At 42.2% G+C, this 108,969-nt stretch overlaps 1 protein-coding gene and 1 long non-coding RNA gene across 6 annotated transcripts; one reads left to right on the forward strand and one right to left on the reverse strand.

Moving 5' to 3' along the window:
- Positions 1 to 3,044: 3,044 nt before the first annotated feature.
- Positions 3,045 to 34,394, reverse strand: AZIN1 (antizyme inhibitor 1). 4 transcript variants are annotated; one of them, XM_060611058.3, is made up of 13 exons: positions 34,053 to 34,393; positions 29,545 to 29,682; positions 20,838 to 20,983; positions 16,021 to 16,218; positions 13,573 to 13,746; positions 12,887 to 13,059; positions 11,057 to 11,191; positions 9,542 to 9,623; positions 9,082 to 9,156; positions 8,250 to 8,412; positions 6,154 to 6,269; positions 5,627 to 5,841; positions 3,045 to 5,382 (listed from the first exon to the last, which is right to left on the reverse strand). In XM_060611058.3, the coding sequence occupies exons 4-13, from the start codon at positions 16,120 to 16,122 to the stop codon at positions 5,271 to 5,273; spliced, it is 1,347 nt and encodes a 448-aa protein (XP_060467041.1). In that variant the 5' UTR covers positions 16,123 to 16,218; positions 20,838 to 20,983; positions 29,545 to 29,682; positions 34,053 to 34,393; the 3' UTR covers positions 3,045 to 5,270. The 4 variants fall into 4 exon arrangements, with proteins under 4 accessions (XP_060467041.1, XP_060467042.1, XP_060467045.1 ...); XM_060611059.3 differs by having other exon boundaries at positions 20,838 to 21,004; XM_060611062.3 differs by lacking the exon at positions 20,838 to 20,983 and having other exon boundaries at positions 6,154 to 6,266; positions 34,053 to 34,394.
- LOC132664378 (uncharacterized) lies at positions 34,329 to 74,304 on the forward strand. Of its 2 annotated transcripts, none has more exons than XR_009603640.3 (4): positions 34,329 to 34,436; positions 55,710 to 55,823; positions 66,945 to 67,028; positions 73,775 to 74,304. It is a non-coding gene; the product is annotated as an uncharacterized LOC132664378 (long non-coding RNA). The 2 variants fall into 2 exon arrangements; XR_014136544.1 differs by lacking the exons at positions 34,329 to 34,436; positions 55,710 to 55,823 and adding exons at positions 60,153 to 60,952; positions 61,463 to 61,697.
- Positions 74,305 to 108,969: the final 34,665 nt, after the last annotated feature.

Below are 108,969 nucleotides of genomic sequence, written 5' to 3' on the forward strand. Positions count from 1 at the left end.
GAAACCCTTAGGACACTTAGAGCTTCTCATTTGTGTCATACAATAGTGTCCCGAGGCCGTTGAGATGTTGGTCCTTACACAGCTTAAGCCTAGGCTTTTAGTTCCAATGTCTGTGTCCTTTTTTAATCTGCTCGATTGCCGCAAAACTGCCGTCACTCGAGTAGGGTTGCTGATAGCTAAGGCTTGAGCCTAATCCTTTATTATTGGTACTTTTCAAGCCTACTCCCTCCTGGGAGGTATTTTGGAACCGCTTTGTCCCAAGGTGATTGGTTTTATTAGGGATCAATGTTAAGATAATATTGCACGGACAAAATGTTGTGCTCTGAACCCCACATTTTCCCCAAGGGTCCATGGTGCAATTTCAGCGCACTTTTTTTTGAGAGAAAGAGAGCACAAGCAGGGGAGGGGCTGACAGAGACGGAGACACGGAATCCGAAGCAGGCTCCAGACTGAGTGGTCAGCACAAAGCCCAATGCAGGGCACCAACTTTGGACTGGTGAGATCAAGACCTGAGCCAAAGGGGGACGCTTAACCGACTTAACCCAGGTGCCCCTCAGTGTAAACATGTTTTTTTTTTTAACGTTTATTTATTTTTGAGACAGAGACAGAGCAGGAACAGGGGAGGAGCAAACAGAGGGAGTCACAGAATCTGAAACAGGATCCAGGCTCTGAGCTGTCAGCACAGAGCCCGACGCGGGGCTGCTCGAACTCACAGACCATGAGATCATGACCTGGGCCGAAGTCGGACGCTTAACCAACCAAGCCACCCAGGCGTCCCTAAACATGTTTAAGAATGTCAAGTTAGAGCAAAAATGTACCTAAAAGGGAGGCGGCAATCGTGTCATGCTATTTGGGAATATTTTCCTCCTCAATATGAACTTATGTCCAGCTCTACACCCTAATGCCCTCCCCCTTCAGTCTAATTCTCAACCCAGTTCTTATTGGGGCAACATGAGATATAACACCTTCATAAACATTTTTAAATGCTTTTCTTTTGGGAACCACTAAAGTTCTCCCTCTCCCAGCAAACTCTTGAAGTGTATTACATCTTTTTTTGAGAGAAAATCCAAGCAGGGTCCACACTCAGCACAGACCTCAGCACGGGGCTCAATGTCACCATCCGGAGATCACGACCTGAGCCAAAATCAAGAGTCGGAAGCTCAACTGACTGAGCCACCCAGGCACCCCAAGTGTGTTGCATCCTTGTAGAATTAAAGGAAACTGAACTTGAAAAATGCTCTTGCTTCATTGCTGTTGAGAACTTAAAAGTAAGGAAAAATGAGTAGGTTTAAGTCATGAAGAATTCAGGGACAGTCTCCTGCATAAAAGATACTGCACCCTTAGCTTGGAAATTAAAAAGTTGCCAAAGTGAAAAATAGACTTGGAATATGGAGCGGAGAAGACCTCCTAGAAAGCAATTTGAGACACCAAGTGGATGGGAGGAAATCAATAAAATCCAGAGAATTAAAATTCCTAACCTTTAGTCATAGGTCTTCTGCATACTACTGCTAAAAATCGAGGTGGTGTCAAAGTTGTAGATACAGGCATACACCAGACAGTCTGGCACCATTATTTAGGAAAAGCTTTTAAGTTATCTGGCCCTAAATTGAATCTGAATAATATCCTACTAGTTTACAAGATTTTCTTTTGCACTCTTACAAAATCTTTCGGGGATAGGGGGTGGGGGGAAACGCCAATGCACAATCAGGTCATCGGTCAACTGCAGATTCTTTTTAACTTCCCATAGTTAATCCAGTAGTAATCTTCTCACTAAGCCATCAACTGCACAGGTTTTAACAGGCATAAGCAGTGTTATGGTACAATCAGGATTAGAAAGACCATTTACCAATGAATATGCATTTGAAGCTGAAGTCAAGATAGGTCAAGGGAGTCAGAAGTTAAGAGATGGTTCTTACCTGCTCCAAGACAACACACAAAATGAGCATGTTGGGTAGATTAAACCTTCTACTCATTGCCATTAAAAAAAAGAGTTTGCCATTTGCAACAGATAAAACCTAAATCCTTCCACTGTGCAACACTGGACAGAGTGCCTGTAGCAGTTCTGTCTTCCCCTATCTACACTGCATTCTGGGTGAAGATAAAAAACTGTGATTAAGATACATGTAACACCCACAATCTGTAGTAAGCAAAGGAAAAAAGAAGTCCTTCAGTAAAGAGTAGGCACTGCTACTTTTCAAGTTAATTTGCCCAAACTGATGATCATACGTTACCAGAATTTCTTCAAACTTAAAATGCTTTCCTATTTCTATACTTTTGAAACCCCATCCTGAATTAGCAACAGACCTAGGGGAAAAAAATCTAATCCAAACCATCCTTAACAAATTTGATCGCAATCCCAGCAGAGTAAAAAGGCTTCAGAAATTCGTACTTTTGCTATCAAAAGGCCAGAACAAGTTTTTTTTGTTTTTGTTTTATTCCTAGGCTAGGTTTATTCTCATTATGAAAGCATCAATCTGCAAATAGACCATTCTTTTATTGTGCCTTCAGCATGGACAAGACAGGAATTATAAAGTATTTGTAGGATTTATTCACAACTTGAATGTGCAAGACTACGGATTTTTCTCCTCTTCTACTGTTTTAGTCAATTAAGCAAGTATTCTTGCTATATAACTGGTCAAGTTGCCAATATTAACAGTGAGAAAACACAAAGTCCCCAAAAAGGGACAAAAAGATTGAACAGTGGCTTTTTAAACACAGTATTTTCAGTGAATGTTATCAGTGCCCACATTTATTTGGAATATCTATTTTAATTCATATAAATCAATTTCGTTTAGTTTTCAGTTTAAAATTATTAAAAGGCTGGTGAATTAATGGATCAATCTAGAAAATGTGGCCCTGGAAACATACTCGTGCTCATGTATGTATTGAACTTTACCCAAAATCTTCCATGTGTAATGCCCAGCATGTTATCGGATTTGCTACTTTATAATTAAGATTCTGAAAGAATAATTGGAAGTTCATAATATTCAGAGTTGAAATGCAGAATTAACTCTTTCACAATAGAAGCCAAAGTAAAACATAAGGAGGAATAAAAACATTTTATCTGTGTATTCAGAATCACACACAAATTACCTTTACAGTTCAATTTACTATATAGAAATCATTTGGGTTTTATATTTTCAGTTAAATTCTGAACTGAGATTACAATATTGTTTAAAAAAAAGATTGTTACATTAATTCAGTACTTTTTAGCATACCAAATTGAAATACATTAGGTTCAAACCTCAGATTTTATGGCAAACAGTCTTCAAATACAATACAGACATTTCTTAAGGTTACCATTTCATTCACATGTGATATTTGCTACTCTGAGCTGTATACATAGAACAGCTCTCCTATGAATATGGCAAAGTCGACAAGCCATGAAAACTCAAAGCTGTATACTCAATCCAAGAACTCAAAGTTGTACCATCTTCTAAAAGGTCTGTCATTTCTGGACCACAAAGCACGACATGTAAAGAAGGTTGGGAAGAATTCCTCCTCTTTATTACGGTTAAAAAAAGTTGCATGTAGCTTGGAACTTTGCATAAAACCCCATATTATGCCTTGGTAAAGTCCAAGGGTAATTAGATGACAATGGACTGGGGTCTTAAATTTAATTAATAGAACCCATGAAATTCAAATGGGCATCAATCAAATCAAAAAATATTAAGCACCTACTGGTTTAGATCGAAATTTATTAGAGATTCATGATCAATTTCTTTCCACCTTGAAATCAAGGTGTAAAAACCAGCTATTAAGTGCATTCCAAACTTCTCCTATGTAGCACAGGTAGAATTTTCTGTCCATTGGCACCAAAGTGAAGTCACATTTCCTCTTGGGAGACAGAAATTCCACATCTGAACATAGAGTAAGTTAGGAAAAAATGACCCCTGTTGTTTATATTTTATTACTATTGTGATTCTGAGATCTAGGATTACTAATATACTAGCAGTGAACAACGTAAACGCCTGGCAACAACTGTCAGGTTAGTAACGCTAACTCCCTTCCCCCAGTCACAAGATTTTAGTATGAAAAGAATTAAAATTACTAAGCTGAATGGGAAATAACAAGGAATGGAGAGTAACTAAAAACAAAGCAAATTCCTAAAGTTTGAAATCATTGCAATTGAGAAACTGAGAACAGGTGTGCTTCACCCCACCCCCTTACAACTCTGAATTTAAATAATGTTCCGTGCAAAAGAGCATCAGGTTTCTGGATATAGATGTAGCCCTTCTTTAAGTTTTAGTGCGCTGCAGACTCTTCTGCAATTTTATTTCCCTCCCCCCAAGTTTATTCAAAGTATTTAATAGAATCTTCCATTTCAGCCGAAAGATTTGTAATTCAAAGATTTACTAAGGTATTCTATGCATTCTATCTATACAGAAACACCTATTAATTATTACAATCGGTTTATGCAGAATTAACATTTTTGGTGTTAAAATTGTTAAAACATCATGCTTACTGCACATCGACTCTCCATAATGAATCTGAACTTCACAATGATTTACCAAACATTTTACTTAAATTACTAATTAAATAACTGAAAAAATGTACTGAGCCAAACTAAACTTAAATGGGCTATAAAGGAAAAACAAAAAATAAAAAAACCTTCATAACAGTCCATATACACATCTATTTCAAAACTACCTTTGCTAGCTAGCCCCTTTCCCAAAGTTTTAGCCTGAAAAAACAGTAAAATCTACACAAAATTTTATTGCAATCATACAAGGGTTACATTAGGTCAAATACAACAAATACTATGATGCAATTTTACATTTATTAAACTACAGTTCAAAGCACAAATTTACACATTCTAAATACACTAAACGTATCTAATGAAGTCACACTGGTCTTCCACTGACATTTGATATATCTGGGTGAAAGACATTAACTTTACAAGACTTTTTAACATGAATCCTTAGTATAAAAACTGTGTACTTGTATGTAAACGATTTAATGGGGAACCCAATTAATGGGCTTCCATCTCCACTAAGTCATCCATTTTGTTGCATATTTTATTTTAAATGCTTAAGGGGTAGGACAAACTGGTTAAGTTTAAATCTGGATACATTATCTAAATCTCCCAATTACCCCCCAATGAATTATAGATGAAAGCTGATTTCGTCTGGTCCCAAACAGCTATTACTAATAGATTTTGTTTCCAAGAGAATTAACAGAATAAGATTGTTTGAATTTGTTTCACACTGGAATGTAGACCAGACAAGCTTAACCTGCAACTTCAGATCTAAAGAAGCATTGATGCCTGTTTAAGCTTCAGAGGAAAAGCCATCTTCTTGGCTCAGCTGAATGCAAGAAGGCACAAAGAAGAAGTTCTTCATCATTGTGTCTGAAGTAATTCCAGCATCCTGCATCTCATACCTAACATTAAAAAAAAAAAAAAAAAAAAAAGTGTAATTCTAAATTTAAACACAAAGACCACACTACCACAAAGCAAATGGACAAGACTATAAAAATAACTAGTCTTCCAATAATCCTTAACAGAGGGAGGGGCACTTTGCTATTTACTGCTTGTTAGGCATTTGTTACAGAATTAAAATTATTAGCAAACATCTTATGTCATCTCAAATATCCAATCAGCTTTAAAATGAAAACAATACCTTACCAATCATTGAATGACATCATGTAGTAAATCGCTGGCCTCTGAAAATCATTAAAAGCAGATGGTTCATGGAGAGAATCTGCTCCCATGTTATCAAAGATAAGCCAATCTCCCACATTCAGCTCAGGAAGAAGACAGTTTTCCACAATTTGATCAAGCTCATCACAGGATGGACCCCAAAGGCTGCTTGTAAACAGAGGCTCATCTTCCTTGTATTTCTGTAGGAAAAGGTTTTATTTCTTCATTAATTTTTACTCGTGTTCATGCAGGTAATGAATCCGAGGGAGGATGAGAGCATTTTTCACTGAGTCAGACCCAATGCACCTATGAAAGGCAGGCCTGGAGCCAGGGGCACTGGTGCTCCTTCTTAACTCCACCTAAGGAGGGCAACTCCTCAAAAAAGGGCAACATTTCCCATCCTAAAGTGTATCTCCAAAACTTGGGATGCATCTTTTAAAAAAAAAAAAAAAAAAAAGGCTCAGTTTATAAACTGCCAAATAAGCAGCTCTGGTATTTGTAATAAAACTTGCCTTGTGAACCTCTGGAATGGTATTTAAGTCCTCAGACAGTTTACTTGCAAAAGAACCATAAACACCATCATTCATATAATACATGAAGGCTGGTTCATCACTTCCGGTTTTTTCTACTGAAATAAAGCAGAAAAAACAAAGATGAATTTATATTGAAATTTCTAATAGAGTTACTATGCAAGGCATAGCAAACAGACTGAATATTTATAGAGCAGACTTACAGCTTTCACATTTCCCAAATATTTAATTTAAAAAAATATACTGACATACTTTAAAACTGTTAGCCTAAAAAACTGAAAAGACATTTCATACAGGAAGATAACCAATAGACATGAAAAAAGTTCCCTACAGAAGTTACCAGGTAAATGCAGATTAAAACTACAATGAGCCATCACCACCACATACCTATTGAATGGAGAAAATTAAAAAGTGACAATACTGAAAACATCCATGAAAGCGGGGAAACAATCAGAACTTGCACATATATACCACCAGGAGGATAAAATACCACTGAAATCTTCGGAAACATCTACTCTGTGACCTGGCAATTCTATTCTTAGTCATTTCCCCCAGTGAAATGAAAAATGTCCATAAGACTTACACAAGATTGTTAAGTTTTACTCATAATAGCCCACAACTGGAAACAACCAGTTGTTATTCATTGTTATTCACTGCCAAGGAGAATGAATAAATTGCATATTCACAGTGGAATATTAGGACTGAACGTGAAAAAAAATTGTTCAGACGCTATACTGAGCTGTCCTAAAATATATGCTAGAGGATTCCATTTATATGAAGTCTGAAGATAGCCCAAACTAATATATGGTGGAAAAACCATCAGAATGGTGGCTATCTGGCAAAGGAACAAAACTGGAGGGAAATTCTACGATATGAAATTTATGTTTTTATAGGGATGTCAATATATGCCTTCATTATTTGTCAGATCGTGTATTTAAGACTGTACTCACTGAATAAAAAGGACACGTCAGAAGTAATGAACACAATCAATACTCTTCTTGGTTTTTAAAATACCACTCTCCATTAAAATGAATTGGAGCTCTTTGGAGAAATGGCCAACTCCAGGTCTGAGGCAGGGTAAGAAGAGCTTGGAACATCTTGATTTACCAGAAAGTAAAGAAGCACTCAGGAAATGATGGGGGCATGTCAAAAGGACCCAAATTTTGGGCAGTAAATAATGAATAGTAGTAGATTACATAACCTATTGAATAAGTACCCAGGAGTCTAAACTAATATAAATAGGAAGGTAGAAAGAGAAAGCTATTCTTAAACTGAATAATGAAGTAAAAATATGAAGAGAAAAAGGTTATTTACAATGATCTTTCCAATTCATTATGAAGAAAACTCACGTGATACCATCTTAACCAAGTGATCAAAATGTAAAGTTCCTTGTATCCTTGCAGCTCTTCAAGTTTGACATTTTTAAAAGACTGTTTATAGAAAAAAACTTATTCCTGTTAACTTAAGGAAAAAAACTATAGGAATAAGTCTTCTTAATGTTGAACAGTACTTTCTACATTTTTTAAAGTAGTATTTGTCAGGAAGACAGACTGACTAGTGCCTTTTTGTTGGTTTGACAAGAGAGATGAAGACTGTTGGCCCTTGTTATGAAAGAAAGCATAAAGTACATTGTCCCCCATGAGTAAAAGTTCCATGACAAGAGACATTACAATAAAACACCGGTTCTTAACAAGACAGGAGAATCAATCAGCTGGGGAAGCTTACCTAAAATATGCTTATCAAAACACCAGAACCAAGAGTTAGATTCACGAGGTCCTTCACAACATATAAACGTCCATGTCCTACAGTATTTTACACTTGACAAGTATCTGATCATTTCAATTCATTTGTAGATGAACTGATCTAACAGAAACCAAACTATAAGGGGGCACCTGGGTGGCTCAGTTGGTTAAACGTCCAACTTGGGCTCAGGTCATGATCTCACTGTTCGTGATTTCGAGCCCTGCATCCAGCCCTCTGTCAACATAGAACCCGCTTTGGATCTTCTGACCCCCACCTCCGCCCCTCCCCTGCTCACTCTCTCTCAAAAATGGGGAGGGGAAAAAAAAAAAACTTACCTCCAGAGGAAAATTTATCATTTTCAACAACTTTCTTTGCAATGATATTAACTGCAAGTGTAAATGCAGAAGACACATAGTAGCTTCCGGGTTCTGAAATTATCTTAATGCCAGATCCTTCAGGAAAGTAGACATCCAACAAAGGGCTGATAACATGATTAACCTATAAATTTTAAACCCCACATTATGATTTCAACATTGAATTAGATAATTCATCACACAGTCATGTTCTATAATCTAACCCTAGCAAATCAGTTTCTAAATATTATAGAATGAGGGATGGAGGAGAGAGCAAGAAGGTGAATAGTAACGTACATCTAGATAAAACAGCTTAAACTATCCAAATGATAAATTCATTTGTGCCATCAAGTACCCCTAAGGGCAGAAACACAACTGTATACAAATTTTTTGTAAATAAGAAGTTATGTTAGAGTTCACAGAATTTTATTAAGCTTAAGCTTTTCAAAGTTAGCTAGGTCTTCTTCTCATTGTCTCTTTATCTTAGAATCAAATTAAAAATTTTTAAAAAATATTTGTTAGAGTATGCGAGCGAGAGCAGGGGAGGGGCAGAGAGAGGGAGAGAGGGAGACCCAGAATCCGAAGCAGCTCTAGGCTCTGAAACTGACATGGGGCTCCAACTCACAGACCATGAGATCATGACCTGAGCCAAAGTCGGATGCTTAACCAACTGACCCAGCCAGGTACTCCAGAATCAATTTTAAACAGATAGTACAGGGTTTATTTCCTGCCATTGTTAAACTCTAGTCTATATCTACCATTTTAGTAAAGAATGAGATTATTCCAGCACGTCCATCCACTGAACAAAGTTTACCTCTTCCAACTGAAATTCAGATCCTGTGAAGCCTCCACCAATGTCTAACATGTTCATTGTGAAGCCAAATTCTCCCTAGAGATAGGAAAAAATACTTCAAATGCTTATCCAAATGGTTATGGCTACAAGGACATTGCAAACACCCCTTCCCAAGGAGGTAAATAAGATCTGTTATAATCTTTAGTATAGAAAGGGCTTTGGTCTCTATTAACCGAAGAAGGTTTACTCAATGGTATATGTATACAGTACAGTCTTCCTGAGGTCTGTCCTGGCTTGTAGTCATATGCAAATAAATTACTATTTCATCCCTTTACCTAGTTAAAAAATGTGACTGTATGGAACTGATTATAAAAAATAATGCAAATGTTTTAAGTATATGAGGGTACTTCAGAGGTAGTAAAAACACTGGATATTAACACCCTGGCTTAAAACATCGAAATAACGTAAGGAAACAACTTACAGCCATGTCAAACACACATCGAGCATCAGACAGAGCATGTACATATACTTGAGATTCTTTGCAAGTACTTGAAACATGAAATCTGGAAGAAAGAGAGTAGTAAATTTAAAGCAACAGCACATCTTAGAGGTCCTTCCTGTAATTCTTTTTCAGTTCTCATTTACCAGACGTAACATTACCAAATATTTAAAGAACTGGAAGCACACGCCTCTAATTATCCAAGTTATAATAGCAGTGTTTTTTTGTTTGGTTGATTTTTTTTGTTTGTTTTCTAAGAAAAGGCAATGTATGGGTAACACTGTAATTTTACAAAGAATTTAACAATGAGCTGTCAGGCTTCATAACTATCAGAAAGGGACAGGCTTTTATGTATATGAAGCATCAAGCACCACCAATAAAACTGGGTCACAAATTAATTTGAATGTACAATTTTATCTGACAAAATATAAAAACGTGTCTATTGTAAAATACAAAGGTATTGGGTGGCTCAGTCGGTTGAGCGACCGACTTCAGGTCACGATCTTGCGGTTTGCGGGTTTGAGCCCCGCGTCGGGCTCTGTGCTGACAGCTCAGAGCCGAGCCTGGAGCCTGCTTCGGATTCTGTGTCTCCTTCTCTCTTTCTGCCCCTCCCCCACTCATGCTCTGTCTCTGTCTCAGAAATAAACATTAAAAAAAATTTAAATACAATTGTACATTAATTCAGCTGAGTAGTACTAACACTTGTTAATGTTACTTATTAAGAGAAACTTAGAGACTCGTAACAGAATACTTAAGACTATGGCAGTGGTTACACAAATCTGTTAGAATTCATAAAAAGTCAAATCCAAAAAGTCAATTTTACTGAATGTTACCTTAAAAAACAGAAATACAAAAACCCTCAAATCGGTCAATATTGTTACCTAAGGCAGAATTAAACTTAACAGTGGTGACTTTTTATCCATCTTTATGAACAACTTAAAAAGCAAGACTTTGCATTGGAGTGAGACTAGCAATGGACTGGCAACTCAAAAAATGTGGAGCTCTGTGCTCCAAATTTGACCAGACCATAGTTCTGACATTACGATCAAATCATGAAATCTCTTTGGGCCTCAGTTTTTACACACATAAAAATCAAGAAAAGTGGAACAATGTCTGATTTATTGGAGTGGCCAAGAGATTAAGATGAAAAGGAAAAAAATTTAAAGATGGGAAAAAAATAAAAGCACACAACTCAAATGAATGCCATCTTGGTATTCATTGGAATTCTAGTACATCCTCTCCCTTCAATTTAAAAAAGGGGGGGTTTTAAATTACTAACTGAATTTTTATTTACTATTTTATCTCTTAGGGAAGGGGAAGGTATAGGCACAAAATTACATGAAGGATAAAGCATATTTAGTTGTTTTTCCTAGACTAAGGGAAAAAAATACATTAAACTGAAAGTTGAATCTATTAGAGTTCGTGCAAAAAGTCTTAAAATAAATCAGAAAGACAAAGATTTATCACCATAAAATGAAATTTAAAACAAATACTCACTTAACCCCAATAATTTGGACATCAAGTTCCTTAGCACATTCCAAGAGATGCCTACAGTTCTTCAGGGTAGTGCCAAACTTCATGTTACCCTCTTCGCCTCCAATATTATCTTCTGTTGCAATATGTAGTAAGACCCTAAGAGAAGGGGAAGATGATTGGGGCAGAGTTGGTTTACATCATCATCAGCACATGTGAAGCCTGAAGATTGTAGAAGTATGTTGATTATGTTGCCAGTGCTCCCAAATCCAGCGACGGTTGAATCAGTGAACCTAATGAAAAACAATCCTGTACAGAGAAAAAACTAGCCATTAGGGCCTAAAGCATGAAGCTCACAAGGACGGGAATTTGGAAAATGCAGGAAGTTAAGACTCTGTTGTAGCAGCAAGAGTCAGTTGGGCTCTGTAATGAAAGACGACATTACTTTCAAATGAAGTCCATCAGTCCATAAAACCACCTAGAAAGACTAAATTGAACAGCAATGCCATCATTGTCTTTCGGATGAAAATATCAGGGCTTTAAATGTTTCAAATTTCCTAAATTGTTCTAGCTACCTAAATTTCCACCACTTATTCTGAGAACTCCTATTAATCTCATACATCTTACCAAAAAATTGGCGAACTTGGGAGTTATTTAAGCATCTAAAACAGTAGCCTTTTAAATACTGATTCAACTCCATTTGGTATTTCCTTCCAAATCATGACAACCAAGACAAAATGATCAAGACTGTCTCAGGAGACACACAGTAATTACAAACTACTAAAACCCAAAATATACAAATGCTGTTTGTAAAACTGTTTTCCCAAAGAAGTCCTGATGAGTGACTGATGATCAGAGGGGCCAAGTCTGATAAAAGCAAAATTATTCTTCCTATAGGTATAATCAGCTCTATCAAGAATATAACATCCACTTTACAATTAACAAGGTAAACATCCCTAATCACTGCTGTCTTTAAAAGATCACAGAACAGAAAGATTTTTTGAGAGAGACAAGTGGTTCACTAGAATTTTCCCCAAAAGGCCTTTATTCAAAGTTTTTTAGAGTAATCAATCCTGTCAGGACACCTAAGAGTACCATTAAAGTCAGTAAGAAAATTATAAATATACAACGAAAATATGGATATGATACACATTTTCAGGAACACAATGCATTAAAAACAAGCAATTTTGTATTAATACACTATACTTTTAGTATATCCTAAGGTCTTCTTGACGTACCAGTTCATGACAAGATTAAATCTGCTTTTTGCTTTTAAAAAGTACACAATTTTAATTTAAAAAATCTTGAGATGCATGCAGGAACAAGTACAAAAAAAAAAAAAAAGTAAACTTCCTATGCAAAGAGAAGAGTGGGCCTTAGAAAAGAAACCCCTTGAACCTACAGAGTAGGCTCCTAAGACACTGTCACTAAGGACAACCATTTAAGAACTACAGCTAAAGGCAGATTAAACCCTCAGCTAACCAGGAAAAAAAGCTGACCAACACATATCCTGTTCCCAGCATGACAACTAGTAGGGTTGATATGATTATGAAAATAGGCTGTGGCCCTGATTTTATTATCCCAAGAACCCCATTTTCTTCCTCGAGTTCAAGATTATAAATTCATATTCCAAACTGCCCTTATCTCCTCCCAACTCTACAAGAAAGATCAGAAATAGGTAGCCAATAAGATGCTATCAGCATTTTTGATATAGGAACTTATTAAATAAGTTAAAAAAAAATAATTATAATACAAATCACTACTCTACTAAGCATTGCCTTTTCCCAGGCCAAAGACAAACCCAAACCCTAAAGAGTAAGATAAATATTCCCATGTACTTAGTTTTACACTTACTTGGCATTTGGGTGATTACGTGCAATTTTCTTCAATTCAACTTCATTGTCACATGTCATGATGTTCACTCCAATTTTTGCTGCATACTTTATTTGAGACACTTGTTTGCAAGGACTTATGTAAATGATGTTTTCTGGAGATACACCCAATTCTTGCACTAAAGCCATTTCAGTCTATAAAAATATATTTTAAATAGTGTCATCTAAAAAGCAAAATTTCTATTACCCCTTTTCATTCAATTACCACTTTATAACTTTTATTTTTTGGTTAAATTTAAATCGTATTAAGTTAAATTGGGATTGCATAAAGTCACAGTTCTTATTCTGGTAACACTACTCTGTGTTAAAATCCTTTTAAAAGCTATAATTACCACCAGAGAAATCTCCTGGTTTAGAATTATTTTGCTGTCATCAGAAGTAATGGTCTAGCTCTAGCCTAAGAATGAAGAACAAATAAAAAGTTGTTGACAAAAGATAAAGCTTTTCAAAATCTCATCTCACTGAAACTTTCCTTTCATTGGTACACTTGAAAAGTTTGTAAATTTCCATCAGGCTGCGAATTTACACAAGAGTTTAAAAACATCCAAAAGAGAAACTTCCTTGCAATTTTTCTAACTGCTGTAACCAAAAGTTAAAGTGAGTTCTAAAATGTTGCAGTTCAGTGACAAAATAATGAAAAATACTCACTTTACTGGAACAAGCAAATCCAGTTCCAAGAGCTGCCAAAATCTCAAGTACAGCTGGAGTGGAGTTGCACTTTACTGTGTAGAATGGCTTTATCTGAGCCACTACATTCTGCCACTGACTGTGTTTCTTCACAATCTTTCCAAGATCTCCCACAAAAAATGCATTTTTCCCTGTCTATTATGATCACACACAAGAAAGAGAAATAATAAAGGAACCATTGAAAACAGAGTACCAAAAGTAGTAAAGAACTCCCTTTTCCTCCATAAAGGAGCGAAAATACACATTTACACACACTACTATATTTAAGGCTTAAGAGTAATTAAAGCTAAATAGAGCAAATACAGGAGAATCCAAATACTTTTTCTTTTTAAAACTTGACTTTTTGCTGTGCTATGCTGCCATATAACATATTCTCTTCTTTGCTTTTTCTAAAAAACTGTATCAATTGTAGTGACTTTCTACTTTACAACTGCCTCAGTTTGGGGGAGTAAAGGAGAAGAAAACCACCTGTTTCCTTCCATGCTTTTTTCCTACACTGTTTAAAACTACTCTGGTAGTTCAGGACCTGATTTCCTAATACGGTGAGTAGAATCAGGAATGCTAACCAAAATAAGCTATGTATCTCCATTATAAATTGCACGTAAAGACAGGATGGTAAAACAAGAAAGCAAGGACACTAGGAACCGATCTTTAAGGTGACAAAGCTGGTAGTCTGTATACAGAGATGGCAAAATTATATTAAAAAAAAATACAGAAGTACACTAAATACCAGCTGAACGGGAATAAGGATATTCTTCCTTCAAAACTAAGAAAACAGATTTTAATTAGGGATCTGGGGAAATCTGTAATAATTTTAACATGGCTACTCTAGGGTAAGAGAAATGACTGTAACATGTCAGGCAGAGAGAGCATAAATTATTCAATGTTACATGGCAGACCAAATAATCTTATTTAGAATACACAACTATTGTTTGAAAAGCCAAGACGATATTACTGTTTTCTATTCCTTAATACACATTTGAAAATGTACATTATTGGAAAATACTGATCAGGATTATAGACATGATTGGAAATTAAGGTTTTTGCATAGCAGATATGGGACAGCTGTACTCAAATTACTCCATTCTTTCAAGATATACCATCCCTAACATTCTAGAGACAGAAAATTTATTTTTACTTTAATATGGAAAAAACAAATAAGGCAATTATTATGGCTACCAGCAAACTGGGATTAAAAAACAACAACAAGATTTTCAGTTGTAACCGCCCTTGAACCATACAATTAGATGACACTGCTAGGAAAGAACAGGGCTGTAGACTAACCCTCACTAAACGTGGGATAATTCAACATTGTGGGACAAGAATGAATGAAAGGAGTATTTCGAAGATCATTATCTGACCCACAAAGAATGTTGCAAAAGTTAGAGGACTAAGAGAAAGGTCAGCATACTTCCACGAGGAGGTTCCTAGTGACCTAAGACAAGGAACTGCAGAATGGTATGGCTATACAATTGACTGAACAGTATGACAAGTGTCACTTTTTTCCCCAAAATTTTGATGCCAGGGGAAAGAGATTTGCTGAGGTGTGGGGAGACTGGAGCACACCTGTAAAGGTCAACAAAATTACTTTGGTATCCTATTACTGAACACCAATAACGTGAAAATCTTTCAGTAAATTTGGGGAAATGGGAAATTAGCTCCAACAAATAAATTTTATTAGCAAGGTAATAAACAAAGATAGTTCTATTAGTAAGTACAAAACAAAAATAATCTTAAGTAGCAATGAATATGAGTCAATAGAAGCTGACATCTGGCGCCAGAAACATTTCAGTGTAAGTTACCAAATTCTTAGCCAACATACATGACCAAAATTATATTAAATATAAATTAAAATCTACTCAAGCATATAGTTGAGAAAAACGGAGTAAAAAGCCATAGTGATTAGGAGGAACATAATCAAGAAAATAGACCATACAAGAGCTGGGCACAGCAGAGAAAGAACAATTAAATTAGAAAGGCACTTGTTTAAAAAAATTTTTTTTAATGTTTCATTTATTTTTTGAGACAATGTGAGAGACAGAGTGCAAGCAGCGGAGGGGCAGACAGAGGGAGGCACAGAATCTGAAGCGGGCTCCAGGATCTGAGCTATCAGCCCAGAGCCCGACGCCGGGCTCAAACTCATGAACTGTGAGATCATGACCTGAGCGGAAGTCGGACGCTTAACCAACTAAGCCACTCAGGCGCCCCAGAAAGCCACTTGTTTTAATCTGGGCTACGAAGAAAACCTCATCACTATGCAAGGGAAGTGGGAGTGTCAAAGACAACCTGGAAAAGCGAACATCTGAAAAAAGTACTTTTATCAGATTAACATCTTAGAAATAGAGCAATGTTTTAGAATTCAAAAATCTGTAAACACTGAATTTGAGAAATGTGAAACGGCACACTTACCAGGGTGTGCTCATAAACATAATTATCAATCACATTCCCAAGGTTTGTTCCTTCATCCAACAGGCCAACGGAGTAGTTTGCATCGTCAATAAATCCTTTCATCTCAGCCGTATTCCACAAAGCCGAAAGTCATAAACCAGGAAAAACAAGAGACGGGCCACCAAGCCTTATGTCTGGGTCCTTAGAATATGCAACAAACTGTCAAAATAGAAGTTATTTCAAAGTCTGTATTATTTCACTATTAACCTTATAATGTAGGGGATGTCAATGAAAGCATGCTAAGTGCCTAAATTAGTGATGAATCTATCACTTAACACTTGCAGAAACACTGGATCATTCACTATCTTTTAATGCCCATTTTATAGTGAATGTGTATTTTATACATTTAAAAACCAAGCTCAGTATGACATAGTTTAAGATAATCCATATACGTGCAATTTATTACCAGTCAGTATGGTCACCTTATTGCCGTGGAGTTGCAGACCCAGCCTGTATTATTTGTTTTACCGTTCTTCCATAACACAATTTTCAGTGAAAGCACATCCTCATTTTGAGTAAAGAAAGCTAGAGAAATATTATCTGCAGCCAAGAAATTAAAATACTAGTCTAAGCTTCAATATACTGCCAATCACCTCCCAGTGTGTTAGCAGGTAACTGTAGATAGAGGTCTTCTAAATTCTACAGGAGGGGAAAAATGAAGTAACAGAAATGGATAGAAGTGGTAGAGAGTCACTTTAGTGGACAATCTGTAGCTTTGATACAGACTGTCTAGGTCTCAACTCAAGCTCAAATGGTACTGGCTACATCAGGTTAGCAATGTAATTCTCTTATGAGTTAAGCTGACTTAGAGAAATAGAAGTCAGAAAGATCTGGTCGTGGCTATGTCATTTAACAGCTATTTGATCCTAGGTCAACTTCTCTGAACTTCAGTTAATTATCTTAACTACTTCCTCAAAAGGTTGCTGTAAAAAAAAAAAAAAAAAGAAAGAAAAGTATAGCATATGAATACAAAAAAAAAAAAACAAAAAAAAAAAACCCCAAACACTTGTTTAAATGTGTTTAAGTTGCCAATTGCCAGTAACACAAAAATGCCATCACAATTTAAAACTAGGCACAAGCTAGGCACCTGGTACATCCTAGACCATTTACTAAGAGCTCTAAAGGCTGACTACATCCAACATTTCTCTTAGCAAAGAAATCTTTCCCCTCCCTACCCCAGATCACCCATTCTCCTCAGGGCAGCATATACTGACATAAAAGTTTATCTTTGCTGAATTCACTGGTCCTTAAAGGTTACTTTAGGCAAGCATTTAACATAAACAAAAAGTCCGTTAGCAAAACAAATCTTCCAGACAGGATACTACTCATTGTCTGGTACTGACTTCTGGTTACATTAGTAACGGGCACAGACCAGCTATTGGCAACCTATTTCAAAACTTGCACAGCCTTTCCCATGTCCTTGATTCTCCCAATGCTATTCTATGTGCCAGTGTTCACTTTCTGTGATGGCCCTCATCCTAAGGTATACTCCATTTCAATGGTTCCCAAAGTGCATTTTTGAATGCACCAGAACAAACTCATCAGTAGACCATAACATTAGATTCCATGAAATAAGTTTTTTAAACTTTTAAAACATCTTCATCTCCAAGAAGTCAACTACATTCAGTTTAGCTCATCAAATCTCCTTCATGCAACAACAGAAACAGAAAAGTTGAGAATATTTTTATTTTAACGAAGTAATTAACTTAGGCATATCTACATTAGACTTAATACTTATGCAGTAAAGTCACATTGTAGCCTGGACACTCTCTAAAGGTTGTTATACCAGCAATGATGTAAACCTGTGCCCAGGAAGCAGACATTTTAGGCCTGAGGATACATATTTATTTTAAACAACCTAACTCCAGTTACAGTAACAATTTAGGGGGCTATTCATCTATGCACTAAGGGAAATAGAAACAATAAAAGCTACTTTTTAAAAAAGATCAAAGGAAAGTATAAGAAAGAGTACAGCAGAAACCTTCAGTTCAGTTTAGCATCAAAAATCTTTTTGGTCCAACAGCTTTCACTTAATTCTATTAATAATGAAAAAAAGATCTTCAGTCTAATTTTTCAGTTCATGAAACTCCTAAGTCTGTATGTACTATTCACCTGGGAACTTTAAGTTAGGAATTATGGACCTCTACAGGCAACTGCTGCCACATGCAAAAGTCGTTTACAGTCACAATGATATGTACCTCAATTTCCTATAGCTGCAGTCCTTACAGAAAGGGTGATTTTCCTCTAGTAGTAGGATCCTCAGTACTTACAAAAACATCCATCTTACCTGCTGAATGCCTACATTCTTAACAGCAAAGATGTTATGGCAGTGTGCCAAGCACTGTTGTAAGTACTTTATCTATATAATTAGATCTCTAACCCTTAAAAAAAAAAAACCGTAATAATGATACTGCCCACATTTTAGAGGTTAAGACACTGAGGCACAAAACAATTAGCTCCAGAGATGCTGACAATCAAATTATGTTTAAAAGGAAAAAAGTCTCTCCAGCACCCCTAGAAAATACAGGATTGCTTTTTTGGAACTCCAACTTACATACAGCATAAAAACATCCTATTACGCTTATTCATAGCCTTTTAGCCTCTATGACTAGTCTCTAGATTTTAACCTTGCTGTTCTTCTGTATCTTTGGTCTAATTCTCAGGCAAACCCCAAATTTGAAATTATTTTTCCTTTTTTATCCATCATATCAACAGTTTACATGAAACGACGTGCACCCATTTTGACAAACATATATTATCTGTGTAACCACTAACCATAAAGGTAAGTTCCCTCGTGTCCCTTGGTAAATCCCCAAATCCGCTTCAGGTAACCATTGAGCTCTTTCTGCCACTATAGATCAGACTTTTGTAGAAGTGAAATAATTTTAAAACTAAAACAGTTGACAAGTAATGAATAACATGAACCAAAATACTGGACTGCTCTAAAGGATACAATGCTTGTGGAATGGCTGTATTATTATCATTGAAATCGAACTCTCACTTCAAAAGTAACCCTAGTGTTCATTCACCAATCCCTAGTTGATTCACAAAAGGACTCAGAAGGAAAAATAAAATTCATTTGCTACACTGGCTGTACTTAATGAAAGAATTAAGGGACTAACACACCTAAACCACTAAAACAGATGTAGTACATGTAATATTTGATTTCCTTATTTACACTGAGCACTGCAATAAAATTGTTAGGCCGACACTAATAAAACCTATACATAAAAGATAGTGAGCATAAGTGAGCTCTATCTCTTCTTATATGGTCCCTGAAGGTTTTGATACCCCTTTATTTCCTAGCTCAGAATAGGTGCTCACAAACAGATGGGACAAAGGACTTCACAACTCTTAAGAATGGGGAGTTCTTAAACTTAGGGTTGGCTTGTGACAGCAATGAACTCCTTCAACTTCCAAGTGTGTTGAAAAAGATGGTCCAGTCCATCTTTCACCTTCTCAAAAGGAGCCCAAAACTTGATACAATAGTGACCCACATGTAAATGCAAAGCTCAAATGTCAGTTACCGTTAAAAGCTAAAAGTTAACATGCAGGAAAAACTAATTCTGCTATAGAATCTGCAAAAGATAAAGGCCTTCAGGAGAGAGGTTTTCTAACACATCTTAAGCCGACAAACCCTTTGTTCACATGAAATGTCACCTGGAAACCCAGTATTTCCAACAACTGAAAAGGCTGAAGTAGGGGATTATGGGTAGGCTGATCTTCTTTCCTACCTCTAATAATTATGCCCCTCTCACTGAAAGAGTCCTAAAAGTAGTTCATAATCCTACCTCCAGAAGCCTTTGACTAATTTTCTTAACATGTTAGCAAAAAAATATTTAAAGCTCCACTACCTCAAAAAGGTTTATGTTCTACATTTCTGCCTTAGAGCACTAAAAAAATACTTCGCTAGTTTCCCAAAAAGCATTTGAAGTTACTTGGTAACAATACATTAAACCAAAAATCTATGACACATACATACAGTATGTTCTATGCACCCAGAATGAAAATAAGTGTGTATGTGTTGTGGGTGAGCAGAGTTTGTATTGTATGCCAGATCACCAAGTTAATCCACCTTAATTTTAAACACCACAGGGAATTTCCAGACACCTCTCCATTAAGAATGGACTCAAACCCAGGTAATGCCAAACTTCCCCCCAATGCTCCAATCCTAGGTATAATTTCCAACAGACATTGCACCATTTTTTATGGCTTATAAATCAAAAACGGGACTGACTTACTGGCTCCAACACATTACGACCCGCTATATACTATGGTCTGGTGCTGCTAGACACTGAAGTATTTACATTAAACTTCAAAAAATCTACCCTATATAAATCTTACATTCTCTTCAACTGGAGCAAATTCATTTTCCATAAAAGCTCTCAAGTTTATTTTCATCAACAGATACTAGGAAGTATTCTCTACTTCAAGCCTTTAAGCCATGTTCACAACCAAACACCTTATCAATATATGGTGAAAGCAAGCTGTTTATTACACTAGCACAATGGCTGTAATCACAATACTACTTTTGTAAGGAATTTCCTCTTGGATAGCATAGCTGGGAAGAAAAAAAATGTTTAACATTCCTTATTTACACCTTGGTGTTTTCTGGTAATACATCTTTTAATGAAGAGCTGCCAAAGAAACAAAAGGCTCCAAAGAACTGCACACAGCTCCCTGGAGCCTTCCATGAGGCCGCTGAGTCCTCATGTCCATTGAGAGGGTAGCGCCAAGAGAAGTGGCTGCAGCAGCTGGGCACTTGCCTTGTTACACACCTGCTACAAAGGCTTCTATAGTTGATTGTACTTCAGAAGAAACTGATACATCTCTCAAATAATCACAAGATAATTCTGGCAGCAACAGCCCACTTGACACCAAGCTGGATGAATATGAGTCTTGGGTTTCTGAAGTGAAGACCTCCCTGGAAGTAGAACAGGGAGAGCTGAAAGGTTGAGAGTACGGTTTCAGAGACATGTAAGCAGGAAACCCAACCTTAATATATCAACCACTTTTCTAAAAGGACTTTTTACTCATTAAAAAAATGAGAACTTGAGACATTTTGAAACTACTACTGTAAAGAAGCCAAAGAGCACTTTTTTTTCTTTTTTCTTTAACATAGTCAATTGATGACTTAAAACTCAGCTAACAGCTTAAAAAGACACAATGCTGTCAAGGTCACCTCTGTATCCTACCGCTGATAGAAATGTTACTTACCACACAGAATACCTTTAGAAATAACTGGGCAGGAGAGTATTAGAAGAGGATTCTAAAGGATGACTTTGGCACTATAGATGGGAGGCCTGGAGTAGGTTCAAACCACCAAAAACAGTGCCAGGAAGCTACATACTGGAAATGGTAGGAAGTTTCAATAAACTGTGCAAAGGCAATATGGATTTTTTGCCATACTGGACCAAAAATAAGTGATGGAGAATAACAATAACCTACACAGAGTACTTAGGATAATCAGGACAGAGTATGCTTTTATCAACAGTAAGTGGAAAGCCAGTAATGACAACAGGCACCCTTAAACTTATTTTTCAGGTGATAAGGTGGGGAAAAAAAAAAAGAAAACCCTAAATAACCCTAGAAAAAGAATATTAAAGGTGACTGCTGAAGAATTATTTTAAAAGACAAGAGCAAAAATGAACAGGAGATATTTAAGGGTGGGGGAGAAAAACCCTAAAGGAAATGAGCTCAACGGGCTAAGTTTGAAATGCCTAGGTAAAGGCTGCCGTGTGAAAGGTCTCACAATTCTAAAATATGTCTTAATGAGAAAACAAAATACAGGATTTTCATACCATATACTTTTACATGTGGAATTGACAAGATTAGTCTTTTAAAAAATCTGTCTTGACTATCTGATGTAAAGATTAATTTTTTTCTGGAAGAAGTGTATGTACCCTCACTCAAGTAAATACTTAAAGGCCTTTTGGTAATTAAGATGTAGTGACATTAAAGGTAACTACTGTAATCCACATGAACAGGAAATTTACAACCATAGTAACTTCATGCTTTCTAAGCTTTTCAGGTGCAGTACAGGTACAGAATAACTCTTTATTTTATTTTATTTTTTTTAATTTTTTTTAGTGTTTATTTATTTTTGAGACAGAGAGAGACAGAGCATGAATGGGGGAGGGGCAGAGATAGAGGGAGACACAGAATCGGAAGCAGGCTCCAGGCTCTGAGCCATCGGCCCAGAGCCCGACGCGGGGCTCGAACTCACGGACTGTGAGATCGTGACCTGAGCTGAAGTCGGACGCTCAACCGACTGAGCCACCCAGGCGCCCCCAGAATAACTCTTTAAATAAATGCACTTAATTACTATTTTGATTACCTTAGAGCAGATCTCAGTCATCTTTCCAAGAAGAAACCTTAATTATCATTATATATAAAACACATGTGTAATACAATTATTGCAACAAATACAAGGTTAAGAGAGAGAATACCCTAGAAGCCCTATACAGCTTTCCCAGGTGGCAGTGGTTGCATCTCCCATAGAATAAGCATGTTCATGCTTTTCCGATCATCATTCCCTTGTTATTTAATATTTATTGTTCTATGTGCCCCTAAACCACTGGCTTTGCTGGTTTTGAACTATAAATAGCATCCCTGTTATTCTTCTACCATGACTGACTTCTTTTGCTCAACTTTAGTCTCAATTCACCCATGCAGATAGACATAACCAAAGTGCATTTATTTTCCTTTCTGGGTAGTATTCTGTGTAGGTATGCCATTTATTTATCCGAACTGATCTATGGGTTACTTCCCATTTTTTGCTGTATTCTTTATGTTATTTATGACCTAACTTCTATTACTTATGTACCTAAGGGCAGCGCTATGCAAACTGTACTGTAGTGCAAGAGTCTAGCTCGCTGGCTGGCAGTTTAAGTAGCACTGGTCTAGGGCTACATACTAGAAGTGAAACTGCTAAGTTTTTGGTGAAAAAAGGTCTTCAAGTCTTTTCTTCATTTTCCCATTGTTTTTTGCTTTTTCTTGTGGGAGCTCTTCATGAATTTAGGATAGCAAATACCTCACTGAGGATTATTTGGGGATGGTTTTTGTTAGATCATCCATGTTGAATGTACTAAAGCATTTCATCCTACTTTTGGTCATGCCTAAACTAACACGTTTGGTCATGTTGAACGTAGGTGAACTGAAGTTCATCTAGAACCTAGAACTATACTTATTTAGGAGCTCTTTAGGATATCAGAGGGTCCTTGCAGTAAAAAGCCAAGAAACAGATGAGAAATCACATATTCAACATAAACTTAATATTAATTTGTCTACATAAGCACATAAAATCATAGTAGGGAATTACATCCTAACAGCATGATAAAGAATTCAAAATATAAAACTGAAAAGCCCCTACAGTTAAAGGAAATTTTTTATTAAATGAAAGGAGAAAGATGAGAATGCGTAATTTTTATGATTAATCGGTTTAAGATTATTACAGCTAATACTACTCACGTTAATAATACCCCATTTGCAACGTGGATGGAACTAGAGGATATTATGCTAAGCGAAATTAGTCAGAGGAAGACAAATATCATATGACTTTACTCATATGAGGAATTTAAGATATAAAACAGACAAACATAAAGGAAGGAAGCAAAGTAATATAAAAACAAGAAGGGGGACAAAACATAAAGAGACTCTTAAATACAGAGGACTGAGGGTTGCTGGAGGGGTTGTGGGTGGGGGGATGGGCTTAAATGGGTAAGGGGCATAAGGGAGGACACTTGGGATGAGCACTGGGTGTCATACACAGGGGATGAATCACCGGAACTATTCCTGAAATCATTACAGCACTATATGCTAACTTGGATGTAAATTTAAAAGAATGGATATACTAAATACAAATAGTTTAAAAAGAGGTTTAAAATTAGTCTGACTTATAATCCATAACAGTTCACATCAATGAGAAAAGAAAACTTAAAATATGCACCTATAATGTTGGTTAATATATATAAATAAATAATCTAGTATAGGTGGTAAACTGCAGGACCTTAAATTCAGGAATGTCAGTTTTCCCATGCTACATACAGACTGCTGAATAAAATTCAATAGTTCCTATGGGGGGGCGGGGAACAAAACCAAAAGCCAAAAATAACAATACCCTAGAACAATGCTGTCCAATAGAACTTTCTGTGCTAAATGCAATTTTCTTTATCATTGCCCAAAATAATAGCCATTAGCCACATATAACTCCCCAGCACTCACAATGTGGCACCTGCAACTGAGAATGGAATCTTAAAGTTAGTTAACTTTTAAAGCTCACCACCCCCAAATAACTTTGATCAAGGTAACAAAGATCAATTCACAAGCTTACAAAGCTAGACTGTAAGGGCACAAAAAGTAACAAAATAACAAACTCCACAGCAAATTCTGAAGAGAGATTTAAAATGCATGCTTACATAAGATAATGAAGAAAAGGCAAAAAAAAAAAAAAAAAAAAAAAAAAAAAGTTTGGAGAGGAGCATTCAATAAGAATTTGTTATCTTGGGTCCTTCTCCAAGTCAGTCAGTTCTAGGCATTTAAGCTCTGATCTCATAGTGGCTGAATATGGCTGAGGCAGGCTGAACGTCATCAGTGTAATCCTTGTAACTCAGTACAAATATTTTCTATTCCTTTCATAATGTTCTTCACATTATTCATTAAATTAAAGGATGGCTAAATCTTTGCTTCAGTTAGCTTGTGATAAATCATTTAAGTGTACATGGATGACCCTGGAATGAAAGGGAAGGACAAAAAATACGGTCTTCCTACGCCTTACCAATGTGAGAGCACTTCACTTGCAACAGCCTCTCTAGGCTTATCTGAACGACAGTCAGCCTAAAACAGCCTACTATTTACCTAGATTTTATAGCATGCAAGGTACAAATAACTTATTTACTCCTATTTGAAATTAAGAGTATCAAAATTTCAGGGGGCTAGATTAAGAGTCTCAAAAATTCTGAAATAACACCAGGTGAAAAGAGTATAATGGAACACACAGACTGGTAGCCACTGTTGATTCTCTTGGCTCAACTGTCTTTTGTGATAAATGCAAGAACCATTTTATGCCCTTTAAAAATTGGTCTACATTGCTTTCCAATCTTTTTGGCCCTCCCAGAGAAGATTCTAAATTTGCTCAAAGGAAAAAAATCCATGTTCCCCAAATGCTGTTTAATCCATTAGCATATTTCCACATTGTTCTTGTACAGAATACTTTTCCACTAATTTACACAAGCAGTGCAGAACCATCAAACACTATTTTATGTATGCCAGGGGATACATCTGCCTTAAAAACTGGTATTTCAAGGATAGTTTTATTTGACTTTTTTGTCAAAGACACTAACAACCATTAATGAGTGTTCTGCTGAATTTGCTTTCATCACAAAATCTGTAAATTACCAAAACCAAATTTTTTTCCAAAGTCAAAAACCTAACTTTACTACTGACAATTAACAGCAAAACACGAGGAAACAATACTAGTACATACATACAGAACATTTTTCCCTTAGTTACAATAATTCTAATTTAGGTAGGATGGGTACTATTAAGGCATATGTAAATATTACCAATCAGGAGACAGAACATGAATATTTAAAATGCTGATGATTCAGGGTGCCTGGGTGGCTCAGTCGGTTAAGCCTCCAGCTTCAGCTCAGGTCATTAATCTTGTGGTTCTTGAGTTGGAGTCCTGCATCAGGCTCTGTGCCGATAGCTAGGAGCCTGGAGCCAGTTTCAAGTTCTGGGTCCCCTCTCTCTCTCCCCCTCCCCCACTCGTACGTTCTCAAAAATAAACGTGAAAAAAATTTTTTTTCAGAAAAAACAAAAATAAAATGCTAATGATTCTTATTAAGTTCCTACATGAACACAGTCAACTGACAACCACATAAAATATTTTAGACAAATTTTAAGAGCCCATTTAAACAAATCAATTGTAACCTTTTTCTAGATTTAGATACAACTTACTAAAAAGTTTAAGGAAATGATTAATTCAATCTGACTTCATCACCAGATCTGCTAATAAAAAGCAGTTGGTTAGAAAAGAATTTAGTTTTCTGGAAAGGCCTACTTCAGATTTTTCCATCAGGCTTATTAATTATAAAATGGAGCTCTGGCTAAAATAACTTGAGAATCTAGCCCACTGAAAAATCCACTCCAGCATAAAGCCCTAAGGATTTTTTTTTTAAAGGCATGCAAAAGCTTTTCCACAATTAGAGGCCCTTCATTAATTTTAGATACTGTTAGTGTTAAAACACCTGTCAAATATCTTTACAGTGCTCACATATTACATCATACATATATTCTAAAGAAAAGTTTTCAAAGAAAAAGCTCTTATATAAGCAACTACCTAAGTTCCTAAATACTTAATAAACTATCTCAAAATTCACATGGTTACCTGATTTAGAAACCTAACTCTGGAGGGAAATCCTAGAGCTCAGACCACCTGCACAGAACTATTGGAAGTATTACAGTGTTCAAATAGAGTTCACATAACTATATGCTTTGCAATGCTATGCAAATGCAAGGATTTTCTACAAAAGCCAGCGTGTTAAGCCCTTTTAATGACTTCTCGTTTTCCAAACAGTATTGTTGCTCCATAGGATTTTAAATATCCAGTATAACAAACTCCTATTGATATCTAAAGACCTTTCTGGAATGTAAAATTTTCTCTTGCCATTTTCATTAATTCTACTCAAGAACCTTTGGAGCCAGTGATCCTTCCGGAATTTAAAATTTCTCAGATTTTAGAATGGCCAGGAGGCCAAGTCAACACCCTGTAATCACAATATTCTTGCAACAAAATTTAGGAATATTGGCACTACATGGGATAAGATAAAAAGAGCCTCAAGTCAGCTCAGACTCAGGTCAAGTTTTTGTTCCCCAATCAGTTTAGGTTACTATAAGAAGGTCATAAAAAATTTTTTTTAAGTAACTTTTGAATTTCAGAATTATACACATAAGGGATTATGGACCTGCAGCTTTGCAGCAAAGCACCAAGTACTAAAGTTTCCTTCAACATAATACACATTGTACCTGGGCATAATAAGTAAAGTCAGTTACTTTGGCTGCCAGAACCTGCAGAATAAGTATCTTTAGTATATTCTACCTGTACTCATCTGGCTGCAAAGGAGGTGTTAACTATGGATTTCCCAAGTTCACTATAAATACTAAATATACTGCAAAGTTAAGTTTTCATTAGAGAGTTCAACTAAATGCCTGCTTTAATATGACATTCCTTAAATCATGAAGCTTGTCCTTAAATTTCCATCATAGAATCTATTCATGACTATGTCATCAACTAGTCCCCACCCCAGAAAAGTTAAATCTCCAGGCCAATGAGGGAGGAACATCAGATATATCGGAAATAGACAGATGACTAACAAAAATTAAGAGATAACTGACTTGGTCCTGAGATGGCAGCAATAGTGCTTCTCTTTAATATGCACACAAGACACCTGGTTAAAATGCATTGAGTCAGGTTTGGGTGGGGCTGAGATTCTGCATTTCTGTTGTAGTTGATGCTAATCCCAAAAACCACACTACATTCATTAACAAGGGGTGGTTAATACACTCAAAAAAAAAAAAAAAAAAAATCATTGTATCAGTTTAGGGCTAAAGGAACTGTTCCAGTTACAGCTGAAATCTAGTTACAGCTAGATTTTAAAAATAAGTAATTTAGGGGTGCCTGGATGGCTCAGTCGGTTAAGCATCCAACTTCAGCTCAGGTCATGATCTCACAGTCCGTGGGTTCGAGCCCCGTGTTGGGCTCTGTGCTGACAGCTCAGAGCCTGAGCCTGCTTCAGATTCTGTGTTTCCCTCTCTCTCTGCCTCTCCCCTGCTCATGCTCTGTCTGTCTCAAAAATAAATAAAAACATAAAAAAAAAAAAAAAAAAGTAATTTGCTCAAACTCACACAACTAAGAGAAAGCCAGTAGGAGAAACCCTCTAGTCAGGTTTCTAAGTCAACAGAACTTTCAAGGAATTTTATTAAACTTATTCCCCCACTCTTTAGCTTTACAAATGTGTTGAAAACACATTTTAATTAGAGAAAACATTTTTATTCGATATGATCTTTTTAACAAAATCAGACTACAGGAACACTAAACTGATAACCTATGCTTCCCTGAAAATGTCAATTGTTATTCCAAGTGTCTGCACAACTCAGAAACATGCAAACTTTGGGGCACCTGGGTGGCTCAGTCGGTTAAGTGTCGGACTCTTGATTTCAGCTCTGGGTCACATTGGGGAGTTTGAGCCCCAATGGAGCCTGCTTCAGGTCCTCGGTCTTCCTCTCTCTGCCCCTCCCCTACTTGCACGAGTGCTCTTTCAAAAATAAATAAATGTTAAAAAAAAAAAAACAAAAAACAAAACCCGAAACCCGAAACCTCAAAACCCAAATTTCAATTGCAAGAAACCTAAAATAAACTATACAAATCCAGCAGCAAATTCAAATTTAAACATCAGTTTACTGTGGAACTGTATTTTGCACAGACGTTCAATTCAAAAGTCAAATCCATACATAGAAAATCAAGTACTGGCAAAAATTATCCAAGAAAATCTGTTCAGAAAATAGCAAGCTAGGAGACGTACATATATCATCCCTCAGTAAGTCCTCTGAAAACAACCAATTTTTCCTCACCAGCTGAGTATTACATAAAGTCATCTTATAAAGCAATTACAAACTCTAGTAGTCACTTTATACCTGGCAAAATGCTCATAACTATACAAGAACTAATATTCACCTCTCCTACACCATGCTGTGAGGTATAGCTTCAATGAGTAGAATGATGAACAGAATCTTTTACTCTATTTAAAAATGTCTTTTTTTTCTGATTAAGCCCAAATACTTGAAAATTTACCAAATGGTTGAATGATGGAATAAGCCACTGCCTACACATTAAATTACAAAAAAAAAAAAAAAAAAAGAAAAAAAAAACCCACCCAAAACTCTCCAACAACTTATATTAAAACCTGGATTAGTAAGATTTCCTAAAACTTGGTCTACAGTATGTACTTAAGTAGAGTAATACTTGTTATATATTCAAAATAAATTTTAAGTGATTCAGTGATTGGTAAACAATGCATATAAAACTGAATCAGTAAACCCTTAACTGTCAAGCCTTTATTTTTTTACTTTTAGAGAGAGAGCGCGTGTGCACAAGAAGAGAGCGAGCACACATAGGGGAGAGAGAGAGGGAGGGAGGGAGGAAGAAAGAGTATTTCAAGCAGGCTCCATGCTCAGCTCAGAGCCTGACACAGGGCTTGATCTCACAACCCTGGAATCATGATCTGAATTGAAATCAAGAGTTGAACTCAACCAACAGACTGAGCCACCCAGGTGCCCCTATTTTAGAACTTTTAAAAAGCACATTAAAGATCACTGCATTTTAAGAGGTAAATACAATTTCAAATTCAGAAAAAAAGTGAGCAACAAGAACTCTCCTTTACTTCAATTTTACAAGACCCCCAGTACAGATGTGAAAATACTTACATGGACAAGTTAGGAGATGGAACCCCCCTATCATCAGCTAGGTTCCCAAGGTGGCTCAGCGTTGAAGTCGAACTGCTCTCTATACAGCACTTCTCCTAGGCCCTCTGGGTAGTTGTATACTCGGTCAGAAAGTTCGCCCTAAAGAAGGAAATAAAAGTAGTAGTAAATAGTCATGAATTAAAAAATACGTTATACTGTGCTTTTCAAGCAAGTTAAATTAATTTATAGATTAACTATGGGAGTATGTTTTAGTTTTAAAAGTGTTTCATTAATCACATTACACAAATAATGTTTTCAAAGGATTTACCATATTACCAAGTACTTTTTTATGTAGTAAAAATTTCCAAGCTCTTATAGTGCAAAGTTCACAGAACTGGTATCATCTTACCAAGTTGCTTTATCCACCTACTCAGTTTCCAGCCTTCATCTAATTTCATTTTTGCTTTTATTTATCCTCCAAAACCCAAATTTCTCAGTGGACCAAAACTGCAAAATTCCCCAAGTACCCTGGTCAACCTGATGTGTATAATGTTCTAGTATGATTTGTAATCTGCAACTACCCAGAACATTTCTTTTACTCTCCAAATTGCAAGTTCTTCTTTGCTTAAAGCATAAAATCTTACTACATACCAAAAAGAAGATCGAGGACTTAATGCATTATGAATGTGAAATTAACATTTGAGAATTGCCTTATACATTAAGGCAAGTCACTTGGAAGTTTATACTTCTCTTCCTCATACCTAACCTACCTCGCGTCTTTTTACTATCGCTAGAACAACATACAAATGTTAAAGTGCTTAGCATGTTACAAAACGCTAAGTTTTAGAAATGGTTATTACCTATTATGGTTTGATTGGATGGACTTCTCACCTCTTAACTAAACCGCTACACCTATACTTAGAAATCATTATTCAGTGGTTGCTACTTTAAAGTAATATAACCGAACAGCATTTGTTAGAAAGGGTGATAAGGAAACCAGAAAAATGATCTAACTAGAGATTATAAGGTTAAGAATCAGAGAAATTTGACAAATACTCTAGGTATATCTAAAGCATCTCAAAAAAATTTTAAATTAAAAATAAAGCATCTCGGGGCGCCTGGGTGGCTCAGTCGGTTAAGCTTCCGACTTCAGCTCAGGTCACGATCTCGCGGTCCGTGAGTTCGAGCCCCGCGTCGGGCTCTGGGCTGATGGCTCAGAGCCTGGAGCCTGCTTCCGATTCTGTGTCTCCCTCTCTCTCTGCCCCTCCCCCATTCATGCTCTGTCTCTCTCTGTCTCAAAAATAAAATAAAACGTTAAAAAAAAATTAAAAAAAAAAAATAAAGCATCTCTCATCTCCACCAGAACAGAAGCATCCTTGTGGTTCTTTTAATTTACTAAAAAAATATGCTCACATATTCTTGATGAGTCAAGAACCCTTACCAACATGCAACGGTGATTATAACCTTACATTAGATTCCAAATAATGTACTCAAAAACAAAGATTTTGAGTCTTCCCACACCAAGATAATTTTAAAAATAAATTAAAAGTTGACTCATGCTGCAAAGACAGAGTTTATAAGGAATAGGATAATTATCCTGGGTGAGACACTCTCATCTGCCCGCCCCCCCCCCATGTATCCACATTCACACAACTGTTTTGCTTAATGCAACCTCAAAAGCAGTGATGTAAAATATTAAGGATAGTAAACTTCAGACATTCAAAAATCTTCATCATCTCGAAAATATTTCCATCTAGCAACAACAAAAGAAACTAGTAGGAAATGAAAACCCTAAAATATGAAAAGCACATTTTGGTAAAATAAAAGGGGCATATAGGGTAAAAGAGCTATTTACATACAGGATAAATATTTGTACAGTTAGGATAAACCATAAAGGAGTTAGATGAAAATGTGGAGAAAAGGAGGTACAGGAAAAGATGTTATTCTCATTTAGAATGGTCTGTGTAAATCCTTTGGTTCATGAACACTGCAATCAAGTTCCTTAACTGAAGACAATGTCTCTCCTTACATCTAGGTGAACAGCACGGAGAGAACTAGTCCTGACCGAAGTCAGCAGGAGGTCACTACCACAAAAAAAACCAAGCCTCCCATCACTTTTACAGTACTATCCCAAAGCCTAGTACCCCCAAATTATCAGTATTTCTCTGAACAAAATACATTGCATTTACCAATGACTTTTAAAATCGCTATGTAGTACCCTCTCCAAAAACCCCAAACTCCAGTCTAATGATGAGAAAAGTAGCAGACAAAGCCAAACTGGGCGACATTCTACTGGGTATCTGGCCACTACTTCTCTATGCTATCAATGACATGAAAAACAAGGTTAAGAAACTGTCACAGATCAGAGAGAACTGGGGAAGATATGACAACTAATGTAACATGGTACCCTGAATTATCCCGTAACAGAAAAAGGACATTAAAAACTGATGGAATTCAAATAAAGCCTAGAGTTTAGTTAATAGTAATGAATCAAAGTCAGTTTCTTAGTTTTGACAAACGTACCACAGTAAGATGCTAATAATGTGAACTGGGTGAGAAGTATGCAGCTCTATACGATCTTTGCAACTTTTCTGTAAATCTAAAATTATTCCAAAATAGTCTATTTTACAAAATCAAAGTATTCACATAATCGGCTACCACTAAGAAATAAAAGTAACAATCTATTGATATATGCACTTCCGATGACTATCAAAAACATGAATTAAAGAAGTTTTTCAAAGAAAAGAAAGCAAACAGTATAATTCCATTTTAGAAAAAGCTAATCTGTGGTTTAAAACAAAAAATCAGAATCCTGGTTGCCTCTGAAGAGTGGGGGATTGTCATTTGAAGGGGCAAAAGAGAACTTCTGAGGTAAGGCAAATGCTCTACATCTTCATAGGTCTGGATTACACAACTCTATTTTTCGTCAAAACTCATCAAATGATATACTTAAAGATCTGTGCATTTTAAGGTTATGTGGATTTTATCCAAATATTTTTTTTTTAAGAAATAACCAGTATTAGGCTATGATATATGCTCATGAACTGAAGTTGGAGGCGTTAAGTGTTCTGATGTCTCCGACTTTGAAACACATGGGAAAAAACCGACATGAATTGATGAATGGATAGTAGGATAGCAAAGAAAGCAAAACGTTAAATCTAGGAGAAGATGTAATTCTTTCGCCTTCTATGTTTGAAAATTTACTAAGTTAAACGTGAGTGGCAGGAGAAGGCACTGATATTCTATCACCTGTAATCATTAGAAGCCTACCTTTCTACTAAATGTAAACCCCTCAGGGCTTCTTTGTCTTCTTGACCAGCATCTGCACTCTCACATTTGCAAAAAATTAAAGATTAGGGCCTTGCCCGACAATCCTTAGCCCTATTTCTGCCAGATCACACAGCACTTCTCTCTTCCTTAAGGGTCCTCAGGTTTGCACCCAAGCTGTGGGGCTTAAAGGTGGAAACACGAAGACAGTCAACACCTTAACGGGTCCAAGGCACCACCACAAAATCCAGTTAAGTCTGAACATCAATGGGGCTGTAAATTGTGTACCCGACCTCAGGTTTCCCAACCAGCAGGGTAGCCCAAAAAACAAACGCTCAGAATGTATTTTGGGCAAGAATTAAAACACGTCACCATCATTCCTGTTGGCAGTCAAAATAGTACTTGATAAGCCACCCAAGCCTACCATTCTCCCTCTCACTGCCCAGGAATCGTGGCGCGGACGGGAAAACGAAGCCATGGTGACTAATCCTCAGGCTCCAGGAGGTGACTGGGGTGAGTGAAGGCAACTTGGCCCAATCAGGAGAGCCGCAGGGGGCGGAGCAGCAGCCCCGAGGCTTCCAGAAGGGGCCAAGGGCCTCTCGCTAGCTACCTGACACCGGGGCTTCCCTGCCTCCGGGCCCCGAGTGGCGTCAACTTTCCTCCACCAGAGGGGGGCCGCACTCCCCGCACCCCCAAGAACCCGTCCTCCTCCGGCAGCTGTCACAGGAGGCCGCCGCCGGGCCCGCCCCGCTCCATTCATAACCTAAGGCCCCGGCCGTTGCAGCCCTTCGCGCCGCCCGCGGGGATCCCGGAGGCGAAGTCGCAACGCGCCTCCGGGCCGGGGCTGCCAGACCAAGGCCCCTCAGGGCTGCGGCCCGGCCCCCTCCCCGGAAACAGCAATGCACCACGGGAGAGGGGTGGGGGCCGCACGCCGCCGGGAAACGACGCCGAACCCCGGCGGAGACCCCCGCGAGCGCCCCCACACGCACACGCCCCCTCACCTTAACCGCGGTGGCCCCCTGCTCCGCCGAGCGGCAGGCGGCCGCCTGAGGGCCCCGAGGCGCGCCCGCCACCCCAGCCCGCCGCGCCGCCGCCGCGGAGACACCGACCGCCGCCACACACACCGCCGTCCGCCATATTCGAGGCAGCCGGCCGCGGGGCACTGCGGGGCCGCCGGCCGAGTGGCGGGGCCCAGTCTGGAGGCACCCGGCAGCTCCCCGAGGCCGGCCCCGCGCCCCCACGCCCCTCGGGTCACTACTCACGTGAGATAACGGCCCAAAGAGTCGGGTAAAGCGTCTTCTCTTTTTCGGCGGAATTTTTAAAGAGGGATGTGGTTACCTTGAGCAGAAATACCCAAGGCGGCCTGGGCCATAGGCTGCGGGGACGACGTGGGGGGAAAAGCGCGGCACCGACACCAGCTGTGCAGCAGTGGCGGCGGCGGCCGAAGGGGAGAAATAGAACAACAGCGCAGGTAAAAGAAGAATGGCGAGGACTGGGTGGGGAGAGGATTCGGCCTCGTCACACTGCAGAGCGGAGGAACGAGAAAGGATGAGAAGAGGCAAAGAAGGCGGAAAAAAAGAAACACTGCAGCCAAGCGAAGAGCCAGAGAGTGTGGGAAGGCGGTGTCGGAGACGCCAGTATTTATAGTAAGTGGGCGTGGTCTTGTGACGTCACAGCCATCCGGGCTGCCGCGCGAGTGGGGCGGAGTCGGGCTGCGGCCCGCGGCGGAGGGAGGCAGCGGAAGAGACAGGCGTGAGACGCGGAGGGGGCGAAAGGGGGCGGGGCGGGCGACCCCGAGTGCAGGTGCCGACCGCCTGGTGGCTTCCTGCCCTCGCTCCGGCTGCAGCTCCTGCGCCACGAAGCTTCTGAAGCGCGAACGTGGGCGGGTGAAGGAGAAAAAACGCGGCTCGTCCGCAGCGCGGCGTGGCCCCGCTTCTCCACCCCCTCAGGTGTCTGTGCTCACGCCCGTCGCTGGCCCCCGCTCATTGGGAGCTGGACCCGGGTCTCTGGTGGCCGCGACGCTGAGTTGTGCTGGGTCAGGGGCGGCGGCATGCTTCTGCTGCCTGCAGAGGCTGTAGGGGAGGCCTGTGAGGGCCTTCGCCGGAGCTCCCACTTCGAGTGCGCTCCGCGTTTTGAGGGTTCCATAGGCTACGCCTGGGGACTGTCCTCCCAAGGTGAAGCTCCGGCACTCGAGGGATACCCCGGTCATTTCTGGAAAAGAGTTCCTAATGACCAGGATGGGTTCCTGACTCCAGCGCTGGTGAGGTTACAGAGCCTCGTGACCCCGCGAAAATGTCCCTCGTGTATGTTACAATATGGTGCAGTAGGAATTTTTCTTTAAGCAGTGTAGACTCTCTGTCCTCATTTGAAGGCAGTCACACCCAGTCCTTATTAATCAAGGACCCGTGTTGGAGAGGGGATTACTGATGTTACAAATGCATATTACTTTAATCCCACACGTCTCATTTTCGCAGTCATTTAAATTTTACTACTGCATAACAAACTTTTTTTTTTTTAACTGGGGAACCTAGTACGACCCACATAGCTTTTAATTTATTCTCATCTTTTAAAAATGTCTTCATACTAGTGATCAGAAATCGTGAGTCTTGTGCTAACTCCAACTCACAGTGTCACAAATGAAATAGGTTTTTACACATCGCTTTCAAGTTAACATCTATGAAATTAAGACCTTGACTTTTTTTTCTTTCATTCTTCCGCACCCTCTATTTTGTGAGCAGCATTGTGGTTGATTAATAAATCATAAATTAGGAAAGAAGAGAAAGAGCTTTCCTGGATGGAAAGGTAACAAACGGTAGCAACGCTGAAATGTGGGGTTTGGGAGGAAAGTATTTGGTAAAAATCGGGAGTCTGGACTCTTCCTAATTTCATTTTTCCATATTTCATTCTAATATATCTTGGCTTCCTCTTTCATGCCTTAAAAATTCTTTTTGATTCAGAACATTTATAAACACAGCATTTTACTAGACCCCCTGGTGGAAGGAGGAGGCTAGAGATGAATACACTACTTGAAATCTTGCTAACAATCTGGCAGGGGAAATAAAACAATTACACAAAATAACTAAATTGTTGATAGATAAATAGGTAACATGCTGCATGGAACCTAGTGGAGGGAGGAAATGATTACAGCTAAATGAAAGAAAGGCTGCTGGGGAAAGGTAGTGATAAATTTTGAGAGCAGATATTCTAGGCAAGGGAAACAAGTGAGAGGAGGCACAGAAATGGGCCAGTCTAGAAAACTGTGAGTGGGCTTTCTGGCTCCAACATAGAGACATGGTTGCATGTGAGATTGAAAAGGTAGGGTCCGATCAAGAAGTGATCAGAGCTTGGACTTTATTCTGGAACCATTTAAGCAGGGACATGATATATTCAAAGATGTTTTTAAAAGATTATTCTGGCATCATGGGATTGGAAAAAGGTAGACAGTTTGGAAGAAACAGTAAAGGAGACCCCAAACAGTTAAGAATACTAAGGGATTCAGAAGGAATGGGAGGGAGGGGTCCCAGGGTGGCTCAGTAGGTTAAGTGTCTGACTCTTGATTTCCGCTCAGGTCATGTTCTCGTGGTTCATGAGATTGAGCCCCACATGGGGCTCCTCACTGATAGCTGACCAGCGGAGCCAGCTCTGGATTCCCTCTCTCTGCCCCTACCCCCTGCTCATGTGCACGCACTCTCTCAAATAAACATAAATAAAAGAATGGATGGGAAGGAAAAGGCATAGCAAAAGCAGAAGGTAATCTTGAATGTCAAGGGAGGTAAGAAGGTGTCAAATGATTTGGGGATATTAAGCTAATCAACAGGGAGAATTCTAGAATCAGGAACACAGGTAGAAATAGAAGGTCCCAGTTGGGAGGGAAGAATATGAGCCAGCTTTGAGCATAGTTTAAGCTGTTGATGTAATAATGTCCATGTAAAATGGTCAAAAGGCTCCCATAAATACAGAGATCTACAGCCCTTTTGGCTATGAATTTGAGAGCAGACGTGATTATTAAGGAAATGTTGAGGTCTACAGGAAAAGGGATATAAGCACAGGACTTCAAGAAATGCCAGAGCGAAGAGAGACTGGCAGAGAAAACCAAGAGGACCAGCCAGAGAAGTAGAAGGAGAATCACAATAGTACAATGTCAAGCCATGTGAGAAGGAGGGTGATCCAAGATGGAACAAATGATGCAGATGTCCCATCACTCAAACAGGATGGGAAGGGTTCTGATTCTGGCAAATGGCAAATCATTGGTAAACTCTGGTCTCATGTTAAGTTTGGATTTTTGTCTCCCAAATTTTTCAATCACAGAAGTGGTTTGGATTTCAGAAAAAGAATGTGGGGATGGAAAGAAGATGGGCTATGAGTGTATGGCAGAGAGAACACTGGGAAAGGTATTGTAGTGATCCATTGAGAAGAATGATAAAGGCCTGAAAAGAAGTTATCTGTGACCTTTAACTGAGTAATTTCAGTGGAGTGGGAGGTACAGAAGTGAAATTTGAGTGAGGAGCAGCTGAAGTGAAGTCACTGAATGTTAACCACTCTTTCACATGGAAAGTACTGGACCTGAGCCTAATTCAACATCATTTATACCATAAAGTGATTCAACAACCTATTATTCAAACTATGTGCCCTCACGATTAGTGTTTGTGTATTCAGAATTAAAGAATAATGCAGCTAGCTAGCATCATTGTATTTTTTTGTCTTTGATGAATACAATAGAACCTTAAAAACTGTACTGCAATGGACTAGCCAACATAGTGTGTAACCTTAACAGAAGGATAGCTTCCTAATGAGAACAGCATATTTAATTGTGTTTGGGGCTTGAGGTTTTGGGTTTTTTTGCCAAGTCAGGTTACTCATATACAAAAATACAGGTAATGCCAGGGAAAGTATTATTATTAAACGGAGAGCCCTAAGACAAAATGATACAGTACCATTCACACTTAGATCATCCTGGTCTATTGATTCAACCTCATTTGCTTTTGTGCCAATAGACAATCACTCAAAAACAATAGGTATACCTAAAACCGCCAGCCTATAATAAAAATATCTTGTCATCACATAGATCAATGTGACAAATGTAGAGAGTACCATTGTAATCGAAGGTAAAAATACCAGTTTAATGGGAATGTTTAAAGGGAGCTTCATAAGTATTTTTTTTTTAATGCTTATTTATTTTTGAGAGAGACAGAGACAGACTCTGAGCGGGTTAGGGGCAGAGGAAAAGGGAGACACAGAATCCGAAGCAGGCTCCAGGCTCCGAGCCATCAGCACAGAGCCCAATGCAGGGCTTGAACTCACGAGCTGTGAGATCATGACCTGAGCTGAAGTTGGAGGCTCAATCAACTGAGCCACCCAGATGCCCCAAACTACTTCATAAGTATTTTTATTGCTAAGGTACATTCTTAGAGTACTCCTTATTATATAGAAAACCAAAATATATAGGTTTTGTTTTGGGTATTTTTTTTTTGAGACTTTTAAAGTTTTAATGTGAAGTTTTGCAGGAAACGGTAATACTCTCTGAAATTCGAGCATGTGAAAGAGTACTCTGTAAAAATAACATTTTCAAACTGATAAACAGGAAAAGAAACATGACAGGTTAATAATTTTTCACCATACTTCCACAGTTCAAGTTTTCACATAGACAAAATATATAGGTTTTGAATAGTTAAAACCTTTCCCTTTCTCACAAAAGTAGGGGCATCTGGGTGGCTCAGTTGGTTAAGCATCCACTTGATTTCAGCTCAAGTCATGATCTTGTGGCCGTGAGATGGGCCCACATCAGGCTCCATACTGAATGTGGAGCCTGCTGAGTGTAATCTCTACCCCCAAACATGGGGCTTGAATTCATGACCCCAAGATCAAGAGTCATGCACTCTTCTGACTGAACCAGCCAGGCGCCCCTAAAACATTCACATTTTTTTTTTTAATTTTTTTTTCAACGTTTTTTATTTATTTTTGGGACAGAGAGAGACAGAGCATGAACGGGGGAGGGGCAGAGAGAGAGGGAGACACAGAATCGGAAACAGGCTCCAGGCTCCGAGCCATCAGCCCAGAGCCTGACGCGGGGCTCGAACTCACGGACCACGAGATCGTGACCTGGCTGAAGTCGGACGCTTAACCGACTGGGCCACCCAGGCGCCCCAAACATTCACATTTTAAAACATGATGCTATTTCAGTTGTCTACCACATCTTTTGGTGCACTGATAATCTTCTAAAAAGCTAACTTGCTTTTCAAGGACCTGGTGCTCTGGCTTTTATGTACTGGTAAAAATGGCTAAAAGTGTTTCCAAATTACTTCGCAGAGTACAGAGTTCAGATTATATACCATTCTCTCCTTGGATGGAATAAATATAAGGCGCTGTCCTTTATTTGCTAAATATCTGTTGTTAAAAAATCCTATAGAGCTGTAATTCCTTTACCCAGGTTGATTTTCTCCTGAGAAGTCACTTACTTTGAAAAGGCATTTTTTTTATTGTCATGTTTAATATTTTTTCTCACAGAATTTAGGTACCAGGTTGGTAGGTTTCTGGGGCATTCCAATCCAAGTGCCCTGCATCCCTGCACTGACTTGAAGTTGCTCATGTCTGTCACCCATCTTTGTCCACAGAATAATTTAACCTATAGAATGGTGTGCCTGGCAAGCAAAGAGTGATAGAGCCCAGATTCAAACCCTGGTGTAAGGGAGACTTTTTTTTCCTATTTTCATTGGCCATGTATGTCATTAGATATGGGTCAGCATTTTGCCTCTCCCAAGTGACTTAGTGTCTGTGATAAGCAGGTCATAAGCAATACAGTGATGTCTTTTACTACAAATGAAAGTAGTAACAGATTACTCACTTAATTTAAGAGGACTGCTACAGATACCTATGTAATCAGCCAAAGCAATAACCCAGTTTTACCAATTAAGTGTAACATACATGACTAGAATAATTGATGGACATGAACCATGAGTTTGCTCTCTCATATCTTCATCTAATCCTTGGAAGTGAAGAAATCCTTGGAAAGTTCATTTCATTGTCACTTTGCTGCCAGGCATTATCTGATAACAAGTGTTTTATTTGTTAGGTAATGTATAGCAATATAGGCTTGTATCTCTCTGTCTCAAAACAGCTGGCTGGCAGATATTCCTAAACTTTTTGGTTATGGGCATAGAAAGTAGGAGCTCTGAAATCTATTCTTGTCCAGTTTGAATTATGGTTTACTTTATTTTCTTTAATAAATAACCTAGCCAAGGTGCTGTCACGTGAGCACTTACATGATTGTTAGTAACTGCAAGCTACGTTGTATTTAACAAGAATTTTTAAATTACTTTTGTCATTTGAAGTTTTGCAAGTTCCCTTATAAACTTTTATATCATTCTGAATTTGTCTTATCTAATTTTAACTAGAAGGAGAAAAGTCCATACAAGAAATAAAACTTCAGTTCTTTACCAAAATAGGGAGAGTAGAAATGACTTACTTTCACAAAAATAATTAGTCTTTTTGTGCCATTCAATCATCTATTGTATAACAATAGTTTTAGAACCTTCATTTAGTCTTGGCTGTGCTTGACTAAGTCACTTAATTCTAAGCCACCTCTATTTCTTTTACAAAATGTATTCCGGGGCGCCTGGGTAGCTCAGACAGTTAAGCGTCTGACTCTTGATTTCAACTCAGGTCTTGATTTCACAGTTTGTGAGTTCAAGCCCAGCATCTGGCTCTGTGCTGATAACTTGGAACCTTCTTGGGATCCTCTCTCTCCTTCTCTCTCTCTACCTCTCCCCCCTCAAAATAAATAAGTAGACATTTTTTAAAAAGTATTCCTTATTCCTTTGGAAGAACTTCTTGCCTTTCATACCCTGAGTTCTTCTGGTAACTGCCATCTTCTTAACCCTGGCCTCCCAAGCCACAGGAACTGGTCTAAGAGTTAACAGCTTCTCATCACTGGGGGGCAGGGACAGCTTAATAATCATTGGTACCTATTGATTTTTCAGACCATTCTTTCCTTGGTTGGAGTAGTGAGGACTGGACAAGGAAATAATTAAAAAAAATTTTTTTTTTTTTTTTATGGCTCAAGTTATCCATATGAGCTGGTAGTTGCCAGTAACCTTGGTCCCAGAAGAAATCTTTGTGAGAAAAGGAAGCGAACTCGTATCATGAAGAAGGGAGAGTCAGCATTCCAGTCGTCCCATTTTTCTTGCTCTTCAGTTATACCAAATTCGTCTTTCTTGTCTAAGTTAATAGCTTTCTGTCACTTACAACCAAAAAATCCAGGCCTACACAAGAGAAAAAAAGATCTTCGTTTCATTCAAAAAGTCAGTTGCACAAGTAGAAGACAGGAGAGGCCCGATTGTTCTCTATCTAAGCAGCACCTAGAGAAGTAGTCGGCCACAAGCCTGCCATGAACCAACAAAAGCATGGAATTGCTAAAAGCAAAAACAAAAACTCTGAATGCAATAATTTGGGGCTGCATTAATAAACATACAAGTCAGAAGGGAGGTAGCAGTTTGGTTTACTGTTTTGGTTAGACCCCAAATGTAGCTTTTCTGTCTTGGGGTTTGTAAACAACGACCAGTTGTAAATAAAGTTTTGTTGTAAAGTTCTAGGTAGTACAGGAGAGTGAAAACTACACCACTTGGAGGAAGATAGCCATAAAGGAGAGGGGTCTAGAAAACAACATTATCTTTCAATAAGCCTGCCAGGTGGGTCTTACTGTGCCCAGTGTACAAACAAGAAAACAGGAGTACAGTGAGGTGAAGCAGCTTGCGGAAGGTAACCCACCTGAAAAGAGAAGGCCCAGATTCATATCCAAAGATGTCTAAAGCCCAAGGTCCAGCTTCAAGCCCCTCGGCCATATTGTCTCTTTGAACACATCTAGAAAATATGTCAAGCTCTGTAGAGAGAAAGAAACTATGGTGACAGTACAGATGGGAGAGCCAGGACCAGTGGGTTCCCTCGCCTAGCTGTGCTATCTCATCCCTCCCCCTGAGCTTCCACAAGGTTTGGTTTGTGCCTTTCTATGGCCCTTTTAATTGCTTGTCTTATGTTGTTATTGTCTGAACTTAGTGAATAAGGTATTAAGCTTCTTTAGGGCAAGGACTTTGATTTTTTTTTTTTAATCTCACAGAACACTCAGCACGGTGCCTTACACAGAGACCTCTAATTACTTCCTAACAATGTAGTAACTGACAATGTCATGGGATGTCTCATGGAGCAGAAATCTGTCTTGCCACTGGGTTTTGCTCAGAGATGCAGAGGAGATTTCTGCCCTGGGAGGATGTTGGACCAGAGGGACCTCTTAGACACTTTCCTTCTTTAATCACAGTGTAGAGGTGAACCATATTCATTGCTATTCATTATGTACTATTTTTTTAAAGCAGAATTTAACATTATTTTAACTTTAAACATTATTTTAACTTCATGATGTCTGCATATTGTTGTATAAAGTTCTGCTTCTTTGTGATTTGTTACTTGCTTATACTAAAATTAGGACGTGTTTTATCTGTGATTGGCCATTTTATTGATTCCTTCTCTTCCCCCTGGGAAATCCATAGCCTACAATAGAAGGAAGGAAGGAAAGAAGGAAGGAAGGAAGGAAGGAAGGAAGGGAGAAAGGAAGGAAGGGAGGAAGGGAGGGAGGAAGGAAGGAAGGAAGGGAGGAAGGGAGGAAGGAAATGCCTGTGTCTAATTTGAGAGGAAGAATGGTATTTTTAAAATAAATTTTAGATTGTAGTCATGAAAGTGGGAATGAACTGTCAAACAAAAACTGAGATGTTTCATATTATTTGTGTACCAAATTACCAAGAAAGGAGTGTTTGCTATTCAAAGAAAGTGAATGAATAGAAAATGAGGGACAGTATAATAGTACAACATCAAGAATGCTTAAAAAAAAAAAAGCCCCATTGTTCTTTGTACACAAAAACAATAGCTCTTAACAGCATATTGACCTCCTAAATCAAATTTGCAGCTGCCAGCAGCAGCCCTCGAGTGGGAGATGATTTAATGCAGAGGGTGTGTGTTGTGGCATGCCTCCTGTTTCCCAGGCACCTTACCCACTGACAGCAGAGTTACATGACTTTGGAGCACTGGGATCCAACATTTAGTTGCTAATACCAAGTGAAATGATGAACTAAACCTTTTAGTTGTTAGAGAACAATGGTCAGAAAAGCAAAATCAGTATTCTTCCAAAACGATGAGCTGGCATTGCTTAGGGCCTCCCAGCAGTGCTTCATCTGCCCTCTGGTTGCTCGGATCTGGGGGAGACAGATCAGATTGGGCCAAAGCCAGGGTGATCAGACAGCCCCAGAGATTAATGCAGACTTGCAGGGAACAGTATAGGACAACCTGTTCTATAGTGATGGCCCTAGTTCTAAGAAGAGAAGCCCTTGGAAAACCCATTTAATGTTCTGTCAGTTTTGCCACTTTGGGAAAACTGCCAAACTAGCTTATTTAAAGTTCGACCATACTCTTAAACCTAAGCATCCAGAATACTGAGTCTGGAGGTGAAGAAAGCAAGAAGGTGCTAGAATGTGGGTCAAGTATGGAGGCATACAAAGTTCACAGAATTAGTAAAATTAACCATGAAAAACAAAAGTCAAATATCAGCTTTATTGTAATAGAGTAAGAGCCTTGAAATGGGAGAATAGCCTTTTTATTTTCCCTGGGTACATCTTAATTGTAATCTTAATTTCTAAATAATTTCATGCAAGTTTTTACTAGTGTGTTCATAAAAATATTTTTGGAAAACAGGTGAAACTTAGGAGTGCTAATTTAGTAAACTGGCCTATCAAGATCTCATAGACTGAGTTAAACTATTAGGATTTCTAAAGATATACATTAAAACCTTGGTTTGTGACTCATTCCAGAAACATGCTTGTAATCCAAAGCACTTGTATATCAAAGCTAATTTCCCCATAAGAAATAATGGAAACTCATCGGGGCGCCTGGGTGGCTCAGTCGGTTGAGCGGCCGACTTCGGCTCAGGTCGTGATCTCGCGGTCCGTGAGTTCGAGCCCCTCGTCGGGCTCTGTGCTGACAGCTCAGAGCCTGGAGCCTGTTTCAGATTCTGTGTCTCCCTCTCGCTGACCCTCCCCTGTTCATGCTCTCTCTCTCTCTGTCTCAAAAATAAATAAAAACGTTAAAAAAAAAAATTTAAAAAAAAGAAATAATGGAAACTCAGATGATTCATTCCACAACCTAAAAATATGCATATAAAAGTGATTACAATTTTGTAATATAAAATAATAAAGCAAATACAAAATATAAAGAAAAATAAACAAATTAACCTTCCTGTCTCTTTTCTACCTCTTGATTCAGTTTTCTGCTATCTCCTCCTATGTCCTCTGTCTTCTCTCCTCACTCCATTCCCTCTCTCTTGAATAATTCATCCATTCTTACAGAATTGTTTGACATGGCTATTCATGTGACTCGAAAATGGGTATCACCAGTTTTGTTCCGTCACTGAAGTACAGCTATGAATGGCCAACTGCCTCTGGCAGGATGTCCTGTGTCCTTTCAAACTCAAGATTTCCTTATCTATAAAATGTGATAGTTGTCCCATTTGGTCAGATGGAGAGTCTCATTTACCTGTATGATTCAAACAAATCTAGGTCCCAAATCAAAGTCATCAATGCCCTCTCCTTCCCCACAAACTGATCCTGTTCCTTCTTTCTCTCAATCAGCCAGGTCCAAAATTTTGAAGGCTTTTAATTCTTTTCATCACCTCATCCATATATAAAACGAGCGCTACTCGTTTTCATTTTGAAACAATGTTTTCATTTTGAAACTTGTTCTCATTTCTTGTCCTTCCAATCCTACACTGCATCATGTTTAGGTAGAAAAATCGATAGCAAGTCCAATCTTTCTGGCCCCTATCCACTTTTTGCATGGATTTTTCTCACACTAATCTTCCTTAAATGGTGTTTTCATCTGTCCCTCCACTGGCAAAGCCCTGTAATGGACCTGTTTCTTACAAATCATGTCTTTTTTTTTGAATTTACATCCAAGTTAGTTAGCATATAGTGCCATAATGATTTCAGGAGTAGAATCCAGTGATTCATCCCCTACGTACAACACCCAGTGCTCATATCAACAAGTGTCCTCCTTAATGCCCCTTACCCATTTAGCCCATCTCCCCACCCACAGCCCCTCCAGCAACCCTGTTTGTTCTCTGTATTTAAGGGTCTCTTATGTTTTGTCCCCCTCCCTGTTTTTATATTTATATTATATATTATATATATTATTTATATATTCCCTTCCCCTATGTTCACCTGTTTTGTATCTTAAATCCACATATGAGTGAAGTCATGTGATATTTGTCTTTCTCTGACTAATTTCGCTTAGCATAATACACTGTAGTTTCATCCATGTTGTTGCAAATGGCAAGATTTCATTCTTTTTGCTTGCCGAGTAATACTCCGTTGTATATGTACACCACATCTTCTTTATCCTTTCATCTGTCCGTGGACACTTCCTACAAATCATATCTTAACTCCTCTGCTGGCTTTTAAATCTCATCAGAACCCAGCCGCACCCTTAGGAGATAGCCTTGTAATCCCAGCCCAGACCTTCAGCTTTAGTCTGGTTTGCTCAAGGGCCCCCAAGTAATCCATGCTACTGTCTACTTCTGTGACTTTGTACTGTTGTTTTATTGTCTATCCAGATCCTACCATCCAGTGTCCCAGCTAAAGTCCAGCATCCTGTTCAGATCCCAGGAGGCCTATTCCACTGTTCCTAAACTTGACATCACGGGTGTCTCTGGGCCCTTAAGGCTGCTATTCCTCACTGAACCACGCTGTTTGCATACTATGTAAGTGCCTCAAATGTACATGCCTCCAGTCACCCATCTTACCCTGTACACTGGACCCCACACCACCCTGGGCCTTCCTACACTCATTCCCCTGCTACTCCTTTCTTTCTCATGCCCTTCTGCTATTTCCTTTGGATCCCCATTTCATGTTGAACAAGCCCTTCACATCCCTAGACTGTCTCCCATTGCTTGCCTTAACTGAAATCTGGTTATCTTACAAAAACAGTTTCCCTTCCCTCAGTCTTGTGTTGAGGGATGTTTGTTCTACCAAGCCTCGTATACCTGAGGGTCGGGAAGCAGAGTTAGCCATTTCCCAGCTCCTCAGTACTATTGCCAGACCATTGCTCTGAAAATAAATAAGAGATTAACCCAGCTGGCACGCCCACTCCGTATCCATGCCTGTATCATCTAACACCTTCCTGACATTCCCATGGTAATTTAAAAAAAGGGGGAGCACCTAGTTCATTAGCTTCTTTTTCCTAAATTAAAGCTCCTATATTACAGCTTTAAGACAATTTTCATTATTCTTTCTCTTTAAAAAGATATTATAATAATAAAATTCTCCTATAATCCCATCTATCTCCAATGCACCCCAGTGATGAACACCATTCCCAGCCTCGCATGGATCCTTCTGAAACCGTAGACTTGAATCTCCTTGTGAGGAACTAATCTTCATAGATACTTTTGGAACACCTTAGCCTCCCAGCATTTTTTTTTTTAATTTTTTTTTTAACGTTTATTTATTTTTGAGACAGAGAGAGACAGAGCATGAATGGGGGAGGGTCAGAGAGAGGGAGACACAGAATCTGAAACAGGCTCCAGGCTCTGAGCTGTCAGCACAGAGCCCAACGCGGGGCTCGAACTCACGGACCGTAAGATCATGACCTGAGCCGAAGTTGGCCGCTTAACCGACTGAGCCACCCAGGCGCCTCAACCTCCCAGCATTTTTACTGCTCAACTCCAGGGACCTTCACCTGCCCTAAAGTCTTCTGCATTAGAGTTCTTCAAACCCAACGTCCCTCCTTGCCCTTCCCGCTGCCTCATACCACCTGCATACTGGGTCCTCAGACATAATTGCCCAATCTTAAAAAAAAAAAAAAAAAATGGACCTGAAATGTACATAACCTACAATTAACCATTTTAAAGTGTACAATTTAGTGGCATTTCATGAGTTCAAAATGCTATGTAAATACTACCTGAAGTAATTTACAGATTCAAATATAATTGCTATCAAAATCTTGATGGCTTTTTGGGGGGCAGAAGTAGAAAATAGTACTCCTAAAATTCATATGGAATCTCAAGGGACCCTAAATAGCCAAAACAACCTTGAAAAAGAACACATTTGGATGACTCACACTTCCTGATTTCAAAACTTACTACAAAGCTATAGTAATCAAAACAGTGCAATCCTGGTGTAGGACAGACATATAGATCAATGAAAGAAAACAGAGAGCCCAGAAATAAACTCTCAATTATATGATTTTCAAATGATTTTTATAAGCGTGCCAAGACCATTCAATGAGGAAAAGACAGTCTTTTCAACAAATGATGGTGCTGGGAAAATGTACATCCACATGCAAAAGAATGAGGTTGGACCCTTACTTTACATCATCTACAAAAATTAAATGGATCAAAGACCTTAAACTATAAAACTCTCACCAAAAAAATAGAGGGATATCTTCCTGACATTGGATTTGGCAATGATTTCTTGGATATGACACCAAGGCACAGGAAAAAAAGGAAAAAAAATAGACTACTTTGACTTTATGAAAATTAAATACTTTTGTGCATTAAGAGACACTGTTAACAGAATAAAATGGCAACTCATGGAATAGGAGAAAACATTTGCAAACTATATCTGATAAGGGATTAATATCCAGAATATATAGAGAATTTTTATTTTTTTAAATGTTTTAATGTCTATTTTTGAGAGAGAGAGAGAGAGAGAGAGAGAGAAACAGAGATGAGCAGGGCAGGGGGAGAGAGAGAGAGGGAGACACAAAATCTGAAGCAGGCTCCAGGCTCTGAGCTGTCAACACAGAGCCCGACACGGGGCCCAGACCCAAGAGCAGCAAGATCATGACCTGAGACAAAGTCAGCTGCTTAACTGACTGAGCCACCCAGGTGCCCCTTAAGAGAATTTTTAAAAGAAGAATGTTATCTTACTATTTTTGTGAGCTAAAAGATAATTAAAATGTAAAGGTTTACTCTTGTATACATGTACATATATATATGTATGTATACGTATGTATGTATATATGTATATGTATATATACATATACACATATATGTACACACGTGTGTATATAAAATAAAACGGAGAAGAGTATATATAAAACTGTATTATATACACACACACAAAGAAAGACTGTAAACTTCATGAGAATTGGGACTGTGTCTGGCATGCATAACATTTTTTCCTAAGGCCTAGTATAAGGTCTTGGCCCACAGTAAGTTTTCAATATATATTTTTAATGAAATGAATGAAGGAAAGAGAAAGAATACTCTAATCCTCACATTACCACCAGCATTGTTTTTTTATTATTCAGATCTGATCATGCCCTTCTTTGCTCAGAATTCCTGCATGACTTCCTGCCCAGCATGGACTTGTTTTGTTTTTTTAAAGATTTTTAAGTAATGTCTGCACCCAACGAAGGGCTCAAACTTACAACCCCAAGATCAGGAGTCACGTGCTCTCCCTACTGAGCCAGCCAGGCACACCAAGTGTGGACTTGTTATGTAGCAGGAAGACCTCCCTCCATCTGCCCTGTCACCCACTCCACCTCATCCTCATCATGGCACAACGGAGAGAATGGCTTCAGCCTTTGTGCTCTTGGTGAAATAGTGACAGTAGATGCCATCTCATGGATTGCTGAAAGGATGAAACAAGGGAACGTCTAAAAACATCAGGCGTATAGCTGAGGCCAGTGGGTTCATGCTGGCTTCTTTTTCTCTCCCCCGCACCCTGCTCTTTAGCCACACTTTAGTTTTTGCCCTCTCAGAGTCACACGTAATTTGTTCCCATTTTTTGTTCATTCTTTTCCCATTACTTCATGTGTGTCCTCCTGACCTCCCATCTCTCTCTATAAAAGTTAAATGAATACTTCAAGACATATCTCCATGGGAATGCAAGCTGGTGCAGCCACTCTGGAAAACAGTATGGAGGTTCCTCAAAAAACTAAAAATAGAACTACCCTAGGACCCAGGCATTGCACTACTAGGCATTTATCCACGGGATACAGGTGTGCTGTTTCGAAGGGACACATGCACCCCAATGTTTATAGCAGCACTATCGGCAATAGCCAAAGGATGGAAAGAGCCCAAATGTCCATCGATGGATGAATGGATAAAGAAGATGTGGTGTATATATATAAATATACATATACATACACACACAATGGAGTATTACTCAGCAATCAAAAAGAATGAAATCTTGCCATTTGCAACTATGTGGATGGAACTGGAGGGTATTATGCTAAGTGAAATTAGTCAGAGAAAGACAAAAATCATATGACTTCACTCATATGAGGACTTTAAGAGACAAAACAGATGAACATAAGGGAAGGGAAACAAAAATAATATAAAAACAGGGAGGGGGACAAAACAGAAGAGACTTATAAATATGGAGAACAAACTGAGGGTTACTGGAGGGGTTGTGGGAGGGGGGATGGGCTAAATGGGTAAGGGGCCCTGAGGAATATACTCCTGAAATTATTGTTGCACTATATGCTAACTAATTTGGATGTAAATTTTTAAAAATAAAAAATAAAGTTAAAGAAAGAAAGAAACACATTCAGGAAAAAAAAAAAAAAAAAAAAGATGTATCTTCAGTTGCACTTACTCAGTGAAACCATCTCACTCCCCCAGGAAATGTAATCCTTTTCTATGCTTCCATGTAATTTTGTAAGAGAGTTTTTAAGAAACTTACATAGACTGTTTTATATTACAGCTATTTGTGGACATATCTTGTAGACCTATGTGTCGATCTTCAGAGCCCGACACAGTATTTATTAAATTGAATTGATTTTTTTTGACCAGGAAATTTGGGTCTTAAATTTCATAATTGAAATTACATCATAAAATCATTCCAAATACACTCTACCTATAAATAGTTCCTCTCTCTCTGTGATAACATCCAGCCTGGCAATTTAGCACCCTTGCCACCCACAGCTCTCTGGAAGCTGCACAAGATAATGTGAGATAATGTGACTTCTAGAGATGGGTGGTGGTGGTGGTGGGGGTGGGAAACCCCACAGCCGATTGGACCAGGAGTGAGCACACACCTGACCCAGGAAGAACCAATCACTTGCTCAGAAATGACTTGTCTGATCCAGGCTAATTCCTTCATCCTTGGAGAATTTCAGGATGGAATGCCAATTGTGGGTGGGTGCTGGAACTTAGTGGTCACAGTATAGGTCCAGGATGAGCAGTCCTGTTGTGTGTGTCTCACAGGATGATTGAATGGAGGAAGGCAGGTAAAATGGAGAAAAGGCTGAACCGGCTCAGAATCAGAGACCAAGAGATCCAGGGAAGAGCCATCCTATTCCTGAGGGTTTCCCAGTTCTCTGGCCAATTTGAATGAAGCCCGACCAATACTTTGTTTTCTATCCTTGGATCCTGGGAGAGATCTCTGTATACTCAGTAAGTAACCCTTTGTACCTCAGTGGACTGATGTTTCGTACAGTCACATGCATCCTACTGAAAAAAAGAAATTGTTCTCATGAATCAGTTCCAGCCTCTAACCTGTCCTGTCACTAGAATTTATATCTTATCCTTGGCCCTCCCTTACTAGCTAATTATGACTTTGGGCACATTTTTTGTTCACTCTGTGTCTCAGTTTCTTCAATAGATAAAATGCAGTGATTTCCTAAAGTACCATTTCTGTACTTTCCATACATTATCTCAGGTGCCTTTTTTAAAAAGTTTCTTAGAATACAGGCAAAGAATTTTTCCCAACATTTTACCAACTTTCCCAAGATCTCACAATTAAGTACTAGCAAAAATGGGACTCAGATACCAGTCTTCTGACTTTCTGGTCAGGTCACCATCAGGTGTAACTCAGAGAATATAAATAATTTCTTAAAAGGATGATAAATTGTAGATTGAATGAATGCATGAATGAATGAATTAACAAGCGAATGAATAAACTCTAAGATTTCTCTCCTGAGAATTTTTGTTGAAAGACCTTCAAGTCACTAAAGCTAACAGTGACTTCATATTTATAGGAGTCCCATGTCAAAATATATTGATACTGGGTTCAGTAGTAGGGACACTAGATGGAATGCTTATCTATGATGGTAATCAAGTGCTCTATTTAGAAAAATATGCATAATATTCCTACTTGTGGCATGTACTTCATGAGGATTCCAGTTACCATCTAGAAGTTCAATTTCAAGGTCACAGGCTCAAGACCCATGGGCAATACCCTGTACTTCCCCACTTTAAAATGTGCGCGCTCAGGTCACAAAGAACTTCCAGTTCAGTTCCCCGGACCTTCTTCACACTGTCCGCAAGCCCACTGACACAGCCTGACCAGGTCCTACCACGGACCGCTTCCTTCCTTTCCTTCCCACAGACCAGGGCTGCCTGTTGGGCTGATTTTGCTCAGAGCACACGCCTCCCTTGCGGCCAGGAAGAGGCTGATCTTTGCTGCTCCTCAGAGTTGCCCCTGCACTGTTCTGTTCACAGCCCTGCTGAGTCACCACCCTTTCCTCCCAGCTGCTGCCACCAGACCACATGGCTTCTTTCTCAATTCAAGCCGAAAGAGAAGAGCACGTTATGCAAACTAGATGCCAGCACAAGACTGCAACCCCTTTGGTCCCCTCCCACCCAAAAAGCACACAGAGGGCTTCTTATGTAATTTAGGAATTGGCCAACACCGTGCTTGCCTCAGCAACACATATACTGAAAAAAAAAAGGGGGATTGACCAACACAGCATGTTGTAATTGTGCCTGTGTGAGAAAGAGGTGGAGGGAGAAAGCAGGTTGGGGGCTAGTTCACTGCTGAAAGGGCTGCCCCCCAGTTGACCTGGTCAATACGGCTCAGAGAAAATCACCGAGTGTGTAAGTTGAAGAGATCATAACATTACAAGCTCTTTTGCTATAATGCTGCTATCTACCATTATAGTGGTATATAATAACATCAGTAACACCGATGTCTTTACTATATGCCATACCTCATGTTAATTCCATTATATGCAGTGTGTATATAGTTTAATACAAGTAAAGCCTTTAACATAGTATCTGACACAGGGGCGCCTCAATGGCTCAGTTGGTTGAGCATATAACTTGGGCTGAGGTCATGATCTCACAGTTCGTGGGCTCGAGCCCAATGTTGGGTTCCTGCTGTCAGAGCAAAGCCTGCTTCGGATCCTCTGTCCCCATCTCTCTCTCTGCCCCTCCCCAGCGCACATGCATGCTCTCTCTCTCTCTCTCTCTCTCAAAAATAAATAAACATTAAACAATTTTTTAACATAGTATCTGACACAAAGTAAGTGCTCAATGAATGCCAAGTATAGCAATAATATTATCTTACTTATCCTTAAAACCAACCCCAAATCTTTGCTATGCCTTTGATCTTCCATCAGTCATTTCTTCAGGAACTATGTACTGAGCAGTACTATGTATCAAGCACTACGGCCCTGGGGACACAGAAGAAAAAGCCCATGCGCTTCCAGACATGGGTTCCAGTTTAGCTCAACCACTATCTTTCTGGGTGACGTTGGGTGTCCTCCTTAAGCTTTCTGAGCTTAAATTAGTTCAACTGTTCAATGAGTACAATAATTTCTATGTCATAGGTTGTTGATAGGATTAGAAATCCCATCCAAAGAGTTGAACCCAACACATCACTCATACGAGGAGAAGCTCCTAATACAATCTTAGCATCATTTAATAGAGAATTTTTATACATTATTCTTGAAAGAGAATACTAAGAGAGAATCCCTTTTCAAGCTCATGAAGTAATTAGTAGAACCTGGGAGTTGAACCCTCGTCTACCCATAGGCCATGCTATCAGCCAACGCAATTCAAAGTTTGAAATCAGGATTTCTCTGAGACACACTGGTGTATCTAGATTCCACATCTCCCCTGGACAGATGAGGTACCAATATGCATGGAAAGGAGATTTTTTAAAAATTGAGGAATCCAGGAGCACCTGGATGGCTCAGTCGGTGGAGTGCCCCACTTCGGCTCAGGTCATGATCTCACGTTTGTGAGTTCGAGCCCCGCGTCAGGCTCTGTGCTGACAGCTCAGAGACTGGAGCCTGCTTCAGATTCTGTATCTCTCTCTCTCTCTCCCCTCCCCTGCTCATGCTCTGCCTCTGTCTCTCAAAAATAAATAAATGTTAAAAAAATTTTTTTTTTTTTTAAATTGAGGAATCCAGCTCAAGCATAAAATCGAATCCTGTAGAAATCTTCAGATACTTGGCATGACATGAAGTTAAATACAGCAGCAGCCCTGTCGATGGAAAAATCAATAGCTGTGTAGCCAAACAAACCTCAATAAATGCTCCTTAAAAGAAATTTTGTTGTTGTTGTTGATTACTATTCAGAGATAACATTTTTGGAAATTTTGAACAGAATGAGTTTGTAAGGATAAAACCCTTGCTCCCACCCAACCCTCCAGCCCCTTCCCATATCTCATACTCTAAGAACATTAAAGTCTTTGAATCCGAATGATTTGCAGTCCCAAAAAAGAGACTAAAATCAAAACTGATTTGGGGAAAAGCAGTAACTTTCTGACCTCTTTGTACTCACTCTTCAGGAAATTTTTAATGTCTCTTAGTTAGTTTTTTTATTTTTCTTCTTGTTTTGGTCTTATATTTGAAATATTCCATCTGTGGATTCATTTTCTGGATTCATTCCCTAGAGTTTTATGTATGAGAAAGTTTAGAGCAATGTTTGTGAGACATCTTTTTGTTCCAATCCACAAATATATTTTACGCTATAGCCTAAATGCACATATATGTACATATGTATCTAAAACAAAAGTTTCATGAATTGGTACCATACTATAATGTGTGCACTATGATTTTTAGAATTTTATGCTATCTTACATATAAAAAATTGAACCAGAGGTCCAGGGGGAGTAGGGAAGGGATTACTAGGCTGAGCACGGGACACTTGCAGGGCACAGAGACTATTCTGTGTGATATGGTAATGATGGGCACATGACATAATGCATTGTCAAAACCAACAGAATGAATGACACAAATAGCGAACCCCAGCACATACGATGGACTTTAGTTAATAATCCTGTATCAATATTGGTTCATCAGGGGCGCCTGGGTGGCTCAGTCGGTTGAGCGTCCGACTTCGGCTCAGGTCATGATCTCGTGGTTCGTGAGTTCGAGCCCCACGTCGGGCTCTGGGCTGATGGCTCAGAGCCTGGAGCCTGCTTCCGATTCTGTGTCTCCCTCTCTCTCTGCCCCTCCCCCGTTCATGCTCTGTCTCTCTCTGTCCCAAAAATAAATAAACGTTAAAAAAAAATTTGTTTAAAAAAATATTTGTTCATCAGTTAAAGCATATGTACCTTCTGTGCCGTTTTCATATTAACCGAAAACTGCTCTAAAGGATGAAGTCTATTAAAAAAATTTTTTTTAAGTAAAATAAAAATAAAAAGTTGCTTGTAGCTTATAAAATTGATCTCACTACGCACTAATGGCTCACTCTCCACAATTTGAAAACTTGTGGTCTAGAGAGAGTGCTCAGGCCTTCTAACCAGCTCTATCAGTCCAGGGAGCCTGGCCTTAGACAAACCACATGATACTGTGTCTCACCTTTCTCATCTGAAGAATGGGGCGTCTGATCAGATAAATGCCAAGATTCTTGTTGCATCCACACAACTCCTGAAACAGAATGCTACGGGCACCAGTGACAGTCACAACAAAATTTATTGCAATGAGAGGCAAGGCCAACCGATCGGGACCCACACTCTTGACCAGAGTGAGTTCTCCAACAGCCAGCGGGGTACAGAGTTTTTATAGCCGACCATATCGTCTTATCATCACCTGGGGACAGAACAAAGAAATAGTTCCCAGATGGGGGTGGAAACAGTTCAGATATGCCCTTGCCCCAATCCAATCAAACACTAAACCAGTTGATTTTCCTTAAACTTTTGTTCCCTTGATTGATAGGACAAGGCTGTTATCTCTTAATCTACAGTGTTAAAACAAAGCTGTTATTTCTTAAGGCTACAGGTTAGCCCTACACTACAATTTAACCCTTACAATTCTTACCAGCTCCAAAATAGTATAAGTAGAAATTCTCATTTTAAACTGTCTTGGAATGAAAGAAAAGTTTATTAAGCAAAAGTTGTAAATTATATATATATATATATATATATATATATATATATATATACACACACACACACACATATATAATTATGTAAATTATATATAGTTATAAAATAATTTATAATATAACTTATATAAGCTATGTAAATATATATAATTATGTAAATTTATATATATATACATATATATATATATATACACACACACACACACACACACACACACACATATATAAATGCTGTTTAGGCCAACTGTATTTTTACAGACATCTCATGGGCACTCTTATCTCTCCTATTTAAAATAAATAAGATGATGGGGCACCTGGATGGCCCAGGCGGTTAAGCGGCCGACTTCAGCTCATGATCTCACAGTCCATGAGTTGGAGCCCCGCATCGGGCTTTGTGCCGACAGCTGGGAGCCTGGAGCCTGCTTCAGATTCTGTGTCTCCCTCTCTCTCTCTGCCCCTCCCCTGCCCACACTCTGTCTCTCTCTCAAAACAATAAAATAAAATAAAAAAGATGAAAGGTAATGGTTTCTGAGCAAAATATATAATTACATTTGTCTCTGGGTTCCTAATTCACAACCCTGTGGGTGAAGCAAAGAGCATTTGGGAATGATGCAGACGGTACCTCCTTCTCCCCTACTGCCATGGTCTGGCAAGACTCACCTGAACTCAGTTCTCATTGGCTCCATTTGATGTCTGCCAAGAGCTTGCCATAGGCCAGACCCCATGCTAGGAATAAGCCCCACGCTGTCCCACCTCCTGTAAGTTGGGTCAGGACATGGAAATTAGGTTACCTCATCTCAGATCTTTCTTGCTTTCCTTACCCTAGGACCACCTTGGGAAAGACAGCAAACTGGGAAGAATGCATGTAGGCTCTGGCCCAGGCAGACCTGGGGTGAATCCCAGTGTTCAGTGCTGCTTCTCAGCGGCTGTTGAACCCCAGGTAAGCTATCTAACCACTCCTCTCAGTGTTCTCAAGTGAAAATGGGGTAATAAAATCCCATCTCCTAGGACTTTCTGAGAATGAAACAGGGAATGGAGCTGACATGCTGGTCCTGCACCATACTGCAAAGCAGATGTCCTTGGAACACCTTCCCCATTTTTCATATTTGCTCTGCACCCTCTGCACCTCACCCACACTTTCTGCAACCAGCAATGTTACAGACCCATCCCAAACACCCAGTGCTTCCCCTACCCATTTGACTTATTTGCCTTATTTTCTAAGAACGGGTGACCCTAAGTGAGTGTGGAACAAATCACCTTGTATGTTTCCCCTTCTGTGCCAAGAAGTCCTTGTACGAGAACCCAACTGACATTGAACTTCCCTCTAGGGGGAAAAGTCATCACTATGAGATGGCAGCTCTCTGGGAGGTGCAGTCCCAGTCTTCCAGCTTGGTTTTAGTGGGGCTGCTTTGAGGTTGATTGCATGACTAATACTAATGATAGCAAACAAGTTATTATTTAATGAAAGTCTCTAGTAGCTGGGCATGTGTTAAACAGTGTACACAAATACCTCTATGCCTCACAACCGTCTTGAAAGGCTAGGCTTTCCCTTTTACAGATGAAGACGTTGAGTCTCAGATTCATTTATTCATTCAGGGAAAATTTTTAATGAATGCTTACTATGTGCCAAACATGAGATTAGACGCTGGGGATAGAAAGCTGAGTAACATGTAGTCCTTGCCCTTGGGAAACTTATGGTCCGGTGGAGAATCTGGTGGATCAAGACAATTGCTATCCTGGAGTTCACCCAGGGAAGGTCGGAAAACACAGAAGATGGCACCTGACCAGACTGGGGTTGTCAGGGAAGGTAAAGATAGAAGCCTAAGTCTTTTCTTAAGCCTAGTTGATCTGAAGTCTCTCCCCTCTTTCACCCCCTTTCCCCCTGCCCTGTTGGCCCCCACCAATAGAACAAACCTAGAACAATATCTCAAAGTCCCATAAGGACTTTTCTGTACCTTGGACTGGCACATGCAAGTGCCCAGGGACCATGCACATCTCAACGGGAGTCCCCCAGAGAGAAAGTGTACTAAAACTAGGAGGACCGGATAGTTCATGCCCAAACCGAGACACTTTTGAGAATGAAAGGGACCCTATTAACAATTATTAGGATAACAGGTATAAACTAGGTGGCAACCTGGAACACAGGCTCTGGTTAAATACAACCTAAAGGAATACTTATAATGAAGAGATGTAAGTCTATCTTTGGCTGGATGGTTGATTAGTGGGGAGGATACTTGGGGATACTAGATATCCCTTGAGCCTTTCCACTAAGCAATGACATGGGCCTGAGTGTTGGGTCTATTTCTCTGAGCTCGGGGAGGCCCTGCCTGACAGTGGGTGTGGGGTAGGGAGTGATTGCCTTAGCAACAATCATAGAAGCCCCTCAGGAATAGTTACCAGGATGAGAGCACCAGCCAGGGGAATACCCGAGAAAGAGCAGCCCCCAGCAGGGAGAGCCTCCCTTGCTGCCACCACAACTGGTAATTGGAATCCAGCAATCACTCTGATTGGCGGTAGTGAGCCAAAGCCACGTCGGCCCTCACTGATGCATGGCTGGGCTGAAGAAAGAGCTCATTGAATAGTTCGTGGAAAAGAGTGGTGCCCAAGAGGCCAGACTGGAGAATGTGGCCGCCTCAAGCACAGCGCTTGGCAGGACATCAGGCCTGAAAGGTACAGCAAAGGCCGCCCAGAATCGGTGCTTGGGGCAGGGTTTTGCATCACAAACTGGCCATGGCAGGGACAGAAGGGATCTCACGGGCCTGGTCTGTGTGTTTGTGATTCACCGCTGCTGAACGTGTCCAAGGGTGTTTGAGCTGCAGCTTGGCCTTCGTGTGAAAGAGAAAACCCAGACCTGGGTGAGCGGGAGAGGCAAGGCCATGCCCCCAGGGCTTTGTCAGCAGCTCCTTGCTTCTAGTTTCCTAGAAGCTCCCTGCCCAACCTGGAGCCAGAGACCTGGGCGGCCAGATAACTTGGATCTAATCCTCAGATCTAATCTGGCTCCATAGCCTCCCAGCTGGGTGAATGAGGTCACAGTGATAACGCGTGATTTACTGTGTGCTCGGCACTGCTCTAATCACTTTGTGTCTCTTTTCTCACTCTTCGCAGCTACTCTAGGTCCTATTACTGTCCCCATTTTACAGATGAGGACACTGAGGCACGGGATACTTAGGGACTCTGCTTAAGGTCACAGGGCGAGATGGTGATGGAATCAGGAGTTGAACCTAGCCACGTGACTCAAGCAACGGCGTGTTGGGCCACTGTCTTCTACGCTGGCTCAGGAGTTGTAAAATGGGGAGGAACGTGATGCCTCCTCCCTAGGGTGTTGTGATATTCGAGTGGGGTAATCCGTTTACAGCACGGGGGCGGTGTGAGCTACTGTTGGTGTGATTTGTCACAGCCCCTCTGCGGCCTTGTCGCTCTGTTTCTTCTCAGTCTCCTTCAGATGACTTTCTGATTGAACTTCATGAGAGTTGGAGCTTCTGGGGTTTGGACACGTTGTCTGTTTGGCATGTGTGGAGGGGCCGGGCAGCAAAGATCAAAACCCTGTGGATAAGTGGGGATTCTCTACTCACCTAAACAGTGTTCCAGGAATCCTTCAAGGATTGAAGGTTATGTTTAGTCCTCTGCACCGAAGTTTAGAGGTTCTTCTGTAACTTTGTTTAACTGCTAAAAAAAAAAAAAAAATCTCCATAGCGATAACAACAACCCTCCTGTTTTGTTTTTGTTTTTTGTGGCTCCCATGCACACACAGAAAAACAAAGAAAAGTGATCAACTGAAGCTACTTGTATCCAAGGCTCCCATATATAAGGGAAGGAAAGCTTTTCCCTCCAGGGGCAGGGGCAGATATATAGAGGCAGGGGTGGAGGTGGGGTTCCCACCATCCTGGTGCCTCTCTCCAATTCCAAAGCTGAGGTAAGACCAAGTGGCCCGAGAGAAGCCCCAGGGAAACTCCAGGTCTTGCTTCCCTGCATACCAAAGAGATTCTTGGTCTCCTCTTGAGGTAGGCAGCCCCTCCGTGCAGCCCAGCCCTTTTGTTTTTCTTAAATGTTTACTATTTTTGAGAGAGACAGAGACAGAATGCGAGTGGGTTAGGGGCAGAGAGAGAGAGAGAGACACAGAATCCGAAGCAGGCTCCAGGCTCCGAGCTGTCAGCACAGAGCCCGACGTGGAGCTCGAACTCACAAGCTGTGAGATCATGACCCGAGCTGAAGTCTGTGGCTCAACTGACTGAGCCACCCAGGCCCCCCAAGCCCAGCCCTTTTGTGTGGAGAAGTTCCTGCTCACTCTCCTCATAAAGAAGGAACGTAGGAGCTTGTAGATGGGGAGACGCTGGGGTTCTTTTTTCGATTTTGGATTCCTTTTCCAGTCCTCTGGGGCTCATATGCCCCATCGTCTGGTCAGTAAGGAGCTGCACTCCAGGACACTCAGGTGCTGGGACCAGTGGGCCGCTTCTGAGATCACCCCAAGAGACCTGCAGAGATTTGGCGGGCTTGAGGATTAAGGACAAGAAAAGAGTCCACAAGCCAGTGACTCAAGACTTCTCCAGCTGTCCCGGGACCGCTCTGGTTGCTAGAGGATACTGTGCAAGCTTGGAGGCTGTGGCTGGGTTTGCCTTTCCGACCATCTCTACTTCCATTTTTATGCTCTGCAGGGGATGGATGGTGCTGGTTTGCCTTCCTCCAGAAACGTCCACAGAGGGGAACAAAGGAGAAGGAGCTAGGAAAGATGAGGGGAGAGGGAGAGGAAGAGAAAAACCCATAGCCAAGATTGTCTTAGGAGATTTTTCAGGGAAGGTTAGTCTACGACCGCCCCCCACCCCATCACGAGTTTTGTTTTTAGAGCAGATAACATATCTGTGTATGTATAATTACAGGCCCACTTAGAAATGCCACAGGGAATTTTGTGTCTTCCTAGATCCCCCCTTTCCCTTTCGCTCAACAGAAAGCTTCGTTTGGGTTGCACAAAGCAACAGAGGAGTACTGCTGAGTCCTTATGGCCACGTTACCTCCGACTTTCATGAAGCCGGGAGGATGGAACTCCATACTGCCTGGTGGGAGGAAGGACCTCAGGGGGCCTTTGGGCCCCAAAGGCAGCAGCCCCCGGGAACTTCGAGAGGGTCTGGGTCGCCTGAAACTGGCCTGTCTTAAAAGCTTGCCCTCAGCAAGGAAAGGCTGGATTTGGCTAAGAGATAAGCAGGGGCACGTTTGACCCTTTTGTGTCCTTCATTTGATATTAATATAACTAGACAAGGAGGGAGGAGGCTGACCTCAAAGAGATAAAGACTGTTTTCCTATGAGTTAAAGGACCCAAGATCTCTTTGTTTTGTTTCTGTCTGGAAGACTCGAGCTCATTCCAGTCCTGTGAAAGGTCGTCAAATACCCAGCCGGCCGGCCCCATTGTAGTAACTGTCTCTGTGAACTCACTTCAGAGGACACCATTCTGCTTAATATTGGCGAAAGGCACCTGGGTTTGTTGTTGTTTGTTTTGTTTTGCAAGAGTGGGTATGATGAACAGTTGAGAGTCTGGTTACCCTGGTGCCAAAGACAAATCCTAGTACCGCCTGCTTCTGGCTCAATTGTCCCCAGCCCTCGAGAGTAATTCAGTTAGAACACAGAGAACAGAGAGGCACTGACTTCCCCCTTCCCGTGGGTGGGTTCCATGAGAGTCTTTTTTTTCCCCCCAGATCAGCCAATAGCAGAGCCTGGCATCTAGGACCCTGCCACGCTGTCCTCACTCCCACCCCCCCTTCCCCCCTGGTTCAAACGACTTCACAAAACAGCAACAGTTAGCTGCCTGGGGCAAATGGTGCCCTACAATCTGGACAGCTGGAACAGTTTGTCACGAGCTGGTTTGTAATTTTATTTGTGAAATGTGTTTGTTTGTAATTTTAGATGTACCTGCACCCACCCGGATTTCGGCGCTTAGTAATTATCCCACTCCTAAAACCTGGAGTCCAGGAGGAAGGAGGGAGCAGGGCTAGGGATTCAGAAGAGCAGCTGCAGGGCCTGGCTGTGCTAGCCTATGCTGGCTAATAATAGCTCCCAGTTATCTCACCCCAGCTCTGCCAGGTATGCAAGGGCTCCTTTATCTCCTGTAATCCTCCCAACAGCCCTGGAAGGTGCAGGTGATCCCCATCGTGATGAGACGGAAACTAAAGCTCTAAGAGAGGGAGCGATTGGCCTAAACTCACACAGCCAGTGACCGAGAGCAGGTTCGAACTGTCCCGATTCGGCACTTTTCGGCATCAGGCTGCACAGCTGCTTCCAGCTGATGAATTTAACAAGAGCGGGTGCCAGAAAGGCCAGTTGAGCCAGGAAGGGAACCATTGCCAACATGCCAAACGCAAAGGGGTTTGAAACCTGAGAACTGGCAGTTTACCACTGGGAAAACACAGGGCGGGTGGAGGTGTTTCTGGGACACCAGGCAGGGACGCAAACGGCAGCCGCCTCACGCCTGTTTGGAAGCACCCTCGGCCGCTCCCTGATACTCATTTGGGCATCGCAGGAGTGTAGAGAGCCACAGATGGGTGTTTTTTGTTTTTTGGTTTTTTTACAATTTATCTTAACATAATCTTGCAGGGAAAGGCTGGTGGCAAAACATAACGAAGCCGATGTTGCTGAAGTCAGATGCAAGTATAAACTGGTCTTCTTCCGAGAGATTTTGAATGGAATGAGTGCCCCTCGCCTGGGTACCTCCCAATACCCATTCCCAAGAAGCCCCAGTGAAGCTTCTTTATCCTTCTCCACCTCCGCTTCCTATTCCCACCCCGCTGGCTGCAGGTGTCTCTGTGTGATAGCGAGGGCGGCCACTCCGGTAAGTGCCAACATCAAAGCATGCTGCCACGTTATCTTCTCACTCACCACGCGTCCCGACGTGCTGCTTGGTGGACCCGGGGTCATGCTCTCCATCTGTCTCTCTTTGATAGGTACATTTCTCTTCCATCACTGTGTGTTCCGTGGTTGATGAATCCAGAGCATGACATGTATTTCTAAGAGAAGGCTTACCCTACGCCAGGCACTGTTCTCAGCCCGATACACGTATTAACTATTCATCCTCACAAAATAGCATGAGGTGGGCAGTGCCATTGTCTCCACTTTACAGGTGATAATAGTTGAGGCCCAGAGAGGTTAAGCTCCTTGCCCATGTCACACAGCTGGTGAGTAGCAGAACCAGGGTAGGGATCTGGGCCTCCTGACTCTGGTGCTCACATTCTTAGCTGCTCCGCCATAGTGCTTTTGGTCTGAGCCAGGTGTTCATTCATGCATCTCTTCCTGGGCGTTCCATGGTTGGGCCGCTGCCGCCATATCTGGCTCTTGGCTGCAACGCTGAAATTCTATCAGATTCCCAGGTGAATGCCATGCTATTTTGGGCAGTCAAGGAAAATATCACATAGCGCTGTCCATGCCCTCCGCAGGGCGGCTCTGAAGGATTCATCTTCCTCTGGGACAAACTCTTCTCCTCTTTGGATCTGGGCACTGTGACTCAGTTTCTAATGTTATTGAATATGATGCTGGACAAACTGCAAGCATCACTACCTATTTGTAGAACATGCAATCAGCCATCTGGGAAAGGCACGGAGTAGAAAATCCCAACAGGAGCAATGTCTGGGGTCATTCACGGGAACACGCCAATTCCAGAACTTAAGAGGCACCTTGGAAGGAATGAGGATAATAATAGCTAATGCTTATTAAGCCCTCACAACGTGCCATCCCTAGTCAAAGCACATTCCAGGAAGTATCTCATTTAATCCTCACCGCAGCCTTCTGATGTAGATCCTATTATTATCCCCCTTTGGCAGATGAAAAAAATGAGACTTAGAGAATTGATTTGCCAAGATCACAGGGCTCATAAACAGGAGATCCAGGATTCAAAAGCAGCCAGTGGCTTCAAAGACTGATCTCAAACATGGCGCTACAACTGATGGTATTTTCTTAACCGCGGCTCTATTTTGGGGAGATGGGGATTTTCAACCATCTCATCATCAGCTACATTGCCTGCCAGCTTTGAATGAATGAGGCCCCAGAAACAAAATGAAATGAAAGGCTGCCCTGAAATAATGTGAAGTTCCCAGTTGGGGAACAGGGTTGGGAGGGGAGAAGTTGGGATAGGATATCCCCAGGTGGGCACTAGAAAGGAATCAGAAGAGTCTTTCTCAGTCAACATCCAAGGAAGCAGGGGACTTGGGGAGGGACAACCCAGGGTCTTTCCCTTGACCCTCTGAGTTCTGGTCATCCTTCCCCACCCGCCTTGACCCCACTGGGTGCTCATTCTTGTCACCTGTTGCTGTTGGTTGCTTGCCCCCATTTCTGAGGTGCTGACTGGAAGGAATCATGTCTCCCAGCTGGCAACAGAGTTTTCATTTTAGCATTCAAAAGGCTAGACGTCACCACTTTGGTGACTACTAGTTGTAACATTGCTACATTCTTTTGAATGGAGTTTAAAATTTTCTCCACAAATCATATATCTGATAAGGGATTAATATCCAGAATATATAAGGAACCTCTACAACTCAACAAGAAAAAAACCTGATTAAAACATGAGGCAAGGACTAGGGGCGCCTGGGTGTCTCAGTTGGTTGGTGTCCAACTTCGGCTCAGGTCACCATCTCATGGTTCATGAGTTCAAGCCCTGTGTTGGGCTCTGTGCTGACGGCTCACAGCCTGGAGCCTCCTTCGGATTCTGTGTCTCCCTCTCTCTCTGCCCCTCCCCTGCTCGTTCTGTCTCTGCCTCTCTCTCAATAATAAATAAACCTTAAAAAAAATTTTAAACAAAACAAAACAGGAGGCAAGGACTTGAACAGGAATTTCTCCAGAGAAGGTATACAAATGGCCAACAAGCCCATGGAAAGCGGCTCAACTTCTCTAGTCTTCAGGGAAATGCAAATCAAAACTACACAACCCATTAGGATGGCTCTCACCAAAACAAAACGAACCAAAACAAAACAAAGTGTTGGTAAGGTTGTGGAGAAAGCGGGACCCTTGTGCATTGTTTGTGGGAACGTAAACTGGGGGGGCTGCCGTAGAAAACAGTTTGGCGGGTCCTCTAAAAGTTAAACATAGAGTTACCAGATGATACAGCAATTCCACCTCTGAGTATATACCCAAAAGAATTAAAAGCAAGGCCTCAGATCCTTTGTACACCATTGTCCGTTGCAGCATTATTCACAATAGCTAAGAGGTGGCAACAACCGAAATGTCTATCGATGGGTGACAAGAGGAACAAAGTATGGTATAGCCACACGATGAAATTCGGCCATAAAGAGGAATGATGGTCTGGTACCTGCTGCAACATGGATGAACATTAAAAACATCATGATCGGGGTGCCTGGGTGGCTCAGTCGGTTGGGCGTCCGACTTCGGCTCAGGTCACGATCTCGCGGTATGTGAGTTCGAGCCCCGCGTTGGGCTCTGTGCTGACAGCTCAGAGCCTGGAGCCTGTTTCAGATTCTGTGTCTCCCTCTCTCTCTGACCCTCCCCGGTTCATGCTCTGTCTCTCTCTGTCTCAAAAATAAAGAAATGTTAAAAAAAAAAAAAATCATGCTCCGTAAAATAAGCCAAACACAAAAGGACAAACATTGTATGGTTGTACTTGTATGAGGCACCTAGAATAGGCAAATTCATAGAAAGAGAAAGTAGAGTGGAGGTTAGCAGGAACTGGAGGGAAGGGGGTAAATGAGAAATTTGGGGGGGGGGCAAAGTCTCTGTTTCGAATAATGCACAAGTTGTGAAAATGGGTAGTGGTTAGGCAACATTGTAAATGTACTCAATGCCATTGAACTCTGCTCATTAAATGGATAAAGTGGTAAATTATGTTATGTATAATTTTACCGGAGCACAAAACAAAACAAAACAAAACAAAACGAAAATCACACAAAAAAAGTGTAATGTAAAAAGTTCTGTGGGGTTTAATCATCCAGCAGTTTATAATTCCATTAACATTCACCTCACCTACCCTGCAGAGAGGAGTACCATGTGAAAACTACACTTGGCTCTCTAACTGGAACTAAAAACACCCCTACTCTACTCCTTGGATTTCCCCCAAAGCGAATCTGTCCACACGTGGTTGCTATTGGACCCTACCTGTTGCTACAGTATCACCATGCTGTTACCAAGAAATGTGACATGTCCTGACTTTCAGAGCATTCACATAGTGCATAAAACCACTCTGTGCCTTGGTATAAGGCCACATCTCCTTCAAGTACTTAATCATTAAAAAAAAAAAAAAAAAAAAAAAGTAAGCTAAAGATTTATCTGGCTACAATTTAAACTCCAGTCATTGTTTAGTCAGGGACAGAGCCAATTGTAGTGTTTAAACTTCATTATTATTTGGACAGGGACAGAGCCAAGTTTACAGAATTCTGGAAGGCAAGCTTAACCTTAGAGTACCTTAGCAGTTGTTCTCTGTGGCCGGTCCCGAGGATTTAATTTGAAGCAAACCGTTCATCCTTTTACAACCCAAGGGTTTTTTTCTGTGTATTGGAAATAGAAAGACGAAGAGAAAAGTACAGCATAGGGAATACAGTCAATAATATTGTAATAATGTTGTGTGATGGGGGCACCTGGCTGGCTCAGTCAATAGAGCATGTGACTTTCGACCTCAGGGTTTAAGTTTGAGCTGCACATTGGGTATAGAGATTACGTAAAATCTTTAAAAAGTATATAATGTTGTATGGTGACAGATGGTAACCACACTTATGATGAGCATTGATAAAATTGTGAAATCACTATGTTGTACACCTGAAACTAATATAACATTGTATGTCAACTATACTTTAATAATAAAAAAAAAAAATTGGGGGGGGCAGGCGGATGGGTGGCTCAGTCAGTTGAGCGTCTGACTTCAGCTCAGGTCACGATCTCACCGTTCGTGAGTTTGAGCCCCACGTTGGGCTCTGTGCCGACAGCTCCAAGCCTGGGGCCTGCTTCAGATTCTGTGTCTCCCTCGCTCTCTGCCCCTCCCCCGCTTATGCTCTGTCTCTCTTTCTCTCTCTCTCAAAAATAAATAAACACTTTAAAAAGTGTAAAAAAAAATGTAGAAATAGTGCTAATAGAGTGAAGTCAGTGTTCATAGGCATGTGTCCAAAGTATTGTGGGGTGAAAGGTCATGGTTGGGGGACAAGAAAAGGGGCCAACATGGGTCACAGAGAAGATAGCATTTGAGCCAAATCCTGATGGAAGAATGGAGCTTTCTGGGGTGACAAAACAGGAAGAGGGGCTTCAGGGTGAAGGAACGGCATAGGTGAAGTTATAGAGCGTGGCAGGATGGGCCATTCGGAAAACTCCCAGCAGCCACGTGTGGGTAGAGCAGGGTGAGTGGGAGAGTTTGAAGAAATTTAGAGGTTATCATATGCTCAGTGGGCAACTGCAAAGGACATTCAGCACGGAGGGGAGCTGGAGGGGCACGATCCGGTTTTCATTTCCAAAAAGAAATTTTTTTTTTTAATTTTTTTTTTTAATGTTTATTTATTTTTGAGACAGGGAGAGACAGAGCATGAACAGGGGAAGGTCAGAGAGAGGGAGACACAGAATATGAAGTAGGCTCCAGGCTCTGAGCTGTCAGCACAGAGCCCGATGCAGGGCTAGAACTCACGGACCGCAAGATCATGACCTGAGCTGAAGTCGGCCGCCTAACCGACTGAGCCACCCAGGCGCCCCCCAAAAAGAAATTTAAAGTTTGGTGGATGGATTTGAGGGATTAGACGCTTGGCACATGGAAGCCAGTTGGAGGCCTGTCAGAGTTGTGAAGTGAGAGGTAAAGAAAGGCCAAATTTAAGAGCGAGTTCAGAGGTAGCAGAGGCAAGATAATAACGGTAACTATTTTACTAGAGGGAGGTCCAAACTGAGGCCACATTTCTTTGCATCTTGGACTTATGTTACATTCAGGTGAGTCCCACAGGGCTCCTGTGGGAGCCCCAGCCTAGCATAGGAATTGGGTCTGTAACTGCTGCTTCCCCTCCTTCCTCTTCTCACCCTTGCCCAACCTCCCTGAATCATTTGAAGACCTGGTTTTTATTTGCTGATTTTAATGTATTCTATTTTATTTTTTGACTCTGTTTCACAGATGCTTCAAAAACCAAGAAAGTGTAAGAAGACAGTGAAGTGCTCCTCTCACCTGTCCTCCATCCACTCAATTCTACCACAAAAGGTAACCACGGTTTCTAGCTTCTTATGTATCCTTCCAGAGATAGTTTTCAATGTATATCCAAGAAAAGAGGATGATACATTCTTCCTTTTCTCCTTTTATTTCCTTTCCTTCTTGGGGATCCTTCTTAGGATAAGTTTAGGAATCCTAAGAGACCTCATTCAGTCTTAAGGAGTCAGTCCCGGCTACCATTATGTCTACTGATAAGCCTTTCTCCTCTTCAGCACCTAAAGGTATAAGGGCCCCAAAGCAGAAAGGCATCCAGCAGGACGAGGCCTTATCTCAGCAGCAGGCCCCGTCCATTCCTGGGCCTACTGCAGTAATTGAGGTATGCATGCTGGCCAGCACCAGGCATTCCAGGCGAGACCCTGAACACGTTGGAAAGAGCAGACATCCCTGAGGCCTCCAGTCTCAGGCTGCGGAGAGAGAAGCCCTGTGTTATGCTTAGATACGACTGCTCCACAGACAAGGGGACCCACGTTTTCAGTGACCATTAGCCATTTTTCCCTGGGCCCACCCGTGAGATTAAGCAGCGAGACCACAGGGGATCAGCCCTGGGCACTGCTCCCAGGGTCAGCTTTCCAAAATGGAGCCCCACTGTGACCCTGAGCCTGCAGAGGGGCACTGCTGGCTGTTCTTTCCTGCCAGCCAGCCTCAGCTCAGGCCACCTCGGTCTGCACCCCGAGGCCACCTCGGTCCGCACCCCAAGGCCAGCAGGGATATTACATTAACTTTGAAAGTAAAAGAAGAGCCTATCGGTCTTACTGTTTCCTTCCAGAAAGTTCTTGCAGGTTGCAAACCTGCGTGCCTTTGAGAGGAGCACCACCTCCCTTCACGCACAAAAGCAGCTGAGCCCTGAGGTCTTAGGGACAGGGAGAGGTATTTGATTTCAGATGGTTCTTTTCAGTGTGTCAGGTGGGTAAATTTGTAATAATAAAGGAGAGGGACTGAGTTTGGGGAGGGCCTGGGAGGTGAAATCAGTCCTGAACGTGTTGAGTTTGTCCCTGTGATCTCTCAGCCTCCTATTATAAACACAAATCCTGGTTTTAATGAGGTTTCAAATCTGCCCATTATCGAATTTTCTCAAGTCTGTACCTTTCATGGTTAACTTTAAGCTCCTCCTGGATTTTCTTAACTTAAGCAAGTCACATACTGGAATTTATGTATACAGGCTGTGCAAAACAAAAACCAAAAAACAGGGGTGCCTGGGTGGCTCAGTTGGTTAAGCGTCCGACTTCGTCTGGGGTCATGATCTCATGGTTCGTGAGGTTGAGCCCCGCGTCGGGCTCTGTGCTGATGGCTCAGAGCCTGGAGCCTGCTTTGGACTCTGTGTCTCCCTTTCTCTCTGCCCCTCTCCCGCTTGCGCTCTGTCTCCTTCCATCGCAAAAATAAATATTTTAAAAAATTAAAAACCACAACAAAAAAAACCTCCCCAAAACTACACCATACGATGCTCATGGGATACAACTTGACACCCACCAAATCCAATTATAATAGTGTTTAGTAACCTCACACAGATATTTCAATGCCAATGAAACATGGCACAGGGCAGCTGTGCCAGAGGCTATCATGCCATGTATATAACTGGCATTCAATAACTCTGCTCCAGTGTTAATAATAGCTAATACTTATAAGTACTTACTAGGTGCCAGACATCGGTCTAATCATTTTACATGCTCTATCCCTATGAGGAAGGTATTACTACCGTTGCTGTCTCTACTCTTATTATATTTTCTACAACACACAGATGACAAACCTGAGGCCCCTAGAGGTTAAGTAACTTGGTTTTCATCAGTTACTCTGTTAGGATATCCGTTTGGCTGCTAGCAGGGCCCAAAGTAACAATGGCTTAGACAAGACAGAACTTTACTTCTCTCTCACGTTGGTGTCATGGTGAGCGGCCCACGGCTGAGGACGCAGCTCGACCTTGTCGAGGTGGCAGGCTTCTTTCACGTCACCCTGCCTCCCTGAGGGGCTATGCGATTCGCCTTTGTCAACGATGGAGCGACGTCTCTTCGGTTTTCCAGCTGAGGAAGAGAGGACATGGAGGATCCAGCCGCCACTTCGAGGGCGGGACCCGGAAGTTGTGTTCAGATCCCAGTGGCCGGATCCCAGGGCTGGGATCTGGATCCCAGTTGTGTTCAGAGCCCAGTGGTCACCTGGGACTACGCCTCGTTGCAAAGCAGGCTAGGAAATGTAGTATTTATTCTTGAAGGCCACATGTCCAGTTAAAATTTAGGGAAGAAGGGGAGAATGGATACTGGAGAACAAATAGTGACGTATGTATGGCTGCACTCCTGATGCCTCTCTTTTTTCTCATCCCTGTAAAAACAACTTTGTCTGAACCTCCCAAGACACTTGAGACATGTTTTACAAAACCAATTTTAAGAAAGTATTAATTCGATGGAGCATTCCTGGTGTGGCTCTTTCAGCTGTGCAGAATGCCACAGCAGTGAGGAAATTGTTTGTTTCAGAGCAGGAGATGCCAATGCAATGACAGACACTTTTTTAAGGCATGTAGCTGGTGCCTGTTAAATTTACGTTTCCTGACATTCATAATGGCCCGTTAGCCACTGGACGTGAGCAGAGAGTTAGTTAATACTCGGGCCTTCATTTTCATAGTGTGTTTAACAATGCAGAGTGCTTTTAAATAATTATTTCATCTAATCTTAACAATAACCCTATGAGATCGGTAGGGACATCTTGGCAACATAAGAACATCCTAAACGTCATTCTCACAAGACAAAGGCCTACTCTTCCTACTTTAGAACATGAGTACTCCCTAGTAAGTAGAAAGCACACTTACATTATTTTATTAATTTATTAATTAATTAATTTATTATTTATTTATTTGGTGGAGGTACTGGGGATCAAACCCAGGTCCTCATACAATTAAAGTTTATTATTTTCAACAAATATTCACTGAGCCCCTCCTATGGGCCAGGGTGCTGTGAGATGTTGGGGAGCCCCAGATGAACAAGACACAGGTGCTTCTCTCAAAGAATTCCACCTGTCAGGGGAAAGATGAGAACACTACCCTCTATCATCTGATGCTAACGGTACCATAACGGATGGTTTCGGGGAAAGCAGGGTGGGGAAGAGAAGGATTCAAAGAATTGGAGGGGATGCTTTTGTTGAGTCCTGAAGCATAAGTAGGGTTCCGCCTGGCAGGGAAGTGCAGGGAGGACATTCTAGAGAGTGGTCACAGCATGTGTGGGGGACAGAGGCACAGACTACCTGATTTCTACAGAGAGTGGAGAGAAGTGGGTGGCTGGAGCGTGGAAAAGGGAGGAGGGACACATTTGATTAGGCAGATGGAGGAGGGCCTTGTTTGCCCTACTGCTGGGTCCGGATGAGTCCTGCCATTCAGAGAGGTAAAGAATAGATCTAGTTGGCTAGAAATCCAGACTCCCATGGCTTGCTGCGTTGGGGAAGTTACTTAACCATCACCTGTAAAATGGAGGTGATACTCATACTTATGGGTTAGTTTTGAGTATTAATAAGCTCGTGTATGTAAAGTGCTGAACACACAGTAAGTGTTGAGTAACTGTTAACTTTCCTCCAGCTAATATTTCTTTAACTTTTTGGAATCAGACTTCCTGGAGAATGGATGAATCATCTCCCTACACACAATATTTTGGGTATAATTTAATGGAGTTCACAGATCCTCTTAAATTAGATTCCAAGATAAAAATCCTGACATTTTAGAAAAGATGATTTTTTTTTCTTTTTTTTCTTTCTTTTTTTGTTTCTTTCTTTCTGTTTTTTTTTGTTGTTGTTGTTTGTTTTTGGTTTTTTTTGGAGGGAAGCACTGGATACCAGAGAGAGGAACAATCTGTAGTTCTCAAATCTGACTGCCTACTGTAATCAGTTGTGGAAATTTTTAGAAATACCAGTACTCCAACTTCACCCCTCAGACATTCTGATTTAATTAGTCTACGTAAGCCTGGGCATCAGGATTTTTTAAATCTTCTGGGTGATTCTAGTTGTAGCCAGCTTTGAGAACCACCGAGTTAGGCTACTGTGGGTCAGGTGAAAAAAGGATAACAGTCTCGGAGGAGGAACAGAGAAAAAGAAGGAAGATTTCAGAAACATTTTGGAGACAGACTCTACAAGGCTGGGTGACCAATTAGATGTAGTGAGAGAGGACGGTGTGAGGTTATTCCATTAATGCAGACAGAAGGGGAAGAGGTGTTTGTCTTTTTTTATTGCTTATTGCCTTTTCTCTAATACAAAGGAGATGGGCATGAGCCAGGAAAAAAAAAAACAGTTCATTCAACAAATATGTACTGTATATACATTTATCAAGTGCGAACAGTGGGTCTCAGTTTTGCTTTGGATGTCTCCAGTATGGCTGCAGAACATGGAAATGTCACATAGGCAGCTGCAAATACCAGTTTAAGCTGTCATCAGCCATCAGTTCATGACCATGTGATTGTGGAAGCATATGGGTGAGATCATCCAGGAGAGGGCAGAGAAGGAGACCAGACCACCAGTTGTGGAACTCAGAGGGTTCTGGACCCCAAGGCCACACTGAGGGAGAGGAAAGCATTTGTGTGGAATGGGGAAGGAGGCGAGAGTTTCCAGAAGGAAGGGGTGATCATTGTGTGAAACGCAGCACTGACACTGCAGAGCCAAGGGCCTCGAGGGGCAGGCCCTGTGTTTGATAGTGAGGAGGTGGCCGTGGCTTTGGAGACAGTGGCAGGGACAGAAGCCAAATTCCAGGGGGTGCAGACGAGAAAGAAAGTGAGGAAGCATGGGCATTGGTGTAGGAAGTTTGGGGTAAAAGCCATGAAAGCAGTAGCTGCGGGGGAGGAAGGGCGGAGGAACAGAGCTTTATTTTAGGTTGGAGTGGCATTATTGTAGTCTGAGGGGAAGGAGCCAGGCTAGAGGAAGCCATCAAAAATGCAGACGAGGGAGGAGACGTCTCCGCTGTGGAGCCAGGACTCAGCTCGGGAGTCCCAGGGCCCACAAACACTGGGTGAAGAATTCATTGTTCTTGGAGAGGAGTAGGGACGCTTATTTCTTCGAGGTGAAAGTGCGCAAGTTTCCAGAATGGTACAGGCCTTCTGTCTGAGAAGCCGTCCATGGTCATTGCTGAATCCCAATGTGGCTTCCTCCCTTGTCCCCTTTCCAGGCCCAATTCCCAGAACTCAGTCTGTTTCTTTCTCCCCTCAAATGCTGCCACCACTCCAGGACATGAGGCTGGCTGGACAGACAGAGCTGTAATATCTGGGGTTTCTGCCCTCTTCACTTTCCCAGGAGAAAAGCACTTGGAGTTGACAGTTGATCACGATGCGTGAAGAACCTAGATGTGGTTATACTTATGGATTTTCACAGTGTTCTTCCCCCACTTTGGCTGGGTCTCCTTTTCCTTTCCCAGGGGGTGCTCTTCTCTGCTCTCTGGGTCTCTCATACTGCACCTTGCTTCCAGTTATGTGGCTTGCCCACTGCTTCCCCTGCTCATCCTGACTCTACATGTTGGATGCCCAGGGCTCTGTCCTCTGCTGCTTCTCCTCCCCAATTACACTCTCTCCCCGGGCTACCTCCTCCTGTCCTGTCACTTTAAATTGCATCCCAGGCCTGACCAGTTGCCCCAACACCAGAACTCACCACCTCATGACTGACATTACTACACGCCCACAACATGCCCACCACAGAACTCTGGATTTTCCCCCCTCTATCTGCTCCTTCTCTTGTTGTCTACTCTCAACATATGTCGGTGGCATCATTTCTTCAGTTGCTTAACCGAAACCCCAAAGCCATCCTTGATTCTCCTCTTTCCTTCATCCCCCAAGTGCAATCCGTTACCAAGTCCTGTGGGCTCTACTTCCGAAATATGCTGAAATCTGTCCACTTCGTCCATCTCCAGTCTAGACCGATGCTGCTCACAGTGTGATGTGCAGACCAGCAGCGTCAACACCACCTGGGAGCTGGTTAGAAATGCGGAAATCTTAAGAGTCCTCTCCAGAACTGGACACTCTGGGGATGGGATCTTCCAGAGGATTCTGATGCCCTAAAGTTTGGGAAGCACTACTGTGGTCCAAGCCTTCATGGTCTTCAGTCCAAGCCGCTTCAACGACCTCCAGCTGATCTCCATCTTTGCTCCCTTGCCTCACTATTATCTGCTGTCCTCCTAGCAGCCAGCGATTGTTCTTAAGAACAATGGAATCAGATTATGTCACACACATACACACACTCCCATCCCCCCACGCTGGTTTAAGACCTCCTAGCTCCCCACTGAGCATGGTGGAGTCCAGGTTCTTTCCTGCTCCTCAGAGCCCTGAGGCGGGCGCTGGCTACATCCCTCACAGAACCTTCCTTCTCCTTTCCCTGGGCTCCAGGTAAACCGGCCTCTGCCTTTAGCAGATGCGCTCGGCCTCTCCCCGACTTGGGACCTTGGCACTGACTGCTCTTCTGTCTGCAGTGCCCGTCCCCTGAACCACACCAGCTGGTTCCCTCATGTCATTTGCTTCTGAGTGTCACTGACACCTCTTTTAGCGAGGCCTTCACCAACTCACGCACCCAAAGTAGCCTCTCTTCACCAAATGGCAAGGTTCTAAGGTTCTGCACAGTATTTGTTATTATCAATGTTTTCCTTGTTTATTTATTGCCCAATATAATAATGTAAGTTTTATGAGGCCAGGAGCCTGGTTTGTCTTGTGCACTGTTTCCGAGGGCCTGGTGCATAATAGATGTTCAATAAATGTTTGTCGAATTAATCAACTTCACTTCTTCCTTACTCGTAGGCCTGTGGTTGCTATCGGTGAACCGATGTCTGCTCGGATGCCCAATGGCTTCTCGCATGTGGCTGCATTCCTCTCTGTGTCTCATCTCTGTGAGCCCTGGGTCTGTGTGATAGCACGGTCCCTGAAGAGCATGTCTCGAAAGGAGGCTGGGACGTGAGAAGACATTATCCTCAAGGAGGTAAGAGTGTGAGAGAACATTAGTAGGCTACCTTCATGGAATTATGGGGAGGGAATCTGGGAGTTGGTGCCCAAAGGCCTCTGTTTTTGTTGTGTGGTTGCTGAGTGGTAGGTAAAGTTGCCTCGTTTCTAGGAACACGGACTTTGTGGTCAATGAAGCCTGTGTTCAAGCCCTGGCACTGCCATTTATTGCTCTGCGACCCTGAGTAAGCTACTTCCACGCTCTCTGCCTCAGTTTCCCCATTTGTGATTTGGAGACAGTAATAGTACCTACAACAACAGGACTGTTGAGAGGCATAAATGAGATGCCTGTAATATCCTAGGCTGGTAATTACCTAGATGGTAAGCCACCCCATAAGCATTAGCTATTAGTATTGTTGTTGTTTATACTGAGAAAAGTATGAATAGTACTTGAGGACTCAAAAAAGAAAAAAAAAAGAGAGAGAAAAGAAAAGAAAAAGGAGGAAAGAAAGGAAGGGAAAAAAAAAAAAAAAAAAAGCAGGGGCGGGGTGGGAGCATAGCCATACTCAAATTAAGAGAAATGCAAGCCAGAGGCCCCTGGGTGGCTCAGTTGGTTAAACATCTGACTCTCAATTTTGGCTCAGGTCATGATCTCACGGTTGTGGGATCGGGTCCTGTGTCCGGCTCCGTGCCAACAGTGCAGAGCCTGCTTAGGATTCTCTCGTTCTCCCCCTCTCTCTCTGCCCCTCCCCCACTCTTGCTCACCCTCAAAATAAATAAATAAGCTTTCAAAAAGGAAAAACAAAAATGCAAGCTAGAGTTACACTGAGATGTCTGTCATTCATCACCTTCCCAATTGGCAAAGCTTAGAAAGTCAGCTAACAGTGTCGGTGGAGATATAAGGAAGCTGGTGGAAGGATGAAATGGTACAACCACCTTCCCAGAGAGAACATTGGCAATAGTTCACAGTTTCACATGAACATACCCATGGGCTCAGCTAATCCACTTCCAGGAATTTATGCTACAGATATCCGGGCGCTCGTGGAAAATGATGTCTGTAAAGGTTATTCCTTATGGCCCTGTTTGAGTATCAAAACACTGGAAGCAGCCTCTATGTCTATGAGCAGGGAGTTGGTTAAACACATCATGGTGCATTATATAATGTAACCAATAAAATGAGAAAGCTCCTCTATACACTCATTTGGAACACCCTCCAGAATAGATGAGCCGCTAAAAGCAAGGTGCAAGGTCCGATGTATAGTTGGATATAGCAAAAAGCAGGCAGCGGCGGGGGAGGGGGGAATGTACATATTTATGTGTGCTTTTGTATAACCAGAACTCTGAAAGGACAGAGTAGTAGAAAAAAATTTTATTGTACACTCTTTTGTATCTCTTGAATTCTGAACCATGTGAATGCACTATCTGTTGAAAGGATGTCATTTTGGTTTTTAAAAACTTAATCGTTAGCATTAATGCTCAATGCTTCTTGTTAGCTGATGACTAGTTCTAGGAATGGTGACTCTCTTTTAAGGTGAATCTGCCTTAATGTCAGAGGGAAGATCATTGATAACAAAGGTACTAAATATCCAGACATTCTTTAGGTTCTGTGCTTGATGGTCTAATAGTTGGCTTGCAAGGGAGATGCCCACAGGCAGATAATAAATGAGATAATAAACTGTGCCTGTGGGCATGTATATCAGCTTGCAGAGAATGTTCTGAATTTCTCCTAAGTTTTTGAAAACAAATTTTTCCCTCTTGCATTTTTTTTTCTAGTATTAAAAACAAATAGCATGTATCTGGAAGTTTTACAGCATTATGGTTTTATATGTGCTCTTTTGGAAAGAAACAAGAAAAAAAAGGGGAATATACTTTTCTTTACATTTCTTCTGCATTCCTTTTAGCTAGTGACTGTATGCAAGTACCTAAAGCTTAAAGGAAGGTGAAGTCAGCCTTCCAAAGGGTGCTGCCTTTCCATTTTGAGAGTTTACCTATCGTTTATCTATTCTTTTAAGTTTATTTATTTATTTTTGAGAGAGAGAGCAGTCAGAGAGAGGGAGAGAATCCCAAGCAGACTCCTCACTGTCAGTGTGGAGCCCAGCTCAGGGCTTGAACCCACGAACCGCGAGATCATGACCTGAGCCAAAGTCTCAGCCACCCAGGCACCCCTTATCTATTTTTAATTTAAAAAAACTTAAAGCAATTTTTTAAATGTTTATTTTTGAGAGAGAGACAGAGACACAGAGCACGAGTGGGGGAGGGGTAGAGAGAGAGGGAGACACAGAATCCAAAATCCAAAGCAGGCTCCAGGCTCTGAGCTGTCAGCACAGAGCTCGATGCAGGGCTTGAACCCACAAACCGTGAGATCATGACTTGAGCCGAAGTCAGACACAACTGACTGAGCCACCCAGGTGTCCCTATTTTTTTATTTTGAAAGATTTTATTTTTAAGTAATCTCTACAACCAACATGGGACTTGAACCTACAACGCCTGAGATCAAGAGTTGCATGCTCTACCGACTAAGTGGGAAGATACCTCAAGCCCTATATATTCTTTTCCTTGCCTCTGACTTCTTTCTAACCCCTTCACTCCCAGTAAGTCTGGTTGTTGGGCATCTACTACCAAGGCCTCAGGGAATATACATGGGTGTTGACATTAATTAGTTGATTATTTAATTCCATAAACATTGGCTGGTTTCCTACTATGTATCTGGCACCCTATCAGGAGCTAGAAACTAAGGCGTAAGAAATGATTCTGATAGTTTTACCAGATAGCTCACAGTCGTTTGGGAAAACAGAATTATAATACTGTGTGAGAAGCACAGGAGTGATCTGTACTCACCAGAAAGGGCCACCTAACCCAGTTTTGGAGGGAGAAGGGTATTAAGGAGGCGTTCCTGGGGAAGTGAGGTCTGAGAGGCATCTTGAAGGATACGTGGAAGTCGGCATGAGGGGAGAAGGCTCTGGACCGTGAGGGGGACAAGTCAGGCTTGAGACTGGAGGTGAGGACTAGACTGAGGAAGAGCCTTCCATGGTGATGGCATTGGTAGTTGCACAAGAGCAGAAGCTTGAAAGTGTGTGTGTGTGTGTGTGTGTGCATGCGTGTATTCCCTCAGTTTAATTAGGGCATGATGACGTACTCAGCAGGATGTGGCAACAGATGAGGCACTAGAGGGTTTCAGGAAGGAGGAAATAACCAGTAATGTCAAATGCAATAGAGGGCCATCCACTGACAAGTAGTAGGTCACAGGTGACCTTTTCAAAGAAGTATCTCATGAGCCATAAGGCCCTGAGCCAGCTTCTGGTACATTGAAGAATGAAAGAGAGAATGTAAGGCTTAGATAATAGTTAACATTTATTGACCACGTTCTGTATGACAAGGTTCTGTGTTGATGCATTAATTCTTAGAACAACCTAAAAAGCAGGTATTATCCATAGCCTTATTTTACAGAGGAGGAAACTGAAGCACTAGAAAGTTAAACAAAAGATCCTACAGTTAGAGATGGCAGAACTGGGAGCTAAAGTTTCCAGAATCCAAACTTTTGACCACTAGAAAGCTGGAGTTCCAGAAATGTGGCAGTTGCTGGAGAGCGACATGAGGCCAAGGTTATTAATTTTCATTATTTTTTAAGGCTGCTGGAGATTGGAGAACATTTATAGACTGAAAGATAGGTGCCTGGAGATACGGAGAGAATGATGATTAATAGAGCAAGGTCCAGGAATATAAGGCTAAACTCTGGATGTGGCGATAAGAATGTCACTGGTAACCTTCGAGACCTCAGTTTCAGCAGCGTGGGGGCAGGGAGTGGGCATGTGGAGGAAGGCCAGGTGGAAGCAGAGTGAGGAGAGCAAGTCCTGGACAGCTGCCACAAGAGCAGAGGGGGTAGGGATGGCCGTGGGTAGGATGGAAACAGCCGACCGCAGACACAGCAGAAAGGCACATGAGGGTGTGACTCACACAAATCTGTGTATCGGAAAATGTAAAGTTCAGAAACTGGTAGTCCAGGACTTAGGGTGACTGCCTGTCCCAAGGAGCGTACAGGCATTGAACTAGAAATGATACTTAGATCGACCTCAGCTGGATCCCCAGGGCAGCCTGACATTTTCCATTCCTCAAACCTCTTCACCAGAGTGGTCGCCTAATGCTAACTAGCACATTAACTATAATCCTTATTATTAGCCAAAAGGTGCTGGTTTTCGATCAGCATTTAACAATTCTGAGTCATGTTCTGATGATGACAGCCGCTTGCGACTTGGTCATTTGCTTGTATTAAGCACCCGATTACATGTGTTCAGCCGGCAAAATGCATCAGCCCCTGTACTTTTTCACAGAGCGTGAGTGAGGCTGGGCCATCCAGTGACCTGTCTGACCTCTGTGTCTCAGCCAGGAAGCTTCACAGCCAGGATGTAAACCCACATCTATTAGACTCTAAAACCAATAGCTCGGCCACCATGCAAATACACCTGTAATCCACACTTTCCATCAGATTTCTTTTTGAAGGGTTTTATAGGAGGAATTTTATTTTTTTTTATTTTTAATTTTTTTTAACGTTTTATTTTATTTTTGAGACAGAGAGAGACAGAGCATGAACGGGGGAGGGTCAGAGAGAGGGAGACACAGAATCTGAAACAGGCTCCAGGCTCTGAGCTGTCAGCACAGAGCCCGACGCGGGGCTCGAACTCACGGATCGCGAGATCATGACCTGAGCCGAAGTCGGCCGCCCAACCGACTGAGCCACCCAGGCGCCCCAATAGGAGGAATTTTAAATGAAGGGCTTAAATGAAGACTCTCCAAGAAAACAGGATATAGCTGCTGTTTTACACTTGCTTCAAAGTACATAAAATACTTTATTTTTAAATTTTAAGAATTTTTTCATTAGACAAAATTCAAATGTGAATTTCAGATAAAAACTACACAGAATTAACTGTCAAATGTTGCTACGTTTCCCCTTAGACTTTCTGTAGGATAAACAGCCTGAATGTGTATATATGCGTGCGCAGATATGTATTTTTAAGTGTACATTTATTTATTTTGAGAGAGAGGGACGGAGAGAGAGAGCAGGGGAGGGGCAGAGAGAGAGGGAAAGAGAGAATCCCAAGCAGGTTCCACCCTGTCAGCACAGAGCCCGGCACAGGCCTCAAATTCATGAACTGTGAGATCACAACCTGATCCAAAATCAAGAGTTGGATGCTTTGGGTGGCTCAGTTGGTTGAGGGTCCGACTTCATCTCAGGTCATGACCTCGCAGTCCGTGAGTTTAAGCCTCGCGTCAGGCTCTGTGCTGACAGTTCAGAGCCTGGAGCCTGCTTCAGATTCTGTGTCTCCCTCACTCTCTGACCCTCTCCCACTTGCTCTCTCTCTCTCTCACTCTCTCAAAAATAAATAAACATTAAGAAAATTAAAAACAAAAAGAGTTGTACGCTTAGCCGACTCAGCCACCTAGGTGCCCCGTATTTCTTTACATGAAGAACATCATTGTGAACACATACACACATAAAAATATAGGTTCAACACCATTTTTGATACCTGCCTTGAAATACTTTTATAACAGACTTATCTGTGCCACAGTGTGCCTGGGAAGAGAAATGATCATGAATAAGAATATTTTGCAATTTACTTAATAGATGCTAGGAGGAAGTCTTTGGATTTTTTTATAGTTTGTATTGGAATGTCCTAACTGTTCTCTATAGATAGGAGGATGGTAGAGGATAGGGTTAAGCATAGAGGCTTTCGGAAGCCAGACTGCCTGGGCTTGAATTCCAGCTCCCAGTTTCCCCATTTATTATCTGCATGACTTTGGGCAACTTTCTTATCTTCTCATTGCCTCAGTTTCCTGACCTGTACGAAAGGGAATAGTATCTAAATAGTACCTAAATGAGTCAGCCCATGTAACATGCTAAGAACAATGCCTGGCCCATCATAACATTCAATCAGTGTTTGTGTTTTAAAGCACATTCATCAGTATTATGTAAACATTCAAGCTGGTGAGTCATTTAGTCCAAAAACCCAGAGTCAGTTTGACGCAGCTGAGGCAGATATAGAAGTTTTGGGGGTTGATTCCTGTGGTGGGGACTGGGAGTCTGTATTGTTACAAACCTCTCCAGGTGAGTGGGTCTTAGGATCAGTCAGGTTCGTAAGCCACCGGTCTAGAACACTGGACATAGTTGGACAGAAATTGGATGGCGGGTGAGACCAGAACGATTCAGAACGGTGAGTTTGAGATAGTGCCACTAAGACAGATAGTAGCCTTTTGTTAGTAGCATAGCAGGGTGATGTGATATTTAAAATTAGAACTTTGAGGGGCGCCTGGGTGGCTCAGTCGGTTGGGCGGCCGACTTCGGCTCAGGTCATGATCTTGCGGTCCGTGAGTTCGAGCCCCGCGTCGAGCTCTGTGCTGACAGCTCAGAGCCTGGAGCCTGTTTCAGATTCTGTGTCTCCTTCTCTCTGACCCTCCCCCGTTCATGCTCTGTCTCTCTCTGTCTCAAAAAAATAAATAAACGTTAAAAAAAAAATTTTTTTTTTTAAAAAGTAAAAAAAAAATAAAATTGGAACTTTGTCAGCTGAGAACCAGTTGAAAGAGGGTCAAAGTAACGAAAAGGCGGAAGAAACCTTAGTTAGAGTAGGTTTCTTTCTGAGGTTAATCAGAACTTTTTTGCAGGGATATTTTTCTACTTTTGGTACTTTTTGTTTTTGTCTAGATGATGATGATGATGATTTTTTAATGTTTATTTATTTATTTTGAGAGACAGAGAGAGAGAGAGAGAGAGAGAGACTGCTTTGGTGGGGGACGAGGAGGCAGAGAGAGAATCCCAAGCAGGCTCCGTGCTGTCAGCGCAGAGCCCAATGTGGGGCTCAGTCCCACAAACCATGAGATCATGACCTGAGCCGAAATCAAGAGTCAGTCCCTTCAACGAACTGAGCCACCCAAGCGCCCCTGTCTAGATTATTTTTAGAAGTACTCAGAGATACATTTTCTCCTTGTTATGATACAAGCTGATATTTATTTAGCATGTGTTGGGCACTGGGCTAGCAGTTTTTAGGTTTTATTTCATGTAACCTTCCAGTTAGCTGTATGGGGCATGTACCATTGTTCCTGTTTTACAAATGAAAAAAAAAAAAACAACAAAACAAACCTCTAAAACTTGGGGGAAGTTAAATAACTTGCACAAGTTACAATACCCGTTCTCTCTTTCTTCTTTAGTAACACAAGGCCAATTATATTTGGGGCGGTAAGGCACCCAGTGAGAAAACTGCATTTCCCAGTGCCCCTTGCCAGTGGCCGTGTGTCTAGTTCTCGCCAATGAAATGCAAATGAGAGTACTATGTGGGTCTTCTGGGAAGGTTCTTGAAAGGGTATTGACTGTGCCCTGAGGTCCTTCTTCATCCCTCCTTCCTGATGCCCGAAACGCACATGTGGTGCCAAGAGCATCAATAGTCATCTTGGACTTTGAGGCTATAAATTGTGTGTGAGATGATGATGGAGAAAGAAGGAACTTTGGTCCCTGATGACTATGGACCTGCTGTATCTGCCCTGGGATGCCTAGCTCTAACTTATATGGGAGATAAACTTCTATCTTACTGAAGTTTCTCTTACCAACTCATAAGCACAATCCTAACTATAATAATAGCTCATGCTTATATTGTGCTTTATCAAAGCTAGCCGTCTGCCACACACTTTTCTAAGTCGTTTCTATATATTTACTAATTTTGTCCTCGCAACAATCCCATAATGTAGGTAGTATTATTATTCCCATTTTGCAACTGTGGAAGTGGAAGCAAAGAGAGGTCCAGGGGCTTGCCCAAGGTCACATAGGTAGAAGTGGCAGAGCCAACATCAAGCAGCTGGTAAGAGTTAGACGTGGGAGTAGAACTCAGGTCTGTCTTATGCCCAAATCCATGCAACACGTGTATTACCCTTGTAGCAACTGTAACTGTCTGTGTGGCCTCCTTCATGCTCAGTGTGAATGTGGTGCCCTTTGTGCTTTTCCTTACCTTAATTTGACCGTCTGCTTTAACTCACAACGTGGAGGGCCACTAGCTGGGGGACATGAGAAAGAAACCCACGGTTTCTCCGGAAGATCAAAACAGCCTTATTGGGACCCACCTAAGGTCCCTAAACTCCTTAGTGAAACCTCCCAAAGAAATGCCATGGATGGATTCCAAAAAGTTAATTATTTTAAGAAAGCCTTCATGAAATCCTGTTTGCCATTACTGCCATTACAACATTATTTTGCTTCTTTCATCAAGTAGAACCCTGTCATGAACAGAATGGAGCGTTCCATCCACCCGTCCGTCCACTCAACAAACGGTCGGCAGCTGCTCTCCGCCAGGCACTCTGCCCGGGGGTGGGATAGCGCAGCAATGACAGGCATTCACATTCTGCAGAGAGCGAGGCAGAAAATTAACAAACACATGGGAAAATATCAGGTACGTGCAAGGGCTACAACGAAAAGTGGAGGCTCCCTTAGGAGGGTTTCACTGAGGGGCAGATATTTGAGCTGAGACTTGGTAGTGAAAAGGAAGTTGCTGAAAAGATCAGGGAAGGGCCCTCCAGGCTGAGGGAACAGTGATTCCCTGGGGTCAGAACAAGTGTGGCACGTTCAAAGGACAGACAGCCCACGTGACAGGAGCAGGAGCAAGGAAGACTGGGGCGAGGTGAGGTCCGAAAATTTGATGGGCCAGATCATGCCAGCCGTGAAGGCCAAGTTAGGGGATTTTACTCTAAGTGACAGGGAAGCTACTGGATGATTTTAGGCAGCACGGCGGATATTTGTCACTCTGGCTGGCCAGCATGCAAAAGTTCTTACTGGCGGTAATCACAAAAAGCCACGGAAGGCAGCGTCCAGTTCTCACAATGGAAGCCAAGGCTTAGAAGGGATGATGTCTCCCCTGACATTTAGAACAAGGCCAATCAGATGCTCCAGTGTGGGACTCTGAATCATGAGGGTGTGTTTCAAAGGTACAAGGCCAGTTAGAAGTTATTAGGTGGCCATGGTGCAGTCAGGAGCGCAGAGATGAGTGTCCAAGGGCAGCGGAGTCCAGCCTGCGGTGATCGATGGCCACTGACACGTGGCTGCCCTAAGTGTCCTGGGGAAAGGAATCAGGCCCTGCCTCCTCAGCAAACCGTTCCAGGAGCTTCGCTGCGCAAGCCTTCCTCTGCACTTTGTTCCCCAGTCTTCCTCTCGGTTCTCTGGAGTTCCCGAGTACCTTCAATAAATTCCTCGTCTGTTTGAAAGTTAGCCAGTGCCCGTTTCTGTCATTGGAAGCCAACCGCCTTGGCTAGTACAGCAAGGGAGGGATGCAATCTGAGGCACGTTTTCAAAAGATAACTGGCTGCTAAGTGGAAAATGGATTAAAAAGGGAATCAGCCAAGGGCCAATCAGAAACAGAAACCACAAGCGGGTATTTCAAACAGAGGGGCTTTAATATAAAGAAGTGCTTTCACAGGCCTCAGAAGGATGAAAGTAAAAGGAAGAATACAAGAAAAGAAAGGAAGAGGGTAGTAACCCAGGGATTAGTAACTGCAGAAGGGGCGCTCCTACCTCCTAAGGCTGGAGAACAGGTCATGTCACCTGTACCTAGGAGCTGGGAGGAGGGACTCCATGGCCCCACCTACTCCAAGGAAGAAATGACCCAGTATTTGAAGAAGTCATGATATTCAAATGACTGCTGTTATCAGTAGCTTTGATATGTATGAATATCGCCTGGATCCAGGAACAGCATGCCTTCCATCCCTAAGCATCACGCACTCCTTTCAATGGTGGCTGGCTCTTCCCTTTATGTTATGACAGTTTCTGGAGGTCAAACATGTTCATATTGAAGTGGTCGTTATTGAAAGAAAAAAGATGGCAAGAGTTGATTTGCGATTAGAGATGGAATTGCCAAGAATTTCCTCCAAGAGCTTGGGTATGGATTTAATGTTAACATTATCAAGACAGCTACTGGGTACCCACTGTTGGGCAGGGAAGAGCCCAAGAGGGGATGGAGAAGCACCCAGAAACTCAAGCAGAGGGAAGCTGTTGGCACTTCTTGGCCCGATAGGGCAGGGGAGGGAGCTACAGTCAAGGAAGAAGAGACACCAAAGGAGCTAAGCCTCCCATGGGAGAGTAGGTGCCCATCTCAGCCTTTCTCTCCCCTCATTCTCAATCTCCTGCTGTATCTCCCAACCTGCTGTATCTCCCAACTGAAGACCAGAGGCTCAGGGAGTCCAGGCACTGCAGGGGGTGGAGACCACCCTTCCAGGCACCAGACAGGAGAGACAATGGATCAAAAAGAGAATATCAAATGTATACCTTGTAGGCAATGACTTTTTTCTCTACTTACTACATTGTATTTGTATGGCCCCTGAATGTCTAAGGTAGTTTCAAATCGGTTATTTCATTTTATATACCCGAAAGTACTTGATGGTTAATTTTATGTGTTGACTTGACTGGGTCACTGGGTGTCCAGACATTTGGTCAAACATTATTCTGGATGCTTCTGGGAAGCTGTTTCTGGATGAGATTAACTTTTGAATCCATAGACTGACTAAAGCAAATTGCTCTCCCTAATGTGGGTGGGCCTCATCTAATCCGTTGAAGGCCTGAATAGAACAAAAGGGCTGACTCTTCCTTAACTGAGTCCTCTGCCTGACTGCTTTCCAGATGAGGCACCAGGCTTTTTCTTGCATTTGAACTTGAATTGGAACATTGCTCCCCTTGGGTCTTGAGTCTGCTGGCTTTTGGACCAGAAATATACCGTTGACTTCCCTGGGTCCCTGGCTTGCTGACTACTGATCTAGGGCTTTGTCAGCCTCCATACGCATGTGAGCCTATCCTTATAATAAACCTCTCTCTCTCTCTCTTTTTCCTCCTTCTATATTCTCCTGTTGGTTTTGTTTCTCTGAAGCATCCTGACCAATCCCTATGAAATAGGTGGGGAGGTATTATCTCCAGAAAGAGGCAAATAGGACTGTTTGGAAGCCTTAGTAAAAGGACAGAAATTACAATGTAGGTGTTAGCTCTCATTCCTTTGCACCATCTGTTTAAACTATGTTCACTCTGTTTATGGAACTGTCAATAGTGGCAAAGGTCCCAGGGATCATTTTTTCTAAACAGCATCTACCCACTCAGCCAAATAAGACCTTGAAACTCCCTCTCTCTTTTCTTCCCAGCTAAATTGCTACCAAACTTTCCAATGATCCTTTTAATCTGTTCCCTTGCATCTTTTGCCATAATTTAGGCCCTCCCCTTTCTTCCCTGGAGTATGCTCACAGTGAGTACCTACACATCTGTGTGATTGTTGATTAAATTTATCGCCTGCACCAAGCTTAGGGTCCACAACCCACTATTGTGACGCTAACTCTTGTCACAACATAGAAGTCTCAAAATATTCGTTGTTTAATCGTCTTCCTGTCTAGTCACTTTCTGTCTCTAATCGTGCTGCCAAGAGTGAACTTTTTGTTTTACTTGTTTTAAGAGTGAACTTTTAACATGCAAATATGATCTTTCCATTTATCTGTTCTTCATTCTAGCAGAAGTCATGAACTAGAGGCCTGTGGGCAAATCTAAAGATGTTTTGTGGGGCACCTGACTCAGGCGGTTAAGCATCTGACTCTTGATTTCGGCTCAGGTCACAATCTCAATTACAGTTCGTGGGTTCAAGCCCCGCATTGGGCTGTGTGCTGACAATGAAGAGCCTACCTGGGATTCTCTCTGTCCCTCTCTCTCTCTGCCCCTCCCCTGCTTGTGCGATCTCTCTCAAAGTAAATAAATAAACTTAAAAAAAATAGTATTTCAAATCTCTTTGAAAAATTAAAATAAATTAAAATTTTTTGGATAATTGCCAACTCTAAAAATCTGGGTCTTTAAAAATCAGGAATTTAAGCTTTTCTGGGCAAGATTTGGTAACCTGGGCAAGTTTCCAGGTCTTGTTCTGGCTTCTAGAGCCTTCTATTGTCTCACCCTGCCTCCAGTTCCTCCTGGGCTCCAAATTCACAGAGATTATTTACAGGGGACAACAGTATGCCTTCCCGCCTCTGTGCTTTTGCCCTGGGAAGTGTTGGATACCCTTCTGACCAATGTCCACATGTCATCATCCACCTTCTGACTTCTGCTCAGCCTACAAGATGGGGCTTGGTTCTTCTCCTCTATGAAGGCTTCCTCCCTGGCAGTAGTCATTCCTCTTCCTAATGGACTCCTCACGTTGTTTTGGAATTATTTGCAACTTGTACGGCCCCTTTTACCAGATTAAAGTAGTAATACAATTGCATTTCTCCTGTGTGTTAAATAAATTGCTCATAGCCTTCCTTCACTAATTAGTGGGACTCCGACTTAGAAAATGAAGATTAGAAAACCTCATCACGTTGATAATCCCCTAGTAGGCCCCTATTTTACACTATGGCTGATGCAGTTACTACTCTGTAAGGTTGAAATTGAAAATTGGTTTTCGGGGCGCTTGGGCGGCTCAGTCGATTAAGCATCTGACTTGGGCTCAGGTCATGATCTTGTGGTTTATGAGTTCGAGCCCCACGTCGGGCTCTGTGCTGACAGCTCAGGGCCTGGATCCTGCTTTGGATTCTGTGTCTCCCTCTCTGTCTGTCCTTCCCTCACTCATGCACTGTCTCTCTCTCTCTCTCTCTCAAAAATAAACTTTAAAAGAAAGAAAGTTGGTTTTGTAAAATAGTATGTTTATCTACTACAGGGATGATAGCCTTGCAAGTTCATATTCCTCAACTGTCCTCTGAGGGGAGATTCCTTCCGGGTTGTCCTTAGTTAGAAATGTTTCTCTTTGACTCTTTAACTTACAGTCTCGTGCTCATCCCTCCTCTCAAAGCCCACCCTGCATACCAGGTCGGCTGGGACAGGAGGGGCTTTCCAGGGACTCCCCCTTTGCCCTCGTTAAGTTCCTCTTTGGGGCCTGTTTCCCCTGTCTCACCAGCGGACCTCAGTAGGGACCATCCCATTTATCAGAGAGATTATAATAACATTGCACCTCACAAAGGAGAGGGTCCAAGCCTCTATTCCTCTCTTCCTGGGAGGCTCCTGGTCTACTATGCAAAATACCCTTTTTCTCCTCAGCAGGCCAACTCCATACAGGGGAACAATGGGGAAGGCCAGGCTTTCTTATGCTGGGAGGAGTGTTCTGTTACTCTCTTCCTTTAGACCAAAGGGTGCCTTCTTTCCTATATTTACACAAAATAGAGGGACTCTCCAGCTGATTCTTCAAGCAGAGACTTGCTAGCAGAGACTAGTACTTTCTATCTGGAAAGCAGGCTCTGGAAATTTGTGACTATGACAGCTTTACTCGATAAGAATTTTTTCGATTTGTACCTTGTCTCAGGTGGGGTTTTCTGTAAGATAGACTTAGAGGTGGAAATTTGCATGCAGACTGTTTTGGGGAGAATGTTCTCAGGAACAACACCTATAGGTGAGAAGAGAAGCCAGATGGGGCAAAGGGAGGGGCTGGACTGTGATACAGTTGTAGCAAAGACCTCAGCTGATCCCACAAGGAGCTCTGGGGCTAGGATGATCCTTCAGTGTTATCTCCAGGAGGAAGTTGGCCTTATATCCTCTCAATGACCAGTCATTGAACAGTCGAGGATGTGGACTGCCCCGGCTCTCGAGGTCCCTTCCTTGGGGAAGGCAGCTCCCATCAGCCAAGGGCATTTTCTGAGGGTAGACTCATCTGTGAGCCTTTAACGTTAACACACTCTCCACAAGTGGGACCAAAGCATCTCAGTCTTATTTGTTTGTTTGCTTACTTACTTATTTATTTAAGTAATACACCCAACACGGGGCTCAAACTCAAAACCCCGAGATCAGGAGTCATCTGCACTACCAACTGAGCCAGCCAGGTACCCCAAAGTGTCTCAGTCTTGAAGGGAAAACCTGGCAGTGCACCACAGTGCCCACTGTATACTTATCCCGACACAGTTTATTTATAGCTGTCCTCTCCGCTATACTCTAAGCGTCTTGAAGGCAGAAAAACAGGTGTGCCCAACCGAGTACCTGAAATATTATAGCCACTCGATTAGTAAGTAACAGATGAAGAAATGCATGCATGCATGAATGAATAAATGCATGCATGAAAGAGTAAACAGAAGGTCAATGATTCAATAATAAATTATTATTAGTTGCATTTGTGCAGAACTTTACATATGCAAATTATTCATCTAAAATATGTTATAAATATGTAAGTGCTGCAAGCAATAATTTCTAATAAAACCTGTCATCAAAATGAATTAGTAGTTAGTGGGCACAAACTAGGAGCACGACCCTGCATTAGTCAAGCCTCCCAGAATGCATCTGCCTTAATAGTAGAACTACTTAAAGGTTTCAGAGCCAACATCCTAATTCATCTCTTAAATTGCTTTTTAGACCCTCTACTTTGTTAGATAAATTTCCTCTCATCATGCCTAAGTCCTGTTTTCATTATATACTGTTACCAAAGTTTATTGAGCATTTTATCCTTTCTGTCAACTGTTTTACCTTGGCTGTTTTTGCATCTCTTCTGATGTTTGTAATCTTCTTGCCAGTAGTCCAGTTTCTCATGCGGTTTTTGTTTTGACTCTCCAGGAGAGCAGCTCCCGTCTTCCGGGAAAAGCTCTGTCACAACCCCATGTAGCCCCCATGTGAGTCGGGGTTGTCAATCGTAGAACCCTGCCCCCAAGGCCACAGTGATTGGCTCAGGGGTGAGCACATGACCCAAGCTGGACCAATTACAGTTCTTCCCTGGGAACTTTTTCTACCTTAGGGAAAAAGGAAAAGAAGCCAGGACAGAAGAGGGCTTTTTTTTCTCTCAGCTTGTGGGGTTTCTTGTTAGGGTGCACAGAGCTGCCAAAGACCACCCACCACTACCACCACCCTTGAAGGGACCCTCCAACAACAGGAGAAAATGAAGTCAACTCAAGGAGAGAAACAGGATGAGAGGTAGGAGAGTCCTGAGACCTTTCAAATCCCTAATTCCGGGAGCCGAAATCTTAGAGACTCCCTGTTTCCTGAGCTCTCAAGGCTTAGCTGTCAAATTCTTCATCCTGGGAGCTACCTCAGTCTACTGCCAGAAGTCTCCCTCTCAGCTTAAGCTAGTTTAAGTTGTGTTTCTATCACTTCCTACCCAGAGACTCCTCCCCCAATCCCCTCCTTTTGCTAAGATCACTTTGTAGCTCATTGGATTTAAGTGTTAGTCTGAATACTAACCCTGTGTTATCAAGGCAGGCCACCTACCAGAGGTGACAGAGCACAGGGTTTAAGAGCATCAGCTTAAGAGCCTTGGGTCCACAGCCTCTCTTCACCACCAACTAGCTAAGTGACCTAGAGTAAGGTCCCTGAATTGTCTCTGCCTTAGCTTCTCATCTGTACAATTTGCAAAACTGTAAAAGGGTCATTGTGCACATTAATGGGACTATATCCTTACAGCTCTAGAACAGCACCTGGCACATAGCAAGAACTCAATAAATACAGCTATTAGAGTCTTTTCCCTCTCTGGTCATTGATGTCTCTCATGGCACCATCACCCTGTGGGATTCAATACACATTGATTCAATACAGGACCTCAAATTTCTTTCACTGTTACTTTCAGATTGTTAAATAAGTGTCTACCTTTGACATTTCATGGCCTTTTTCTTGGACCACATTCTCCGTCTTTTTCTTTCTGCCCATGGTTCCATTCCAATTTTTGCTCCCTGGTGTTCCTTCTTGGTTCTTTTTAACAGCATCATTGTCTTCCTTCTTTGCAAAATACTTTTTATTATACTCACTCACTGGAACATTCCTACTACAAGGAGCAATTTGCTGTATGTTTATTTTCTCTGGAGTCATCTCTCCTTTATGGAAACAGAGTTATTTATCAACCTGTGATTGAGCTTTTCCTGGTTTGGTTAGGGCATGCTGAAAACTGCCCCTATAATTGCATGGCCCTGTGATAATGCTTTTTTTGGCCAGGACACAAACCACAGTCAGAAAGGTCTTCCTGAGTTCCGAAGGTCAAGCAATTAGAATTTTCTCAGGCTTTTAGAGGAGTGGAAGCAAGGCCTCTCCTCGGGGAGCATTTGTTGGTCATTCTTTAAATGAGTACTAGGGGGCGCCTGGGTGGCGCAGTCGGTTAAGCGTCCGACTTCAGCCAGGTCACGATCTCGCGGTCCGTGAGTTCGAGCCCCGCGTCAGGCTCTGGGCTGATGGCTCGGAGCCTGGAGCCTGTTTCCGATTCTGTGTCTCCCTCTCTCTCTGCCCCTCCCCCGTTCATGCTATGTCTCTCTCTGTCCCAAAAATAAATTAAAAAAAAAAAAAAAATTTTTTAAAAAATAAATGAGTACTAGGCACCTGGGTTCTAATCCTGGTTCTGTACCTCCTCTCAGGGTACCTGACCTCTCGGAGCCTCAGTTGCCTCATGTGCTGCACGGATTTACAGCACAATAGCCTGATTTTGCATGAAAGATTAAAATGAAACAATACGGTAGTTTGTGAATTGTAATGTGCTGCATAAATGGGAGATGCTATTAACGCAAACTTTCGTAGGAACCCGGTGACAGATATAAAATAGGCTCTTGTTTTCTTTAATTTCCTTTGCACACAGGACAAACTCAGGATACTTTGGTGAAAAGCCACACTTAGGATTTTCTTGAGTAAGCCAGGAAAATGTCCCTGTAGAAGCTCCAGAGAAAAGACACATCAAGGGATACTTTCAATTTGTAAACCTCACTGGGGAAAAGGTTTTAGGAGAATAAAATAACCCACGTTATAGCCTCTCAAAGCGGCCTTCCCTTATTTTACCCTCCTTGCCATCATTCCTGGATCCTCCATTCTTGCCCAACTAGGCCTGGAAGTGTCATCCAGAAACTCTCTTGCCCCATCTAGCTTATGTAATACAGAATGGTCTAGTGCCCACCTCCAGCCCCACACCTCCTCCCCTCCCCCCGCCCCCCCCCCCCCACCTTCAGTTGTTATATAGGCTCAGATTTCCCCCACCTGCAAGACGGGAATAGTTAAATCCAGAACACATGCCTGGACAGAACATTGTGGGAATACAGAGAGGTGACTAACGCTGCCTGGGGAAGTGGGGAAGACTTCACAAAGAAGCTAATTTTAGAGCTAAATCCTGAAGGGGAAGGAGGTGTTGCCACAAGGTAAAGGGCTGGGAAGGAGCCCTGCTCCCTGTGCCCCAGCAGAGAACAGCTTGCCTTTGACAAAAGCATGAAAGAACTTGCTGTGCACAGGAAACAGCAGGTAGTTGCTCCTGGCTGGAGTCAGGGCTGTGTGGGTGGAGATGGGCCTGGTAAGCGAAGGCCGATGGTTGGGGAAGGGGCTGGGGAGTCCGGGCCATGCCAGCCTGCAGCACCCACTGCTCCACAGCTTCCCCTAAAGCTGCAAGGAGGCATCACTTTTCGGTCCCAACCTTTGAGAGGCAGGAGTTAAGAACACTTCCAAGGTGAGCTCCCTGATCAGTCTGAGGTGTCAGGGTTAGGGTGGCTTCATCTCCCTCATATTTTCTGTCGTGAGTCCTCCTTAGTCTTTCTCTCTGGGGACAGAGGGCCTCTTATGCAAATAGGATGCTGGTGGCCTGCTGTAACATCCCAAGGTTGCCGGGGCCAGTATTCAGATCAGGGTTTCACTTCTCCTCTGCTGTGCCCTAGCTGCAGACGGCGGCGGCCAGACACTTCTCCCTGCCGGCTTCCACCTTGGTTGAGGGGCTTTTACAAGAATTAGATTATGTGTGGGCTCCTCTGCTCCCAGGCTTGCCTCTTTCCCTGTGATCCCTGTCTTGGTGAAAGACATCAACATTCACCCAATTGCTAAAATCAGAAACCTGAGAGTCATCCTTAACTAATCCCTCTTCGGAATACCCATCAGCTGGTGCTGTCAGTTCTGCCTCCAAAATCTACCTTTTCTCTCTCCGCCTCTCCTTCCTTAGTCCCAGTCTTATTTGACTACCAGACCATCTCCATAGTGTCCCAACTGCTTTTTTGCCACTCGTCACCGCCACAAAGTAGCCAGAGCAATCACTTTTGTTTGCTTTGGTTTTTGTTTTTTGAGAGAGAGAAAGAGACAGAGGGAGAGGGAGAATCTCAAGCAGGCTCCACACCCAGTGTATATCTGGATATCATAACCATGTGCTCGTGACCTGAGTCGAAATCAAGAGTCGGATGCTTAACTGACTTGAGTCATCCAGGCGCCCCCAAAGCAACCATCTTAAAATGTTAATCAGATGTATCTCTCCCCGGCTGAAAGCTCTCTAGTGGTATTCCATCTCACTGATCATAAACTCCAAAGGCCTTATCCTGGGCCTCAAGGTCCCATAGGAGTTGGCATCTGCCTTCCTGTGCCCCGTCCTCATCACTACTTGCCACCAATCTCCACTAGCCTTCAGACAATGCCTAGAACATGCCAAATGCAGAGCGCTTCCATGCCTTGAGAACTTGTCCTTCACATTCCCTTGAGAACTTGTCCTTCGCATTCCCTCCTCTTGAAATACCCTTCCCCTGACTTTTCATATATCTGGTTCCTTCTTGGCTGAAATGTCGCCTCCTTGGGTTGTCTCGTCTGTCCTCCTCGTCTACAGTAGGTCCCTCTATTTTCCTCTATCACCATATTCCTTTCCTCATAGACTGATCACAGTATATCATTACTTATTTACTTGCTTGCTGTTTTAGGTCTCTAGGCATAGATCTTGAGAAGAGCATTCAAGTACAAGTGACATATCAAGGAATGATTTCCAGGGGAGATGGCTAAGGGAGTGGCGGTAGCAGAGTAGGAAGGGGGAAGAGGACAGAGAAGGGTGGGATTTCGGGTAAAGCCCCAGCCTCAGCCTGATTCCATAAGGCAGCTCAACAGCATAAATCCTGCCTAAATTTATCTCAACTTGAAGCAGATGTGCCGCATTTTCCCATTCCTTCACCAGTCAGTCATTGACCAAGGGTTACTGGGGGCGGGGTCAACACCCAAACACTTCCAACTCCCTGCAGCTGCCCAAGAGCAGGTGTGGCCATCAGGGCAGACACACACAGGAGCCAGAGCAGAGGCACACAGAAATAGTGGAAGGGATCCCAAGGAGGAAGGCTAGGATAGGATAGTACAGGCTACACTTGCTGATTGACTGCATTCTGCATAAAAAAGGAAGTCCCCCCAGAGCAGATACCTTATCTCCTGTTCACTCTCATATCACAGATTCTATTGGCATAGCACCTGCCACATAGTTGGCAATCAATACATTTTTTAAATGAATGAACGAATGAATGAAGCTCCCGGTACAGTATGTGGCATAAAGAATGTTCAATTAATATTATTGGAAATTACATGCTTTTTCCCCCCTGCTTTTAGGTTTATAACCATAAGAGAGAGATGCTTAGGCATAGGGCTTCAGAAACGTGGGCTATTAAGAAAAAGTTCTGGAAAGAGAGAGACTGACCCTGGAGAGGCATCTGAGGTATTAATAAATGGATATCTCAAGTATAGTTGGAGGCAAGTAATAGAGGTGGGCAGGGGAACAGGGAGAGTCTAGCCTCCAGACAGTTGCCCACATCAGGAAGTCACAGCGTCAGGGTTCCAGGCAACACAGGATCTAATCTCATGTGAGAGAAGGCGGGGTTTCAGGGCCTCAGTAGAACAGACTTGGATTCAGTACAAAGATTTGGTCCTGGCAGGACAGGGGAGCACAGAGATCAGATAAAGCAAAAGCCCAGGCCCACATGCTGTGGATTAGGCACCTAAAAGTACAAGGTGCAATGATGCTTTCTGGTCACCCAAGTCACAAGAGTTCTGTTAGAATTCCTGGTTGCAAGATAGGATGATTAATTCATCTGAGGACCCTCTCCGTCCTGGGCAGACCAGGACAGTTGGCCACCCTATTACAACATGTCACAGGTTGGGTTGCCTGGGGAGCGGACTCTGTGACAGAGGTCACCTTGCAGCAGCTACCCCAGGGAGTGGTCTTGGGATCACCACCTAAGGAAGGGAAAAGAAGAGACAGAAGCAGGTGTGGGCAGAGGCAGGAGATGTGCTGAAATGCATTCTGGGTAGAGGCCTCAGTCAATACCATGGAAGGTTCTGTGGCTGGGATGGACCTTCGGAATTGACTTCAGTTTAGTGTTGCCAGATTGACCGGATAACAATACAGGATGGCCAGTTAAATTTAAATCTCAGATAAATAATGGATACTTTTTTTTTTTTTAAAGATTTTAAAGTAACCGCTACACTCAATGTGAGGCTTGAACTTACAACCCTGAATCAAGAGACACCTACTCTACCGACTGACCCAGCCAGGTGCTCCAATAATGGATAACTTTTTAACGTAAGTATTTTCACACAGTACTTTTAATATATCTATACTAAAAGAGTGTATCACTGTTTATCTAAAATTATCTGAACATTGTGTATTTTATCTGGCAATCCCACTTGAATTGGGGTAAGGGGCCAGGTCTTTCTCCCTATTTTGACCAGTCCCTGGATTCACACTGGTTCAGTAAAGCAGGCGTGACCTTAGGTAATGAGGCTCTTCAGCTGAGGCCGTCCTGAAGCAAGCTGACAGCTGAGGGCCTCCTGCCAGCAGCCCACTCAACAGCTGAGAAAATAAATCCTTCAGACTTAAAAGGGATTTTGGAGAGCCCATCACAGTGTCTACACAGAAACAGGCTCTTGATAACTTGTTTACCGGAAGGTACTAGAAGGGTAGTGTGTTCACAAAATCAATGGGAAGGTGGAGAACGGGGCTCAGAAAATAGCCACGAGAGCTGAGCAGCAGGAAAAACATGTCAGGTCACCACAGGAAAAACAATCCGAGTTGTGGAGTTACAACTGTAGACGCCACAACCTGTTTTCATCTTCCAGTGGCTTCCAACCCTGCAGCTACCATATTGAATAGTGTGCCTGCACTGGACTGCTGTGTCAGTCCTTAGAGAGGCCACGTCCTGATGTGACATCTGATTGGCTACTTGGGATCACATGTCCACCCTCCGGCTCCTGTAGTCCTGCTTTCCATCTTGTCTGTCACAAATGTGAATTTTCCTAAAAAATAAAAAGGTTACACCAGGGCCTGGCGCTTGGGGCAATATTAGGGGCCGGCAATGTCTCTAAGACCACCTCATGGTTTGGATTAATCCTCTTCCATTGGCCCCGTGGAATGTGATCACAAGACATGGGAGAGAAAACCATGTGTGACCACAGAAGATTTGATTTTCTCAAATATGAGATACAGATAGCAGTCAGTGGGTTACCCTAAGAACTCTAGGAGCAGGAATGAATCTAATTATGTACATACTTTACTCAAACCCAAGTGTGACTTTACAATGTGGAGAAAAGTGCCTTTCTTGTGTGGAATTTATTTTCTGTGGCTATAGGACCAGCCTCGCTGTATTTTATATCTGAGAGAGAAGAGAAGACAGAGCACTCTTTCAAATAATAGATAATATCCATCCCGTGTTTAAGAAATATTCTTAGGTTTGTATGCTAATATATCAGCAAGGAGTATTAAAAAAATGGGATATTTTTGGGGGCGCCTGGGTGGCTCAGTCAGTTGACTGACTTCGGCCCAGGTCATGATCTCACAGTTTGGGAGTTCAAGCCCCACGTCGGGGCTGACCGCTCAGAGCCTGGAGCCTGCTTCGGATTCTGTGTCTCCCTCTCTCTCTCTCTGCCCCTCCCCCGCTCATACTCTGTCTCTCTTTGTCTCTCAAAAAATGAATAAATATTTTTTAAAGATGGGACATTTTACAAATGAATGAGTTTGGAAGGACATCCTAGCAAAGGTGTGCAGAGGCTTTTCCAGAACAGGTTTTAGTGGGTAGATGTGACCTGGTGGGGTCACCACACCTCGCAGGCCCTCAGTTCTGCAGACTCAGAAACTTTATTTTTTAATCTTTCTTCACCCATGCATTTATCCACCCATCCATCTTTATATCATCTATGCAGCCATCCAAACATCCATTCAGCGAATGTTTATTAAGTATCTGGTATGTGTTAGACATTGTGGTTGTACTGGGGACGCAATAGTGAACACGACAGTCAGGGTTTTACCTTGTGTATACATTCTACTGGGGAGACAGACAAAAAAGCAAGTAATCAGACAAATTAATTTGCCTGTTTTCATCTGTACGGAAGGAAACAGGAAGCAAGTCAGAGGCTGAAGTAGAAAATAAAGGGTGGGGAGCTGAAGACACTTTGGCCCAGAGAGGTTAAGAACCTTAGTCAAGATCACATGATGGGAGGCGGAGAGCTGAGATTGGAGCCTGGCAGGCTGGCTTTGCATTCACACTCGAAACCACCACACTGCCTCATACAAAATCTCTGTGTCCGATTTCTCTTTTGTGAAGGAAGACCTGCATGTGTCCCCCAAACCCCTGCCCCAGGTTGCTGGTTCTTTTCTGCCCTTGTCCTTCTCACTGGTTGATGAGACCCATCCAGTTAACAGAATTTGTCCTGAGTTAATGCCCACCCCCACTACACGTCTTTAGCTTCACATCTCCCTGCCTACGATGTGCTTGATAATACCCTTCAGAAGTATCAAGGTCATCAAGAATAAGGGAAGCATAGATGACAGCTATATTTGTGGTGAGCCCAGCTTCACGTACAGAGTTGACGAATCACTGTGTTGTACGCTTGAAACTAATGTAATGTTGTGTGTCAACTACACTTCAGTAAACAACAAGGAAACCCTGAGAAACTGTCACAGAGGAGCCCAAGGAGACGTGACAACTAAATGCACTGTGGGGGCACCTGGGTGGCTCAGTTGGTTAAGCATCTGACTCTTGATCTCAGCTTAGGTCTTGATCTCAGTGTTGTGAGATCAAGCCCCACCTTGGACTCCATGCTGGGTGTGAAGCCTGCTTTAAAAACTACCATACTGAGGGTATCCTGGATGGGATCCTAGGACAGACACAGGGTCTTGGGTAAAACTAAGGAAATCTGAATAAAGCTATAGTCTTCAGTTAATAATGCTTTAATATTGGTTAATTGTAACACATGTCCCATACTAATGTAACATGTTACGTGTAAGGCTGAGGTATATGAGAAGTCTGTTCCAGCTGCTCAATTTTTCTGTGCTTTAAAGATTTTTCTGTAATGTAAAAGTGTTGTTAAAAATGAGGTCTATTTTCAAAAAAATTCCAGGTGGTTCTTGCTTCATAATGGGTATAAGAATCAAGTGTATCCCGCCCTATTTCCCCACAAACCGATGTTACCAGCCTTGTGGGCATTCATCATTCATTTCTCCATGCCGTAACATCTGATGTAGACACTTCACATCTTTGTACTGGGGAATTATGTTATATTTTATTTTAAGCTTTTTAAAAAGTGTATTTAAGTAGTCTCTACACCCCCTGTGGGGCTCAAACTCACGACCCTGAGATCAAGAGTCATGCGTTCTTCTGATTGAGCCAGTCAGGCACCCCTCGTGTTATTTTTAAAATGAAATTATATCCACCTCTCTAGATCTCATTCAACAACAAATATGGAAATCTTTCCAAGTCAATATAATTCATTTTTTTAAACGTAATTCTTTTTAATAGGTGAATACTATTCTTCACACAGATGTACCACAAACACTACATTAATGGGCTTCCGTGATGTTTCCAAATTTTGCCACTATGAATGTTTTAATAAACATTCTGGTTCTATGGAATATCTTGCTTGGAAAAGGATTACTGGATCAGAGGGTATATTTTTATTGTTTTGCTTATTAAAATATACATACAGAATCAACACATTAAAATATAACATATATAAGTTGTACACCTTGCGGAAATTTTACAAACTGAATATCCCTGTATAACCAACACCTGGATCAAGAGATAGAAGATTACCAAGACCTTAAAAGCATGCTGCAAGGATCTATGTATTTTAAATTTTAATAGAATTGCTTGATTGCTTTCTAACGTTTTTTAATGTTTATTTATTTTTGAGAGGGAGAGAAGGCACAAGAAGGGAGGGGCAGAGAGAGAGGGAGACACAGAATCTGAAGCAGGCTCCAGGCTCTGCGCTGTCAGCACAGAGCCCAACACAGGGCTCAAACTCACAAACCGTGAGACCTTGACCTGAGCCAAAGTCGGCTGCTTAACTGACTGAGCCACCCAGGAGCTCCTAGATTGGTTTCTAAAAACCTTCACAATTCCCAGCAGATGACCGAGAACATCCTTTTCCCTCCCTGCACCGGGCTACAAGCTTGATCAAGCTTGGTGGCCTCAAGCTACACTGTCTGAAGTAGGACACAGAGCCTGAAGGCCATTTGCGGTGGCCCGGGAATTGCTGTCTTTATCACTTTTTAACTTTTCTTGTATTTGTGAAACTGCATCACACTCCTTCGTATGCATTCCTCCTAGCAATTGGAACACGGTAAGCAATTGGTAAACCCTCAAGAAATATTGATGGAAGGGCACCTGGGTGGCTCAGTCAATTAAGTGTCTGACTCGACTTAGGCTCAAGTCAAGATCTCACAATTTGGGGGTTCGAGCCCCACTTCCAGCTCTGTGCTGACAGCATACAGTATGCTTGAGATTCTCTCTCTGCACCTCCTCCCCTTGGCACATACACATTCTCTTTCTCTCTCTAAAAATAAATTTAAAAAATATATACATACATATACACACACACACACACGTATGTATTTGCTGATGGATTGTTAAAGTGATAAAAACATGTTCCTTCTTCTTCTCAAAGAATCTTCTAAAACTTTACCTTTAGGGTTTAGTAGTGGATGTTTTGTTCCATGCAGAGCAGAAAGAAGGTGGAATTTGCAACCAGAACACGTGAACGCAGGCTTCAGTTATGTGATATCTGGAGATCAATGTGCTCTCTGTGAGTCACAAATTGCTTACTACGTAATACAGAGAAGAAAAAGAAAACCACCAGCAATTATTCCTACCTCACAATTATAAAAGTAAATTTCCAGAATGTATTCGAAAAGCTGTTTGGGGGCGCCTGGGTGGCTCAGTCAGTTAAGCGGCCGACTTCGGCTCAGGTCACGATCTCGAGGTCCGTGAGTTCGAGCCCCGCCTCGGGCTCTGGGCTGACAGCTCGGAGCCTGGAGCCTGTTTCGGATTCTGTGTCTCCCTCTCTCTCTGCCCCTCCCCTGTTCATGCTCTGTCTCTCTCTGTCTCAAAAGTAAATAAAACGTTAAAAAAAAAATTTTTTTTAAAAAAAGAAAAGCTGTTTGTACACTGTCAAATGCTACTTATTTAATATAATATCTATTCGTCTTGATATATTTTTATTGATTATTAAAATACTTTACAAGGTTTATTTCTAATTCCACATTTAAACGGATATTTTATTCCTTGAGCATATATTGCCTTGCTCTTCTTGTTGATTTGAAAAGAAACTAAAAAATATTTTTCTTTGCTACTTTATTTTTTTTTTTCTCTCTCTGTCTTAATGCAACTACCAGAAGAGGCTTCTAAAAGCTTACTACTTTTTTTGTGGGCAGTGAAAGAGTTAAATTTCAGTGGCCTTCTGATTGGATTGAAGACAATGAGAACTGATGTCTCTGCCCAGCCCACCCACCCTTCTGGGCCCCCTTCTTCACCTTCTTCTGCCCATTACCTTCTTTGAAAGGCTGCTATGGTTCTTTAAGCTCTTTGACCTTGGGCTGCAGTGGCTGCCTGTTCCTTCTTGCTGAGGCTCATCTCCCCCATACTTCAGTTATTCTCCTATTATACCATGATTTGTGATAATGTATGTACTTGCTATCCATATAGATACAGAGTATTTACATGATGTTTTTACTTTTTTTAATTTTGATTGAGATATTTTACTTTTTTAAATTTTGATTGAGATATAATCAACATATAATAGTGTGTGAGTTTCGTCGTTGATCTGATACATTTATGTTTGCCACATGATTACCACTTTAGTGTTAGCTCATACCTCTGGTCGCATAATTATTTTTTTGCCAAGGACGTAATTTTTTAATTTAAATCAGCTTACTTTTATAAACTTGCATACATCTGTACCATGATTATATGGATTCATTTTGAAAACTGTGTTTCACTGCTCTAAATGGGTAGTTCAGTTACTGCTAACTGTAAAGACAAGTAGTACAATAAAGATAAAATAACGTCATTGAATTCCAGCTAGATAGCATGACTAACTGCAGGCCTTGAGCCCTAAGACTGTTTTATGTTTAAAAAAAAAAAAAAAAAGTGGCGGGTGCCTGGCCGGCTCAGTCTGTAGAGCATGTGGATCTTGGATCTCTGGGGTCATGAGTTCTAGCCCCACGTTAAAGGTAGAGACTACTAAAAATAATCACTTAAAAATTAAAAATAGCAAGTGTTAGGAGTCTTAAAGGCAACTAATGGCTGAGGCTTCCTTCTGGAAGTCATCAAAAAAGGGTTAAAAGGAAAGTTAGAGTCTGTTGAGGCAGCCTACACGATGCAGCTGGGGCCAGGTGATGGTAGGGCCCCAATGCTGGGGCTCTGGGTAGATGGGAACTGACTGGGAGTGCGAACCTTGTACGGCAAATCTAAATCTTAAAGGAAAAGGAAATGCTAAATGGTACACATCAGCTTAGAATCATTACTAAAGCGTAAGTGCACACACACAAAACCACAGCCCCAAGGCTGAATCAAAGGAGAAAATTAAACGACCCTTGTTGCCCCTGACTGCCGTGTAACTCTGTGAATCACTTCTTTAGAAAACAGGCACGAATGTTCCAATTAAAGCACGTTGCTAATCTGGTAGAGGACCATGATACAGATGTTCACGTAACCATTTCCCTATTTAGAATGAAAATGCCAGCCAGAAGAAACAAGCACGATTGATTTTAATATATGTCCAGCTTCCTACAGTATCTTTTGTCTTGTCACTCATTACCTTTCAAAGCCTTCAAGGGCAAGAGTTGAGCCTTCCTTAGTTGCTTTGAAACCCCTCCAAGCCAACAACGAAACGTCCTGCAGGCAGTGAGCCTGGATTGGTACGGACTAGTGTGAACCAAAGTCTTCAAAAGTAAGTGAGAGGTAGCAGTCGAGTGGGAGGACTCCTATTTAGGTTTTCTTTACTCCCTCGGGTCGTCCCAGGAGCACGAATGGCGAACAGCAAACAGCGTCTCTGCAGACAGAACATTCTAATCAAGCTCTCTGAATTAGAATGCTAGTTGGTATTTGGTGACTAGCATTCAGTCTTATGCATCAGCCTAAATTAAAGTGAAGGTCGTCAGGGCTCCCCTCCTCCCATTTGGTAAGAAAGTGACCTAGTTAAGTATAGGCAAACAAAAGCTGGAAGGCAAAAATCTCATCCTGTCACCTGTTTTTGTATGACCTTCAAGCTAAGAATGGTTTTTATGTGCTTAAATGGTGGAAACAATAAAAACGTATTTTTTTTAAATGTTTTATTTATTTTTGACAGAGAGAGAGAGAGAGAGAGAGAGAGAGAGAGAGACAGAGCATGAGCAGGGGAGGGAGACACAGAATCCAAAGCAGGCTCCAGGCTCTGAGCTGTCAGCCCAGAGCCTGACGCGGGGCTCGAACTCGTGAACCACGAGATCGTGACCTGAGCTGAAGTCGGATGCTGAACCGACTGAGCCACCCAGGCGCCCCAATAAAAACGTATTTTTATGCATGACACATGAAATTATGTGAAATTCAGGTTACAGTGTCCAGGGTCAGTTTTATGGGAATATGACCACACTCATTCATTCATATATTGGCTTTGGATAGTCTCCTGCTACAATGGCAGAGAAGTTGTGATTAAGATAGTATGGCCTAAAGGGGCGCCTGGGCCGCTCAAGTCGGTTGAGCATTCGACTTTGGCTCAGGTCATGATCTCACAGTTCGTGAGTTCGAGCCCCGCATCAGTCTCTGTGCTAACAGCTCAGGGCCTGGAGCCTGCCTTGGATTCTGTGTCTCCCTCTTTCTCTGCCTCTCCCCCACTCACGCTTTGTCTCTCCTCTCTCAAAAATAAACATTAAAAAAAAAAAAGATAGTATGGCCTATGAAGCCTCAACCATCTACTCTCTGATTCTTTACAGTAAAAGTTTGTGGCACTGACCTAGACCATTAGTTTCTATATTGGCTGCACATTGGAATCATTTGAGAAACTTAAAAAATACTGATGGTACTGATGCTTGGTCTGATTCTGATTAATTGGTCTAGAAACTGGGACTTTTTTTTTTAATTTTTTTTTTTAACATTTATTTATTTTTGAGACAGAGACAGAGCATGAACGGGGGAGGGTCAGAGAGAGGGAGACACAGAATCTGAAACAGGCTCCAGGCTCTGAGCTTTCAGCACAGAGCACGACACGGGGCTCGAACCCACGGACCGTGAGATCATGACCTGAGCCGAAGTCGGCCGCTTAACCAACTGAGCCACCCAGGCGCCCCTAGAAACTGGGACTTTTAAGAACTGTCCAAGTGATTAGAATGTGCAGCCAAGTTCAACAACACCTGACCTGGACTAGTGCTTCTCAGACTAGTATGATATGAATCACCTGGGATCTGGTTAAAGCACAGGTTCTGATGTAGTAGTCCTGGGAAGGGCCTGAGATCCTGTATTTTTAACAAGCTCCCTCGTAGTGGAAGGCTGCTAGTCCCCCGATACTGCTTCGAGTAACAAGGTCCTATTCTAGTTTCTCCCAGAAAGAAAGGGGGAAAAAAACCCAACCCTTTCCACGTGTCTTTTATCTTCCCTTAAATATAAGTTAAAAGATGCCACAGAACAAAAATGGCTTATCTCACAGATTTCTTAACCAACCTCAGTAGATGGGAAATTCACCCTGTAAACTGAAAGGGATTTTGATCCTTTCCCAAAAAATAAATGGCCTTGAATACCTGCCTTCACATCGATCTATTAAGACTTCCCATTTTCACTGAAGCAGTGAAAGAATGATTACAGCTTTCTCCTTTCACCCTCCTGTTCCTAGGAGAAAGGTTTTAAAGAGTGTGTATAAAGAAATCCTCTGTTGGTTAATGGCCTTGAAATTGTGTGTGGATTAACAATTAGCCTGAGTCCAGTGACTGGAGGAACGGCTCCCCGACTGGCTGGAGTTGAACTTTAGGAATTAACTGGTGGAATAGAATGTCTTTCTGGGCATGGAATGTTCTGGAATCTTAGTTGTCCAGAGTCATTTGAAACCCCTCTGGGGTAAAATTGAAGAAGGAGACACTACGAAATCCCGTGAAGACATTTATCCCTAACTTTTCCACTCTCTGCTATGAAGAGGATTAAGAATTTCAGAATCCCTTTCCCTTATTTTATTGTTAAGTTGGTGGACATATCCTTTTAAACACTTTGCTTACCAATTGCTGAGGGTTTATCACCCTAAACCTGTTTATTGTTGGGATCTACTTAATCTTCTGAAATACAAATATGCTTGGACGATAAATGTTAATACGATGGTGATGAGTTCTATGGAAAAAAGTTCCACTTCCTAGTTCCTGGTCTCTGAAGTGAAAAGCCATCACAAGGAAACTATTTTATGGCAGCCCTCAGCTGCATAGGAGAAGTCTTCTTTCCCTAAGTGTCAGAGGTCTGCTTTTGAGATGACTGTGACCTGACAGAGACTGAAACTTTGATGACTCAACCCCATATTCCACCCTGCAACTGAACGCCCGTACAGAATGAAGACCCCAGGATGCCTTAAAGTTATGGCAGTTAATGCCACACGGGGAGGAAGCAGCTCAGCTAGAAACACCCCTGAATTAGCCCGCATCCAAGCAGGTGTCAGTCTCTTTAGATACACCCTGCCCCCCCCCCCTTCTCCACCCCCAGCCCCTGCTGTTTTAGAATTTCTTGAATCAGATAAAGGAAAACAATAGTGAGGAGAAGCAGAAGTTTCAAAAAATGTGTTCTGTGGTTTTATTGAGATATAATTCACATGCCATAAAGTTCACCCATTTCGAGTGCACCACCCAGTGGCATTTGGTACACTTACAGAGTTGTACAACCATCAGCACCACTGTCATCACCCCCCGAAAGAAACCCTGTGTCCATGAGCAGTCACTCCCCATTTCCGTCCTCTCTCCGGCCCTGGCAACCACCAATCTACTTCCTGGCTCAATGGAAGAGGAAGAGGAAGAAGGTTTTTGTAGCCAAAATCCTGGGTGCTAGGTTCAAAGTGTAGGACCCTCAGCCAGCTCTTTTCCTACTTCACGTCTATGGGCGTCAGTTTCCTCAGCTGCCAGATGGGTGGTTCTCAGTCTTGGCTGCCATTAGGATCAGTTGGGGAACTTCGAAGAAACGCCGATGCTCAGGCCCTACCCCTAGAGATCCTGATTCACTAGGTCTGGGGTGGGGGCTTAGGCACATGAAATTTTTTTTTAACGTTTATTTATTTTTGAAAGAAAAAGAGAGACAAAGAGACAGCGTGAGCAGGGAAGGGGCAGGGAGAGAGGGAGACACGGAACTCCAAGTGGGCTCCAGGCTCTGAGCTGTCAGCACAGAGCCAGACTCGCGGCTCAAACTCACGAGCCATGAGATCATGACCTGAGCCGAAGTTGGACACTTAACCGACTGAGCCACCCAGGTGCCCCAGGCAAGGGACATTTTTAAAAGTTCTGTAAGGCACATTTATTCCAAGGCCTTGCTATCAAAACGTGGTCCTGGGACCAGCTGGGAGCTTATTGGAATGCAGACTCCCAGGCCCCTCCCCAGACCCACTGAATCAGTACGTGGGCATTAACAAGACCCCAGGTGATTTGTGTGCACAGTCCAGTGCAGGGAGCTCTGCTCCGGCATCCCATCCAGCTCTAACAGTTTGCAGCTTTGTGATCCCTGCTCCTGCCTTCGTGGGCCACCAGGTGATTTTAGTGATCGGTTCCCACAAACCAGAGTTTGCCCTGAGCTGGAAAATTGGCTCTTCGTTTGCTTGCTGAACAGGATATAGGAATATGCCATTGGCAAAGCCTTACAAGAAGTTTGTTCAGTGATAGTTAATTACACAGTAATTTGGAAGAACATCAAGTCATTTTAGAGTTGTTTTATCTACTGTCCAGAAGCAAAGAATGGTATTTAGGTCTCCACCTGTTGCCAATTTAGTATTCTGTACTTAGCAGACATCATGTGTCAGGCAAGCCGTCAGTTTTCATTTAAGGCTGTGCAAGTAGGGGCGCCTGGGTGACTCGGTCGGTTGAGTGTCCGACTTTGGCCCAGGTCGTGATCTCATGGCTTGTGAGTTCGAGCCCCGCATCGGGCTCTGTGCTGACAGCTCAGAGCCTGGAGCCTGCTTCATATTCTGGGTTTTCCTTTGTCTCTCTCTGCCCTCTCCCACTCATGCTGTCTCTCTCTGTCTCTCAAAAATAAACAAACATTAAAAAAAAATGTAAAGCTGTGTAAGCAGAGTTTCTCAGCCACGGCTGTCCATTTGAATCGCCTGGGGAACTTTTAAAACTCCAGACAGCCAGGCTCCCCAACCCAGACCAAATAAGCCAGAATCTTGGGAGTTTTTATTTTATTTTTTTAATGTTTATCTATTTAGAGAGGGAGAGAGTGTGTGTGCATGAGCAGGGATGGGGCAGAGAGAGAGGGAGAGAAAAAATCCGAAGCAGGCTCCACACTGTCAGCACCGAGCCCCACGTGGGACTCGAACTCATAAAACCTTGAGATCATGACCTGAGCTGAAACCAAGAGTTGGACGTTTAACCGACAACCACCCAGGTGCCCCAGAATCTTGGTAGTTTTATTTAAAACTCTCCAGGTGATATCATTACCCTGTTCAGGATGTACTGAAAACTTCTGGTTTTGTCCCTTCTTAAGGTCTAAGGCTGTTTCGAACACATTATCTTTGGTCTGTTCAGTACCCGTGTGCTGAACATCTTCATGTCTCAAGCCCCACCAGTAGGACTTGAGGGAAGGAGCCTACCTGTCCCAAAGACGGAGAATGCAACCACCTTGATGGTTTGCTTGACCAACCTTCTGACAGTGGTAACCCTGACACTTTGTATTGTTTCTCCAGGGTTCCACGTGCAGGAGAGAATCTGCACTGTCAGTCTCGGGGAGTAGATCATTTAGATACACGGGTTTGACTCTTTTGGTCCTTGCGTCCATGACGACAGCACTAAAAAGTTAATCAGTCAAAAGATAGGTACTGAAAATGGGGCCCAGCATGAAAGGGAGAGGCTGGGAGAAGAGGCCTCTAGGATCTGACTGACGAAATAAGGCATCCATAAATGGGACAGTTAGCAAGCAGTACATGGGAAAATGCAGTCAAGGGTCCAGTTTGTGGTAAAATCATCAAGGACTGCAGAAATTCAGAGGCTGTGAAATCAGTGCCTCTGGAATAAGACGGAGAAGCGGCGTAGCAAAAGTAGCTCATAGAGGGGCGACTGACTGGCTCAGTTGGTAGAGCGTTTGACTCTTGATCTCGGGGTCATGAGTTCAAGTCCCGGGTCTAGAGTAACGCTTAAGTGGAAAAAAAACAAGATGGCTCATGGAGGGAGTGAGGATGGCGTTCTTAGACTATATATTACCTAGGATACTATTGGTTACATTTACTATGAGCCAGGCATTGTGCTAAATGATTCCCCTGTATAGTTTTTTTTACTCCTCTCAACAACATAAGGTAAGATACTGTAGATGATGAGACTGAGGCAGAGAGAAGTTTAACTTGCCCAAGGTCACGCTGAACCTGGTCTATATGATTCCCAAGGCCATGCACTCCACCATACCATATGTGTGCCAGCAGGCAGATTCCTAACATTATATATGTATTATCTCATTTAATCCTCAAGATAAAGAATGCTTGCTGGTAGGCAGCCCCGGTATTCTCAAGTTCTAGAAAAGGAAATTTGGACACAGAGAAATTAGGTAGCTAGCCTGAGGTCTAGGGTTACCAGATAAACTGCAGAACAGCTAGTTAAATTTGATAAATAACATAATGGTTTAGTATAAACATTTCATGGGATGTACTTATACTAGAAAGTATTCATTGTATATCGGACAAATTCAAATGAGTCTCCTGTTGACATTTGTTTTTGCTAAATCTGGCAAGCCTCCTGAGGTCACGTTGCTGGCAGGTGACAAAGCAAGATTTGGATCAAGTGGTCAGACTCTAGGGTCCACACTTTGAACCACAGCGTCTCGGTGCAGCAGAGTGGGTTAGCGTGCACGGGAGGAAGGGAGCAGACTTGCCTGCTTGGCTCCGAGGTGAGGCTGAGGGGGAGTGAGAAAGAAGTGGCAGTGGAGTTTTCCACCTCTCCCTCACCTCCTGTGCTCTCCTGCTGCTGCTGCTGCTGTCCCCACCTGCTGGTGGTACAAGAGTTCAGGGAGCTGGGCAATGCAGCCTTTGCTAATAAATGCTTGGTTCCGATGCCAAATCCAGAAGGAAAAGGAAAACCGGAAAAAAAAATAAGAGAGAGAGAAGGAGAGGGGGAGAGAGGTAGAGGGATGGTATGAGATTCTGCAGGCACTGTCACACTCACCCCTCCCTTTTTAAACCACAGAGCCACCCGTGAGGATACATGCCTATGCCTGGAAAGCGTCACAGCAATGTGTGGCCAAGGCACAGAGGTGGCAGTTACGTGACCGTCTGATGGACCACTATTGACCAGGGAGCTCTGTCAGGGAGCCTTCTGGACAGTCAGCTGACATAGACCCAGGGCCATGGGCCGGGAGTGGGGCTTAGGCCAGGAGGCCTGAGAAAAGTGGGACATCTCCAGGGTAGATGCTGAGTTCAGCAACAACAACACGTACCACCTAGGCAGTCTGGCTCATCACCATGAGCAGCAGGAAGCTGCAGCTGCAAAAACGAACTTTTCTAGTTCGTATTGAAAGGGGGTGAGCACTTACGTCATTGAACATCAAATATATCACAAACACGAGAGCTTAATGGGGCCAGTGTGATACTCAGGAAGAGGCAATAAAAATTGGTAAGAAGGTCAGCAGAAGCAGATAAACTATTCCCTGTTGCGGAGGAACAGGAATTCATAAAAGAATTCACTGGGTATAAACTCACATTTCTGTTTGAGAAAGCAGCGCATTATGTTGTATAGTTTGTATTTAGGAGTGTTTTAAAAATTATGTTTATTTCTTCTTGTCGTTTTCCGGAGACCTGAGTTAAAGAACCCCATGAGATAGGGTATCTATGAGCATGACCGAAATGGCTGAGTTGTGGCCCAGAGATGCCAAGCATTGGCCGTTTAGAGCTCTTTTCAAGACTGTCTTGAGAATTTATTGACCTGTCACCTTCCTCCCAGTCTCTCTGTCCTCTGGCAATTCCTGCATACTGCCGCTAGAATTTAGAGGTAAATCCTGGATGGTTTAGATTGCTATCAGTTGCGTAAAAGAGAAAGTTGCAAAAGTTCAATGCCTTTTGTAATCTCTTTCCAAACCGCTTTCCAAATTCATTCAAGATCTGTTTCTCCCAGTACAGGCTACATCTATCTCGCCCTTGTGGATTTTCTGGTTCAGACCGTGCAAGGTTCTCTGGTTCCATCTCTTTTCCAGGCCCTAACTCACACTCTTCAGGACAATAGCCAATTGATCACCAGACATTTTTGGACCTCCACACCTTAGAACGTGCTGTTCCTTCCATCTGTCCTCCAGTGGTATGCTGGAGCTGGCTCTTGTCGGCTCAGGCACATCTGTGGTCCCAACTCTGCTCAGTGGCATCCTGTTGGTACCCTGAAATCTGCCACAGTAGGAGAATGTACACCGTGGAAATTAGCAAATCCTACTCGTCAGGGCTTCCCCCCTCCCCCCACCGCCCTTGGAGTTCCGGTTGTTAAACATTCACTAGCACACTGCCGTCACCTCCTGCTCTCTGCCTGGAAGATTCCTACTTATTCTCCAAGACAGAGTGCTTCTCTGTGAAGCTTTATTTGACTCCCACAGAGAAACAGGGAGAAGAAAGCAACCCCTCTGTGCTGAGCCTCTGGGCTGGGTGCTTTACATACATAATTGTCATGTCTTTACTAAAGCAGTTGTATCATATTATAATTATTGGTGATTGCCTCCTTGGTAAGTGCTAAGTGTAAGGATTGCAGTCTATATTGATCTGTAAAATTCCAGGGACCTTGAAAGTATCTTTTATAAATAGTGTGTTCTTAGTGAATGTCAAGTATTTAATTAAGCAAACACTGGGAGGAAAAATTGGATTGCTTTGTTTCTTCTGTCTCTGTTCTGCCAAAGAGTACCCCCTCACACCACAATCAAAGCTGAATATTTGACCA

The sequence above is a fragment of the Panthera onca genome, chromosome F2 (genome assembly GCF_046562875.1).
Source record: "Panthera onca isolate mPanOnc1 chromosome F2, mPanOnc1 haplotype 2, whole genome shotgun sequence".
Classification (NCBI taxonomy): Eukaryota; Metazoa; Chordata; class Mammalia; order Carnivora; family Felidae; genus Panthera; species Panthera onca.

What these genes read in the sequence shown, in the direction of transcription:
- AZIN1 (XM_060611057.3), bottom strand. Translation starts at nt 16,122, where the DNA reads ATGAAAGGATTTATTGACGATGCAAACTACTCCGTTGGCCTGTTGGAT. An exon ending in ATGTTTATGAGCACACCCTG is followed by an intron (nt 13,747 to 16,020) that starts GTAAGTGTGCCG and finishes TGATCATAATAG; the next exon opens with ACAGGGAAAAATGCATTTTT. An exon ending in CCATTCCAGAGGTTCACAAG is followed by an intron (nt 5,842 to 6,153) that starts GCAAGTTTTATT and finishes CTTTTCCTACAG; the next exon opens with AAATACAAGGAAGATGAGCC.